Source organism: Sorghum bicolor, chromosome 7 (genome assembly GCF_000003195.3).
Source record: "Sorghum bicolor cultivar BTx623 chromosome 7, Sorghum_bicolor_NCBIv3, whole genome shotgun sequence".
Taxonomy (NCBI): Eukaryota; Viridiplantae; Streptophyta; class Magnoliopsida; order Poales; family Poaceae; genus Sorghum; species Sorghum bicolor.
The window spans coordinates 56560907-56702727 of record NC_012876.2 but is presented as its reverse complement, the minus strand read 5'-3'; the positions used below and the strand labels follow the sequence as shown (position 1 = coordinate 56702727).

The following is a 141821-nucleotide window of genomic DNA, read 5'->3' as shown; positions in this document are numbered from 1 at the left end:
TTACTAATCAACTTGTCTAGTTAAAGTTTGTAGAATTTTTTAAATAGGCTATTCACCCCCCCTCTAGCCATTTGGACCTTACACCAGGCTAGCAAGATCACCCCTCCTGGGTGTACGGGGGCGTTAGAGGTCCATGCTGGCCACCCGCTCTAGCCTAAGGTAGGTTGCTTGCCCATCACAAGTGCCTGTATCATAGAGGGATCAGAGGAAGCTGATGAGAGAGCTATAGTTCATTGACTCCTCGATGGCGCCACCAGACACTACAGTCACTGAGTACATTGACATGTATGGGCACCACCTTTCAGCATAGGCTGTGGAGGCGATCAAGGTAGTGGTGTGTCTAGGAAACAAGAAGCTGGCTAAGGTTCTGGCGGTAGTGGCGGCTGACACGAGTGCCCTAGAGATGGAGGTTCCATGAGGACTGGTAAGAACATGTTGTGCACCAGAGATAGCTATCATGTTTGCTTATGTTAGTTGTGTGCTTGTTAGTGATAGTAGACAACAACCTTAAGCTAGGAGAGTTAGTTTATTTTATTGTTGTGTTGTCTTGGGCTAGATGTTGTGGGGGGCTGAGGATCATTGCTCTGAGGTGGATTAGTAGTTTCAGTTGTTCTCTGATTTCTGTAATGAGGTTGTACTGTTCGAGTTTCAAGTTTGTAGCAACAATGTTTTGGTTGGCTGGCTAGATGGTGTGTATCCTTCCAAGCTCTTCTTCAGCAGCAAGTCTTGGTCTGCCAGGGTGCTTCTTATCCATCAATGAATAACACAGATCTAAAAAATTTCAACTAGAATGTTAGGGGGTTAAATAGTGCAGCACGAAGAGAGACAATTAAACTCAAGATCCAACAGACACGACCTCATATAATCTACCTACAGGAAACAAAACTAAGTCACATTGATGGTCTACTTGTCTCTGAGTTCCTAGGCCATTTAGATTTGGCCATTGACTTCTTGTCGGCTGAGGAGACAAGAGGAGCCATTGCGGTTGCCTAGAACCACAATTTCATATCGGTCACCCAACAAGCTAAAAAGCAATATAGCCTAACAATAAAGATGACCCTCAAGCTAACATTTTTTTTCTGGTTAACAACAGTATATGGCCCATCAGAGAGTAGTGAAAAATAGATTTCCTAGCAGAGCTTATTAGCTACCAACCGACACAACCAACACCATGGCTATGCTTGGGTGACTTCAACTTGATATATGAAGCGAGAGAAAAGAACAATGGGAACATAAACCGGGCACATATGCTAAGGTTTAGGCAAGCTTTAGATACAAGTGATCTGATAGAGCTCAGATTATAGAACTGGAGATACACTTGGAGCAATGGAAGAACAATGCCAACACTTGTACACCTTGATCGTGTATTCTATAATCAAGATTGGTCAACAATGTTCCCATCAAATAGTGCTCCAAGCACTCTCTAGCTCCCTCTCCGACCATTGCCCCCTTTTTCTATGCAGTCAACAGCAAATACCAAGGATGACCTCTTTCAAATTTGAACATTTTTGGGCAATAACTCCTGGATTCATTCAGGTCATTAGTGAAGCATGGGCAAGTCTAGTGCCTGGAAACAACCCATTGATGTAACTGCACAAGAGACTACACCACACTGCAACACAGTTAAAAGCCTGGAGCAAGGCTCTATTCAACAACACCTACCTATAGTTGAACCTGGCAAATGATGTCATCATGCGTTTGGAAATAGCTTAGGAGATGAGAGCATTATCCGAGCTAGAAACAAACCTCCTGAGAGAACTAAAATACCAAGTGCTAGGCTAGGTGACAATAGAAAGATCACATCGTCGCCAGTGCTCGAGACTTATTCAAATAAGGGAAGGGGGTGCATGCACAAGATTCTTCCACCAGCGGGCGAATGGGAGGAGACAAAGAAACCTCATCTCATACTTAAAGACATCCAATGAGTTAATTGTCTGGAACCATGAGGAAAAGGAGGCAATCCTATTTAATTTCTACTTAGACCTCTTGGGCAGCTGAGTTGAATGTGGTAGAACAATGGACTGGAATCAACTACAGCTTAGTACGCTCGCACATGATGACATGGACAGACCATTCTTGAAGTAGGAATTAGAACTTATAGTGAAGTTGCTATTGGCTGAAAAGGCACCGGGGCTGGGTGGATTCACAAGAACGTTCTACAAAAGATGTTGGTAGATTATAAGACGTCCTTCGAGCGATGAACTATTTCTATCATATTCAAGCAGGACCCCTTGAGTTCTTGAATGTTGCCAATATTGTTCTCATTTCCAACATGCAAAGGACTTTCGGCCGGTGAGTTTGGTCCATTCCTTTGCAAAGCTAATAACTAAGACACTTGTCATCCGGTTGTCAAAAAACATGGATAAACTGATCTCGACTTTGCAAAGCACCTTCATCAAAGGTAGATGCATACATGATAACTTCATGTAGGTGAGAAATTTGGCGAGAGCTTATCACCAAACAAAGACAGTGGCTCTGCTCTTCAAGCTTGATACCACCAAAGCTTTTGACATGGTTTCATGGGAATACATATTAGAAATGATGGAGCATCACAGTTTCAGCGTGAAATGGAGAGATTGGATCAGTTTACTATTACACACCTCTCACTCAATGGTACTGCTAAATGAAACATCTGGGAGGAGAATTAACCACACTCGAGGGTTGCGACAAGGGGATCCACTCTCACCATACCTTTTCATCCTCACCATCGATGCCCTACAGAAAGTTCTTGAATTGGCAACACAAGACGAGGTCCCCACGCCCTTGAGAGGGAGATTCGCAAGGATCAGGCTTTCTTTGTATACGGCCGATGTCGTCATTTTCCTAAACCCGGTCTGACAAGAGGTGTCATCCCTCCTCAATATCCTGCCATAGTTTGGACAGGCAACTAGGCTCAGACTAAACTGGACAAAATGCACAGTAGCGCCCATCAGGTGCAGTGGCATTAGTCTAGATTACGCCCTTGAACCTTTTCTCAGGCAACACGTTCATTTCCTAATCATATACTTGGGGCTGCCCCTAACACTTGGGCGTTTAAAGGTGGTGCATCTTCAAGGGATATTGGATGCAACAAGAAAAAGGTTGTCAGGTTGGCAAGGTCGCTTGCTCAATCCATCAGGGCGTAGAGAGCTAGTGTGTTCAGTGCTGAGTGCCATCCCAGTATACATGCTGACTGTTATTAAGCCTCCAAAATAAATGCTCAAAGACCTGGATAAATTAAGAAGTCGTTTCCTATGGGCAGGGGATAGTGAGATCACAGGAGGAAATGCAAGGTGGGCTGGCCTTATATAGCTAGGCCAGTACAGGTAGGGGGGCTTGGTATTCTAGACCTTGATAGATTTAGCAGGGCATTACGACTAAGATGGTTATGGCTAGCTTGGAGTGAGGTCCGAAGACCATGGGATGGTATGAAATTGCCGGTGGATGAGACCGATGTCGCTTTGTTCACGGCAACGACAAGAGTAACCGTTCATAATGGACAAAGAGCGTCTTTTTGGTTATCCAACTGGATTGATGGAAGATCACCTACATCACTCTTCCCATTGCTTTTTCAGCATAGCAGACGAAAGCACCGGTCTGTACATGATGCGCTGGCTGATGGACATTGGATCAATGACCTAGCACATGATCTAAATGTAGAACTTTTAAGAGATCTCTTTAACCTATCGTAGCTCATACACTCGCTACCTTTGGATTTATCCACCAATCTTGAGGACCAAATTGTCTGGATGCTAGAAAGCTCTGAGGCTTACTCAACACAATCAGCATATGAAGCCCACTTTAGTGGTCAGATAACATCAAACTTTCCAACGCTTATATGGAATGCCTAGGTGATGCCGCGCTGTAAGTTATTCATGTGGCTACTGCTACAATATCAAGTATGGACGACAACCAGATTACAGTTGAGAGGCTAGGAAAATAACTATTTTTGTATGCTTTGCGAAAGAAGCCTGGAAACATTGATCCATCTCATCATAGAATATCCTTACTCGAGGAATGTTTGGACCCAAATTGCCGTTTGGAGCAGCCACGTGAACCTATAGCCAATTTGCTGGGAGGCAACATATGCCATGGAAGATTGGTTCCTATTTCTTACGAATGCAGGAAACACCCAGGCCCATTCGATTCCCATCCTAACTATATGGCACCTTTGGAAGAAGAGAAATGACAAAGTCTTCAATGCGAGGAGGAACACAGAGCTGGGAGTGTTGGCAAGTATAAAGGATGAGTTTGCTGACTGGTGTTCAGCTCAGAGGGGAGCTCATAGGCTCCAAGGGGTAGCCACAAATACTATGAGTAATTAGCTTAATGTTATCTTTACCTACCATGGCTGTCTGCCATGAGAGGTAGCGCAGTTCGCACCTGTAATTGTAACTCTCTTCTTACTTATTAATATAATGTCGGGCAACCGGATCTTTAAAAAAAAAGTATTAATCCTTGATGGACCTTATGATCGCGGTAAGTACTCATTATAGAATGTTTTGATCTTTTACTAGATTATTCAGAGCTTTTGCTATGGACGCCTAGATACATAGTAAAAATAATATATCTAAAAAAGCCAAACATGTCCAAGAAATTGAAACTAGAGTTATATTTTTGGAGGATCTAGAGCTGTAACAAATTATCAAACAAACAAGCAAACCTTTATTTGGTAATCTAGTGGTAGTACCCCCTCTGTTTGCCAAACTGTTGGATAGAAGATTTTGAGAGTTTTGGTAAAAAAACAAAAATGCCAAACTTAGGGCTTGTTTGGCATAACTCAACTTCACTAGTGAAGTTTTTTTAGAAAATAGTTTCATGAACAACTTTATAGGTGAAGCTAAGCTATTTTGGAAAAAAAAGTGTTTGGTAAAATAGCTTCACCAACTACTTTATGCATAGATGAAAGAGAGAAATGGGGAGAGAGAGTTGCAATAAGCTACTTTTTTCAGCTTCATCCCAACTCATATCTTTGTGAGAGGAGAAGAAAAACAACTTCACCCATGAAGCTGTTTTAGAAATAAGTGTTTGGTAAAAAAAACAGCTTACAATAGCTTATGAAGCTGTTGTGACCTGTATCAAACATGTCCTTATATTTACAAAACTGTTAGAGTCGCTCTTATTATCTGCATATAGAAGGGCCCGGTTAACTGGCGCCTGGTCAAAATTAAGTACTACAGTATTATTGTTTGCCCAACGTACAACTTTGGATCGAGAGCTTACGCAGCATCACAATTTGATGCTTAAATTTTCCATTTACTCGACCCTGTGCGTACGGATGCAACAATAATGACAATTATTATATGTCAATTAAGAAATAAATATGTATGAGGTGTAAGGTTATTAGTATCATGTTGGGCTGGGGTTTGTGAGGTAGCTAGGTGGAATTGGCTGGACCATCAATTCAGCCAGCCAGCCAGCTGAGACATGCATGAGGTCTTCTCCGATGGATCCTAGCTAGCTCATCCACAGGCATGACTGAAAGGGTCGTGCATGTGAGAGCTTTATGCACCCCAGCATGTCAAACAACCTAAGCCATTGGCGAGGCGTTAGGTGCTTGTGTAGTGTAGGTGGGGGCTATCTGTGTGTGGGCGCGCCATGGCCAAGCTGGCGAGGCTATAAATATCATCTGTGTATCTCTGCACTGTGATCTAGCTAGCAGCTACCTAGGGCAGCTGCCTGCTGTGCCCTCCTCTATCTCTCTCGCCTGTGTACTCGCGTCGAACCACAAGATGCAGAGCTAGCCATTACTCTCTCTCTCTCATATACTATTCAGAGCAAAGCAAAGAGCGAGACGTCGAGGAGAGAAGAAATCAAGAAACAATTAGTTTGTCTTGTCCTAGTAGCTGGCCGGCCTGCACAAGAGGATCGATCGGCCGGATCGGAGCGGAGTGGATCAGATCAGGCGATAGATCGCTGATGAAGAGGATGGTGATCCTGAGGCGGTGCCACCCGCCGCCTCCTCCGGCGGTGCTCTTCGGCGGGTGCTGCCGCAGCGCAGGCGGCGTGCGCTACGGGGAGTGCCGGCGGAACCACGCGGCGAGCATGGGCGGCCACGCCGTGGACGGGTGCCGCGAGTTCTTGGCGGAGGGGGAGGAGGGCACCACCGCCGCGCTCCGCTGCGCGGCGTGCGGGTGCCACCGCAGCTTCCACCGCCGCATGGTGGTGCCGCGCTGCTGCTGCTGCTTCTGCTGCGACGGCGGCGCCGATGATGCCGCCGCCGTAGCCGCAGCCGCCACCGGCCGCCTGTGGGACGACGACTGCTCGCCAGAGTCCTCGGCGTCCAGCACCACGCCCAGCTAGAAGCAAAGAATTTTAATCAGAACGCAGAGCCGGGCAACGAAATCCAGCTCTGCTGCCTTTCCGCAGGTGCCAGGCCATGCACGCAACTCGATCCTTCTCTCAGTAGCATAGGTAGCTAGCTCGATCTTGCATGTCTCTTGCCTATATTATTATTATTAGTATTGCCTCGCTCTTGCTTGCAATATTTGTAACGCACAACCAATTCATCACTCGCTGCCCGTGTCTGTATGCCCCCTTCCTTTTTCTGCATGAGATTATTGAGTTTGTATGGTGTGGATTTACGTGATCTACAGAAAAGTTTTGTCAGGCCACGCTCTAGACGCATCAGTGATGGATCGATTTTCATGCAGTCTTTTAGTATCCTGCATGTCTTTATTAATTAGAGCTAAACGCTATTTGACTGTTAATTTCTCTTATGATATATATTGCTTATATATAATGACATAACCATAATCATATAGGTGTACTTTCAGATACAAGTTCGTCCGTGGATCTGCTGGTTCTTTTTTGTCACTGGTTTATTGAACAACATTTGTTTGAACTAAAATCACATGATGAATGTGTGAAAGGAGTGTAACCCCTACTGCAACTCGGTAAAAACCAAACGGTCAAAAGTTGCTCATTAATAATGATAAAATGCGGACAGTGTCTTGGCAATTAAGCCATTTATATTCTTACGAAATTAAAGCACTACAATAAGAGTAGTCGTAAAAACAAGCTGGTATAAAATCCAGTGTACAAAGCCAATCTCGGTGGTGTAGGTTCCATCTTGCGGATTTCCATATGGGTGCCATGTCTGTGTTACTGTTACATATTTTGACTGATGAATAGATAACCCATCTCAGCATTATATGTTTAGGCTGATGAATGAGGCTTTTGTTTTGGGGGCTTCTCGCCTTTCTCACAAAATGGTTTCGACTTCTCGATAATATTCAACATTTTGTTAATGAGTTGTTTGTCTTTCTCTGCTAGAAATGACCTAGGAGTCAGTGACTCCGGCTCTTTGGAGGAGCTAGCTAGAAGCAGAAGAAGTCTTGTTAGACCAGTCTCAATGGGGGTTTCATTAGAGTTTCATGCACATTAAATATGCTGATGTGGCGCTATATTAATAAAGAGAGAGATGATAAGAGTTTCATGGGAGTAGAGAGAGTTTCATCCCCATAAAACTCCTATGCACTGTTTCCAAAATATTGATGTGTTAGAAACTGTGTCATGAAACTCCCATTGAGGATGGCCTTAAACAGGACTTAATCTAAAGATGTAGCTTGCTTAGGGGTGAAAGAAGGAATAAGAGAGTCAAAGAAGCGGCGGAGAGGGTGGAGATGGCGAGAGACAGCACCAAGGATCGGGGATGCTGCACCAGGGGAGCGGAGAGGTGCGGATTAGCTCTCTCGCACTGCCATCCAGTTTCCTAGACATAGGAAATGGTGTCTTCCCAATTTTATTCCCATAAAATTGAAATCATTTCTCATCATAACCATGTTGCCACATCATTTAAATTACTGGTGTGTCATTTACCTAGCTAATGGGATGAAACTCCACTAGCTAAAACTGACTGGAACGATGAAATGAACGAACAAGTGAATCATTTGATGTCAGATCATGCATGCAATCCATTTACTGGTCACAGATTTGACGCAGCACCATGCATGATCGATGGACAGGCCGGGATGGAGTATCGTCGTAGTACGTACCATATGTTTATGCAGTTGATTGATGCTTATATTTTCTTTTCTTTTTTTTTGAGCGAAATGCAGTTGATACTTATATATGAGCCTTCCTAAATACTAATTTTGTACATTCTAGTATTTATACGTTTCCTTGTACACTGAGTTTCATTGCGACAATATTTTATTACTAACTAATCCATTTGACACGTACACATACAGTACAGTGCAAGGGGAGCTTACTTTTTTTTAGAAACTTTTTTTTTGTGCTCGCTTGTACAGTAAAGTTTTCTATCTGGGCCCAATATATCGGGGCCGGGTTCGATTGAGCAGAGCGCTTATATTCATCATTCATGGTGCGGGCGGGCCTGTGGACACGAAAACTTTTTATTTTGACATTTATGTGGAAGGAAAAGTTAGATGGCGTGTGTGCGTTCTTGCTCGCATTGGGTCTCTATTCATGTATGAGTCAGTCATGGCTCGCGCCGTGCCGTGCCGCCGGTCGACAGCAGCATCAAAGAGCAGCACGACAACAATAATGTGACATTAGATCGCTCGCACGGAATTATGCACGTTATAAATGACGGTGGCCTCGCGCGTGTGTCTGTGTGTGGTGTGTGTGCTTTTTTTTTTTTGCCCATTGTGTTTTGGGTTATTATTCCTCACTGGATCTTTTGATGACGGTGAATGATTGGAAATGATGTGAAACACGAATCGACTATCATACAAAGTTGCATCGCGTGTTTGTGCTTTACCGAAACTGAAGTACACGCTACTACTCCGCTTCCACTTGATGAGACTAGGGATGCCTTCCCTGTTTTGTTGGTACCCAAAACTTGATACTCCTAGCTATGCCATATAATTCATTTAGAGGGAGATGAACTAAGTTAGCTGTGGAAAGGTCTTAAATAGCTAGAGAAGGGGTTCAATAGCCTTTTAAAAAAAATTCTATAAGGCACTAGAGCAAATTGTTAGACGACAATATAGTGATATAAGCTTTTTGCTCTAGCCTACTAAATATACAAGCCACCTACCAATATACTAGTGATTTACAATCTCTATAATAATAGATGGTTGTGTTACTACTCAACCTAACTAGTGAGCAAACTAAAACAAGTAAATCAACTAATTACTTCTATGCTGCATAAGAGAGCTATTGACAAGGTCAAAATACCCCGGGTATCTAAAGGCATGCGCCTTTCTTCTTTTGCTACCCAAAATTGATACTGTGCCACATAATAAATTTAGGGGGGGAGAAACTAATTAAGTTAGGCCCTTGTTTGGATCCAAACCAGCTAAACTTTAGGCAGCTAATTTAACTAGCTAGAAAGTTTAGTTGAGGCTGTTTGGATCTTCTAGCTAAATGGTGCTTATTGATAATATTGCCATTTCTTTCTCACTGCATAGTTCCCACCAGAAAACAAAGTTTTTTCAAGATTCTCCGTCACATCGAATCTTACAGCACATGTATAGAGCACTAAATATAGATGAAAATAAAAACTAATTGCACAGTTTGTTTGTAAATCGTGAGAGAAATCTTTTAAGCCTAATTACTCCGTGATTGGACAATGTTTGTCAAATAAAAACGAAAATGTTACAGTAGCAAAATCCAAAAAAAATTTCGGAACTAAACAAGGCCTTAATATGCCGAGGAGAAAGAGTGTGAGGCTAGCATAGCCCAAGCCCCCGTGCCTACCCCCATCATGAGGCCGCCCCGGTGCCGGACCTTGCCTCATTGCTGGCCGAGGAATCAGCACTGGGAGCCGTTGTGGAAGGAGGCGCCGCTGAGGAGCCGTCATGGGACGAGGCCCCACTACTAGTAGCCATCCTAGGAGGAGGCACCGTCGTTGGAGGCGGCGCGGTGCTTGTGGAGGTGTCGGTGCTCAGGGAAGAAGAAGCTGCCTACAATGGAGGTTGGGAGGCGGTGTCAGACAGTTTGTGACCTGGTAGAAAAGTCTCACACGTGGGAATGGAGACCGAGCGCGTGGATGGGGAAAAAGAGAAGAGTGTAATTTGGTCATTGTCCTCTTTTAGCTAGGTTAGAACAACTAATGAGCTAATGGAGCTCCTATTAGCTAGAAGGCGTTTAACTGGGTTTAGCTATGTATTGTTTGGATCCATCATAGCTAAGTCTTGCTACAGAGCCTTAATTATCTGACTCACAAAACATCATTGGAGATCCACTAGCATACCTTCACTTGAGACCCTAAATTTTAGAACATAGTGTGTACCTTCACTAGCATACCTTTACGTTAATTCTCACAATATTTGACTATAAGATGTAGAATCTAAACATAACTGCCAATAATACCCCCTCCAAAATAATACAAATAATCCATAAATCTACATTTGACTAGTATGTCACTATAAAAGATAATAAAAAGTAACCTCTTTTAATATGCCGGGGGTAAGGGCGTTTGAGGATCTTTTTTTTAAAAAAATATGTGTTTAAATTATTCTTTTTGTAAAAATATTTGTAATAAAAATTGAAAAAAATTTGCTATTATCACACATTGAACTGGCGCGAAGTAAATCCACTGATTAAGCTAGGGGAATTTTGGTTATCACCATTTGAATTGGCGGAAATTCTTTTTTCTGCCAACTCATCATAGATAAAATTATTTCATATATCAACTCTGATGAAGATTAAATTTCTATGATATAGTTTTTGGATTTTCATTTGTGATTGTTTTGATGCTAAAAAGTTGATACAATGTTCATATCTGTATTTATAGATCTGAATATTAGATTGATTATTTGTAGGTATAAATATACCTTTATAAAAAATATTGTAAACTACAAAACTGATCTCTTCCATATCTACAATATTTTGTACATACGAGGTTATTTATATCTACAAAATTGTAGAACTGGAGATTAGTCAAATGTAGATAGTGTGCTCGCAAAAAAAAAAGTAGATAGTGAGGCCTAGGCCAGGCCACGCGACTTCTGCTCAAATCATCCATCCGCTCTGGGCGGTCCTCTAACGGATACTGAGGTACAGCCTCGCGCTTGTAGTTTCTCGTGGGCTGAACGCGCGGATCGTTGGGCCCTGCGCGGTCCAGCTCTGCCCACGACAGCATTAGTAGGAAAGGAAGTGAATGACATTTTGGATGGGGAAAAAGTCAATTAAAACCTTAACTTTGAGTTTCAAAAAAAATCTTAACTTTGAAAAGTCTATTTTTCTTTTATGAACTTCAAAACCAGGAAAAATATCTTCCTTAACTTTTAAAACTATTCGTCCTATCTCCCTGGCTCAGTTAGAAGCGGTTTTGAAAGTGTTTTTGTCTTTTCTTTTTTATTTGCTAAATCTTTGAAAAATCATAGTAAATCACAAAAAAAATTATAAAATCTAATTTTGTTAGTCTCCACATAAGTAGATCTACACAGTAAATATATGATATAATATACTTTAGTACAGTTTTTTTGTTGTAACTTTAGATCTATGCTTTTTTGTAATTAAATAGAATAATTCATAACTACAACTTTTAAGTTTCAATTGTGGTGAAATTTTTATGGTAAATGAATTATTATATGCTTAAACTGTAGTAAAAACTTTCACACTTAGTTATTGATTTTATTTAGGTTTATACTTATTAAATATAAAAATCTATAACTTTGAAACCATACGTTTTATCACTCTAGCCCGATTATAAGCGATACTGAAGGCGGTTTTCTCTCTTTTTTATTTATTTCGACTGAATCTTTGAAAAGAATCTTTGAAAAAACATAGTAACTTATAGAAAAATTATAAAATAAAAATTCATTTTTTTGGACTCCACGTGAGTAGATCTACACAATGAATATATAATACAATATGTTTTAGTACAAACATTTTTCTATAGATTTTTATCTATTTATTTCTGTAATTAATTAGAATAATTATTAACTATATTTTCTATGGTCTAATTATGATGAAATTCTTATGATAGCCTCAGTATATGTTTAAATTATAGTAAAAATTTCATACTGACGAGATCTTGTATAGCTTAGTTATAGATTTATTTGTATTTAACAAGCACAAACCTAAGTAAAAATCTATAACTAAGTAATACATGATCCGATGAGTATGAAATTTTTCTATAGTTTAGGCATACAAAAATTAGGCCACCATAAGAATTTCACCACAATTGGACTATAGAAATTGGAGTTATAAATTATTTTCAGTTAGTTATAGAAAATCTACAGCAAAAACTTTATACTAAAGCATACGATATTATATATTCACTATGTAGATATACTCATGTTGAGTCCAAAAAGTTTGATTTTTTATTTTATGATTTTTTGTGATTTATTATGATTTTTTTAAAGATTCGGTCGAGATAAATAAAAAAGAAAAAACAAAACCACCTTCAAAACCACTTATAACCAAGCCAAGGAGGTAAAACATATGGTTTCAAATGCTGAAAGAGATGATTTGTCCGACTTTCGAGTTTAGAAAGGAAAAAAGACTTTCACAAAAAATTGAGGGAGCAAAAGTGGATTTTTAAGCGCCTCCTACTATGTAACAGCTGGAGCTGTCACGAACGTGTGAGGCGGCATCATCGGAAGGCGCAAGTCAAGTTAGAAGGTGTAGAATCAAATTTATGTTTTCAATTCTATATATGACAATTGGGTCCTAGGACCAGGTGTTGTATCCGACACTTAAGTGTTGAGGCCCATTGGGGAAAACCCATTCAGAAATTGAGAAATTGAGTAAACAGATCGCTACGGTAGAGGGATTCCCCATCCAGAAATTTAGTAAACGGATCGACTCTATACTTCGTTGCGGCTCATGTTGACTATGGCCTTGCCGGTGACTAGGGGTTAGAAGTGGTATCAGAGACGGTGTATCCTAGGCTTCAATTTCACTCTGCTGCGCTCCATTCTCGGTATGTTCCGATCCCTAGCTTTGATATGTGGTGCATAATTCCGGTGGACAGGTCGATCGTTGTGCCCCACCCTTGCGGTGTGGCGATGGGGATCCTGTAGGTCCATCCTTTGGTTGCACTAGATCAGCAATGGATTTGACTATGGCTACTTCTGGACGCACGCTGCTACCTCCACCACCCCAATCCACCTCCACATACTTTGTCCATCACCATTCTTCCCCGATCTACTACTGCTTCGTGTACTGCCAACCGTTCATCACCGATTCCAACCTCTACAACATGGATCTTGACTAGGGACTGCATCGACAACAGCGGGTTTGGCGGCGTGAACCTTTGGTGAGCCTTGATCTATTGCTCACCTACTGATTTCCTGGCACGCACAAATCGGCCGCGAGGGTTGTGGGGCAGTTGTTCTCGTGCGGTTTTTTGGCCGTGTGGTAGCGTGTGGAGGGGAAGTGTCCATCGGCTTGGGTTTCACGAGTTTGTTCCTATCTAAAATCCCTTGGTGCCTCACTTCCAGGAGGCGGTGATCTTTGTTCTGGTGCAGCATGTTGTAGGGGAGGATTGCATCCAAACATGTTGCTTCAACGTCTGCCACAATGGCCCCAGTCAAGCCCTCCAAGGAGACCTAGATTCTGCTTGATAAAATGTCCCAGAGCACGGATGAAGATAAATCGAAGTGGGATGAAGTGATGGATAACTTTTAGTTGCTTTACACATGTCTCAACGATATGGGACTTGCTCAGCAAGAGCTCAAAACTCATATTCAGCTGAACAACGCCAAGGTCGAGCAGTGCTCAAAGGATCAATGAGTCACTGCTCAACAAGTTAAGGCTAGTGGTCAAGTAGTGGCCCAACTCACACTGCGTCAATTCAATGGAGAGGACAGTACTGATGACACTGGTTTAGGTTTTATACTGGAAGGTGAAAATGACCAGGAATTTCACAATGTGTTTGGCAAGAACAAGGATACAATCAAACTGGAACATTCCAGATCTCATAAGCACAAGGTTGACACTTTTATGTAGGATTCAGTTCCTCACCATGCCCTACCAAAAATGTATTTTCGTAAATTTGATGGCAGCCACCCAAAGATTTAGATTGACAATTGTGCAACTTATTTTTCCATCTATTCGGTACCTACCTAAGTGTGCCTATCTTCTGCAACCATGCACCTTGAAGGAAATGCAGCTAAATGGTGGCAAACTTATAAGCAGCAACACATGCATATCACATGGTTATCCTTCTGTTTGGTAGTTGAGCGAGAGTTTGGGAATGATGACTATAGAACATCACTAACTGAGTTGATTGCTCTCAAACAAATAGGTACTATGGAGGACTATACCACCCAATTCCAAGCATTGAAGTTTGACATCACCATGCACAGTTGTCATTATGATGACCAGTTTTTCACATCACACTATATCAGTGGTGAGATAAGAGCAGTTGTGGAGCCTCAAATGCCTACCATAGTCAATAGAGCATCTACCATCACAAAGAATCCAACAACAAATGGTTGATCACAACAAATTGAAGTATTAACGTAAGCATCAGCTCGCTTGGCAAAACAATGCTCCTAGGGTGGACGCCAAACCTAGACAAGCTCTAGGTACCTTGTGGCATGATCGGCAACTACGAGACTATCAGAAGGCTAACAGGCTCTGCTACTCCTGTAGGGAGAAATTTGAGCTTGGACACCATGAGGTCTGCTCCAAAAACGTCAAAACCCGCTCTAGTGGTGAATGACTTAGATCGAGAACTTAGTGATGAGGTGCTGAATCAACTTGCAATTGAAGATGCTTTGCCTGATAAGTTTTGTCAGTTATCTCTGAACACCATTTCAAGTTATGACAATAGAAATTGCATTAACTCAAGACTAAAGTCCAAGATAAGTTGATTATTTATGGTAGATAAGTATCATTTTTATATCAACAAGAGAATGGAAGAAGGGAATTAAATAATCACCAACAATAGAATAAGGTTTTATCTGACAGAATTCCATAGGTTTTGGTGAATGTCTATTTCTATAGGGGTGATCAGGAAATGACCAAAGGAGGCCCACATGTCATGATTACATAGAGAGAAACAAGATGTCTACACCACATACGAAGAAGGATCTAGAAGAGTCGAGAAGGCACCTAGCCAAGGGGGAGCCCACCTGCGATAGGGCTAGGCGCCCACTTCCAGGGCCTAGGGCACCTGCCCCTTCTCTCAGCCAATTAGGGTTGAGGGCATGGATCGTGGACTAAACTGCCTTTGAGGATTGCTAATCTTCATCCAATTAAGTCGATTTCATCTAATGGCTATGAATCATTTCACTGGCCTATGTATGGAGGGGTAGACCCTAGGGTTTGAGATCATTCTCTCATTCAGAGAAGGAGTCATTCCATACAATCGAGCCACCATCTCTCTAGAGCTCCATAGTTTAGAAGCATAGCTACATAGGATAGATCTTGTAGGAGGCAAGCCTTGCTTAGTTTCCAGATCCATCAGAGAGTTACTCGGTAGTTCTTGTAATCTTTCTCCTAATTTATTCTAGTCCATCACTGTATACATTATTTCATCTCATTATGAGTATGACTTTGCTGTATTATACTATATTGGATATGACTATGCTCTATTTGCTTATATTCTTAATTATATTGTTCTTAGTCTATTATGATTATATGCTTAGCATAGCTAGATTATTCATTTATATTCAAATATATGTTTGTATAGCGCTTGCTCATTGATATCCTAGGTGGGTGGTCAAGATTATGTAAGTGTAGTGCCTACATCGTGTTTGCCTATCGTTGCACGCTATATTCCGGGCCGTGTGGTAGATCACGGGTATGACAAACCTGTTGAGTCCTCTATAGTCCACCCTTCGAATATAGTTCTTTCTGTAGACACTGATTACAAGGAGATGATTGTTTTTCTATTGATTTTCCTTAGTAATGTCCTTATGTGTACATATAACCTTGCCTTGCTATGATTGCCAAGTATAATTGCACTAACCATGATATGCTTTGACTTTATAGTTAGAATAACATATGAATTATCCTCATAGATCTTCCTAATCCATGCTAGTGCTATAGACTAGAGTACTCTAGAGATACATTTATTATTCTATGTATGGTTTATCATTATCATTCATTATATATATAAATTGAAATTTACTACCGTCATTACTAAAAATAGAGATAAACCCTAGCCCTAGCAACAACACCAGAAATGCACGGTATATAATTAACTTGTCAAATAGAAACTAACCACTCTAACATTCCTAAGCATAAAGTAGGTGGTCATCCCTAATTATATTGCGAGGAATTTATTATAGATTCACATGTTCTACTATAACTAGACAGAGAATAAAATATATGAATATAATTATAAACTAAATGGGTTCTGCAAGCGGACAGATAATTATACCGTTGTAGCATTTTACTTAGGAAAGTATCCAGGTTGTCGATTTATATTTATACCACTGGGAAGGCTAAGTGTTGAACTCTAATCTATTATATTGATAAGAAACTATATAGAATGAATAAATGATATTACCCAAGTCATATAATCTACTCATAATAGGCAGAGGTCACAAAATAAATATGGATAAATAATAGTGATAGCATAATCATCAAGTATCATAATTAAGGATAATCATCAGAGCATCTACTAGTCATAATCATAGTTAGGCAATGGATAAACTAGGGAGTTGGATCTAAGGTAATTCTATAACTACATCAATGAACAACTCTAATTAGTGCAATTATATCTAGAAATCATCGTTAAGTCAACTCTATATCCTAATTATATGTAAAGAGGCATCAACTAATGAGGAGATTAAGACACAAGGGTCACCTCCTTCGCGACCGCGCCCATGCTAGTCCTACATACGGAGGGTGGACTACAGAGGATCCAACACAGCTGTCACCTACGCGGTCTACCACACATCCGGCATGTTAGGGTGCACTCACGGATAAACAAGATATCTAGACACCACATCTAGATATTGTCTACCATTTACCCAACGATCAATTAGGTAAATGCTATACGAGCAATTACATGAATTCAATAAGATCAAACCAACTATCCTAGACATATAATCAAAGTAGACAATGACTATTGCAATTAAGAACATATGAATCTATTAAGAATAAAGTCTTCCTAATATACAGTTGAATATTATAAAGTAAGAACTAGATCTATTACCGAACTCTTGCGCTCTAGACCAACGCCAGGGGCTCCAGATCCCGATGAAGAACTAGATCTCCTCTACTTCTAATCTAACTAACTGGAATTATGAACTAGAAGGCTCTTGATGAACTTGAAGGTGCTTGATGCTTGATGGTTTGAGGCCTTGATGAATTGGTTGATTGAGGATGTCTCCAGGGGGGTCTACCCCTGTATTTATAGTCCGGTGGGATGCGCATGCGCCGTAGGATTAAACCAACTTAACCAAGGGCCGAGATGCATCAGGTGAGGCGGTGGAGGAAGCTTCTAGAAGAGGAGGGCCAAAACCCTAAGGGGGGCACCGACCGGTGCTATAGTGTGGCAGAACCTCCTAAGTGTTTGGGCCCACCGGCACCTGTCATTGTCCCAAAGACCTCTGACGGTAATGCCGGGGATCCTCCCACTCTAGAAGTCCGATGAGCATCGCTGGACGCTCATTCCACTGCTACCCGGGGCGTATCACACAAGCTCGTCTTGACCACCAGCAATGGTCATTTAACGAAAATGTTTTCTTCTCGCCCTTACAGGATAGCAAGCGGCCACCTTAACACCAGGATCACTCGTTGCGAAGACATTGCAGTATCACAAACGACATAGGACCAAAGTAATATTTCAGAGTAAAACAGCGGAAGCATTACATAACTTAATTTACAAAAGGAGTTCTTCCAAATAGTAGAGTGTTATTACAAGCCTGGTCCAGCGGAGCAACTTAAACTTTAGAACACAGATTACAAATTTACAGACCCCGCCCATGGGTCACGCTCACTCTTCTTCGTCGTCAACCTCGACGACGGTCACACAACAGGGTCCGAAACAAGTCGGCTCCTGAGCTTCACCTGCAACAGGGGGTTGGAAAACCCTGAGTACGGGAGTACTCAATAAGACTTACCCGGTGGAAAAAGAGAAGAAGGTAGGAATGCAGGCTTAGGGTAGACAAGGAGTGGCTGAGCAAGGAGCCAAAGTGTTTTGCTAAAAAGCTTACTAATAGTGCATCCTTACTTTCAAGTTTTACCCGCGAATTCCTCTCCTTAAGAGGTCGAGGAGTTCGAGGACAGTCTATCTAGTTGTCTCCCACAGACAAGTCTGTGAGTTTCTAGTCCTAATATAAAGTATTATTTATCCAACGGCCATAGCTTCATGTCACTCTGAGTCCGGGAATTGGGATCCGAACCTCATGAGACATTTCCCCTTTTTGATTTTATCACTTAGTTGCATATTTAACTACAATGAGGGTCAGTGGATTGAGTCTCCCAATCGGGGAGCAACGACGATTCGAACCACTTAGCAATCCAGCTGGAGTTCCTAACCACCCGACATATGTAGAACCAAATCTTGCATATATGAACCCAAATCGAGCTCTCCCCAAATTTGACCAGGTTCGCGGCACCCGAGAGCACAGTACTCCACCATCCTACAGCCGATCTAGATGTTTTTCCGGTCATCTCAGATCCGTAAGGTGGGTACACACTACTCTCGCCATCTTTCGACTCCCAGTGCGCGAGTAGCTGTTCGCGTCGAGGGATCACAAGACCGGGCTTACCGAGGGCAAGTGGCTAGTACTATAAATTCTCAACCCATCAGGCCACCAACGGACCGGTCCTTAACCGACACAGTTGGAGACACTACTTTAAGACTCCATTCTTAAAGAAAGTCCACCGACCGGTCTCAAATTGAAACATCATTGAGCATAAGTGTATTCCACAACAACCCTTCAAACTTTCTTATTTGAAAGCCTATCTAAGAGCAGGGCTAAGCATCACTACGCGATTTTTAAAATAAAACAGGTGCAGGACAAGATAACAAATATCAAGGTAGTAAATGCAGCAAGTAGGTTAACCCAATTCTCGACTACCTAATGCATCATTTTCAATTCATAAGTGATAAAAGATTTAAAACATTCAAGGAGGGGTTAATGCATCCGGGGCTTGCCTTGGTTGCAGGGCAGAGAGGGACCCTCGGAGACTTCCCAAGTCTCGGATCCTACTTCCTCGAACGGAGCACCGACCTCGGGGTTCGGTTCAACGGTCGCTCCTTCGGTCACGTGCACTATACGCAAAATGATGAATGCTCATGATGTGCGTATGACAAATATATCAGAAGGACCAAATTAAGTATAACTGGCCTCCTCGGTGCAACACAGATTAAGCAATAATTAAAGTTGTTCAACAACTTAGTGTCTTTACCCAAGAGGTTGCATCTGTAAATTAGTACTTTTCTTAATTCATAATTATCTTAAATTAACTAATTATTAATTCTATTTACCTTAATTAATTCTTAATTAATTATTAAAGACAGTAATTAAGTATTAAGGCCAAACAATGATTAAATGCCACAGGTCATTAGGGTTAATGACCTCAGGTCATCACATAATCCCAAAATCAGTCAAATCCTAATTTTGAGCCATTAACTAATTATTACCTAATTATCCTAGAATTATTATTTAATTATTAATTAAGGGTTTAATCATGTTTTATTCAAACATTATCCAAAAGACACCAAATTTTGTGTGGAGCCAGGGAATAATATTCAGAGACTCCCCATAATTTTTGGTGATTTTTGGACATACTAATAAATTATTAAAATTCCTAGAAGTTTTATTTACTAATTAAAAGAGCAAATTTTTACAGACATGCAAACTACCAGAAATAGTACCTAGCATTTTTATTGTGCTCTACCCATATTATGGAAGCTCTACAAAAATTCTCATAATTTTTTGGATCAGCACAAAATTTACTATTCAAATTCAAACATCAAGCATTTTTAAACAAAAAGGAAAAAGAAAAACACACTGGTCACGCGGCCGGCCCGCTTGGCCTCGGCCCAAGCCGGCCCGAGCGCTCGGCCCACGCGGACGCTGCGCGCGCTGCCCCCCTCTCTGCGCGGTCACTGACGAGCGGGTCCCGCTCGTCAGGCTCCGCCTCCTCTCTTCTCTGCGAGACGCTGACAGGATGACCCCACCTGTCAGTTCCGTCTCTACCGCACACGGCGGCTTGGCCACGACTCCGGCCGCCGCTAGCGTGGTTCCCGGCTCGCGCGCGCGTGCGCATCGACTTCGCCTCGCCTTCGCGACCTCGTTGATGCCCTCTACTCACGCTCTACTCTCACCCTTCTACCTCGGTCACGCGAATGGCGGGCGGCCGCCATAGCCGACCATGGACCGGCCATTAAGATCCGGTAGAGTGCAAACAAATGGTGTAGGGAGGTTCAGGGAGTGTTGAGGAGCACGGTGCTCACGTCGCGGGACTCGGGGAGGTAGCCGAGACTAAGGGCGACGAAGACGGTGCCGTCGGGCGGGTGCTCCGGCCCCGGCAAGCTCGTTCCGGCGATCCTGTTCGCGTCCAAGGGGAAGTAGCGAGCGCATGAGCAACTGGAGCACGAAAGGAACCTAAAACGGTTGCTAAAGAGGCGTGATACCGACTGGAACACCGTGGCCATGCGAGGAGCTCCACGGCGGCGGTCCCGGCCGGAGTTGGAGAAGACCGAGGAGCACCGGCGATTGAGTGGGTTAGGGAGTGAGCTCGGGGTTGCGCTGGGTTCGCAAGGAGGTGGCGAATGCTATGGAGTTTTCAATTTGGCTCGGGAGAAATCGGGTGCGGTGAATTAGAGAGAGAGAGCCGGGTCGTCGGTGTCGGGCAGAACAAAGGAGAAGCGAGGCGGCCGTGCAGCGGAGTCAGCAGGGGAAGTGGATGAGCTCGCTGGGGCTCGTCCACATCACGGCGGGCGCGCGCAGCCAAGCAGCTGCGTGGCCAGGCGCGTGGCGGCGCGCGCGAAGGCGGCAGAGCACCCCCCTGCTCAGCACTGTAGCAGTCCCTATCCACTGGAACCTAGTTTTGTGGTTTTGCAAATTTCGTCCAAAATTTGAACTGAACACAAAATTCCACCAAAACAAAAGTTGCTCAGAAATTTATAAGCTACAAAACATGCTTTGGTGACCAGAGCTGATTTTGAGTGTAACAGGGTGAATTTGGCCAAAACAGTTTGCAAATCAAAATTCAATTTGAGAGGATTCAAATTTTTGAATTGGGGCAGATCAGAATTTCCAAAAATTACTTTTGTTTTTCCTAAAAAACTTGAAAAACTCCCAACATGAAAGTTGTTCAACTTTTTGAGCTCTACAACTTTCATGTTGGTCACTTTTCAAAATTCCAAATAGATTTTGAATTGGAGGTTCAAATTGGAAAAGGGGACACTTTCTGGAAATCTGTATTTTCAAAATTACTTTGAATTTTGTATTGAAACTTCAAAAACTCAAAACACCAAAGTTGTACATCTTGACAAGATATACAACTTTGCTTTTGAACTCAATTTCAAATTTTTCTTAGTTTTCAAATTGTGTGAAAGGGGGCAAATCTAGGGTTCACAAATCAGGGTTTCCCCCCCTAAGACTTTCGGAAATCTTTCACCCTAGGGTTTTAGCAACCAACCCAAGCATCGATATACAAGATAATCACACTTTAATTCCCTAAGCACATTCAACCAAACTAAACTCATTTTAAGTTGATGCATCAAGTTGTGCTTAACCACTATGCTGTGCAATGCTGATGATGCCATGATCCGAATTTTAGTAACTGTAACATCGGGGATGTTACATATAGTGGGGCCGACCGGCCCCACCTGGCAGCCGCCAGCCCCCCCGTTGCTTTGGGTGCCTTCTCGATCCTTTCTGAGTCTTCTCGCGATGTTTCCTGTGGCAGATAATTTTCGTGTTTATTTTTCACTAGAGTTCCTCTTTTCAGCTTTCCTAAAATTCACCCTAAAAAATACAGAATATACAAAACTCGTGGAAATTGTCACATAAAACCCTAGACTAGTGTGTTTTCATGTTTTCCTTTAGGTCTAAAGTTATAATAAAAGTTGACGTTATCAACCGTCAACAATATCTTTATTATGTGAGTCACCCCTGCATGAGATAGATAACGACATGGTTTACCTCTTGAGAATACATGCAAGTGATATCTAATTCTTTGGCTATCCTTCTCATGGGTAAAATTATAAATAACGATACCTAGTTTACTCCTGGTGAAATGCTACAATGGTATTACTTCTATGCGTTTGTGGATACCTTATTCTATATTCATTCTAAGATAGCATTGCATATTTCCTACCACCGGTGCATTTCTATTGTCATGCTAGAGATGACAACCTAGCCACTGAGGATTGGATCTCATTCTATTCTTAGTAGTGATGCTAACAAATATCATCAAGCATTTCTGGCCATTGCCGGGGAAGGTTATGGCTATTCAAAAGGATTAGAGACATCACTTGCAAACCACTCTTAATTGAGGGATCATCATTATCTCTACTCATGCAGGCTCACCCTTGTCTTTTGTTTATGGGGCTATTGCGTTCTTACCCTTATTTAGAAGTCTAATTGTAATTTTACCCTCGTTTTTGTCACCGTTGCGATTTTACCCTTGCTTCGTGAAAACGAAGCTTCAGTTTACCCTTACTCCGTGAACAGCGGGGTAAAGGTGTTAAATGGGCTCGGTAAGGACAAGTTTGCTCTTGCGAAAATGCCCCTACTTTTCTGAATACATTGTGATTTTACCCCTACTTTTAACTCTGTTAGTTTTTTTTGCAATAAAATGAATAAAGCTCGCGGTGGTGCTGGCATGGCAAGCTGAGCGACATAGCCGCCACCACACGCAAATGGTGCCCTCGGTCTCAGCTGCTGGCATGGCAAGCTGAGCTCGTGGCCCTTGGCCTGGCAACAGTTAGATCCGCGCGTGAGACGAGCTCACCAACAAGCTCCAGCTCACGGATTGAGCTTTAGGCCTTGTTTAGTTTCTCCAAAAATTAAAAAGTTTTTAAGATTCTTTATCACATCGAATCTTGTAGCACATGCATGAAACATTAAATATAAACAAAAATAAAAACTAATTATACAGTTTGACTGTAAATCACGAGACGAATCTTTTGACCCTAGTTAGTCCATGATTGAATAATATTTACCACAAACAAACGAAAGTGCTACAGTGACCGAAAACTTTTCATTTCGGGAACTAAGCCTTAGTTGCAGTCACACCGACGCTGATGGTGCAGGCGAAGTCTGCTCCGGTTGGGTGTCGCTGTTAGATGTTGCTGGCATCGACATCTAGCGGTTGGGTGACACCGGACATTGTGTCCAGTATCTGGGGTCGATCGACAAGGAGCTGGCTGGCATCTGGCGGCGCGGCCGCGTCCATGCTAATTGTTATACGCCCTCTGTGTTGTTGTTGTGCGGCCATGCTCATGCCATGGATTGTGCTCACGTCTGTTAGCATGTCATCATCCAAGGGGATGACACATTAGGCCCACCTGTAAGTGAGAGAGTGGAGGGGTATTTTGGTCCATATGAAAATACAAAATGGTCCAAACAGCTGCACGTGGGCTCAAAGTTGCCGCAGACGTATATAATGACATAGTTAAGCTTTTGCAAGAATTATAATGGCACTAGCATAGTTTGGCAAATAGTAATGGTGTGCTTTAAAAACAATATAATTATAACGGCATAGATCCATTTAACCCTATTATCTTTTGGTCTTCCTGTGAAGGGTTTTTTTGTTTTTTATTTATTTTATTGCACAAAAACTAACAAAGTTAAAAGTAGGGGTAAAATCACAATATACTCAGAAAAGTAGGGGCATTTTCGCAAGGGCAAACTTGTCCTTACCGAGCCCATTTAACACCGTTACCCCGCTATTCACGGTATAAGGGTAAACTGAAGCTTCGTTTTCACAAAGCAAGGGTAAAATCGCAACGGTGACAAAAACGAGGGTAAAATTACAATTAGACTTCTAAATAAGGGTAAGAACGCAATAGCCCCTTTGTTTATTTATGGATCTTATGCAGGGTGATGTATGAACAAGTTTGACCTTCTAAATAATTTTATTGACCATCCTAAAGCATTAGTTAGAAGAACTAGAGCTAAGCTTAAGATAGATCAATCATCATCTGAGCTCGAAGTCTCAACTGATTTGGAAGATCAATCAAGTGTAATTCAAAGTTTAATGCTAGAGTTTGAAGTGATGGCTAATAAGTCATTCCGTGAGTTCTCTATTCCCACCACTGACAATATCTGTACTAGACCTGTTGTCAACACCTTACACCAACCATTTGAGCCCAAGCTAACACTAATCAACATGGTGCAAGCAAGCCAGTTTTGTGGAAAGACACACGAAGATGCAAGTGCTCATCTTCAGAACTTCCTAGAGATATGCAACACATTTACCATCAAGGGAGTTACGAAAGATACCCTACTACTCCGCCTCTTACCATTTTCACTCTTGGGAAGGGCAAAGTAGTGGTTTTATGCTAATAAAGACAAGAATATTACATGGGCGATCTGTTCCACCAACTTCCTAGCAAAGTTCTTCCTTGTGGCAAGATGAATGCTTTGTGTAGGAAAATTTCAAGTAGCAACAAAATAATGAGTCAGTCCCAGAAGCCTGGGAGCACTTTCAAGATTATATCCTAGAATGTCCTCATCATGGGATGGATAATTGACTGCTTATGCAGACTTTTTATCATGGGCTCACCAATAGCACCCGTGAGACCATGGATGCTGCTGCTGGAGGTGCATTCCTATCACTTACTATTCCTCAAGCCATAGCTCTTGTAGAGAAGATGGCCTCTAATCAAGGTTGGAGTGAAGAACGTATTCAGACCCGCAAGAGAGGTGGAGGTATGCGCCAGCTCAAGGAAGTAGACATACTGAGCGGCAAGATGGACCTGCTAATGAAGAGGCTCGATGAGAGAGCCAATGAGAATAATGAAGTCATGCACATCCATGATTCTTGCATGACTTGTGAAAAATGTGGAGACACTAGCATTCAGGAAACAACTACCCAACAATCCAAGAGGATGTGAGCTATCTCAACAACTACTACTACAAATGTCCACGGCAGAATAAAGGTTGGAATCAATAGACCTAACTACTCAGCTAACTATTTAGGTAACTATCAAGATAATAATTTCAATAATAATTTCAATCAACCAACTTTGAGAGAGTTGGTTATGAATCAAGGAAAATTAATGGATAACTTGTCTAAGAAAATTGCATCTAGTGATAAAATATTAGAAATAATCAATGCTAGGATGGATAATTTTGCAACTGCAATTAAGAATCAATATAGCTTTAATAAAATGATTGAATCACAAATATCTCAATTAATAACTGTTGTTTCTCTTGCTAACCAAGGAAATATTCTGAGGCAACCAGAAGAATTAGAATATGCAAATCTTGTCGATATATAATGCAGAGAGTTACTACGGAGCCGCATCAGCCGGAGGCTGGAAGGACGATTCCTTGTTACAAAAGAAAGGTGATCTAGGGAGACCGGACATCCCCATTTGCATTGGAGGCAACCACTTCTCACAGGCCCTTTATGACTTTGGTGCAAGCATCAACATCATTCCCATGGTACTTTATGAGAAAATCCAAGGAGATCTATTATTGTATACAACCATGTGCTTGCAGCTTGCAGACCAGACACTATGCTATCCCAAAGGCATCGTTGAAGACATCTGCATCCAAGTTGGCAACTCTTATGTCCCTGTAGACTTCGTGGTGATAGAGATAGGTGGAGATGAGAAGGCACCCATCATCTTGGGGCGTCCCTTCCTGAGCACAGCCAAAGCCATCATCTACGCTAACAATGCCAATATATGTTTCAACATCAAAGGAAGAAAGGAGAAGTTCACATTCAAGAACTATATACTCAAATCTTCTGCACATCCTTAGACATTGTACATTCACTAGAACTATGATGCAACCAAGAAGAAGAAGACCAATCAGAGGAACAAGAACGGGCAACCACGGGTAGTGACAGTGAGGATGGTCATTGTAGTTCACAAGGACCTTGATCATCTCCTCAAGTCTCCACACTTGATCAAGAGAGAAGATCTAGGTGCACCAACCATTGAATGCACAATCAATCGAAGCTCCTTCTAGAAGGCGGTTTGCAACACTAGATCAAAAGTCAACATCATGGCTAAGGTAACTTATGAATATTTATATGGAACAATGTCGTTGCAGTCCAGCTATGTGCAGCTACAGATGGTGGACCAGACATACTTATTCCCAAATGGGATTGCTAAGGACATGCCAGTACAAATCGATGACAACTTCATCCCTACTGACTTCCTAGTCTTAGACATTAGAGAAGATGACTTCCCGATTTCAGATCTATGCTAAACTGAACATCCTAGTCTAGTGGGAGACCACATAGATCCTTGAGGAAGACATTAGGAAACTTTCGAACTATAGGAGTATCTGCAATTTCCTTCACTGAGGTGGCACAAATTTGTTCAACTCCCCACCTCGGGGTAGAAAGTTGGATCAAAAGATAAGAGTTACTATCAGGCAATTTCATTTTGATAGTTCTATTTAGGGTATCCATCATAACTCCTCGTTGTGACATCCAATTCATGCCTAATATCACATCGATATCTTGATCCTTAAGAATGATCATATTAGTGGGGAAACTATGCCCACCCAATTCAACGGGCACTTGATAAACCATCTCACTAGTACTCAATCGTCCCCCACGCGACTATATAAAGAAAATTTCCCTTATTTCCCTAATGAGTATTTCATGTTTCAACACGAATGTCCGATTAATAAAGGTATGTGATGCACACAAATCGAAAAGCATGAGAGTAGGGTGACTAGTGACGGAGAACATACCCATCATCACCGGTTTGCCTTCCGGTATTGCCTCCACCTTAGCAACCTTTTTCCCTGTTTTACCCTTTTATGCATTCTGAACATTTTGGGCAGCTCTGACCTTGCTGCTGGTGGCCCATAGGTGGCTTTTGGAAATTTGGGTTATACTTCATAGGATAAGGACACTCCTTGTAAAAGTGTCCCAGCTTGCCACAATTAAAACATGGGTAATTATGGCTCTGAGGAGTACAAGGACAGGGGCATTCTGCTGACATGGTGAAGGAAGAGTAGCGGCAGGCCAGGGTAACCTTGCTACCTAGGTGGTATGGTGAAGGAGAAGAAGGGCCACAGAAAGGTGGGCAAAAAGGAGGGCGGAAGTGGCCTTCGGGATGGTATATGATTCTCTAGCGTTCTTGGCTACTACTAGAAGATCCAAAAGATGTACTCTTCTTCTTTTTAGCTTCCTTATGCTTGCAGTTCTTTTCCTTAGAGGCTGGCAATATTAACCGCCTCGTAATAAGTCACATTGTGGCATGTAGTCATCATTATTTGCAACTTAGTGTTGAGACCTCACATGAAACATGCCTTCTTCTTACGATCAAGTATTCACATGATCTGAGGCATACTAGGATATATGATTAAACTTGCCCACATATTCCATTACCATCATCTTGCCATGTTGCAAGGCGAGGAATTGTTCTAGCTGCATAGTCATTATGCCCTCGGGAATATAGTGGGTGCAGAAGGCTTCCTTAAATTCCGTCTAGGTGACATGGTGCCTGGGTGGCTAGATCACCAGGAAGTTCTCCCACCAAGCCCCTGTGCCCCCCAGAGTTGTTGGGCAGCGAACATGGGTTTCTAGACTTCGGTGCACTTCACTAAGCTAAACTTCTTCTCCATTGTGCAGAGCCAATCGTTGGCCTCCAAGGGCTCGTCTGCCTTAGTGAAAACTAGAGGATGAGTCTCAGTAAAGTCCACATATCTTGTTTCTTCCTCGGGATTGTGGCAAATCTGAGGATTTGGCTGAGGAATCTGACACTGCGCGCTAGCTCACGCAACAAGCGGCAATAGTGGTGTTAACTAAAGCCACAATGGCTTCAGTTAATGTTGCTAGGACTGGTGGGGGATTGGGTATGTCATCCCCACCCTGGGATGTTTGCTCCCCATTTGAACCACGGGTGCGCATCGACATCTGTTACACAAACCATATTTTATTCATAACTAGTTGACAACCAGATATAATACATGAGCATGAACATAGATGTTTCTCAACCGCTAAGCAAACCCAAACTCAAGCAAACTACTCATATAGTTAAGGTCTTACAACCCTAACCATACAAACCTACACACTTATCTACCAAGCATAACACTCCCACGAGGTTTTATTAGATTCATACATAGCCTATGTTACACCACCCACTGCTCCACCACTCTAATCAGTGTTATTGGGGTCATCTCGAGGATCCCATTATCATCATCCCTCAGATCGATCTTCCTTGAGTCTTCTTCTTCCTTGTTGTCCGAGGCTTGGTCTAGCTCGCCCCCATCAGCCAGTTCCCCTCTGAAGTCCACCTCTCCCTCTCCTGGAGGTAGATTCAGCTGAAAATACAAATCAAATGCAATATTGCGGTATTGCACCGTCATATCATTAGCAATGGCCAAGTAGTGTGCCAACTCATAGTTGTCTGCTTAAAGGTGATTCTCCCTCTCTCAAGCAGCATCCCTCTGAGCAGTGACTGTTGCCACCATCTTTTTGTAAATATTCTCATTATACTTGCTTTTTGCTAGCTTGGTTTTTATCTTGCTCAGCTCCTCATCACTTCGCCATGGCTTCCTCCTCTCACCTCACTGCTTCATTGTGTTCTTCTACCATTCGACTCAACATCCCTTCGCAATTCTGGTGGGCTTCCATCTGGTGTGTCAGCATGGTCTGCAATTGACCAATCTGAATCACATTGAGAGCTCTATCTCTAGTAGCTTTAGTTAGTTCCTTAGAAATTTTTTCAATTTCAAGCTAGGGAAATAGAAAAACATCAACAAAGTGTCTTTTAACTCATCCGCAAACAAAAGTAGCTCATTGGAATCTAAAACTTTGAAAGTAAGGATCCACTACTAGTAAGCTTTTATGCAAAAGAAACTTTGAATATTGCTAAGCCTTTCCTTGTACACTCTAAACCTGCATTCCTGAGTTTCTTCTCTTTTCCACTGGGTAAGTCTTATTGATTACCCTAGTACTCAAGGTTCTTTGACCCTTGTTGCAAGTGAGACCCAGGAGCCGATTTGTTTCAGACCCTATTGTATGACCATTATCGAGGTCAACGATGATGAGGAGTAGCTTTGACCCATGGGTTGGGTCTAAGAGTTGATGGTTTTGTATAATATTACTAATGCTACTCCACAACCTATGGTTTGTAATAATAGTCTACTTATGTCTGGTACTTTGGAACTAAGGGTTTGTAAATTAACTTATGTAATTCTTCCGCACTTTTACTCTGAAATGTTACTTTTGTATACTGTCGGTGATACTGCAATGCCTCTGTAATGAATGATCCTAGTGTTAACGTGGCCACCCGCTATCCCTCAAAGGCGAGAAGAAGAAGTTCTTGATGAATTGACCATTACATGTAGTCAGGACGAGCACTACAGACAAGCCAAGGATAGCAGTGGATTGGTTACTGATGAGGACATCCCAACCAAGCATGCTCCCTCTAATTCCATGCCAACCTCTACACCGACTACGCCGGCACCAGCCCAAGCCATTGATGGAGCAATTACACATAGCCGAGCCAAGAAGCTACAACAAGAGGGGAACGCGCTACTTTGTGAGAGTTCTATTAATGTTAATGAGAATATTATACTACCTAAGTGTTCTACTTTGGTTATGCTTAGGTATACACATGAGGAGGGAGGTGACCTGGATCGCAAGGATTGGAACAACACGGTGCAGAACGGACCAGTTGAAAAAAGGGCAGATCGGACCAGTACGGTGCAGAACGGATCAGTTGAAAGAAAAGATCATAACTTTCACTTTCGAGAAGCTATGAAGGCCCATGAGTACTTGTTGGAAATCTCTTCGAGTCTGCTTTCCAATGAATCAAGTGGCGACCAGTTTGGATACTCCATATTGCCTTCAGACCAGAATTAGTACAGACTGCTCAGAAGGTCAACAGTCTGTCGTGACAGAATGTTGGTACAACTTGCCAAGTAAAACTGTACCAATCTACAGCGTTTCGTGGTGCATGGCATACGTTGCTAGAAAGCTCTTGGAGTCTAGTTTCACACCTAAGAAACGGTTCATCATTTGGACTTCCCAATAAAAAGTTATGGTCAGTTTATTGGAAACTGCTCTGGAGGCCAACAGTCACGCGAAGCCACTTCGGGAATCCATTTCGAGGGGACCTTTCACATTGCCTTCCCTCAGAAACTCTATTTCGTTTTCATACCTATCTAGCAGGGCTGTTGCTAGTATAAATACCCCCTAAGACTCATTGTAATCGAAGACTTATGATATTGAGAATACAAACCACTTTGTTCAGCTGTGTGCTAACAAATTCAGAGAGAGATCTCTACCCCTTTGCTCTTGTGTTTTCCTTCGCGGAGATTACAGAAGCGGCCGCGTCATCGGCACCCAATCCGTGCTCCTGATCCTCGAGTTCAGGTTGCGTAGGTTGGTTCTTTGAGAGTGTGGTTGGGCGAATCCTTGGTTCAGGCTGCCGTATAGAGACGGTGGTTGGCTCCTTGTGCGTGTCGTCAGGTTGCACTAGTTATCCTCGCTGCTTGCAGCAAGTTATCGGCTGATCTTCAGCTAGTTATCCTACGTCGTGAAGATCGGGACAACAACCTCATCATCTGGTATCAAAGCTCAAGTTTCCACGGTAGGATTTTTACCCTTAGCTATATATATATATCTTGTTCGTCCTATCCACCAAAAAGCCATAAAAAAAATTGCATTAGCCCTTTGTTTCAATCTGTTTTTCTTATGAGTTTGGTTAAGTTTCAGTCCATTAGAGTTTTGTTTAGTTGCTGATCATCATATCCTTTGTCTGTCCTTTGTGCCTCTTTTATATCTACAAATCCCTAAAGAAAATCTGAAACCGGTATCATCCTTCGCGTAAACTTTGAGCCTATCAAGTTAGAACGCTGACGGTTGTGTCTTGTTTCAAAAAGAAAGTGTGTATAAGTGTTATATCTGCTCTTGTTCTTAGTTATAAAAAAACAAAGTATCAAAAAAAAAGGAAAGTGAAAAAAAGAGAGTTGAGGAAGAAAAGTTGTGAAGAAAGAGTAGAAAATTCACTCTGTTTATGTGCTCAAGTTCTGAATTTTATATCAAGTCACACAATCAGTCATTATCCATCTTTGGTGCAAAATTTTGCTTGGGTTTGATTGCAACACTTGCATCCTAGGCATACTCCTTGTTTGCATCAAATCTGAATTATCTTTGCGCGTGTGTTTGATCTATTTACATCACTCATATCTTGTGGTCAGCACTAGGCATTGAACTTCTAGTTTGGATTGTGGTTTAACTTTACAATATCAAGAATTCAGACTGCATTCCTTGTGAAATATATCCCCACCAAGCTCCACAAATAACCCACCGTCATAGGAAAATACTGATCTTGGATTCTCCCAACCATCATTCTCGGTTACCACCTCGCATTGGCCGTTGTAATCTGCGGGGAACTCACATGAGCTTCGGTTGGTAAGAGAGGTGAGATTGTGAGATTCCACATATAATTCCCTATTCTATATATATTGTTGCTTTGCCTTCACTAATTTTTTACAGCAAGATGGCTGAGCATCCGGAGATTGATGATTGTGTCACCATGGCACAATTCGATGAGATGAAACAAAGCATGGAGACGCTAACAAACAATGTTCAAGCACTCATGAACCGGTTGCAAATTCATCCTCATGATAATGCAAATGGCAGTCACCATGAAGATGAAGATGAAGAAAGCGAAGGAGAAGCTGCTCGTCGTGCAAGGGAACGGCGTAGAGAGCGAGCTGCTGCCAATGCAAGAAGACCTCCTTTTCCACGACGTGATCATGGTGGTAGAGGTGCTGGTCATGGACATGGGAGAGGTATTGGATTGGAAGAAAGTGAAACTCAGGAAGAGGATGAAGAAGAAGAGGATGAACAGCCCCATTATGATGATCGTCGTCACCGAAGAAATCGTAGGCGTAATCAGCACAATGAAGAGAGGTTTGGCAAGTTAAAATTCACCATGCCCCAGTTTGAAGGAGGATCTGATCCTGAAGCATATCTTACATGGGAGTTGAAGGTGGATAAAATTTTTCGTGTGCATAATTATTCTGAGAGAAAGAAGGTTGCCATGGCTGCTCTTGAGTTCGATGGGTATGCTCTAATCTAGTGGGAGCAAATGTTGAATGAAAGAGAAGAAGCTGGTCAAGGTGATGTTCGTTCATGGGCTGAAATGAAGAGAGAACTGAGAGGAAGATTTGTCCCCAAACATTATCGCCGTGATTTATTTGACAAGCTACAGAATCTGAAGCAAAGAAGCCTCAGTGTTGATGAGTATTATAAAGAGATGGAGAAGGCGATGATTAGAGCCAATGTAATTGAAGATGAAGAGCAAACAATTGCAAGATTTATGTCAGGGCTGCATCGGAATATTCAGCGCATTGTTGAATTTCAGCAATATCGTAATCTTGTTGAATTGGTGCATCAAGCTAGCAAAGCTGAGCGGCAATTGCAGCAGGATATGAAGTCCGCTAGAGGAGTATCTTTCAGCACAAAGAGTGCAGCAAGTGGAAGTAAATTTGCATCCAAAGGAAGTGGAAGTAAAGGTACATTTTCCAGCTCAAACGGTGGTGCACGATCTAGCAACCTTGGTTCTTCTAGTAGCAAAGAGTTGGCTGTTCAAAATGAGAAATTCAAATCAGCAAACTCAGTGGGTTCTTCCACCAAGAGTAGTGGAATTCAGTGCTTCAAGTGTGGTGGTCGTGGTCATGTTGCAAGAGAGTGTCCAAACGCTAGAACCATCATTGTGAATGATCAAGGGAAGTATGAATCTGCTAGTGAGGAAGAACAAGAAGATAGTGGAAGTGAGAGTAATCTTGAGAAGGACATCTGTGAATTTGAATCTGGTGCTGCTCTTGTTGTAACTCAGATTTTGAGTGTACAAATGAGCGATCCTAAAAATGGACAGCGGCACAATCTTTTTCAGACTAGAGCTAAAGTGCAAGATAAGGTTGTCAAAGTGATCATTGATGGTGGCAGTTGCCACAATCTTGCAAGCAAAGAAATGGTTGAAAAGCTTGGGTTGAAGCTGCTGAAACATCCCCATCCATATCATGTGCAATGGCTTAATAATTCAGGTTCTATTAAGATTGCACAAAGAGTGAAAGTTCCATTCAAGATTGGTGAATATATTGACACTGTAGAGTGTGATGTGGCGCCTATGACAGTGTGCCACATGCTGTTGGGAAGACCATGGCAATATGATCGATCGTCTCTACATTGTGGTAGAACCAATCAATACACCATCAAGTGGAAGAACAAGGAGTTGATTCTTAAACCCATGACACCGCAGCAAATCCTAGCTGAGCACTTGCAAAAGAGCTCCGAAGTGAGGAATGAGAGTGCAAAAGAAAGAGAGAAAAATAATTTGAGTGCCCTCCACAAATCAGTGAGTGAGAGCCACAAGCCAAACATGAGAGATGACAGAAAAAGAGAGGGAGAGAACTTCGTGATGATAGCCACCAAATCTGAAATGAGAGATGTGAGGAAAAACCCAGATCAAGTACTATTTGTACTTGTGTGCAAGGACACATTGCTTTCAGCTAATGACTTAACATCTGTCCCTAGTGTTGTTGCACATGTTTTGCAGGACTATGACGATGTTTTTCCAAAGAAAACACCTGCTGGACTTTCTCCTTTGCGCGGTATCGAACATCAAATTGATCTCATCCCTGGAGCTGCACTTCCAAACCGTCCGGCGTACCGCACCAATCCGGAAGAAACCAAGGAGATTCAAAGGCAAGTACAAGAACTTTTAGATAAAGGATATGTGTGAGAAAGTTTAAGTCCTTGTGCTGTTCCTGTGATTTTGGTGCCAAAGAAAGATGGTTCTTGGAGGATGTGTGTAGATTGTAGAGCCATAAACAACATCACCGTTCGTTATCGTCATCCTATTCCTAGGCTAGATGATATGCTTGATGAATTAAGTGGTTCTATGATGTTTTCTAAAATTGATTTGAGAAGTGGTTACCATCAAATTAGAATGAAGATTGGAGATGAATGGAAAACTGTTTTTAAAACAAAGTTTGGGCTGTATGAATGGTTAGTTATGCCTTTTGGTTTGACCAATGCCCCTAGTACGTTCATGAGATTGATGAACCATGTCTTGCGAGCATTCATTGGCAAGTTTGTTGTTGTTTACTTTGATGATATTCTAATTTACAGCAAGACATTGGAGGAACATGTTGATCATATTAAGCAAGTTTTGGATGTGCTGAGAAAAGAAAAATTATTTGCTAACCTTGAGAAGTGCACATTTTGTACAGATCTGGTTGTGTTTCTTGGTTTTGTTGTTTCAGGTTCAGGAATTCAGGTTGATGAATCAAAGGTGAAAGCAATCAAGGATTGGCCAACTCCTGAAAATGTGAGTCAGGTGAGAAGTTTTCATGGACTTGCTGGTTTTTACAGGAGATTTGTGAGAGATTTCAGCACCATAGCTGCTCCGTTGAATGAGTTAACAAAGAAAGGTGTTGCCTTCCAATGGGGTGAACCACAAGAGAGAGCAATCCAAGAATTGAAGAAGAACCTGAAGGAGTGGGAAGAGTGCTTGCCACATGTGGAATTCGCTTACAACAGGGCAGTACATTCTACAACTAATATGTGTCCTTTTGAAGTTGTGTATGGATTCAAACCCCTTGCTCCGATCGATTTGTTGCCTCTACCATTGCAGGAAAGGATTAACATGGAAGCATCCAAGCGTGCATCATATGTCAAGAAGATTCATGAGAAGACCAAAGAAGCAATCGAAAGAAGGTCCAAGTACTATGCTGATTGGGCAAACAAGCATCGCAAGAAGGTGATATTTGAGCCCGGAGATTTAGTGTGGGTACATCTTCGCAAAGACCGCTTTCCTGAGAAGTGTAAATCCAAGTTGATGCCACGGGGAGATGGTCCATTCAGAGTGCTGTCCAGGATCAATGATAATGCCTACAAGATTGAGCTTTCTGAAGATTATGGTGTTAGCACAACCTTCAATGTTGCTGACTTGACACCATACTTCGGATTAGAAGAATCAGAGTCGAGGTCGACTCCTTTTCAAGAGGGGGAGGATGATGAGGACATCCCAACCAAGCATGCTCCCTCTAATTCCATGCCAACCTCTACACCGACTACGCCGGCACCAGCCCAAGCCATTGATGGAGCAATTACACGTAGCCGAGCCAAGAAGCTACAACAAGAGGTGAACGCGCTACTTTGTGAGAGTTCTATTAATGTTAATGAGAATATTATACTACCTAAATGTTCTACTTTGGTTATGCTTAGGTATACACATGAGGAGGGAGGTGACCTGGATCGCAAGGATTGGAACAACACGGTGCAGAACGGACCAGTTGAAAGAAGGGCAGATCGGACCAGTACGGTGCAGAACGGACCAGTTGAAAGAAAAGATCATAACTTTCACTTTCGAGAAGCTATGAAGGCCCATGAGTACTTGTTGGAAAGCTCTTCGAGTCTGCTTTCCAATGAATCAAGTGGGGACCAGTTTGGATACTCCATATTGCCTGCAGACCAGAATTAGTACAGACTGCTCAGAAGATCAACAGTCTGTCGTGACAGAATGTTGGTACAACTTGCCAAGTAAAACTGTACCAATCTACAGCGTTTCGTGGTGCATGGCATACGTTGCTAGAAAGCTCTTGGAGTCTAGTTTCACACCCAAGAAACGGTTCATCATTTGGACTTCCCAATAAAAAGTTATGGTCAGTTTATTGGAAACTGCTCTGGAGGCCAACAGTCACGCGAAGCCACTTCGGGAATCCATTTCGAGGGGACCTTTCACATTGCCTTCCCTCAGAAACTCTATTTCGTTTTCATACCTATCTAGCAGAGCTGTTGCTAGTATAAATACCCCCGAAGACTCATTGTAATCGAAGACTTATGATATTGAGAATACAAACCACTTTGTTCAGCTGTGTGCTAACAAATTCAGAGAGAGATCTCTACCCCTTTGCTCTTGTGTTTTCCTTCGCGGAGATTACAGAAGCGGCCGCGTCATCGGCACCCAATCCGTGCTCCTGATCCTCGAGTTCAGGTTGCGTAGGTTGGTTCTTTGAGAGTGTGGTTGGGCGAATCCTTGGTTCAGGCTGCCGTATAGAGACGGTGGTTGGCTCCTTGTGCGTGTCGTCAGGTTGCACTAGTTATCCTCGCTGCTTGCAGCAAGTTATCGGCTGATCTTCAGCTAGTTATCCTACGTCGTGAAGATCGGGACAACAACCTCACCAGTTACCTTGAGGCACCCAACAGGCTTCTAGAGTAGTTGGTTCTCTGGCACCACCGTGAGAGGTATTTGGGACAATGATAGGTGTTGGTGGGCCCAATTACCTAGGAGATTCTACCACAACCAAAAGACTATGTCAACATCCAGCTTAGGGGAGAACATACCCACGTGTATATAGCTAAGTATTTCTTTCACCTTTAATTTGAATTCAAATTTGAGTTTGATTTGCTTAGAATATGAAAACAATTAAAAAGATGAATAACCGCTAAAACTAAAATAAAGATTTTCCTATATATATATATATCTGTGTGATCTTTGAGTTTGATAAATAAACAAAATTGAGAAGAAATAAGGATTGTTTTGCTAAAACCAAACCTTAGACTAGACTAACATGGAAATGATGAATAGTTGCTCTCTACCTAGTTTTCAAACACAAGATAGAGAGTTAATAGTATGAGTTTGCTCAATTGACAAGTTTTCATAACTTTTGACCAAACTAGCATGAGAGCACTTAAGCTTTTCATGCTCTTTGGTCAACTTCTCCAAGCATTTGATCTTTTTGATGAGAAGCTCCTCTTTGGTTTCATTTTGCTCACCAATCTTCTCTATGAATTTGAGCATCATCAACTTGTCTTTCTTGTTGAGACGTGTAAGATGTTGATCGATCTCATCATCATCATCACTTTCATATTCACTCTCACTTTTACTCTCACTCTCACTCTCACTTGCCACATTATTCTCTTTCTTAGCCATGAGACCCACATGAGAAGTGGCATAGAGAGTTGAGCTTCTTGGTGAGGTGGATTCATCATTTGGCCTCCATCGATCACAATCTTCTTCTTCCTTCAAAATGTTAGTCTCACAAGAACAAGAGGAAGTAGAAGTACAATATGTAAAACATTGTTCTCACCAACCATTTAATCACTTTTTGATGAGTCATATGTTGATGAGGAAGAGGATGTGACATGATCACTTTGACCATTTGATAGAATCACTTGAGGCTCGTCACTTGTTGGTGAAGTTGAGCACTCCTCAAGTGGTTCCTCCAATGTGAGATACTTCTCATCATATTTGGACTTGTCATATCTTTCTTAGAGTGTGGTCCAAATAAGATGAGCATCCATAAGTGGTTCACCATCTCCAAATATGATGGTATCAAAAACATCTTCACTCAAAGCACTAAATAAGATATTAGTAGCTAGAGCATTATGTTGTAAGCATTTCACTTCCTCTCTAGATAGATAGTCCAAATCATCACTAGAACGTGAAATGCTCACATCTACAATCCTTGATATGAGGACCCATGGCCCTAAAAACATCAAGCACACTGGCGGACCATGATGCATAATTTCAACCATCTAAAAGTAGAAGTTCTAGAGATACCTCCTCACTTGTCAACATCATCTCTCAAGGTGGTTAAGCCCGAAATTGAGAGCCTAGCTCTGATACTAGTTGTAAGGACCTTGCCTAGAGGGGGTGAATAGGCGTATCTAAAAAATTCTACACAACACAAAGTCACTTGTCAGCAACTGTTAGAAGACAGTTTAGGTCAGAACCTCTGACATCATCAGAAGTTCCAATGCAAACTGTCAGAAGTTCCGATGCCTACAAAAATAAACTACAAGTGCTCAAATAAACTTTGTGAAGCGAATAACTTACAACCCCACTTCCTAGTGGTAAGATGAAGTTATCCAAGTGCTTCCTTAACCTTAGAGAGCCACAATTTATAGATCAAGACCAAACCCTAGAATCACAAATAAACAAGTAGAGAACAACACAAATAGCAAGAACACAAGAGAGAAGGTATTTATCCCATGGTTCAACTCACCACCAAGGCTTGCCTATGTCCACATTGTTGAGGAAGCCACACAGGCTTTTTGGGTCTCTTTTAACCTTATCCTTATTCTAAAGTCAAGAGAGCAATCTCTTGAGATAAGGAGTGATTTCACTAGATTTGAGTGATTACAAACCTCCCAGAGCTACCACACAAGTTGGAAGCTCCATGGGAAATGCCTAGCCAGCTAAGAGCCTTGCTCCAAGAGTAACAAACACAAATCTAACTGGCTTGATGAAGAAATCAAGTGCTCAAGCTTTGATTTGATGTTTCTCTCACCAAGAATCCTTCTCTCACTCAGTTCCTTGCAAGATTTGAAGTTAGGAGCAAAGGGGATAGAAGAGAGGAGCTTTTGGGAGCTAGAGAGGTGCTCGAGGTTTGGTTGAGTGAAATGAGTGAGTAATGATTAGAAGTGAGGAGAGAGCTATTTATAGAAGCTAAAAACTAACTATTTAGATCTACATCGGAAGTTCCAACATAGATCTCGGGACTTCTAACATACACTAAAAACACTATTCACCTTAGTCAGAAGCCTACACAAAACCAATCAACGTCATCAGTTCCAACACACGTCATCACTTCTGACACGTCATTAGTTCTAACGCACGTCATCAGTTCTAACACATGTTATCACTTCTGATGCACGCACGAGCAGAGGTAGCAAGAGGGCTAGGTGTCAGGACTTTTGACAAACATCATCAGTTCTGATATGTCATTAGTTTCGACGCACGTTATCACTTCGGACACATGTCATCAGTTCCAACGCACGTCGGGACTTCTGACACGCCAAGTCTCAAAAACTATTCTACGTTCTCGTGAAGTGCTAGAGTGTCTCTCTTTTGATTTAGTTTTAATACTTGAGCATTCTATCTTTCTCAGACCAACTAAATTTGCATCCCTCTTTATAGTATGACATAACCTAAACTCAAGGTCAAAAGTATATAACCATTTTAACCACTTGAGTCTTCAATGTCTTCATATACCACTTCTCAATATCACTTCATCAGAGATGCAATTAACTCTGTCTCCTCTCTTTGAGTAAATATAGCTTGAGCATGTGACTTGAATCATTTCAACACATGTGAGTTCAATCCATGGCTTCAAGTCATTTTCATTAAAGATTTGATCCTCAACACAATATGACTCCTCATAGCTTAATTAGTACCTCGACTCAATGCAAGTACTCTTTTCTTTACCTTAGCCATGGTACCTCGATCTACAAGCCATTGCTTGACCTTCACCTTCGCTTACTCCCTCAGAGCCCTTTCCTTGCTATCTTCACCCTATCAAGCCATACTCAAGTCACATCATGTTAAGCATCCATTGAAAAACCATTTCTTCAATATTGTGATCCTTGCTTAAATATCTTCTTGATATGAGTGTTGATATCAATCAAGCTTAAGTTTATAACAATACACAATTTTGGTCTTCATTTGAACATTATGTGAAATACCATCAAGTTTGCTTTCTTGTTGAACCTTTGATACACTTAGCAAACTTGTTAGACCTTTAATTGTGTTGTCATTCAATTTACCAAAACCCACTAAAGGGCTAGATGCACTTACAGTTTTACCTTATGCTTATTTTCCCCAAGAGTTTCTTTAGAACAGCTCATCCATAGGAATTTCAAAGTTATTCATATGATTCAATCCTTTGTTCCAAAGACTCTTCCATATGAAAGTTTCCGGTACAAATGCAACACTCTAAATCCATTCCACTTTTCATTCCTCCATTCTAAAGCAGGCCTTAGATGGTGTAGGAAGTATTCAACACTAATTATTTAGGTCAATCATATCATAGACAAGCACAAAACAAATGAGATGAAAAGGGCCTGACTCCATCCATGTAATACAATAATGCATAATATATACCTTGTTGAAAGGTTTTTTGGCTCACTTTGTGGCAAACCGATAAGAGACAGTTTAGGGATGCAACAAGCAAGGACGGAGTCTAGTAGAGACGGAAATTGGGCTCTGCCCTTGCCTCAAAAATAAATTTTCAAAGCACGATAGTTTTTGGCTTGCCTAGGACCCTAGAAGCCAAGCAGCATGTGGCGGAGCAGCAGCCCACTCATGCATACGTGGTCGGTCGCACGGAACGGAGTCATGGAGCCACGGAGCGACCAGATGATAGTCAAGTACTTGCATCTCTACATCACCATATGTGCTCCATCCACTTAGCCAATAGCAAGGGGAAAAAATTGGGTGAGGACCATCTTTACCAGGTGATGCAGATTGTTCGGTTGATATATGGGCCATCGTATTATTTTAATCACACACATGGTAAATCAGATACCCCATGGTCCATATGTTAGCTATACATCTGCACCGTGTTTTGGTGAGGTTCATCCCTATCGAGCTTTTTTTCCTAGCACGGTCGGCACCCTCGGACAGTGGTACTGGAGTCCTCAGCATCATCGAGGCCCGATGATAGCAGTCCTAACCCTTGATAGTTTAATACCTAATCTTGCTCACTATTCTTAAAATCCCCCTGTCGCCTCTAATAATTTGCTTCAACCTCGGCCACTAGCGACAAGTGTGTACCAAACCTAATTAATATAGTAGCATGCCAAATTAATTATTCAACGTAGATTTTCACATGATATAATTTGATGCCAGCATACGAATATTTGTCCTTATATATACACCTATTAAATTGCATGATTAATGGTTCAAAATCAACGCGGATTTTGCACAATGCCCCTGCAGACACCAGGCTTATCCTAGTCAGACGAGGGCCAGCGTCGTGGCGGCCAGGGCGGCGCGTGGAAGCTGGGGCCATCACGGTGACGGTGTAGGCCGGGGTTGATGACTGGGGGCAACGGCGGGAGTGGCAGGGGTTGGTGCGGCAACAGCTGCCGGCGAGTGAGGAGGAGGCGCAGCCGCGCAGCGACACAATTGAGGTGCTGCGTGGTGGGAGAGAAAGCGATTATAAATAAATAAAACGAGTCGGACCCATGTGGAGATCGTCGCCTAGGATAAACCTGGTGGTCACAAGGGCATGTGAGATTGCATTTTTGGTTAAACATAGATCTTCCATACGATTAAACTGATGTGTGATAAGAATAACATATTCTCTTTGATTTAAGCAAACCTACACAATCTAAACTTTGGATTGCATACGCTCTATAGGCATCGCTTAATAAATTTATTTTGCATTGCATGCACTTCATCATGGATCATAATCCATCATCCTCTGTAGGACTGATTACTAAAAAACGAAAAAGGAATAAAATCTAAATGCAAACAAAAAGAAGCAAGGAACTGGATTGAACAGCTAAACCAGATCAACACCAAGCATTGCGTTATGTCGATCTAGATTAGCAGGGATTCGAGTTCCTGGCTTCTTTTTCTTCCAGCCCAGTCACTTTTATCTTGCTTTTCCTTATCCTCCAGTCTAGTCTAAAAGAACTCGCACGGGTCCGCCAGCGGCACGCAGAAGAGGCCCTCGTCACCATGCCCCATGCCGTCGTCGAGCAGCCAGCTCTCCAGCATCGGTAATGACGACGACGGCCCCGGCCCTGCGCCACCCGCGCCATCTACCTTTGTCATCCCGGTGAACCCCTCCAGCGCGCGCGCCGTGCCGCTCTGGCTTCCCGACCCGCCCTCTCCACCACCGGAGACCGCCGAGATGGAGGTCATCGACTGGGCCGACGCCTTCTCGCTGGCGCTGCGTTGCATCCAGAGCTCCAGCACGCGCACAACGTTCTCGATGCTGCAAGCGTACATCGCCGGGCTGAGGGCTGGCGCCGGCAGCTGCGCTAGCGGCAGCGGCTCCGGCTTGATGGCCGCCGGTGGCGGCGGCGCGGTGTCGATGGACAGCGCCTCCTGGAGAGCCTGGCGTGCGGTGTGCATGTCCGTCTGCAGCTGCCGCTCCCACTGCCCCTTGGGCGCGGGCGCGGGCGCGGCTGCCCCATCGCCCTTCGTCTTGGCGGAGCCGCCGGAGGCACCGCTTTCACTGGCGCACGTCTTGGCGAGCTTCTTCCTCAGGTGCGTGTTCCAATAGTTCTTGATGTCATTGTCCGTCCGATCCCGCATGTACGACGCAATCGTGGACCACCTGATGATCGTGCAAAAACACAGTTGGTCGTTAGGGCTCTCTGCTGAGTGCTGAGCAGTCACATATATAGGAGTATGTGCGAAAGAAGGACTCTTTGATCTTGAAGTGGAATGCAGCAGACTTTACTTACTTGTTCCCGAGCAGTGCCTGGAGCTCGATGATGAGCTTCTCCTCCTGGTCGCTGAAGTTGCCGCGCTTGATGCCCGGGCGGAGGTAGTTGGTCCACCGGAGCCGGCAGCTCTTGCTGCAGCGCATCAGACCTAGGGGCGGCGACATGCATGCATCCCAGTGGAAACGAGTCAAGGAATCGCCCGACATAAAACAACAGCCATCTAGTCTATAGAAAGAAACAAATCAAAGACAAACTCGATCTGAGCAGAGGGTTTTTGCGTACCGGTGTTGCTAGGCACGGCGCGCCAGTTCTCAGGACCGTGCTCCTGCACGTAGGAGACGAGCAGGAGGTCCTCCTCCGGCGACCAGGGCCCCTTCTTCACCCCGCTCTTCTCGCAGCACGGCGGCCTCCCCATGTCTTCCCAAACACTCCTGTTCTGGCCGGCCGCTCGATCGGCCTCTACGTGCTCAAATGCTTGTTAGGCTGGTGACTTGCTGGGTTGGGTTGGTGGGTGTTTATATAAGCGCGGAAGTGCCACTGGCCTGGACCCCACGTTTGACCGTGCGTGGCCTGCCAGAAGTGGACGAGAAGAGTGAGGCCTCTATGGTCTGCGCCTCTGCGGCGCGCGCGAGGGCAGCAGGCCTGTCGTCCAGTGTCCACATACACCTGACCCCTCCACTCCAAGGTCCATGACACACCCACCCACACACTCGTCAGCATCCTCACTGCAAGGCCACAACGGAACAATCGATCACTAGGCAAAAGCCAGCGCCGGACTCTGGACCGAGCCGGAGCGGACCGTCCCCGGCCGTAAAGGGCTGCTCGCTCTCGTCATGCGTCGGCGTCTGTTTCCTTGCGTAAAATGTCTAGTTTTGTGCTTGTTTTCCTGTTGAAAAATGATGCACAACAAGGAGTACACTTGCGAGACGTGCTCGTTCGCTTGTCTTATCAACCGTATTTTTTCTACCATCTAATAGTATTTTTCTCTTACAACAAATCAGCAAACAGTACTTTTGCATGACTTTTTTTATAAGTACTCCTTCCTGTAAAACGTGCAAGTATATATTTCAAAATTTAAATTTAGTTACCATTGATCGACAGTTGGCATAATCACATAAAAGTTTATAGTGCAAAAGTGATAACATTAAATTTATTGTTTGGAATATTTTCTAATGTTCAAACTTTTGTTAACTTAATTATAGGCAAAATTTGTTGGCGGACAGTGAAAGCGAGTTTGATTTACCAGCGGACGCTGAAAACAATCGCTGTTGGACAATCTAGCTAGTTTCTGCCAAATTTGCTGTAGGACAATAAATAGACTAAAATATACTATTTCTGGCCTAAGGAGGCGAGAGAACAATTGTGAAATGATGTTTTTGTCCCTGCCTCTTTCTTCTTTCACCCTCCCCTTTTCTTCTTCTGTCTCCTGTGCGTGCTGGTGGTGGCCTCCCGCAGCCTCTTACGTGCTCGCCGGCACCTCCTATGCGTGCTGGTCAGGCGGCCCGCGCCTCTGCCTCTTGCGTGCTCGTTGGTGGTGGCGTGCGATAGCGGTGTGACACCCGCTGCAGAGCCCGCACCCACGGCCGGCAAGCTCACCCACAGTCAGCGGTAGTATGTGAAGTGGGGGTGAATCGGGCAAGGTCCCTGCCTGCTCGCTCGCCCATGACCGACACCTAAACCCGCGTGAGGATGCCGGTGCTGGCCAGTCCTACCCAGGGCAAAAAGAACATTTCACCACTCTTGTCTCACCCCGTGAGCTAGAAATAAATATTTTAATATGTTCAATGTCCTCCAGCAAAATTTGACATAAATTAGAGTATCCAATAGCAAATTGATCTATTTTCAGTATCCGCTGGCAAAGCAACCACTTTTAGTGTCTGGGAGCAAATTTTGCTTAAATTATATGTGATAAAAGAAAATAATGGAAAAGATGTGATCTTGAAGACCACACTAAGTCCAATCATGTCTTCTGTTTTGATATGAAGGGTGTACTCCCTCGGTCTCTAAATAATTGTCACTTTTGATTTCTGTGCCATAAGTTTGACTAAGTTTATAGAAAATACAATTAATATTTGTATCTCTGAATAAATTTATTATAAAAATAGATTCAGTGATCTATGTAATGATATTAATATTGTACTATATATATATAGTCAAAGTTATTTCTCGAGAAGCAAAAAACAATTATTTAGGGATGATGTTAGAGATGTTTAACTTGCATGTCAATATCTGCTATGGTCAACACATCGATTCATTCATGCTGATGTAAGTTTGACTAGAATACAATAAAGTAGCAATGCTTAGAATACATGCATCTAAGTGTTTTTCTTTCTTTCACAGAAATTATAAATGCATCTGTTTTTTTGCATGTTGAAGTAAGTTTGACTGGAATGCAATAATAGAGTATTGAAGTTTAGATTGACCTAAGCAGCTTGAATTTCTTTCTCTTTCCTAGAAATTAAATGTATACGTGTCCGTTTATGCATGCAAACGTAAGTTTGACCAAGGCGCAACGAACTAGTGAAGTTTAGATGTATCTGAGTAGGTTTAGTTTTTGTTTTCCTTCATGGAAGTTAATTTTGTTTGCTATATAGAAAATAAATGTATGCACATCCATTTGAGCAAGCAGGTGTATATTTGACTGGAATGCAATAAATGTAGTATAGCTTAAATGCACCATAGCGGTTTTTTCTTCATGGAAATAAATGTATGTGCATCTATTTGTGTAAGAGATTGACTAGAATGAAGTGAAGTAGTGAAGTTTAGATGCACCTAAGCGGGTTGTGTTGGTCAATGCATCAGTTTCTACATGTGACAGCTAGTTTGTATGGAAAACAATAAAGTAGTGAACTTTAAAGGCACCTAAGCATGTTTTGTTTTTATGTTGAATCGTGAAAATTGGTTGCATAGTCGATTGTATGGACCAAGTGGTGTGAGGTCACTACCTTCAAGACTCTTGTCCTAAAAAACGTGGCATAGACGATATAGTACGCCAGAAGGCACACGGGAGCATGTGGTTGGAATCCAAGTTGTGCAATAGTTTGTAAATGTTTTATATTGGAGATAAACACTAGCTAGGTTTGATAATACTCTGATCCTGCTAAAATTTTTCTCCAATTGATGAGCAATATTGATAGAAAAAAATCGAGTTTGTGTCAAGGTTATCTCCTATAGAACACAAGTCATTGTACTCGCTTTGGACATGGTTGTTTGGGTTTCTGAAGATGATACATCAACCTTGTTTGTAGAATGTTGTGTTAAAACCATGAAGATTAGTCTGCTTTAAGCACAAGTTGCTTCCACTAGGCCACCAAATTTAAGTGCCTAACTCCATTGTAAGTGTTATCTGAGGTAATAATAGGGATTTGCAAACTGATCTCTTGAGAACACAACCAAAATTCACTGGCGGTAAGGTAGTCAACAATATTTCCATACCAAAACCTATTACTATTTTTTATACATCCTAGTCTTTAATTAAATTTAAATATATAGATTCTTCTATATTACATATATATTTTAATTAGAAATACGAGTACATCAATCATGCTTATATATTGACTAGAACCACAAGAGTCATTAGCATTAGATGGTCTAGTTTAATACCTATGAATAATGAAAATTATTATCTTCACCGATCTCTCTAAACATTCCCTAAGACAATACATGTTTAGATACATTGTATATATATTCAATTGTGATTTAGGTTGTTTGTTATTACATCCATATTTGTACTTTTCCTTCCTTGGTATGGCATCTCCGCGTGTCTTGAATATGCATTTAGTTCGCACCTTAGTTTTATTTTGGGGTGGTTTTGGTTGTTGCCTATCTCATAACATCATAAATCTAGATATTTGTATTAGAAAATATTTGTGCACAAGTTTAATTTAAACTCTTATGCTTATTGTACCTTTTATTTAAAACTCTTATTTTGAATGTTCTAACAAATAATGATTTTAGGTCATAACAACAAAAATAGCCATTTGTGATGTTTGATTTATGTCATAGCATCATGTATTTATGTCATAGTTGAATGTCAGTGATAGCCATGTGATAAAAATGTGTACATCACATATCAAGACTCTCTAACCATTGTTTATGACTTTTACATATTTATGTCACAAATCTATGATGTTATCTTATATATGTCACCTAGATTTATGACGTTTCTACGTCACAAATTCATACACCATCCAACATAGGACAAAAACATTATAAATATTGATGTGGCGCTCACATGACAACTCTTGTAAACGTCATAAACTAAAAATTGGCCTACTAAAGCCCATGTAGCAGGCTAGCTAATATTGGCCCAACCATTACTAGGACTAGTTTTTAGCCTAGCCCATTTCAACATGAATGATTTTACAAGCCCAATCTTTTTTGCCCTCTAAAATTTTAAAACTCATCACATGACCAATTTATTTTAGGCCCATCCCACGCCACTTTTCTAAGATCAACCCACTACCAGACTATTAGGAAATGGATAAATCCTAAAAATTCTCATAATAATTATAAACATCTAGCTTTTATTAGGTAGACTCAAATAATCCCTAATACTAGCCATTAGATCTACTGAATTTATTAAAGTTACCTACCTTTGCCATTATAAAAAAATACATAAAGTAACCCCTTAAGTTTGCATCTAAATTACCAATCTCTACCATTACGGAAGATAATTGAAAATAACCCTCTAAATTTATATATAAATTACCCACATCATGAAAGGTAATTCAAAATAATTCCCTAAATTTGCATCTAATTATACACTTTTGTCATTATGAAATATAAATAAAAAATAACCCCATAAACTTGCATCTAATTACTCATTTTTTTCATCATGAAAGATAATTTAAAATAATCATATTTCTTATCTAGATTCCCCACATCTACCATTATAAAAGATAATTTAAAATACCCTTGAATAATTTTATGAATTTCGTATCTTTGTCACTATAAAAGATGATGCAAAGTAACCTTTTGCATTCAACCTACCCACATACTGCCTCTGTTCTTGTTTATCTATCGTTTTGGCCATCTACTAGATAAATGCAAGATTATTTGAATTTTGACATATATGACATCTAGGTACAAAGAAATGCTTTGAATCTAGAGTACTATCTGCGACAGAGGGAGTACGTCATTATGAAAGATAATATAAAATATTAACTTTTATATTTTTATCTACTTCAGCATAAAAGTTAAACCAAACTATATCTCAAATATACATGTAAATAATAACATATGTTATTAGTAAAAGTAAATTAATATTCATAAAATATGATTATATATATATATATATATATATATATCTAAATTATAGACTCCTAACCAATTAGAGGCCCCAATAGAGACATCACGTTAATTCTCACCAGACATGCTAGAAACAACATATAAATCCTAAAAATTCTCACAATAATCAAAAACATCTAGCCTTTAATTAGGCATACTCAAATCATTACCCTAATAATAGTCATTAGATCTATTTTAATATATAAAAAATTACGTACCTTTGCCATTATGAAAATACATAAAGTAACCCACTAATTTTGCATCAAATTTATCCACCTCTACCATTACGCAAGATAATTCAAAATAACCTCCTAAATTTTTATATAAATTACCCACATCTCCAATTATAAAATATGATTCAAATTACCCCATCCACCTAAGAACCTAAGATCAGAGTGTCCGCCATTGGAATGGAGTGTCCATCAATCCTGAGTCTAGACACAAAGTTTCTTTTTGAGCATGCTAGCATGCATGAGCAATATATAAATATACATGTTATGTTTCATTACATAAAAAATGTTTTCTTAAAAACTCATATACTAATGATATTAATAAATTGTTTATAAGCATATTAGCAACTATGACATAATTTATTTAGGTTGTTTATAAAATATATTTATTGACACATCTATATCAATGGTATAGCTGTAACTGCATTCTTGGTAGAAAAATTCAGTCATCTTGAAAAGTGTCGCAGACCATTGGTGACTAGAATTTTCCTTTAAGATTACTTTGGAGAAAAAGGCTTAAGTATTAAAATTTTATTGAGGGTAGCACTGCTATCATGATATGAGATCTCACTTCAAGTTTTATCACTTATGTTAAGTGGCTGGGTGTAGGTTACAAATGATTTCCTATGGTATTGTAGCATTTAATTACATACTCTATGACCTATAATCCTTGTTTTCAAAAGTGCAAAATGAGAGTTAATAAAAGATATAATAAGCACAAGAGTTTTAACTTAATTGAGGATAAAAATGAATATGTTTCACTCAATGAGTAAATTTTAAAAATTAAAATACAAATTCATGGTTCGTAAGGTATATGATACAACAAGAGTCACCATAGCTTATGGTATGGTTTCAAACTAATTGCATGTTTAAACAATAGATAGGTGCCATGCAAATAAAAAATTTGAATATGATGAAAAAATGTATAGGTAAGCCCATGCATAAAAAATATATTAATAAGTTTATGATAACTGGATATATCTTAAGTATCTTCAATGTATATTATATTAAAAAATAAAGATAAAAATATGTAATTTAATATAAGTATTTTTTATTAGTCACATGTATTAAATAGTAACTATAATACTTATATCTCTTAAAATTCTAGTCCATGCGAGAGCCCATGTTGATGGCCTTGTATGCTAAATCATGATCTTATATGATCCAATAGGACTATGTCAAATTTAGTCTTCAAAGTAAGTTACGTGCTATTAACAGTCATTAATGTTCATTTTTATCCATCAACTATTGCTTGATATGACATGATATGAACCACAAAGCATAGTTGTAAGGTTTGAAACTAACGAGTTCCATGAGTTTTGGTGAATCTATGTTTTAGAGGGGTTAAACTGGAAAGGACCAGAATCACCAAATAGAAGTATCTCAAGTGATGAATTGGAGTACACCATTGTGAAGAGCTCGTCAAGACACATGAAATAGAGTTTTGATTCACCTAAATTGGAGTCCACACGACAAAGTTACGCCTTCTGGAAGATTGCAAATAGGCTTCCGAAGCAGTCCGGAGTAAATTGGGCATATCTCCCTCATCCGGACTCCGTTTTCAGTGATCTAGAACTTTTTAGAAAGCTAACAAAAAGATCTATCAGTCCATCAAAACAAAAGTCCACCTAGCATTAAGCAAGGCCAGCCGGCCCCACATGTAAGGCCGACCGGCCTGCCCCAGAGTCTTCTCGCGCCGTGCTTCTTTAGGACTCTTCCAACGCCTCCAAGGATGCATCTCCACCCTATGTTAAGGTGAATATGGGTGCCAAGCAGTTGCTGGAGCATGTTTATGGGGGCCAAGCAGTTGGGCCAATATGGATGGGGTCTAGAGGGTGAATATGGGTGCCTACCCAAATTTTGGGGCTCTAGTAGGGACTCTGCTGGAGCATGTTTTTTGGTCTGAACCCCCATATTTAACTATGGGGGCTCAAGTAGGGGCCTCGCTAGAGTTGCTCTTACAAAATGTAGTACCACATCACCACAAGGATAAATTAAAAGGTCAAGTACCTCAATCCCATCATCTCAAACTTGAGATCTTTTGACTCTCCAAGATTCTTGTAATGACTTATAATTTGGGATGTTGGGAGTATAACTTTACAACTAACTATTTTGTATTTATGACCCAAAAAATCTGCTTTAAGGTTTTAGATTTTGAATTTTTTTTATTTTTTAGCGTACCTCAGATTTAGAATTGTCCAAAACCAAAATTGTGGTACTCGAATGTATATAAAACTTTGGAGTTGAGTACCTTTTCATTTAAAATCATTTAGGACCTAGATTCTATTTTGAGTTTAATAATTTTGATATTTATTTTGTTGAATCTTTCAAATAATCTCGAATGGAGAAATAACCTAAACCAAAGTTGCAGTACTCGAATAGATCTAAAACTTTACTATTCAAATAATCTCTGAATTTATTTAGGGTCTTAAATGCATTAAAATATTCACTAAAATTAATACAAATAAAATGTATAGCCACTTAGTCATAACTCATAATGACTTTGAGGCGCACTGGTGAGGACGTGATGACACACGATGGATGAGGTGAAGAATTTGATCTCCCACGATTATAAGTCACAAGTCAATCTTCTCTCACGGTAGAACACTTCTTTGACTTGATTGCAAGTTTTAAAAAACAATTTACAGAGAGGGTTGACAGATCGATTTCTAGATACGGCTAAATACCTGCCCCTGAAAATCCCTAGTTCTATTCTAGTGAACGTTCATTAGAAACTAATCCAGCGAACGATCCAGACAGCGCCTTCCACTCTGCTGACGTCCCACTGATGTCATCTAAAAAATGCAAATCATTTATTTTAAATTGCTATAACTTCCAAACGGTTTATCCAATTTTTATTCCGTCTGCGCCATTGTATTATTCGCGACGAGACGAACAAAACTAGATCCCACTTATATATATTTCAAAGATTTTTTTCATGTAGAAATTTATATATGTTAAATTATAACATATAACTTTACAACTTATGTACATAAATCGTATTGATTAACTTATATACACAAGTTGCATGGAATAACTTATGCACACAAGTTGGCTTTCATGACTTTTTATGTTTGTAAGTTTTGATATAAGTTATAAGTTAATTCGTTCCTTTGTGTGTTAATAATTTTTGTGTTTGCAAGTTTTGTCATAAGCTATAACTTAGTTCATTCCTTTGTTTTTAATAACTTTTTATAAATAAATTGTGTTTCTGTGGGGGTATAAACCCCTATACCCTTACGGGTAGACTTGGGCCAGGAGGCTTGGCCCATCACGAAGACAGTCCGAGGCTTGATCCAACTGCTCGGAGTTTCGCGCAAGGAAGCAAGACGTGGAGATCGAGCCGGATTCCAGTCGGTTAGAATAGGAATTGATATCGCACTATCTATGGCAATTGTAACAGACTAGGATTAGTTTCCAGATCTGTAATCCTACCCTCTGGACTATATAAGGAGAGGCAAGGGACCCCTCTTAGGCAATGGATCTCAACTCAACACAATCCAATACAATCAGACACAGGACGTAGGTATTACGCCCACACGGCGGCCGAACCTGGATAAAAACCTTGTCTGTGTCTTGCGTCACCATCAAGTTCGTAGCTTGCGCACCGTCTACCGATAAACTACTACCGTGGGTATACCCCAAGGTAGACTGCCGACTAGCTTTCGTCGACAGTGGCGCGCCAGGTAGGGGGTGTGCGTACAGCTCTCCCGACGGACAAGATGGTCATCGTTCCAGCTTCCGCGGCCATGGCTGAAGGCCTCACGTTCACCGTCGGCCAGATCACGTGGACGACTCATGGCGGCGGCCTCACGACCACGATCTCGGAAGAAACCCAGATCCGATCTGGGACAGCAGGGGCGTCGATTCCGATCACGCCGACACCAAGCACCTGACCTCCGCTCCCTCGTTACAGGGGAAAAAAGGTCGACGACTCGGATCTTTTCCGAGCTCTTGACCGTGCCGATCTCAGGCTCCTCGAAGCTTCCAAGCTGGTAGATTGGATCTCGTGCCAATTTGATCAAGCGGCGTCGACAAACTCTTTCGACTCCTGCCGGTCAACTCATGTCATCACACACGAACAGCTGGGGACGTCTCTGACAATAACGTCCACCCCCATAGGATGGTCCGTCAAGCTCAAGACAGCTCAAGACTAGAGTCCTCCTTATGGACTAAACAACTCGGCCGATCACTACTCACGACACACCCAGTCCCTTTTCAACAGGGCGGGCTGGTCGTCGAGACAGAGCAGCCGAGCAGCTCGCCACTACGTCAACATGGTATCAATCCAAATACTACCGAACGACAAGGCTACTAGTACGAACTCCAGCACAGGGTCTGTCCCTACCGAGGTTCTAAACTCCGAGGACAAAGATTACGACCTGGATTTACCACCGTATCCTCCGGGTTTTTCTCGCTTCCCAGTCTTTCCACCTCGGCGAGGAGATATCATCTTCAATGTCAACAACGATGAACCGGTTGTCGACGGAGAAACAGACGAGCAGAAGCAGCTCCGCGAACAGCGCTATGCCGATCGTGCTCGGCGGCGCGCGGATGAGGAACGGCAACTCGCGCCGCATAACCTCAGCGATGCTTTCGACATGGTCGGAGATCAGCCAGTCTACAAGACGCCGAGTGCTAACGTGGTTGTTGCTATGGCAAACCTGGACCGACTCCGTGATACTCCTGAGTGCTAGGGCGTCCGATCCAGTATACGCGCACACCTGATCGCCGCGATGGGACAGACAGCCACCTTACTCAAAAGGGTCCAAGCCGTCTCCTACACAGAGGTCTCTTCTGACCAGACTCATCGCAGCTGGACTTCACCACGACCCAGCGAGCGTCATCATAGCCGCTCTCCCAACAACCGCAGGAAGGACATGGGGCGCGACAACCGTGGTCGGGACACCGGTGGCTACTATGAGCAGAAGCGCGGGCATGGTTAGGAAGTAAACCAGGATAGGGATCTACGATACAACATCCCTCCCAAGGACGCCCGCGACCGCATCAACAGGCACGCTACGGAAAGAGCGGTACACGAAAACTTGCGACGCATTGTGTATGATGCCGAGCACGGCCCTCCCGGCCTAAGACAGTTTTCTTCACACCTTCGCCAAGTCGTATGGCCCCGCAACTTTAAACTCAAGAAGCTTAAAAAATATGACGGCAAGGAAAACCCTGAAAACTTGATCACTCTCTACGAGATTGCAGTTCGGTCAGCAGCAGGAGACGAGCACGTCATGGCAAATTACTTCCCAGTCGTCCTTGACCAGGCCGGACATCAGTGGCTCCTCGGCCTGTCCGAGGACTCTTTTGACTCTTGGGAAGAACTGCGCCAGGCGTTTATTGACAATTTCATAGCTACCTGCGAGCAGCCTGGGAACAAGTACGATCTCGAGAGAATAAGGGATAGGAAGAACGAGCCTTTGCATGATTACATCCGACGGTTCTCGGATATGCGCCTTAAGATTCCAAAAATCTCTCACAACGAGGCCATATCAGCCTTTATCGAAGGGCTACGCTTCCACGAAGCACTAAGGAATAAGCTACTGCACAAAAGGCCGACCACGATGGCCGAGCTCCTCACCACGGTAAAAAACTACGCTGACGCTGCCTCAATGTGGACAGCGCGGACGGTCTGGTCGCTGACCCAAAATTTCCTCTCTGGTCGCACAGGGAAATCTCCTTCAACATGAAGGACCAATGGGCCGCCATCCTAGAGCTAGGACGTTTCTCTCTGATCCTGGATCCTTGCATCAACAGCGTCAGATTCGAGCGCGTGCTCGTTGACGGGGGCAGCTCCATTGACATCATTTTCCGCAACAGCCTGCCTGCTCTCAAGATAACTCTGGCGTAGCTAAAGCCGTATAACGCTCAATTCTGGGGAGTCCTGCCAGGTCAAATTTCACTACCCCTCAGACAGATAATGTTGCCTGTCCAGTTTGGCATCAACTTTGTGGTCGCCGACTTTGACTGCACTTACCACGCAATTCTGGGCCGACCATTGCTGACAAAGTTCATGGCAGTTCCACACTACTCATACCTGGTCCTCAAGATGCCAACAGAGAAGGGCGTCCTAACTGTTAGAGGCAATGTCTACACCGCATACACTTGTGAGGAGGAAAGCTTCAAGATCACTGAGGCAATCGATCTCTCGATCCGCATGGCAGAAATCGTAGCCCAAGCTACGCAGGTTCCACCCAACCAGCTTTGACTACCCGAGCAGGAGACTCTGAGGAAAAATTCAAAGTCCAAAGAGCACAAGGAGGTGTAGCTGGTCGACGGCAGCCCCGAGAAGACGGCTCTCATCGAGGCCAATCTGGACCCTAAATAGGAAGACGCGCTCGTCAGGTTTCTAAGGGACAACGTGAGCGTTTTCGCATCGAAACCCGCAGACATGCCCGGCGTCCCACGAAACCTGATCGAGCACTCCTTAAACGTCTCGAAGACCGCAAGACCTATCAAGCAGAAGCTACGACGGTTCGCTCATGACAAAAAGGAGGCTATTAGGACAGAAATAACGCGACTTCTAGCAGCCGGATTCATTAAAGAAGTGTATCATCCCGATTGGCTCGCCAATCCGGTTCTTGTATGAAAAAAGAACAATGAATGGAGAATGTGCGATGATTACACTGATCTCAATAAACACTGTCCTAAAGATCCTTTTGGTCTCCCTCACATCGACGAGGTGGTCGACTCAACGGCCGGATGCGAACTCCTTTCTTTTCTAGATTGCTACTCTAGTTATCACCAGATCTCACTAAAGGAAGATGACCAAATCAAAACATCTTTTATCACTCCTTTTGGTGCGTATTGCTACACGACCATGTCCTTCGGACTCAAAAACACTGGAGCCACATATCAACGAGCCATTTAGCAATGCCTCCACGACGAGATTCACGACGACCTCGTCGAGGCTTACATGGATGACGTTGTCGTCAAAACAAAAGACGCGAGCACTCTAATCGACAACCTAGACCGAACTTTTAAGGCACTGAATAAATACAAGTGGAAGCTTAACCCCAAAAAGTGTATCTTTGGGGTTCCCTCTGGACTACTACTCGGTAATGTCGTCAGCCGCGACGGCATACGACCAAATCCTTCAAAGGTTAATGCAGTGCTCGATATGCGACCACCCAAGAATGTCAAGGATATTCAAAAGCTCAACGAATGTATGGCTACTCTCAGTTGGTTTATCTCTAGACTGGGAGAAAAGGGCCTCTCCTTCTTCAAACTTCTAAAGGCGTCGGAAAAATTCACCTGGACAGAGAAAGCTAACGCTGCGTTCACCCAGCTCAAGACTTTCCTCACCTCACCACCCGTCCTCACAGCACCTCAACCTAACGAGGACCTACTCCTTTACATAGCAGCAACTGATCGGGTTGTCTCCACGGCAATGGTGGTCGAGCGGGACGAGCCAGGACACGTCTACAAAGTCCAGAGGCCTGTTTACTTCATAAGCGAAGTCTTAAATGAATCCAAGACCAGGTATCCTCAGATACAGAAGTTAATTTATGCCATCCTGATAACCTCAAGGAAGCTAAAGCACTACTTCGATGGCCATCGGGTCTTAATAACCACCAGTTTTCCTCTAGGGGACATTTTGCGCAATAAGGACGCCAACGACAGAATTGTAAAATGGGCAATGGAATTGTGCTCATTCTCCCTGGATTTCCAGAGTCGCACTACCGTCAAATCCCAGGCACTGGTCGATTTCATCGCGGAATGGACGGACCTCAACGAGCCCCCCTCTTCGGATATCTCCGACCACTGGTCAATGTTTTTCGACACGTCCCTAAACATCAATGGCGCCGGCACCGGAATACTCTTCGTATCGCCCAACAAGGACAAACTTCGCTACGTCCTTAGGATCCTCTTTCCGGCATCTAACAACGTCGCCAAGTATGAAGCATGCCTACATGGCATACGACTGGCTGTCGAACTGGGAGTCAAACGCCTTTACGTCCACGGTGACTCTGCCCTGGTCATCAACCAGTTAAACAAGGAATGGGACACAACCCACGAAAAGATGGACCTCTATTGCAAATAAATTTGAAAATGGGAATCCAATTTCTACGGCATAGAATACATCCACATGGTCCGGGATAGGAACCAGGCAGCAGATGCGTTGTCAAAAATAGGGTCATCTCGGGCCTAGATTCCGCAAGGCGTTTTTGTTCAAGACATCCACACGTCAAGTGTCGGTACAGATCTGGTCGACAAGAGACCCAATGAGGCAATGCTCGTCGATGATACTACTCCGACAACAAGCAGCCATGATTGGCGCGCTCCCTTCACCAAGTATATATCGGATGGATCGGGTTTTCAAGATAAAACGGAGAACGAGCGCCTCATCCGGCGGTCTAAGAATTACATACTGGTCGATGGTAAACTTATGGAAAGAATGCAAGCTCAGAAGTGCTGCTAAAATGCATATCCCAAGATGATGGCGTCAAGCTCTTAGATGACATACACGCCGGGTCCTGCGGCAACCACGCTGCTTCTAGAACACTGGTCGGGAAGGCTTTTCGAGCAGGTTTTTACTGGCCAACCGCGGTCGCCGACGCTGAGAAACTGGTCCGACACTGTGAAGGATGCCAGTTCTTTGCCAAGAGGACCCACGTGCCTGCTCACGAGATCCAAACTATTCCATCATCCTGGCCTTTCACCTGTTGGGGCCTTGACATGATCGGGCCATTTAAGCCGGCCCCGGCAACTTCAAGTTCGTCTTCGTGCTAATCGACAAATTCTCAAAGTGGATCGAGTACATGCCACTGGTCAAAGCAACCTCCGAGAAGGTTGTGGAGTTCCTCAATCAAATCATACACAGATTCGGGATCCCCAATAGCATAAACACTGACCTAGGCACTCAGTTCATCGGCACTACATTTTGGGACTTCTGCGATGACAGAGGCGTAGTCATAAAGTACGTGTCGGTAGCTCATCCACGGGCCAACGGTCAAGTAGAGCGAGCGAATAGAATGATTATCGATGCTCTAAAGAAAAGGTTGTACACTGAGAACGACAGAGCGCCAGGACGATGGATGAAAGAGTTACCGACTGTGGTCTGGGGTCTCCGAACACAGGCTAGTCGCAACACGGGTGTATCACCCTACTTCATGGTTTACGGCACCGAAGCAGTGCTTCCGTCCGACGTGACCTTTGGATCTCCAAGAGTCAAAAATTTCGACCAGTCTTCGGCTGACCTCGCCAGAGAGCTCGAAATCAACTGCACAGAAGAAAAGCGCCTAATCTCGTGCCTTCGAACAGCAAAGTATCTCAAAGCCATTAGGCGGTACCATAACAGGAAAGTCAAAGACCGCTCCTTCGTGGTCGGTGATCTAGTACTCAAGTGGAAAACAAGCCAAGAAGGAACGCACAAGTTATCCACACCTTGGGAAGGACCCTTTGTGGTCGTCAAAGTCACACGCCCTACATCTTACAGACTGGCGTACCCAGACGGAACACGTCTGCCTAACTCCTGGCACATAGACAAAGTGCACCGTTTCTATCCATAAGTTCCAGTACATTTTGTTTGTAAATCTCTTATGATCAGTAGTAATAAAATTTTTCTTTCTTGCTATATACTTATTTTATATGCAGAACTTTCGACAAGTGCCACAATCTTCTTTTAGGACAAAGGTCCTTAAGGGTTATTAACCGAACTCAGTGATACATCACTCAGACAACATTGCAGCGCTCAAAACCATGGTTATGATAAATCAACCTTTATTACAAACTTTATATACAAAGTTTACAATAAACACCCCTCTGGGCGGTCCCTAGTCTACTCCAACAGACTACTCTACAGGCCTACTGCTCGGGCTGATCACCCGCTTGGCCCTGTTGCCCAGTCGAAGGGGTCGGGGCCACCGGCGTCTGGCTGGTCGAGACCGCAGGCGTCGACCGCCCATCTCCTGCAATGGACGCCCCCGACAACTCCCTGGCCGACCTATCTGACCCGGGCTGGTCAGGGGGAGTTGCTGTCCCGCAGAGGTTGATGTCACTGATCACTGTCGACGACAGATCGAGCAGACCAACACGAAGGTCGTCTGCCTCCTGCAGACCAACCTCCTTGGGATACTCCCTCTCCAGCCGAGACAAGTCGACCAAGGGGTAGTGGGCGCGCACCATGCTGAGGACGTGTGCACCGGCAAATTCCCCGGCGTCCTTGACAAACTGCTGAAGCCAGCCCCACGCTCGTTGCGCCTTCTCGACCGGGGTCAGCCTCGGTGCGCGGGGCTAGTCTTCAGGGAGCTCGGGGCTGATCAAGTCGAGAACCGGGGCCACTCCTTTCCACATCTTGATGCAGTTGGTCTTCCAGGAGTCCCGGTCCTTGATCAGCTCGTCGAGCTTCTTAGTATTGACTTTAAGCATTATGAACCAAGCAGAAAGTCAGTGTAAATACAAGAAAAGGAATGTTGAGTAATCAAAAAAGAGGGTGACACGGATCTCACCAGACAACTCCCGACTCTTGTTCCTTAGCTCCTCGTCACCTCGGCGCCCGGCCTCCAGCGCGCCGGCACGCTCCTGGTCGAGCCTTTCCTTTTCTTGTCGGAGGCGTGCAACCTCCTCCTCCAAGTCTGCAGGGGTAATTGCTGGTCAACAAAACCGACTACGGGGTTATGTACAACTGCTCGGAATGCATGACTGACCTTTCCTTTCTCGATCCCTGTCGGCTAGTCGCCGATTGAGATCGAGCAGGCGCTCTTTCTGAGCACCCATCTTGGTCATCTTCTCCTCGGCCTCCGACCGAAGACGGTCTACTTCCACGGCCAGGGCCTTATTCTCGGCCACGATCCCTTCTATCTGGTCGAAGCACCTTTTCCGGTACTTCGCCGTTTTCATTGCGCCCTACAGGAATCACACATATTGAAGCAAGCGACATTGCATATACATTTCGAGCAGAACGCAACACCACTTACCTTAACCTCATCAACAAGCCACTTAGCTGCGTGCTCCACCCTCGCGGCCTCCTCCGTCTCCGCGAGTTCTACATGACCAATGAAATGGTCCCCACGTTGGCGCCACACGTAAACGTGCTGGCGACCATCAGGGGGCGACCTTGGATTTCTTCTACTTCGTCGTCGGAGGCCGCCTGGGCCTCCTCGCCCTCTGCGCTACCCCCAGCCGTGGTCACAGGTATCACTGGACCCTTATCCCGGCCAGGGGAGCCCTTTGGCAAAGAGGCTTCTGCTCGGGGTGGAGTTGGGGCCCTCCTTTTTTCGGCAGGCGGGGGAGTCGGGGCTCTGTCTCCCTCCTCCGCGACACTGCTCGAGGGAGGCGTCCTCACAGCCTCATCATCCCTTGCAGGGGTGCTCGCTCCGGTCCTCGCCTAAGCTGGGTCCTCCTCGGCAGTCTCCGCCGCGCTCACTACCGTGGGCTGCCCCTCGGTCTGCTCCTGGGTGGTCTGCAACACGGCATCTTCGACGACAACCGTGGGCTCGTCCGTCTTCTGGCCAGCGACGTTGTCTGGATCAACGTCAGACGCCGCACTAACAAAAATACGACATTTTACCAATGTCAAAAGTCACAGCAACAAGACAAAAAACAAATAGGAGGAAGTGTAAAAGTGAGATTGAGCAACTTACAGATCGGAGCGCCTGTGTGTCACTGTGAAGAACCTTCTCCTGGTCCTACCAGTCGCCGTCGCCGCGCCTGTCTCTCCAAGATGCGTCGGCTCGGCGTGTGGGGCAGGAGGGTCACTGGTCACCCGACCAGTAGCGGTCGGCGTGACGTCTGGACGACTGCGCGGCCTTCGGACCAAAGAGGGTGTAGCCTCCTCCTCCTCGACGTCGTCGTCGGTGATCCTAACGAGCCGACGACGCTTCGGAGCTTGGCTGGTCTCTGCCGGCAGCGCCCCCGTAGGAGATGGATCCACCGCCATTGGCCTTTTCCCAGTCACCCTGTCCTCGGTGGTCGGGGCGGGGCGGGGCGGTTCTGTTCCTCCTCACTGCTGGTGTATTGAGGACACCGAGCAGCATCGCCTTCCGGCGGGTCCATCCCCAGGTGCCAGTGACACGTACACTGCGCACCGGTCAATGTCTCCAATCTGCAATGGAACCAACGACAAATCATCAACTAGGAGGAAACAGTATTCACATGGCAATACTAGTCAATAACAATATTTATTTACCTTAGGAGCTGGCCGTCCCAGTTTGAAGGCGTGCATCCGATCACTGCTTCGAACGAAATTGTCATCCGATAAGTTGAACAGCTCGTTCATCAGCTGCTGGACCTCCGCCTTCTCCAGACCATCAGGGCACATTCTGGTCGGGTCCTGGCTCCTTGCGTACTCGTACGCCGAGTGTACCCTCCTCTGGCAGGGCATCACCTGACGCACAATGAAGTTCCTGACCACTCCTGGCCCGTCTAAGCGGGGCCAGTCGATCAGGCTCATCAGGTCTGCCACCTGCCCAGCTAATTCCGGGCGGTCCGTCCAGCTGACCCTCTTCTCGGGGATGTAGCCCACGTCACAGAACGTGGCGCTGCCCGGCTCTTCCCTGATGTAGAACCACTTCTTGTACCATTCGGTGAGAGAAGTGTTCCATAGGCAGCTGAGGTACTGATTCTTCATCCCATCGCGCAGATTGAGGTATACTCCACCTGCAATCTTGGAGCCTCCAACTGCCCCTTTCTTCCTCAGACAGAAAAGATAACGGAAGAGGTCGAAGTGCGGCTCTATTCCAACATAGGCCTCGCACAAATGAATAAAGGTGGAGATGAGAAGAATGGAGTTCGGGTGCAGGTTGCAGATCCCGATCTCATAGTAAAGAAGAAGGCCCTAGAGGAAAGGATGGACAGGAATCCCAAAGCCCCTCTTGAAGAAATCTTCAAAAACGACAATCTCACCGGCGCGGGGGTCGGGGTAGCTTTCCCCTTCTGGTGCCCTCCAGCCACCGAGCTCTTGGTTATGAAGCAGACCCATTCCGACGAGGTCGTTGAGGGACCTCGTGCTGCACCGAGACTTCTTCCACTCCTTTGCCATCAGCTCGGCCCTTTTCTTCGAGTCTCTCTTCGCCATTGACGCCGTAGAAAAAACTTTGAGTTGGAAGTTAAAGATGGAAGTCGCAGGAGGCAGGAATGGCAAGAGCAGAAGGTTTGTAGGCAAAGGCAGGGTAAAGAATATGGGCGCTGCATTGAGCCTTTTATAACAACAGCTCCACCTCTTCCACTTCCCGCATTCTATGGAAGTCGGCGGGCCCTGCGGCGGATGCGGCGTTTCGGTTTTTAATAATTACTGGCAGTTAATATGGTGGCTTTTCTGTATAATTGGTGGTTTCCTTTTCTTGAACCACGCAAAGAGCGGCTGCACAGTTACCAGGTGCACCTTTTTACGCAACCGTCTGACAATACGCCAGGATGCCTTGTCACATCACGCATTAATGTGGCGAGATGCTTTTTCCAAAAGACAAGTGGATCTGGTGGAGGACTGTGTATGGCATACCTGGGGACTGCACCGACCACCGAACACTATACGCTCGGGGACTGGCCGACCAGCCCGCCCATTTGAGAGTTTGGGGACTGTACCGACCACCGAGCACTATACGCTTGGGGACTGGTCGACCAACCCACCAATTTGAGAGTTCGGGGACTGTACCGACCACCGAGAATTATATGCTCGGGGACTGGTCGACTAGTCTGTTCCATTGCAGACGAGCATGATATGCTCGGGGACTGGTCGATTAGTCTATTCAGTTGCAGACGAGCACGATATGCTCGGGGACTGGTAAATTCAATTTTTAGACCTTGCTACAAGGCTCATACTTCGCCTTCCAGCAAGCTCGGGGACTACATCGGTACGATGCATCTAGCGATGCATCTCAGTTTTGGAATTTCTATGAAGACTTTTTTGACCCTGGCACCACGTGTCTACGTTACCTACTACCAGGCTCGGGGACTAAGTGGGCACACTTCACCTTGCGGTGAACATGCTTGCTTTTTGAAAGTCTGTACTTTTCAGAAAAGTAAAGTGGGCACACTTCACCAGGAAAGAAATCTTTTTTGATTAAGAGCACCATGCATTTTTCGAACAACCTACTTCTTCGATGTCAATGTTGATCAACTGTCTTTTAAGTTGGTTAAAATACCGTTGCAACCGTTTGGGCGATTTTGCTTCTTATTGAAGACGTCAAGCCTCACTAGTCGAAGAAGCTCAAGACGGCGTGTTACATCACAATACATGGTGCTCGGGGACTAGCTGTGGGGGTATAAACCCCTATACCCTTACGGCTAGACTTGGGCCAGGAGGCTTGGCCCATCACGAAGACAGTCCGAGGCTTGATCCAATTGCTCGGAGTTTCGCGCAAGGAAACAAGACGTGGAGATCGAGCCGAATTCCAGTCGGTTAGAATAGGAATTGATATTGCATTATCTATGGGCTATGGCAATTGTAACCGACTAGGATTAGTTTCCAGATCTGTAACCCTGCCCTCTGGACTATATAAGGAGAGGCAAGGGACCCCCCTTAGGCAATGGATCTCAACTCAACACAATCCAATACAATCAGACGCAGGACGTAGGTATTACGTCCACACGGCGGCCGAACCTGGATAAAAACCTTGTCTGTGTCTTGCGTCACCATCAAGTGCGTAGCTTGCGCACCGTCTACCGATAAACTACTACCGTGGGTATACCCCAAGGTAGACTGCCGACTAGCTTTCGTCGACAGTTTCATAACTCTTGCACTTTCAAGGTTTCGTATATAAGTTATAAATTATACATTATAAGTTATGTATTTTAAGTTATATATTCTAAGTTATATCTAATTATTTGGTACACATAAGCGATTATATGTAAATGGTGTGTTCTAAGTTATATGTTCTCAATTATATATCCAAAGTTACTATATATAAGTTATTCGTAGAACAAAATTCTTTGAAACATATCTAAGTGGGGTGTAGTTTTATTCGTTGGTGCAGACGAAATTAAAAATGGACACACTATTTTTAAGTTATAGCATTTTTTTAAAAAAAATTGCTTTTGTGGTTATGTCAGTGCTGACATCATAGCCAGAGAAAAAAAACGAAGCGAGAGAGACAATAGGGATGCACGGGATAAGTATTTCCTAAAAGGAAAAGAGGTGGGATTTTTTTCCTAAAATGGAAAGTTTAGATGGTCGGAAATCGTTCGTTTGATTTAGTTTGAGCGATCGTTCGCCAATTAATGGCGTCGCTGAAAATCTAGAAATAGTTAGTTTCAATAAAAATCTAGAAATTATTGGTTTCTAAAGACAGGCAAGTAGAGGCGGCTGGAGCAGTTGCCATAAAAATAGGGCTTGTTTAGATGAAAAAAGTTTTTGGATTTTAATACTGTAGCATTTTCGTTTTTATTTGACAAACATTGTCTAATTATGGAGTAACTAGGCATAAAAGATTCGTCTCGTGATTTACAGGTAAACTGTGCAATTAGTTATTCTTTTTATCTATATTTACTACTTCATGCATGTGCCGCAAGATTTGATGTGACAGAAAATCTTGTAAAGTTTTGGATTTTTGTGTATATCTAAACAGGGCCATAGTCTATAGCCACTTCTAAAAAGCGTGATGTCAGTATAATATCTTTTTTCTTGTCTCTTCCTTGTCTTTTTTTATTTCATTCGTATAACGTTGGATTGGAAAAGAGATTTATATAAATGCACGCTAGAGGACAGAAAATTTTTTGTTTAGTTCAACAAAAAACCAAAAATTTTTCAAGATTTTCCATCACATCGAATCTTACGGCACATGCTGCATGGAGTATTAATATAGATAAAAACAAAAACTAATTGCACAGTTTGCCTGTAAATTGTGAGATGAATCTTTTAAGTCTAATTACTTCATGATTAGACAATGTTTGTCAAATAAAAACAAAAATACTACCATTTTAAAATCAAAAACTTTTTGGATCTAAACAAGGCCTATATTTTCTTCATTTCCTGAAAATTGCCATGCTCAATACAAATACTTCTTTGCACCCAGCAGCTAACCTGAATTTGATACCACCACCTTATTTATTTCCAGTCCATATGACCCATACCTATCCGTACATATTACATGTTCATGTCATCCTTCAATTTGCCATATTTCAGAATTGCTTTTCATGTGCCTCACTCTTTGGTCGGAGTTTGTCCATCCATGCTTATGCTGATATGCCTTTTTACTACATGTTTCCGCCATACCACCCTTGAATGTTTTTCATGCATCTCTAATTTCTGTTACGATTGGCGACTACTAGCGTACCATGTTTTAATTTCTAAATGTTCTCAAGTTAGCATTAGGGCGCTCCCAACCAAAAAAAAAGATGGTTTCTGTATTCATGAGTTAAGGTGCCTACTAAGCATAATAATAATATGGTATTAAAATTAAAGTAAAGAGAGAAGGAAATGGTTTCTCAAATAAGAAATTATGTCAGGACCAAGATACGAAGAAATGTGGTAGGCAAATGATGAAAAGAGAAGACATCTGATAGGATAAAAAATTATTCTGAATAAATTATATATTTAAAATATAATTTCTATGTATAGTGTATACATGATTTGGCAAGCACTATCACAAATATAGGAAACATTGTTGGTTGGTAAACCAATATCACTACTGGATTTGAAGCCGGCAATGGTCAAGCGGCAGTGACACCCAAAATTTTCCACTGCTGGTCTCCCACCCTACAGCAATACCAGTTAATTTCCAAAAAAAAAAAAACTGCACAGCCACCGTCCTGGCCACGAGCCTGCGAGCCCCATGCATCAGTTGCTGCCACCACGAGCCCCGAACACAGAAAAGGAAGATTCAATGCTTTCTACTTCTCAGATTATTATATTAGTTAGTACTACTCATTTCTATTCAGAGCTTATATTAAACCAATATGACCCTAATAACCCAGCAGACACATAAATTTATGAAATACTTTTTAAAGATCCAATGATGACGGCTTATATTAATAAGAGCAACTTCAGCAAGGGCACCTACATCAGGTCCCTAATTTAGATTTAGGTGCTCACCTCTACAGCAACACCTATATCCAAGCCCCAAAATCATTCTAGTAGACAATGACAAGCGGGACCCTATCATCATTCTCTTCTACCTCTTCCTTTCATCCTTTCTTCATCTACCGTGTGGTGCAGAGCCACACCGGACAAGCTCCCATCAATGGCGGGAGGAGGCCGCCACTGGCTATAGAGCAAGGGCCATGTCAAGAGGAGCGGCCATGGAGGGTGTTGCCGAGAACTAGAGGAAGGGGGTGCGTCGCGAGCTGGAGGAGCCCGCATTGAGAGGGGCCACGCTAGGGAAGAGGTCGCACCGAGCTCACGCCAAAGCAGGGGAAGAGGTTGTTGCGCCTAGAGGGGAGGATCTCGCGCCGGGAAGGGTGGAGATCGTACGGGAGGAGCTCCCGCCGAGGCTAGGGCCACTGCACTGCTCCACACCCACGCGTCATGGCAGAGAATCCGCTAAGGCCTGAGGATGCGACCGCTAGCCATTGGGAGGAACCGCCGCGTCCGATGCATTCCTACACCGCCAAACAATGGGAAGGGGAGAGTAATCGCATCCGTGCGGCCCTGCGCCACCGGCCATTGGGAAGGGGGAGTCATTGTGTTCGTGTCGTTTTCACAAAGGATCTGCATCGTCAGCCGTCGGGCCTATGCACTAGCCGCTGAGTTTAGAGGAGCCGCTCTCGTGTTGCGCTTGCCGGAGGGGAGGCAGGCGGGCAGGCATGGTCGTGGAGGAGAGGGTAGACGGGGCAGCGACAAGCGAGCAGGTCGATGGCTGCACCACGCAAACAGGGAGGCACGGATTGGGGCCGAGGTGTTAGCCCAACCAGAATGGGGTCCGGTGGGGAATTTTGGTGCCCTCAACAAATTTGGGGTCCATAGTAGGGGCCCTAATGGAGTTAGATTTTTTATCTGAACCCTCATATTTAGCTATAGGGGCTCAAGTAGGGGTTCTGCTGGAGTTACTTTAAGTAGGGAGAAAATACATGAGCTAGTGGCGATACAACTAGAAGCCTTGCTCATCAAGGATTAGTGACCAAGGTGTGAAAAGTTAGGGATTACTCACAACTAAAGAGGCAACAAGAAGAAGCAAGAGAAAAAGGAACTACATCTGTATCGCTGCTTTTCTTCTCCATCTTTTGCTCCAGCCAACATAGTTGTTGCATTCTTGGATGAGCCATTTCGCACACTAGCTAAGGCGTCTGCAGTCACACTTGGTGTAGGTGCCCCATTGTACCTTGCCAAGTACAACTTAATAATCTCATCTCTAGTTGGTTCAGTAAGAGCCCCAAGGTCAAGCATTTCTATCTGTCGGGCTATATGGTGTTCCGCCTTTCACGACACTGGCACAACTGAAGGCTTCACTACCAATTGTGTGCTATGTCATTGTGCGGACAGTGTCATCTAATAAGTTCTGGTGCTGATGGTGACACTTGTGTTGCAAGTGGGGCAGCCTCCCACCTATAGACCAGCCTCAAACACCCTCTATAGGAGGGCCCCTAGTATCAGGCCACACAAGGATGGACTTAAGCGAGGGCCAAGGTGAGGGCCAAGGTGAATCTACCATCATCAATGCTAACTTGATGCACCGATAGAGGGGAACTAGTTAGTCGGGGAAGTCACCAGAGACATGTCTGGGGAGGAGTCCCTGTCATAGAGGAGGTAATTGTCATCATCATCATATCGGCACACCAGTGGAGCTTGAATCCCCTACTGAGCTGCCCCCAATTGGAAGGGTTGGACGAGAGGAAGAAGGTCGGCCTCACCTATAGCGCAAGAGGCATAGAGGTAGACTTGGAAGGCGTGGTGGTGTCCATTGGTGAGGTGTTGTAGGGTAGGGGCCGAGAGATCTCTATCCATCCTTCCTAAAAGACCCCTAAGATGATCTTCTCGAAATTTGTTGATCTAGTGCGAAGCCAGTCAGGGTACGCTCCATGTGTCCGATGGGCTATGGATCCATCCATAGATCACCTCTGGCGGCGGACGGGCTAGCTCGACATATGGACGGTCTGGTGACGATGGTTGGGCTACCGCATAACTGGATCTTGATCATACATATGGGGAGGGAGGGAGAAGGAATGGAGACATGTATGGAGGGAGTGAGGGAAGGAGTATGGTACGCACCTGCTGCGATCTTCAGTCTAGTCTCAATAGTGCGGATGGTGGGTGATGTCATAATTGCCAGGGGACGTACACTATTAGAATGTCAAATGCTCAAATCTATAAAATACAAACAGGGCTATGGCGGCAACGAAGAGGACATAATTTAAATGGTGTGGGAAGTATTTATCACCAAATAATTAGGTAAACCATTTCATAGAAAAAGGAGAAAACAATGAGATTAGAAAGGCCTCACCCTGCACAAAACTTTGTGGAAAGGTTATGGATTCAGTTTCCTTCAGACCTATAAGAGTCGCTTTACTGGTGCAACAGGTGTCCCTTAAAACCCATTAATGTAGTAGGATGTTAAATTGTTCAACATAGGTTTTTCATATGATTAAACTGATGAGGCTCTCAGTAGAATTGTCCTTCTACATATACCCCTATTAAATGGCATGTTAGATTGCTTAACATATATATCTTTTATATAATTAAATTGATGTGTGATTCAAAACTAACACATAACCTTTTTATTTAGAAAAACCTAAACAAACTAAACAAAAAGATGCATAAATTCTATAGGGATTGTTATTCTTCAGATGTCCAAATTTTTTTGTGTGCGATGCACATAATCATGGATCATAACTAATCATCTGCTTCAGGACTGGTTTACTACTGCTACTATACTATGAAATCGACATTCAATTCATCCTCCATTCACAACCCATGGATTAGTATATGGACTTATTATTACATAGTTAGCAGGGATTCAATTCATGGCTTCTTTCTTCTACTTCCAGCCTAGTCACTTCTACGTATATTGTTTCTCCTTATTTGGCCCCTCCGATCAGGTCTAAAAGAACTCGCACGGGTCGCCCAACGGCACGCTGACGAGCCCCGTGTCGCCATGCCCCACGCCGTCGTCGAGCAGCCAGCTCTCCAGCATTGAGAACGATGGCCCCGGCCCCGCGGTGCCCGCATCATCCACCGCCTTGCTCGTCCTGGTAGGCCTCTCTGGCATGCGCACTGCTGTGCCGCTGTTGCTCGCCGACGCGCCCTCATCACCGGAGAACGCCGACACGGAGGAGGCCGAGGACCTCGACCCGGACGACACCTTCCCGGCGGCGCCGGAGCCGCCGCCGGGGTGCATCCAGCCCTCCAGCAGGCGCGCGATGTTCTCGGCGCTGGAAGCGTATGTCGCCTGGCCGGCGGCCTGGGTAGCAGCTGGCGCCGGCGGTTGTTGCGGCACTTGCTCCGGCTTGGCGGACGGAGGCACGGGGTCGGGGTCCAGGGACAGTGCCTCCCGGAGTGCTTGGCGCGCGGTGTGGATGTCCGTCTGCAGCCGCCGCTCCCACTGCCCCTTGGGCGCGGCGCATCTGCCGCTCTTCGCCTCGGCGCCACCGCCGCCGCCCGTCTTAGTGAACTTTTTCTTGAGGTGCGTGTTCCAGTAGTTCTTGATGTCGTTGTCTGTCCGCTCCGGCATGTACGACGCGATCGCCGCCCACCTGATCGTGCAAGAACACACAGGCGATCGTTAGGGCCTCCGATCCGCTGAGGAATCACGTAGGGGATAGGACCAGGAGCATGCGCGAACGAAGGGACTAGCTAGTCGATCGATCTTGAAGTGGCCGGAACGGAATTACCTGTTCCCGAGCAGCGCCTGGAGGTGGATGATGAGCTTCTCTTCCTGGTCGCTGAAGTTGCCGCGCTTGATGCCCGGGCGGAGATAGTTGGTCCACCGGAGCCGGCAGCTCTTGCTGCATCGCATCAGCCCTATATATATATCCATGGTCCATGAACAAGAGCGAGCAGCACCCGAAGCGATTCAAGGGAAGACATCGATCGTCTAGTCTAGAAAGAAACAAATAAAGGCAAACTTCGAGCGAGTAGGGTCGTCGTCGTCGTACCGGTGCTGGTGGGCACGGCGCGCCAGTTCCCGGGGCCGTGGTCCTGCACATAGGAGACGAGCACGAGGTCCTCCTCCGGCGTCCATGGCCCCTTCTTCACCCCACCCTTCTCGCAGCACGGTGGCCTCCCCATGCCTTGGTTCCCCGACGCTCCCCTCAGCGTTCTTCTAACCGGCCGGCCTGCGTGCGTGACGCTAACTTGGCCACCCACAAAGGACGAGGAGGACCTTTTTGATCCCTCTGCCTGGATCGTCTTGCTTCTCCCTTCCTCTCACACTTTCCCGGGAGGCCTGGATATTGGTGGTGTTTATATAAGCGCCCCTCATGGCATGGCCTTTGATGTGGCAGTGAGGGGCAACAAGGACCTGTAACTAGGACACACAAGAAATGTAACACTCCAAGTGCAAAATATAACTACCGGGATACGATGGTGCTTAAATATAATTCAATGTCAAGTTCTATGCCCTATCGAGGCCCCTCAGTTGTCGCCATCACGGAGAAAAAAAATTAGGATCACGGAGAAAAAAAATAGGTTATTAAGAGTCCTGTTTGTCATAGCACAGTGATGGAACCGTGGAAGGCATAGTCTCCATTCCCCTACGTGCATACTGATGGATAAGGGCACTCCACGGCACACCATTCTGTTGCCCATTAAACTCCAGTGCCTTTCCGCGCCATGTATTGTCGACCTAGGCACATCTTGCGCCGTCGTTGTGTTGGCAGTCATGCGGAAAATGTGCCATGCTTCTACACTACACCATGCATGTCCATGTGTTTAGATATATGAACTGTTTTTTTTTTTTTTTTGCGTCCAGTCTAGGATATAGGAACTGTTTACTGTATGTATATCCATTTCTACACTACAAGAAACCCGTTCTTCTATGACAATAATCCTCGTAACAGGACAAGTTAGTGTCATATAATGTATTCTAATATGACACACAACGGTTTGTGGCGTCATAAACTCAGGACCGTCAAAACTATATATGGCGATTCATTTTCTTTTGTCACATAAAGGTGTGGGCTTGGAGGATGTGGGAGGGCCTATATGACAAATTGAAGGTGCGGGCACGGTGAATGAGCTCGTATCGTCAAGGAGTTCCAAGAGGTGGAGCAGGACTTGATGGGTGGCGGCGCAACCTAGAAAGAGTAAGAAGAGGAAGACACTATAGATGGACCTACACACAAACCTATTTAATTTTATGAAACTTTGGTCACCTCTCTTTATTAATATTAAATTCATATTAATATATTTGCTAATTTTAAAGCGTATTTAATATTTATAAAACTCTCATAAAATCCTATTAAAATTGACCTATATATGAGCCTACTTCCAGGGACCTCAAATATAAGTATACTTTGAAGTTTTAAATCCTAATAACATGATCTTCAACGTCTCATCGAGCTATCGATATTTTTAGAGTTATATTATTTCAAATAAAAATGTATAATCAGACGTTATAAAAGTGTACATATTCCGATAAATCTGTTAACATCATTTTTTTTGTATTGGTACGGTGATTGAAATTTTTAAAAATGGAATTAGGATAAACCTATATGGATATGGATATTGTGATAGGAGTACCTAGCTAGCCGGAGCAGCATTGAAGGTGGTACGGTGGCGACCCTGCCGGACAAGGTTCGCTAGCAGTTGAAGTGGAAGACCGATCATGCCGCTGTACTCTTGTAGAGTCCACCAGAGTAGTCCAGTCTGAACTGTCACGATTTATGGTGCCCGCCGCATTGAGATTTGAGAGGACGGTTTAACAGTCGCTCACGTTTAAAAGTTCTACTGTATATATATTATAAAACTGATAAATAAAGTGATAATGCATCGATCTCTCACGTTTGCGTGCGGCGATCGAGCGCGCCGGCGACGAGGTTCCTTCCCGTTGCGCCGCCGCGCGACGGGCCTTGTCTGGTCGAGCTGCTGCCGCTCGCGATTGATTAGGCATTGTTTAGTTCGTAAAACTCGCGATTGATTTGTCCGGTAAGGCATTGTTTAGTTCGTAAAAAATTTCAAGATTTTTGATCACATTGAATCTTGAGTCATACGTATATAGATGAAAATAAAAATTAATTATATAGTTTATCTGTAATTTGCTAGACGAATCTTTTAAGTCTAGTTAGTGTATGATTAGACAATAATTACCAAATACTCCCTCCATCCCAAATTGTAAGTCATTCCAAGAATCTTGGAGAGTCAAAACATTTTCACGTTTGACCAAAATTATAAAGAAAAATACTAAGATTTGTAACGTAAAGTGAGTATATTATGAAAATATAATTAAGAAAGAATCTAATGATACTTAGTTAGTACCATAATAATTATTATTTTATAATATAAATTTGGTCAAACTTAGAAAAGTTTGACTCTCCAAGATTCTTGGAATGACTTACAATTTGGGATGGTGGGAGTACAATCGAAAGTATTACGGTAACCAAAATCCAAAAATTTTGCCAAGCCTAACTGGCACGCTGCGTTGCCACGTGCGCAGCAATGGATTTTGTGTGTCTGGCAAGCCGTGGAGTCGTCGGCACGTGTCACGATGGCAGCACGCTCTGCAATCAAATATTATAGACTCTGCTCGAAGATGAAATAAGACAAGGGCCTTGTTTAGTTCCGAAAAGATTTTGGATTTCGATACTATAGCACTTTCGTTTGTTTATGACAAATATTATTCAATTATGGACTAACTAGGATCAAAAGATTCGTCTCGCGATTTCCAGTTAAACTGTGTAATTAGTTTTTGCTTTCGTCTATATTTAATGCTTCATGCATGTACTACAAGATTCGATGTGACGGAGAATCTTGAAAACTTTTTGTTTTTTGGGATGAACTAAACAAGGCCAAGGTCAGGAGCTGGAGACTGAGTAGTAGAGGATGGCTCTCTAGCTGCAGGCTGAGCGGGCCCAGTAGAAGGCCCAGGCGTTACACAGTTTCTACAAGGTCTTGGCCAGCATATGGGTTTCTCTTTGTCACCTAGGTTGTTCGCTTCACATCTGCCTCTGCTTCTGATTTTTCACACTACTCCAGAGCCGTTTTAGAGAAGCCATACTTTGTAGCTTCACCAAAACGGATCCGGTTCCGGTTTCTCTGTTATTTTACTTAAAAACAGTTTCTCTAGATAAACGTTTGGTAGAGAGGAGCTAGAGCCAAAGCCGCAGAGAAGCCCCGTCAAATAGGCCCGTAATATCTTTTTTGTGCAGCCTTAATCGATGGGTTCCAATAATCCAGCTCATGGACCTACAGGTGATCAAGGTTTACCTTCACCACAGTCTCAGTGGCCAGCTCGGGAATGATAGTTATTCCTACATTTATATTTGTATTTTTTTCTCACTTGGTGACGGACCTGTGATAAGTTTGTAAAGCACTTTGTGGATTTTTGTAACTATGATAGAGTTGTGAATTTGTTTCGATGTACTTGACAACTTATTGTTATATATATGATTGTTATATATATGATATATATTATGATGGATGTGATATCTGTGATCGATGTGACAAATATGTGATGAATGTGATATATATATGTGATATTATCTGTTTGTCAAGGTGAAATGTAAAAAAATAAACAAAAAAACAATTTTGGGTCACTTTACCGAGTGTTGCACTCAACAAAGAAGTCATTTGCCGAGTGCAATGGGCATAGCATTTGGCAAAGATGGAAAACTGAGGTCCCAGATCTCAGTTTCCTAGCTTTGTCGAGTGCTAGGGACTGGAGCACTCGGCAACGATATTTTTTAAAAAAATAGCTTTGCCAAGTGCTGTGGTCGGGGCACTTGACAAAGAGTACAACTAAAAAATAAATCTTTGTCGAGTGTCTTATCAGTAGATACTCGGCAAAGGATTTTCTAAAACAATATAAAAAATTTTTGCCGAGTGCTATGTCAGTGGACACTCGACAAAAGATTTTTTTTAAATAAATTATAAAAACTCTTTGCCGAGTGTCTGGTCATATGCCACTCGGCAAAGCACCAGGTAACAGCCGAGAAGATCTAGGTTGTGTTTTTTTTCTAAGTGTTGGGGTGGCACTTGGCGAAAGATTTGCCGATCAATTTTTTTCAAATATTCTTTATCGAGCGCAGCACTCGGCTTTTGTCAAATGCCTTAGGCAACTCGGTAAAGAACCTGAGTCCAGCAGTGACACCGTCCATACGCAACATAACCATGCGCCGCGCGATCGGCGCCGCTGCCATTGTCGATCAGAGGACGCCGTCCGGCCGCGCGCATTCGATCGGACAGCTCACGAGGACATCACTCATATATAGTACAATTGTACACTGGAGTTTGCTACGGTACACAACAACAAACACGTGATATCGTGGAAGGTACAGGCCAGTATCAATCGCTACTAAAGCACTATGCCGTACAGTATCGACATAAAGAGGGAACAGTGCAAATGGGTCGAACAAAGACTGTACGGACGATTCGGTGCACAAATCCAAGTCTAGCTATCACTATAAGTCCAGTACAGCGTTTTATGGAGTGGAATTCTGGACTATGACATGTTTCTTCAATTCCTCAAATGCTTTTCAGGCAGTTTCAGTTGCCGCTAGGATTAGTAGGTCAACTTATGCGACCTGTGCAGTTAAACTTTCAAATCTCTGAAAATTAGGTGGAAGTACTTTTATTGTGCGCTGCTAGGGTGCAGGCAAGATATTTCCACATTATTTACAAAAACTATCAATAAATATTTCTTTTTGATTATTACTAAATTGTAACAAACATTATTGGATTAGGATGACATATGTAGAACTGACAAAGTGAGATATAAAATTGGAAACCGCTGGACAAGTGCATTTGTTTTTCTCTGGTAATAAGGGTTTTCCTATTGTCTTTGTATAGATTTTTGTATTTAGAATCGGTATAATGATTCCTCATTGACCCCCCGCCCCCCCCCCCCCCCAAAGATAAATTTATTTACAAATTTCTATTTGGTTTAATGTGGATGTTTTCGTAAATCTAGCTGCAAATTAACTCCAGAAGTCAAAAGTACAATCGAAGTATTGACTTTTAATGCTAGTTCATTACTTAGCGTGCACCGAAATATAATGAGTTCTATAAGTTTAACAAAGAATTTGTAGATAAGAATATTAACCTCTACCACATCAAAAGTGTAAAATATATTAAAAAAAATCTTAAAGGGATGTAATTGTTCTCATCGTATATAAACTTGGTCGAACTTATTTAGGCCTTGTTTAGTTGCTAAAAATTTTTGGAAAGTGTTACTGTAGCATTTTCGTTTGTATTTGACAAATATTGTCCAATCATGGAGTAACTAGACTCATAAGATTCATCTCTCAAATTACAGGTAAACTGTGCAATTAGTTTTTATTTTTGTTTATATTTAATGCTCCATGCATGCGCTGTAAGATTTGATGTGACGGTGAATCTTGAAATTTTTTGGCACTTTTTGGGAACTAAACAAGGCCTTAGTTTAGGACAAACTTAAATTTCTTATGTTTTAGGACAGTTGTGTTAATAGTTTTTTCTGGTATATACAAGCATCTTCAAACAAGTTGGTTAACTCACCCACTCAAATAGTGGGAGCGACAAGTGCCGTGATAGCTAATGGTTTGGAGAGTAGAAAATGGACAAGGACACCTAAGTATGGGCTTAGTGTAGGTCCATAGCTGGCCCATCAAAATAAATGTCGAGAGTATTATAAACTTTACTCATTATTATCATGCACTTTTATTTTCCATTTTTATTAGTGGGGGCATTCTTATTAAATTTTGACACAACTCATGGTTGTTTTTCTTAGGCCAGTCTCAGTGGGGGTTTCATCAGGATGTCATGCACATTTATTAGAGCGCCATGTCAGCAAAACTGCACTTTTTGCATGAAACGAAGAGGAGAGAGAAGGAAAACTCCGTTGTTTCCCATGCGGTGAAACAGGATGAAATCCCCACTAAGGACTAAATCGTTTCATCATCTTGCATGTGATCCAATCATTTTGCAGTAATTAAATGCTTTGCCCAGCTTAGGAAACATCAAGGTGAAACTCATGCATTGTGGAGGTTGTTTTATTGTTCGTTTCATTGATGCTCTGTCAACAGATTTGTTTTGTAAACGGTGCATTGAAACGGGCCATTGAGACCGGCCTTAGTTCTACAATTTGGTTAAACTATACAAGATGGATTAATGATCCTTGATATGCAGACCCATAATTTTTTTTTTGATTAGTTAATTAACCATACACTCTCCATTTTTAATAAATGTGTTTAGGCATGTTTACATTCAACCATGTTTTCTTCTTAAAATGGCTACTTTACATACGGAAGTGTCAAGTTTTGTCGCATGAGAATGACATTTTAGTGAACATTGCACATTCAGGATCCAGCTGACTCGCACTTTTATAACTCTCGCTCCGCGACAAATGGTTAACTAGAAAGATTAGAGAAAGGAGAAATCTAACAATGGTTGAAAACTAGAAAGAAAATAATGCCATTTTGACTAAAGAGGACCTTATCAAAAGAAAATTGGAGGGCCATCCCACAAGCTATTTTTGTGGCCAAGATGAAACTACATCCCATCTCTGTTCTTGTGTCATATCGCCAAGGATGTTTAATCAGTTGTGGCGTATATAGTCTTGGAGTCATCGGTAGACCTTGTCATCACCTTAATCAAGTAGGGAATTGGATAAATTAAAGGAATGGTTCCCACAGCCAAACATGGTTCATGTGTTTGGGTGGCTGCAATCTGTTAGGCAATTTGGAAAACAAGAAACAAGACTTGTTTCGAAAGCAAAGTGATGAAACATCCGTCTGAAAATAGAATAGTATGTTATGCTTGTGCAATTATGCACTATTGGACAGGTTTGTATCTAGAAAACGTGCGCAAGATGATGATCGAAGGCATGGACATGATGTTGGGAATTACTACAAAGCTATTGTAAGATGCACAATGGAAGATAGGATCAATCTTAGTCACTAACTATAAATCGAAGTCGCCTTAATGTGACTCTCAGTTTGTGCAATCTATCTGTAATAGGGTAGCCGGTATGGCGGTCTCCGATGTTTAGGCCCCATTTGACAAGGCTTCTCCACCGGCTTCAGAAGCTGTTTGGAGTTGTTTTGTGCCAAACAAGGTAAACACAAACGGCTTCATCCAAAAAGCCCCTTAAATCGTGTTTCGTGGTGGGATGGAGCCAAATATAGTGGCTTCATCTCATCCTACATGATGTTCTATGAGAGCATATTTTAAAAAAACTCTATATATATGGAGTTGTTTTGCTAAACAATTTATCAAAACGGCTCTAACTCCACCGATGGAGCTGTTCATATTGTTGAAGTTCCAAAAAACGACTTTACTATTGAAGTGAAACCGTGCCAAAAAAAAATAACCTTAATTAGACACATTGGATGATAAGGCGAGCCATCTCCTTTTGGTGAAGATTTCTGTTACCTTTAGCTACATCTTGTATCTTTCTTTTGACCTCAGGTCTAAAACAATCATCATCTTTATTTCCATTTGCTTGAACGAAAATGGAGTTGGTCTCATATGAAGAACCTAGACAGGCAGTGACGATGGTTCCATTTGCTAGAACGAGAATACGGATTGGTTTTATTTTTCATCAAGGCGGAGATAATGTTGCTGTCATAAAATAATTTTCTTTGATTTCTTCTTTGTTTAGATCACTCTTTTTCGTTCTTGGTGATAGAAAGAAGAAAAAGGAAGACAAAAAAAAACCGCGACATCTCGCGGCGTGGGGAGGTGGAGGTGGAGGTTGCGCACTCGCGTTCCAACTAACCCCACGCCGCGCGGCTTCCTGCCTGCAGCCTGCAGCTCTTGGTGCCTGGGCTCAACAGAGGTCGACAGGGACGTACGGGTACGGCTATGTAGGTACCCCATCGGCATCGTCAAAACGGCGTCGTCATCTCGTCAATGAGCCGCGCAGACACGGGCAGCCATGAATTCTCTCTCTCGCGCGCGCGCGCGCCATGGCGTCAATGCTTGACGTGCGGCCGGCCGGCAAACGGTCATATATATATATATATATATATATATATATATATATATAAAAGTGCTATTCTACACTCTAGGTGTAGAATACTATTATACACCAAAGTGTTATACTAAACAAAATTCAGTATTGTTCAGTACCCGTGTTTCTGTATTATTCAGTATTTCGCGGTCCTGGGTGTACGACTGTATGATACTGAACGTTGTTCAGTATTGCTCAGCATTTTTTCTGCTCAAATTTGACTTGCGGCCTAGGGGGTAGAATAGCGCTACCGATATATATATATATATATATATATATATAATATACGTACGTGCTGCTAATCAAATCAAGCAGCAGCAGGGTCCAACATAACAACAGGAATGTATTAGGCGTACACTCCTTTTCGCACAATCAACGTCTTGTTTAGTTCACCCTAAAAACCAAAAAGTTTTCAAGATTCTCCGTCACATCGAATCTTATGACACATGCATGAAACATTAAATATAGACAAAAACAAAAACTAATTACACAGTTTATCTGTAAATCACAAGACGAATCTTTTGATTCTAGTTAGTCCATGATTGAATAATATTTGTCACAAACAAACGAAAGTGCTACAGTACCGAAAACTTTTCACTTTTCTAAACTAAACAAGACCCAAGTGCTTGTCCACCACGGTCCAGCAGCATGCACGGATCATCATACCCGTATATATATCGCCCATCTCGTCGTAGGGTAGCGGCATTGAATATGGCATGGACGACGGGCATACACACTGCAGCTGTGGCCTGTGCGCCTGCGCATTCGCAAACCGGCTGGTGCCTCTTCCCCTCTCACGCGGTCATGTGTTCTCGATCGGCAGAGTCGGCACGGGCGCCGCGCGTGCCGGCCGGCGTGCGCGTGCGCATGCGCTAGCTAGCTAGGCGGCTCCCATCAGGGGTTATTGCGGCGGGCGGCTTGGCGACCTAGCTTGGTGTGGGAATGAGACTGGTGACTGATCGACCGTACCCGCGCCGCCGCCGCCGATCCACGCGGACCGGCGCACGACGACCATGGTCATGGTCATGGTCACCGTCGTGGGCGCCGCGAGCAGCTGCGGCAAGCAGGCCAGTCGTCGCGAGCGGGACTGCGGGCAGTGGCAGGAGCTGTAACCGTCTCGATCTTCAACTGCGGAGAATTTGGTGCGCCGGCGCCGGAAGCGAAAGCAATGTACTCCTAGAACACGACGGGGCTGATCACTAGCCGCACGTACGGGTGTTTGAGTTTGACTCCGTTAATTGTCCCTCTTTGCCATCTCTGCGGAACAACACAAACGTGTAGTACCAAGACTAGATGACAGCAACTCAGTTTGGCGGTGAACCAAAAGACTAGATGACAGCAACTTCACCCGATATATAAACTAAGGCCGTGTTTAGTTTCGAAACTTTTTTGGTTTTGAAAACTGTAGTATTTTTCCTTTTATTTAATAATTATTGTTCAGTTAAAGACTAACTAGATTTAATAGATTCATATCGCAATTTACAGGTAAACTATACAATTAGTTTTTATTTTTATCTACATTTAGTACTTCATGCATGTGCCGCAAGATTTAATGTGATGAATAATCTTGAAATGTTTTTGTTTTTTTTGTGTGAACTAAACAAGGCCTAAAAAAGCAAAACCACCACATGTCGCAGGCGCTAGCCGTATCTGTTGGTATATATTGTCATGTCCACGAAATAGAACAGCGGAAAGCCGGAACAAATATTTTAGAAAAGGAAATATATTAATATCCTAGTCTTTACATCGACTAATATATAGCCGAAGCCTGAACAAACATGGAACATATCAAGCCTTGTTAGTTTCTAGTCCAACTAGTGGTTTGTCATTTATTCATTAACATAAAAATAACATTTATTCTCATGATTGTGTATAAAAATATGCAAGCTTTTAGTGACCGTGTATGAAAAAATATGTAAGTTTTTTTTAAAATTACAACATTTCTGAGAGCTCTAAGGAAACTCCCTAATCTGTTTTTGACAAAAAAAAAAGGGAAAATATAGCCGCCCACCACTTTCATATATGAACTTTCTAAATTTGACTTGGCAAATCTCCATATTAACTCAAAGATATGCGCACATGATCTGCGTCCTGCGCTTGATATTCATTCAAAATGATAACTTATTATCATTGCGAGTTATAATAATACAATCATAAATATGTATTTACTACCAGAAACTAGTACAAATAATAATAATTGCAGAAAAGATAAAAAGAAAACACGAATGGTTTGGTACTATAATCTGCACACCCTATCTGCACGGCGCACATCCCACCCACCTACCTCCCCGCACACCTATCTCTCGCTCTCTCTCTCTCTCTCTCTCTCTCTCTGGCGAGCACCTCCCTGCCCTCGCAACCCACCACCTCCCCGCGCACGACCATGGCGGATGCGGCAGCAGCGACGGTGGTGGATCCGATGGCGGCGACGATAGATTTATGCCAGTTAGGCCTCCTACTCTCTCCCCTCTCCTCCTCCTGGATCTATTTTCTAGGGTTTCAGTGAGCTCTCCTCTTATTTTTTTCCAACTTAGGTGGGTATAAAAGGGGTCAGCTAGTGGAGGAAGGCCAACCAGGTAGTGGAGATAGCCGACGAACGATTTAGAGGAGTTGGCTACGGGGAGGGGGAGAGGGGAAGAAGGTGGTGCCACAAGAGATGTAGGGTTTCGCCATAGCTCCTTGGTTGTGGCCGTGGCCGTGGCCGTGGAGCTTCAATGAAACCCTAACTTGTCACGGTGGGGCGATGACGGCGGGTGTGGTAAGGGCGCCAGTTAGGGAAAAAGAGTTCTTATGTATTTTTTGGCCACTAACAACTGCTGCGCGAGGTGTGCGTGCTGAACTTCCAAATTCGCACACTCTAGCAACACCCTATTAATTATCCTATAAGCTATTGGTCGACCATAGATTGGCTGGCCTTACCCACTTACCCTATATACAGTATGGGCTGTGAAGCCTGTTATAACAACTCAAAAGCCTTTTTTTTAAAAAAACTAACTAAAAGCCTTTTTTTTTTTGGCGAGTAGGCCTAGCAGAGCAGCATAACGTAGTAGTGCTGCCCAAGTGGACAATTGTCTGGATGACTAAAACTCAGCCCATTTCCCATCTTAAACACAAGACGACGGTCCACGAAGCCCAACAAAGCTGTCGCGACGAGTCGACCGGACGAAAGCCCAATCCGGGCAGCCGCCGCCCGCCAGACCAATCCAATCAATCCCAGCCGTCCGCTCCCCGTCGCCTCCCGGGCCAACCATTTATACCCCTATCGCCCTCCCTTCCTTCCCCAACCCACGCACGCAGCCTCACTAGGGTTTTATCGGCGGCGGCGGCGAGATGGTGCAGCGCCTCACCTACCGGAAGCGTCACAGCTACGCGACCAAGTCCAACCAGACCCGGGTCGTCAAGACCCCTGGTTCGCCCTCTATCTGTTCATTCCTGCTCGATCTGGGAGGAGTCCGTGGTTTCTTGATCTGTGTTGTGTTCTTGGTTGTATTGATTTGATGGGTTTGCTGGATTCTTGCAGGTGGGAAGCTTGTGTACCAGTACACGAAGAAGAGGGCGAGCGGGCCCAAGTGCCCCGTCACCGGGAAGAAGATCCAGGGGGTGAGTGATTCATTGTTACCCACCTCTACTCTGCTCGGTGTGATGCATTGGTCTTTGGTACTACGGTGGGGAACTGGTAGCTATGTTTGTACTGTATCAATATTGAAGTAATTGTGGTGAATTTGTAGATTTTAATTGGTTGCTTGCGTGGTTTACAATTTTGTCCTGCGATGGTATATGAATTTCTGTGGCACGGGCAATTTGCTGCCACTTTGACCTTGTATAGGTCTATTGGGCGATGTCTGTAGTTAAATGGGGTTGTTTGGTTGGCCTGCAGGGCAACCTTGCCTGGTAGGAGCTGCAACCCCAGGTGTCGATTTCGACTGTCTGGGGTCAGGATCCCTGCCTGGGCAGCTGGTTTCCTGGGAGGTTCCCAAGCAAATATCTAGCTCTAGTCTAAACCTTTTCCTTTGTAAATGGCAGTGTGTTATGGAATTAAAGTACCTGGCAAAATAGTTACAACCTATTCCTTACATTTGGGGAAAACATGCTACTTGTTAATTGTTACTGGCATGTTATTTCAACTAGTGTTCTTGCTCATACTTGATTCAGAGTGACAGATTATAGATCTGTCGAGTAATCTTTTCTGCTGCTTGCTTCAGATTCATCATTTTGTGTATATGTTAATTCTTAGGTGAGACTCTGCGTTAAAATGGTATAAGTTAGGAGAATGTGCATGTTATTTTTTAAACCCTGCTGAGATATGACTTGAATTGTGAGGAACATAAATCACCTTCCCAAGTTGGCTGACCCTAGTCAAACTTTCTTGGAGCAAATTGCTGTGTTCATACTATCATACGTTGTATTTGTTTATTTAGATATGATCTTGTGTGTTCATACTATCATGTGTTGTATCTGATGAAATGGTGTGGTTGTATCAACATTTTGCCAAACAAACATTTATGTTCAGATGTTAGCACTGAAGCCAAATAAGCTAAGTTGATTTCCCCAGTTTTCCCTGTTGATTGAATGCACTATTGTCATGTTAGTTTCATCAAATCACTTCATAGGCCTTCTTCTTCTTTTTTTGAGATTGAAGTTTCAATTGGTGGGTTCTATCACCCTATGTTTTAATTTGTTTAATATATGCTTGCACTATTTATTTGGTTGTTTCCATGGCATAATATTTCTCCATAATTCATCATTTACTTCATGATCTGCTAATTTCCCTATGGGAACAGGTCCTAAGAGTCACCGGAACTATGTATTCATGTGCTATTCAATGTGAATTTTCCACCTAATATCTAATGGTATTATTCCTATATCTCCAGATCCCCCACTTAAGGCCTGCTGAGTACAAAAGGTCCAGGTTGTCTAGGAACCGCAGGACTGTGAACCGTCCATATGGTGGAGTACTCTCTGGAATTGCTGTTAGGGAGAGGTGGGTAAATAAAGGTGGATATATTTTGAAATGGAAGCCCCAGGATCTGTCATCTTGTAGTCTTATAAGTTACAACTACTCTCTCTATGCAGAATCATCCGTGCTTTCTTGGTTGAGGAACAGAAGATTGTCAAGAAGGTCCTGAAAATACAGAAAACCAAGGACAAGACAGCTGCAAAATAGAGCTCCAGGAATGGAAGCCTAGCACTGTTTTGTACACTGCGAAAAGTATTTTTGGTGGATGGAAAATCTAGTTGCCTTGTGTTGAGCATTTAGCATGTGAGACATACCTGTTGAAGTGTTGAGTTTAGAGAGTCTGGACACTGGAATATCCCTTTCACCTTTGAATTGTTGGAATATTGGGACATCTGTTCCCCAAGTTGCTTTGTTATGAATTCAGACCATATCTGGGTAAGATCAGCTTGTCGAATACCTTGTGGCTTGTAGCAACTTTTTCGTCCATGTTGCTTCTTGTTGCTCTTCATTTCCATTCTATTTCTTGCACAACCATTGACCCTTGTTGTATTGCTGGTATAAACAAAATTCTTAATCACCATTTGATTGTTTGATCAATTATGCACTGTCCAAACCATTTTCTTTCCTTCCTGGTGTTTATACACGATGGAATATCTATGCAAAGATTCACTAAGGCATAACGGAGGTGTGTATATTTAGCAGTGTGGCGCTGTATATCTATGCAAAGATTCACTATAAGGCATCACGTTAATATGTCATAATCATAAGTCATAAATACTCAAACAGGCCTACAATTTTCACATTGAAAGTGCAATATTATTCAGGCTGTGTACATCACCCCTAGCCAAAACTGAATATAACTGAGGTAGTTCACCCCGAAATCCAAAAAGTTTTTAAGATTCCCTGTCACATCGAATCTTGCGGCACATGCATGAAACATTAAATATAGACAAAAACTAATCACACAGTTTAACTGGAAATCACGAGATGAATCTTTTGAGCCTAGTTAGTCCATGATTGGATAATATTTGTCAAATAAAAACGAAAATATAATACCGAAATCCGAAATTTTTTCGGAACTAAACGAGGCCTGAATAAAATTGTCTCTGCGGCTATCAGAAATGCTAACGGAGTGTGTATTTGCTTCATTGGTTGAAGTTTAATGGGAGATGCCAGTCCAGCGAAGTATCTCTCCCTCTCTGTGTACTGTAGTTTAATGCAAACTGCCCCAGTGTGGCAGCTCAGCCTGGACGAACTCACATTTTCATAGGGTACGTAGCGTAAGACCACCGTAGACGATGATAGGTATTGGTATGTTGATGTAATGAAGTATTCAAACTTGCAGCATTTTCGCACTGAAAGTGCAATATTTATCTTATGATATGACACTGAAGAACTCAATAGTGTATGTACAACACAAGATTTCCTTCTCTCTGTTAGCTTTGCTGTTAACAATGCTATAGCTCGTAGTATATACATGGCACTTCCTAACCAAAACTGAACAAAAATATATGTCTCTGCGGCTAACAGAAATGCTAACAGATGAAGGAAACTCACACACTCACAGCAGCTGTAGTCTGTACATGTAACCTATGAGATAGTACCTCACACTCCCCGTAGTGCAAATGTGCAATGCAATTGCTAACTGCGGCTGCCCTAGTGTGGCAGCTCAGTCTGGAGAGCAGCTGGGCTAGTCAGGAAGGACTCCCAGGGTATGTTGCATCTCCACTCCTCTGAAGAATCTGCACCCAGATCAAAAGGGAAGTTGATTCTCCCTGCAGTTTCCCCCCAGTCACTGCTGTTAGTGCTGAAGCCATTGCTAGGCTTCCTGGTGGACGAGGAGTCCTGACTCCTGCCACCGATGCCGCCGCCATTGACATCGGCAGAAGAATCGACCACGAATCCACTGAGGTGATGAGCAGGATGCGCGCCGAAGAAGATTGGCGCCGCCGCAGCTGCAGCCTTCTGCGGTGCCTCTTGCACTTCGAAAGGGAAGGTGATTGGGAAGTTATGGTGTTCCTCGGATGGGCTGCTGTTGTTGAAGTTGATGAGCTTGCATGAGGAGCCGTCCAGAGATGGGTTGTTGTTACCCTTCTGCTGGTGGTGGTGCTGACCATGCCTGCTGGTGAACTGGCCTGCAGGTGCAAGCGGTGCAACTTGCAGTGAGCTCTCAAGAGCAAATTCTGAAGCTTGCACTGACTGCAACGCGGTGAACATGTCTGCCTCTGTTGCCCCAGGCAGTGGAGGCCCCCAGGTATGGGACAGCGCTCGTTGCGCCATGGAACTGGTTTTCTTGAAGATCCTACAGATAGTCCAGGAGTCCTGTTGTTTGTGGCGCAGAAAAGGACTTCATTCAGAACTTGCCAAAATAACATTTGAATTTAGCTCTTGAACTGTGCAATATGGATTGCCAATACTTACATTGAGTGGAATGGTCTTGTCGATCGGGCGCTTGGGGAGCGAGGGATCGGTGAGCGAAGGGAGCCTAAACTCATGCATCATCCAGTCAGTTTTCATCCCTCTTGCAGCTCTCCCTTTGTAGAACACAAGGGACTTCTTCAGGCCTATGCACTTGGTGCCCTCAGATGAGTAGATTGGCCTGTCTGTCCCTGTGGCCTTCCAGAAACCGGCTGCCGTGACTCTGTTCGGCCTTACACTGTTGCGGTATTTCCGATCCCTTGGGCAGTAGAAGTACCACTCCTTCTCACCGGTGCTCGCAAGCTCTGTAGATGAACAAGAACAATGAAAATGTTTAGATTTCATAGAACTCCAAGACATTCATCCACAGAAAGGTCTAAGTAGTAGAAGTTCTGAAGAAGGAGGTGTCTTCTTACTTGGGAGATCCCATGGGTCAAACTTGTAGATGTCCAGCTGCCTGATAAGCTCAATGGAGATAGGCTTTTGCTGGATCTTCCTCTTGAGGTAGAAACTAACCAGCTCTTCGTCGGTGGGATGGAACCGGAAACCCGGCATGAGTATCTCATCTGACTTCTCCATGTTGATGTCATTCCTCTCCTCCATATCTTACAAACTACTAAAGCGATGAAGCTTGAAGCCTTGCTTGCTGCTGGTTACAAACTTACAAAGTCTGCTGTGTATTACTTATATGTGTAGTAGTATCTTGTGAATGGCTTTCAGGGATGAAGCTGCTGAGGTGAAGACAAGAGCCAAGAGAGCTGTATACTATTGCACTTGCAAATCTATTACACACCATGTGTATATATACCAAGGCCAGAGCTGCTTGGAATGACTAGATGAGGACCACCACTCTGAAGATTAAATAATTGTATCTACTTCCTTCTCTATTTGAAGCTGTCATGGTATATTTATTTAATGGCGGATTAGTGACTCAATAAAGACAATCTAGCAGAAATAAGACTGCCTCCGTCCCTTTCGGTTCACACATTAGAATACCCAAGTACGGCAGTCAAAACAATCCTTAAACTAAGCAACAGTGCTTCATCTACCAGTTTGAGCCTCCCCAGGTAAACAAAAACAACTGAAACTACACCGTAGTTTTTTTGTTGGCATTCAAATTTTCGACGGGGCCAGGCAGGAGTATGAAACTCTTCTCAAGTACTAGTGCTTTTATCTGCATGAACTTCAAGATTTATTCCTCCAGTATCTGGATCCAAAAATCCCTTCCCATACAGCTCTATATATGCATCACTTTTGTCAGTTTGTGCTTTGGGATTCTAAAATAATTTGTGCCCACTGAATGCATTTTGAATTGGATTTGACATAATCCTAATACACACACACACACACACACACACACACACACACAGAGAGAGAGAGAGAGAGAGAGTTTCATAGAATCATACTACTTGTTGTTTCTCTTCAGAAATTGTTTTCTGTTACCTACAGACAGTGACGGCCTGACCTGTGTAACTTTCTCCATATGTTTATTGACTAGCTAGCGTGTGTGCCACGTACTGCGAAGTGTTGGAAGGGAGAACCTTCTTATTCTAAGCACAGATTGTTACACTAAATTTTATTGAAGGTGAGTTGCCACGGTGGAAATCTGGTCCAATTTGCTTCAACAGTCAGCTTGCTTAACCGCATGCTGGATTGCTGGTCCTCCTTCCAATGGCTGCTCATTCCATAGTCCATAAGGTTCCGTTTTTTAAAATACTGCAGGTACAGGACTTTCATGTTGAACTGGATAGCTATGCTGAATAGGTGAGCCAATCCTGATCATGTAGTTCACACAATGTAAACACCCAATGTCTTTCAAATTTTATCCCGTGCGTAGTTTGCTTCTAAAAATTGTAGAAAAAGTACAGAAACCCTTGCAATTTAACATTTAGGCTAGGCCTTGTTTGGATGTAATTAGATTCACATCAATCTGCATATGTTGAGTGGATTAGAGTACACTTTAGCTAAGTTTCACACTAACCCATATGAATTGAGATATAAATCCGACAACATTCAAACAAGGTTTTAGACTGCCATCTCGCCTGTTTAAATGGTTGTCTTGCTTGAATAATATAATAGCTAAATAGTAGGCGGATGTCTATTTAACATTTACCGTCTAGGAAACAACTGAAAACAGAATGTGTAAACTCATTCAAAAACTGAAAGCGAAAAGTTTAGTATAACCTGCACGATTTATCTTTGTGTTAGCTAGCAAAACCGCACAAACAAGAGCGTCCAAGATCGATCAAACGCTTTTAAATCACAATAGGCAATGACGCGAAAATTCTGCACGCGGTGAGAGTTCTTGCCGCCTCCAATCGCTGAAGGACAAGGTTTCGCCCGTGCGCGCGGGCGAGTCAAAATACCCGCCAAAAGTTTTGTTCCATTCCGGTGTCCCCACAATTCCCGGCAACACCATTAATCCCCTTGCTTTGGGAGGGCAAACTCCATCTCGATTTGGAGCGCGTGATGTCTCCCTCCATGTCATCGGATTGCAGATTCGGGTCAACGTCAAACCCTTCAAACTCAAGCGAGCTTCCAAATCCTGTCCTGGGGTTGCTGCTTCTTGCATTGGCCATTGGAACATATGTCCATGCATGTTGCCCGTGTTGACAAATGACAAGAGCAGATACGTGTTTGTTTCCATGCTGAAGGTCTATGGCAACAGAGAGTGAGCTTAAAGGACGGAGATGGCCCTTATGGATACCCGTAGTTCTTCTCTAGTGTAACTAAATGAACTAAATGAATTGTTTATTTAGTTTATTTAGTTACACTAGAGAAAAACCATAGGTATTCATTTGGAGCACCGTCTCCATCCTTAAGTGAGCTATGTATGAACTGTTTCCAAGATTCGATTGGGTTTTGTTTAAAGCCGCACTGCCTTTTTTGAAATCATTTTTGTTTCACCGCTTTTGGAATATATCTTTAGGAAGGGAAATTCCTAAGGTAATTTGGGGAGGTAAGTAGTGTTCAATTTTTTTCCCTCCAAGACCAACTCCAAGAACTATTTATATCATTTTGAACGACAGGAATACAGATTTTGGTAAAAAAAATCATTCAATATTTTTTCAGTTAGATCTTCAAATATTGGTTTTTCTTTTTCGAGTTTCTCGCTAGCTAGAAATAGAGAACAAACTAAGCATAATTCAGTTAGTTCGGTTTCTTGGGTGGAACTTGCTCACCCTTGTTCAAGTCTTCGACTTGTGATTGTGACACAAGTGTTCGTAACAGTGCTATTCTTTTAGTGATATGTCCGTCAGCTAGAGGCGCATATGGTGACTTCGCAATCTCTAATTTTGTAGGTCTAGGGCATGTTTGGTTATAAGCCACAACATGCTAGCTACAATTGATGACTGACCATGGAAATTGAAGGTGAGCGTATGCAACTCATTTTCCTCCAAACCTTATGCACAGGATTTCTCCGCCACAAACTTCGGCGGCGCCACCGCCTGTCATGGCTAGGAACCAAATAGGTTCTTAGTCCTTAAGAGTTGCTTATAGAAGTAAAGTATACGTGTTTGAGTTCGTAGGGATATGTATGTACTCGTGTATATAATATTTGTTGTACTGAATCTCGTTAAAAAAAGATTCTCTAGAGTACGTACGAGATATAGAAAAGCTATTAAAGAGTGACGAAAATATAGAAAATGATTTTTATTCAAATAGAGAGTAAGTTCAAGATTGATCGACTCTTGGAGGTGCTAAGGAGACTGATTTTCATCTTAGGACCTTCAGGACACAACTGAGAGGCCCGGGACAGCATGTTGGGTATAATTGAAAAACACTTTTAAAGATATAATTTACTTCGGAACTTCACTCTAATTAACTTTCTGCAGCATAGACCAGCACATCATAGTAATGTCAACCTAATATCCACCATGAGTCTCTTTTAATATATTTTTAGTTCACATACCACCTATCGGTATATATATTATTTTAACATAAATCAAGCAGAAGAGCTACAATGATTATATTAAAAACAAGAAATACAGTGGAATACAACAAAATCAGATACCCAGGAAATATGAGCTTGTAGCATCCCAGTCGGTGTTCCGTACTATAAACAGAATTTCATTAACCTCATTTCTTTCTCACAAAGCAAGAATCGTACTACAAATAGCATTTCGTTAACCTCATTTCTTTCTTACAAAGCAAGAGTCGGCACGAGAAACAATTCATAGTGCTTTACATTTTGAGTCAATCGAGCTACATCAAGAAACAAGAATGAATGTATATAGGAACATTGCACCAAAGCATTGCTTTAGAATGATTCATTAAGTGTATTCAAATTTTTAATATAGAAATTCTTTCTAGTTTTTCACAAAATGCATCTTTTAACGCAATGGAAGGACCTCTGCCTTTCAATTAAGAGATAAACAAATACAAAATACTTATAATTACCTATTATGTCCATATAAGTGGGCTCCACTTACTGAACTTGATAATTTGCAAAATCTAAATTGCAAACTTTAGGAAATTAATCCAATTTTAATTTACCTTGGTCATTTGCGAGGAATGACGGTATATACATAGGAATCTTTTAAATTTCTACGTTTCCTGTTAAAATTGTCTTACTCACAATTAATATAAGAGAAGTGATCGATATATTATAGCAAAGAGCGGGTTGATAGATGCTCTAGACAATAAAAAAGTCATGTCAAATTACAAGTAATTCTACACCATTCCAGCCATTTTCATCCCAGTAACCTACGTAAAATCATGAATAATACAAAAAAAAATATTGGAACTTTGGAAGGGATTGGAGCAAGGGATCACCCCCTCAAATCATGTGGGGACGGGATCACCTGAAGAATCTCCAGCGCAGATAAGTAGTCGCTGTCATACACTGAACATTGTTTACCCTTTCCATCTTTATCCATGCACACGATGACACAAAGGGCAGGATTTTCCGTCCCAATTCTTCCAAAGCCACGACCATGGCACCACTAATTGTTACAGCGATGGATAACAAATTGCTGAAAAGGTAACATATAACATTCGATTCCTAATTTTCTTTCAAAAAAAATCCCAATCCTAGTGTGTAATGTGTTCTCAGGAAAAGGAACCATCCAAAAGATAGCACCATAATCAATTTTTTACCATTCCAATAACGTTACCAGGTAAGACACCGCTACGGTTGCAATCTTGATGTCACTATCATTCACAGTTCTCTGCAATCCTACACAAACGCCGAAGTGAAAAGAAACACCATCATTAAGATTTGGAAGATTGAGAGTCTGGTATACATAACTTTTTTTTTAGACGATGGAAATAATATCCCAGCCTCATGAGATGCTTTTGGCCAGTCTGATATACATGAATGACCGCTGGGAAAAGGGAAATGGATCGAACTAACCTAGAAAAGACAAAGGAGAATATGGATCTTCTACATGTAGGTGAGAACTATTGTTCTAACCCCAAGGTAGTTTCTACAACTTCGCAGCCATAATTCAGCTTAAAATAGTCACTTTGTTAAAATATCCCTATGAAGCAGAGCACAAATAGTTTAACTTGCAAGACCCTCCTGCATATCAAATCCATTATTAAATGCAAGTTTACATTCACATACGAACATATTAACCAGACAGGTAAAAGCCTAGGTCACTATCAGAATCACTACTTATCAATCTACTGCAATATCCTAGGGCACACATTGGTACTAAATTAATTTTCCCTATGATTCTGATCAGGATCCATCAAGTATTATCTTTTTCATCTTAAAAGCCATCAAGCATGTCTTACTATCTGTGGCTGCATGACGAAGTGTTTGAGACCCTAAAGCATACAGTATAAAGTTCCCACTGTTTGGATACATGAAAATAGAACCATCTTTTATCTTGAGTCAGTAAGCAAGATAACATGATCAGTATTCTCCCCTAAACCATCCGGCAGCTTCCAATAGGAGAAGCAGGGGCCACGTCACTCCAAATTCTCTCGTCCGTTGGATCTTCCATGCTGTGGTCTAGAAAGCTTGGAGTGGCTTTTGCTAGAAGCAGCTCCCCCTGTTACTTCTTGTCTTCTACTGGCTTCCTCTCTGCTTCTCTCGCTGCTATCCGGCTTCTCTTTGGAGCCGGCCCAGCAAATATATACGTGAGCTTCTGATTCTCCATACCGATCCTTCCACCGAAAAAAACGTAGTGCCTCCGCCTCGTCTCCTCCTCGGACCTCTCCCGCTCCGCACGCAGGACACCGGTGCCGCCGCCGCCGCTCGCGCCCCGCCTGTGTCCGTGCCTCCCCTTTCTCTCCCTCCCTCCTCTCTTACCGACGCACCGGCTTGGCCCGAACGCGGCCGCCTCCATGCCCCTTGTGCGGCTAGCCCCTAGGTCCATGTGCTCAAGGAAACCCTAGGTACGGGAGCTCAAGGGCTCGGCTGTGCGTGGCATCTTCCTCTCCGGTGGCGCGACAGCACGAGAATGCACCGGCGCCGTGGCCTGGGTGCCCCCTTCCCCCGGCGTGCCCCCGACACGGCATTGCAGGGCGAGCGAAGCCGTGCAGCTTCTCAGATGGCTCCACAAGGTGTGCGTGATGGGATGCTCCTGCGTCGGCGCACCTCCCCGTCTTCTCACGCCGGCAGTGTGGTGCGGCATCGCCTCCTCCTCTCCTCCCCTTGCATTCCCCCATTCTCCAGTTCCATTCAATTCAATATTTCTCCATCTTGTTTTCATAACTACATCTTTCTTATTTTGGCATACTGATTTGCTCATGCTGCAGTGATGTGGGCTAGCTCTCCCCAGTGATTTGTTGGGGGATCGTAGTTAATTAGTTCATGTATTGAAAAGATTGTACTAAATCGTGAGCTTGTTAGGTGTTTTATGTTATTGTTCCAGCTGCTAATGTACTACTTTCAGTAAGTAGACACAAAATTACGGCAAATAAAGTATATAATATATGACAATAAGAGCGTTGGTGCTCTTGTTACGTGGATTACAATCAGATTGAATTTGTTTCCTATATAGAGTGCTACCATGGCAGCTTGCATTCCTGGACTACAGTTTTATTTTCAGTGCTCGCTATTTCCAAAATTGCTTTGCTTGTTTACCAATGTAGGTTCTTTGTATTTGAAATAAATATTTGTACATGTGGATGGCGAGCAACACAACAAAAAAGGCGATGAGGATTAAAACCAGCTTGAATTAAGATTTACTCTTCCTTTCATTTTGGAGAGATTAGGTAACTGCTAATGTTACCTGTTTGCTTTTATTTGGGTTTTATGAGCTAGGAGCTAAAACAAAGAATTTTCTGCCAAAGGTGATTCCTCTGAATTTGAAATATCAGGTGATTAGTATGTCATCTTGAGCATGGCATAGGATTGGTAAATTTTTATAAGCAATGGTCCAGTGGTCTAACTTAAATTTATCTAACAGAGGATATTTTCTCTTTTATTTGTCCATGTCTGATACTTCATCTGTAATACTCATGACGATGGGCTAACTCTAGATTTGTACTCAGTTGATAGGTTTCTTGATGAACATTTATTAATCATGCCACTTTGTTTCATGCTTCTATTGAAAAATAAAATAAAATGGTTCATGTTCTTATTCATGTAACTGTTGCTAAACCCAGTGACTATGATGTATAAATATAGCATCAGTTTCATTGATTTGCACACAGTAAACATACCTCCTGCCACAGCTATTTTTTATGTTGTCCTTGCCTCCTCCTACCTTCCTATTTTAAAAATCTCAGATTTATTTTCTTAGTTCCTAAACTGACACTCCAGTTTGTGTGCACATTTTCTACAGGTTCACTATGCCACGAGGGTTTTAACTCAGCTTCGTAACATTGAAATGATTTCATGTATATTACGACTGTCAGGTTTTAAGTAGTGTTGAATTTTCAACACCTAATCACCAGTGTTAGTTTACAGTGCTTTGTGTGGCCTTGCGTTGTAAATTTGATGCTTAGGTTACCTTAACTGTACCTATGTGAAGACAACCTCGCAACCTAATTCATCATTGTAGAAAACAACGTACCCTCTACTGTCATGTGAGGTGGGTCTGCTCGCCTATCACTCTTCATTCTATGCTACGTGGCTGAGTTCCCATAAATGAGTGTTGGTATTTGTTGCCTATTCAGTCACATACTATGTGGCTGGAACTGCCTCTTACTAATGAAATTCGAGCTCCTGATATCATTTGCCTGTGAACTGTGATGATTTCCTACTTTGTCTAATCTGAGCTATGCCTTTCGTATTCGATCTCATACTTGCTTATGATTGTTGCCTGTGATATCGATAAACACGTAGTTTTGCAGTCTGAGGTTGCTTTTAATGTATAATTGGGTTCAGGTAACTACGACATTATTGCTTACTGAGGACCTTGTTGACAACATCATAAGACCAGACTCAGTGGATATCCATGTGAGTATAGACATCAATTTCTATATGTTGTTTGTCCATAGAAATATGTTATTTCGGTGCGTTGCATGCCTCTTACTTAGCTTTTTTTAACCAGTGTTCCCATATGATAGTCATTGCATAAATAAGATTGTCCATTCGCACTTTAAAATACAAAGTAGCTGAAGGGTATAGTCGATAATGTTTTGTGAGCGTTGGTTACTCCCATTTATGGATTAAGAAGTTTTTCTTTTGCTGCTGATTTCTCTTTTTTATGTTGCTTCATAAGCAGTGATGCTTCCCTGTTTTACATCAATAGATTATATTTTCCTGCACCTTATCTTTGTCCTAATTAGGGGTAGTCATGTGTATAGGTTATTCACAATGTTTTTTTGGTATTTTTTCCTCTCTTTGCTTCCATGTTCTAGGGGAATTGCCTATCTGTCCACAACGACAATGATAATGATAGAAAATTAAATATTTAATATTTCTTTCTTTGATTATTTTATGCAAGAATAGATTTATTTATTGTTGCCACTATATTCTTGTTAATACCATTGACTAATGCCTGCCTGGTTACCTATTCCTGTATGCCAATTACCAATGCAAATTATTGCTCTGTAGATTTTCAAGATGTCACTTCATTTCCTTCCAATTCTACATTACCAAGCAAAGCAAGCTCCAGTTTGTCTTCATGTCTTGATAACATGGGATATGGGAATACCACCCACTTGATGATACTATGATAGTCGAGAGCACATATACATCTTGCTTTGGCCGATGCAAAGGTACATGTCAATTTTCTTGTGTACTTTCCTTTTGTCGATATATATAGACTATCACTGTATTCTTCTTATATATGTATATAGTAGTAAGCCATGTGTGCCAAAATTCTACGGGTCATCACATAAGGCAAGATGCTGCATTTGTCAGATATAGGACAATACCATGTCTGCTGCAGTTTTGGATTGCTACTGTCCAGCTTCGGATTGGAATTAAGTATGTGACTTCACAATACGATTTGACAAACACACTTTAATTTGTCTTCTCTGCGTTCAGTTCCAACTCATCTTGTGGTTTTTACTAATTTAGACAAAAGGAAAAAAATGTTCTTCAACCAATACAAATGAATGGAGTAGGTTGTTTCTAGGAGCACTAATTATTTATGGCAGCTTTGTGAGTAAAATGAAAATCCTTTGTTCTTCGTGATGCTTTGTTCTTTAAATTTCAGAGAAACACATCAACTGAATTTAGAATTAAGGGCTATATCTGATTGCTCCCTGTTTTAGTCATCTTTTGGTGGATATATGTTCACCGCATTGAACTGAGATTGTTTTCTTCCATTATGATATTTGATTTCCATCTACAGATAATTTGTGTTTATGCAGATAATTTTAGTAGTAGATCATTTTGTACATGGGTTCCAACAGGCTTAAGTAGGTTCTGAGAAAGATTATTGAAAAGATTGTACTAAATCGTGAGCTTGTTAGGTGTTTTATGTTATTGTTCCAGCTGCTAATGTACTACTTTCAGTAAGTAGACACAAAATTACGGCAAATAAAGTATATAATATATGACAATAAGAGCGTTGGTGCTCTTGTTACGTGGATTACAATCAGATTGAATTTGTTTCCTATATAGAGTGCTACCATGGCAGCTTGCATTCCTGGACTACAGTTTTATTTTCAGTGCTCGCTATTTCCAAAATTGCTTTGCTTGTTTACCAATGTAGGTTCTTTGTATTTGAAATAAATATTTGTACATGTGGATGGCGAGCAACACAACAAAAAAGGCGATGAGGATTAAAACCAGCTTGAATTAAGATTTACTCTTCCTTTCATTTTGGAGAGATTAGGTAACTGCTAATGTTACCTGTTTGCTTTTATTTGGGTTTTATGAGCTAGGAGCTAAAACAAAGAATTTTCTGCCAAAGGTGATTCCTCTGAATTTGAAATATCAGGTGATTAGTATGTCATCTTGAGCATGGCATAGGATTGGTAAATTTTTATAAGCAATGGTCCAGTGGTCTAACTTAAATTTATCTAACAGAGGATATTTTCTCTTTTATTTGTCCATGTCTGATACTTCATCTGTAATACTCATGACGATGGGCTAACTCTAGATTTGTACTCAGTTGATAGGTTTCTTGATGAACATTTATTAATCATGCCACTTTGTTTCATGCTTCTATTGAAAAATAAAATAAAATGGTTCATGTTCTTATTCATGTAACTGTTGCTAAACCCAGTGACTATGATGTATAAATATAGCATCAGTTTCATTGATTTGCACACAGTAAACATACCTCCTGCCACAGCTATTTTTTATGTTGTCCTTGCCTCCTCCTACCTTCCTATTTTAAAAATCTCAGATTTATTTTCTTAGTTCCTAAACTGACACTCCAGTTTGTGTGCACATTTTCTACAGGTTCACTATGCCACGAGGGTTTTAACTCAGCTTCGTAACATTGAAATGATTTCATGTATATTACGACTGTCAGGTTTTAAGTAGTGTTGAATTTTCAACACCTAATCACCAGTGTTAGTTTACAGTGCTTTGTGTGGCCTTGCGTTGTAAATTTGATGCTTAGGTTACCTTAACTGTACCTATGTGAAGACAACCTCGCAACCTAATTCATCATTGTAGAAAACAACGTACCCTCTACTGTCATGTGAGGTGGGTCTGCTCGCCTATCACTCTTCATTCTATGCTACGTGGCTGAGTTCCCATAAATGAGTGTTGGTATTTGTTGCCTATTCAGTCACATACTATGTGGCTGGAACTGCCTCTTACTAATGAAATTCGAGCTCCTGATATCATTTGCCTGTGAACTGTGATGATTTCCTACTTTGTCTAATCTGAGCTATGCCTTTCGTATTCGATCTCATACTTGCTTATGATTGTTGCCTGTGATATCGATAAACACGTAGTTTTGCAGTCTGAGGTTGCTTTTAATGTATAATTGGGTTCAGGTAACTACGACATTATTGCTTACTGAGGACCTTGTTGACAACATCATAAGACCAGACTCAGTGGATATCCATGTGAGTATAGACATCAATTTCTATATGTTGTTTGTCCATAGAAATATGTTATTTCGGTGCGTTGCATGCCTCTTACTTAGCTTTTTTTAACCAGTGTTCCCATATGATAGTCATTGCATAAATAAGATTGTCCATTCGCACTTTAAAATACAAAGTAGCTGAAGGGTATAGTCGATAATGTTTTGTGAGCGTTGGTTACTCCCATTTATGGATTAAGAAGTTTTTCTTTTGCTGCTGATTTCTCTTTTTTATGTTGCTTCATAAGCAGTGATGCTTCCCTGTTTTACATCAATAGATTATATTTTCCTGCACCTTATCTTTGTCCTAATTAGGGGTAGTCATGTGTATAGGTTATTCACAATGTTTTTTTGGTATTTTTTCCTCTCTTTGCTTCCATGTTCTAGGGGAATTGCCTATCTGTCCACAACGACAATGATAATGATAGAAAATTAAATATTTAATATTTCTTTCTTTGATTATTTTATGCAAGAATAGATTTATTTATTGTTGCCACTATATTCTTGTTAATACCATTGACTAATGCCTGCCTGGTTACCTATTCCTGTATGCCAATTACCAATGCAAATTATTGCTCTGTAGATTTTCAAGATGTCACTTCATTTCCTTCCAATTCTACATTACCAAGCAAAGCAAGCTCCAGTTTGTCTTCATGTCTTGATAACATGGGATATGGGAATACCACCCACTTGATGATACTATGATAGTCGAGAGCACATATACATCTTGCTTTGGCCGATGCAAAGGTACATGTCAATTTTCTTGTGTACTTTCCTTTTGTCGATATATATAGACTATCACTGTATTCTTCTTATATATGTATATAGTAGTAAGCCATGTGTGCCAAAATTCTACGGGTCATCACATAAGGCAAGATGCTGCATTTGTCAGATATAGGACAATACCATGTCTGCTGCAGTTTTGGATTGCTACTGTCCAGCTTCGGATTGGAATTAAGTATGTGACTTCACAATACGATTTGACAAACACACTTTAATTTGTCTTCTCTGCGTTCAGTTCCAACTCATCTTGTGGTTTTTACTAATTTAGACAAAAGGAAAAAAATGTTCTTCAACCAATACAAATGAATGGAGTAGGTTGTTTCTAGGAGCACTAATTATTTATGGCAGCTTTGTGAGTAAAATGAAAATCCTTTGTTCTTCGTGATGCTTTGTTCTTTAAATTTCAGAGAAACACATCAACTGAATTTAGAATTAAGGGCTATATCTGATTGCTCCCTGTTTTAGTCATCTTTTGGTGGATATATGTTCACCGCATTGAACTGAGATTGTTTTCTTCCATTATGATATTTGATTTCCATCTACAGATAATTTGTGTTTATGCAGATAATTTTAGTAGTAGATCATTTTGTACATGGGTTCCAACAGGCTTAAGTAGGTTCTGAGAAAGATAATTTGGCAGGACAGAGGATGTGATCCATGTTCATACTTCCCGAAAGGAGTCCATCGAAGCATCGGATCATATGATTCATTGTTTCCCAACTAATACAAGGAGGATAAAATGAAAGTGGATATTAATCAATGTTTTTTCTCCATGTCAAATACTTGCATGTTAGCATCAGGGCTTGGGTCGCAAAATCAGTGTGGTTCAGAAAATTGGTTGTGTATCTCTAATTTCCTTACATTGAGTTCTATCAGGTGTTAAAATTTGTGTTTGGCTCACAAACAACACCACCTTTAAACAATCATATTATGTAAAATCAGGATCTTGCTGTATGAACCCCATCTGGGTAATGCTTCAACCAGCTGTGTAATGTTAGAACCATACTCTATCATGCTAAGAATCTGTCCAGATTATAGTGCTTCATTTACTTTCAGTGCATACCCGACTCTATAATTGCTTTATACTATATTTCATCCCAATATCTGTATGTGCGCGCGATGGCGCGCGCTCTTCACTAGTTTTCCTTGATTGATGGCAAGAATCAAAGGTGACTCCTACAATTATATAAAGCTATAGGTGACAACTGATACTGGATGAGAAAACTTTGAATGAAATGAAATGGTAATTTTTTACAGAACATTTCCCAATAGACAGACTATTTAGTGCTCCTGGCTAGTGGCTACTGTGCAACAGAATTCATAAATAATAAAATCTTGTAACAAGAAAAGTGTATCTCAGAACAGGAAAAAAAAATCTTGTAACAAGAGAATGCCAGAATGGTGTATCTTTAAGTATGTATAGCTAATATATCATCTAATCCGTGGAGTGTGGAAAGCAGTTACGAGAACATTTTATTGATATGTTTATTTGGCAAAGAGTATGTGTTAACAACACAGCTCCCAATAAAAATATAAAAAATAGTACAGTGTATCAACTCATGGAGTTAATAAGGGTAATCGAAATAGTAGGTTAGCAACAAAGTGAATAGGGAAAACTTATTGGAATAGGAAAGGCACAAGAATCGAGGATCGTGTACATGATTGTTTAGGAATCCGAGAACAAGGGAATTCCTTAATAAAGTTGTTTGGATGCTTCACAAGAGAGAAGCACGCAGCACAGGCAAGAGATAGACTCAAAGGAAAATTTCTTGAGATTGAACGTCAAGCTAAACTTCCACCGAACATATTATGTTGTATAGCAGCTCCATCCAAATCCTAGGAGTCACATAAGATTTCTGTTTTCCCATAGGATTCTGTTCCTGTGAAATTCCTATATTCCATCCAAACCTAAAGTTTAAGGTTTCATGTACTAGAACTAGAATTATATGCCTGTCATAAAGTATAAACAATTATCACAGAACTGGCTTCTGTTATTTAATTGCCTTAAACAAATGATTATACATAGCATGATTTCTTCTAGAGCTCTAAATTTCGACTTCATAACACAGTAAAATATTAACACACTTTAAGAAAAAAAAAGTTTTTAATTAGATGCTATGCATCAAATCTAAATACACCCAGTTAAGCAAAGGGTTATCTATCATTGTGTATTTGATAATGACATACTCTGATACAAGAAAGCACAGGACGAAATCAATCTAACCAAGTTAAATCTTCAAGATGCCTGCAAAATCTCCCTGATATCATACCCTTGCATCTGGAGCACAATAAGCACATTCATTAGTCTGATTGACTTCAAATAACCACATTTTAACCAGTCTGTTTAAGATTAGCTTAAACATATAACTTAAAAGTTAGATGTGTTGCCCCTACTCTGACCTGTACTCCAATGCTAACTGAAATCTACCTTACAAGAAAAATAAGGGACTAGAACAGAATAGCCAGAAAGATAAGATCTACCTGAAGAAAGGTTAGCAACAATATTACTCCAGAGTTCCAGACAGCATGTATGGCAATAGGAGTTAGAAGATTGCGGGTTTGAGCATATGAAAATCCTAAGACAACACCTGTGCACATAAAATGGATGGAGGAAATATAGTCAGCAATAAATGTCAAATCATGCTAACGCAATAGTTCTAAATATTATATGTGACTTTGAGATCATTTCAGTGCGTTTGGTCTAGCTATGTTAAGATACAAAGATTTAGATATTGTACATTCTTTTCTGGTTTTATGACTATTATAGATGTAACAATTACCAAGCACAAAAAGCTGTGGGAATTCTCCTGGTGTAAGATGAGCAAAGGCAAACATTGCAGCAGTGATAAGCACAGCATATGGAGTAGAGAACCTGCATCAGAACAGTTTATTCACAGCTTAACAATAAAAGTTAGATCCAGCCATTTAAAGCATCCTACTTATGAAGATGATTTTTTTTTTTTGAAAGGAGAACAAGACATGCATATTTACCACATAGTCAGGGATACCATAAGAAATCCTCGAAACACAGTTTCCTCCAGAATGGGTGCCAAAATCCCAGTGATGCCCAGCAAACAGGCAGTGCTGCAATAAAGGAAAAGATGTTAAACAATCAAGTAGTTTATCTTGCCTGACCTATATACAGACATGCGATAACTTGTAATGGCTTAAGATAAAAGAGAAAACAAGTAAATCATATGTCCACACCTAACGTTTGATGAGCCAATCAGCGGCAACAAAAGGACCAGCGAGTCCGTCTGAAAGACAAGGTACAAGAACTGGATCACTATAGGTAATATTTAGCTAGTACACATTTTCACATTTATGTGATACTATTGTGTATGCAAGAACTACACTATGGAATTAATATCTACATGTGTGTGTGTGTGTGTTTGGGCCTTTGTGGGGAGAGGGGGGGGGGGGCTTCTTCCCAGATCTGTTAACTTGCAATATTCATATTTCCTTTTTTTCTGTCAAAATAACAACGATGTATGACATTTAACACATTTGAAGACCTTTAAAAAGGAAAGGGCAACTGAAGACTTGTTCTGATAGCATAAAAAGGCTGTACCTCTCTCTGTGGTGTTTCACCGTTCACAAATGTCATTGCAGCACCTGCTAAAGCAATAGCCACTACTGCAACAAATAGGCCGATTCCAGACCACAGAAGCCAACCGTTTTGCAGCTTAAATGGTTCCTTGAATTCTGAAAGTTTAAGGATACGAACATCACTAGACAGTTGTCTACAGCTTAAGAACAACCTGAATTAGCACAACACAGCCATAGTACAAACAGAAAGAGTTACTATTGAACACAGATATCCATATTAGATATTAAGTAATTTCATTGCACTTAAACATCTTGTACAGTTCTCTTATTAAGTTAGGTAATCTTTGGAAAGGAACTAATATGTGACTAATGAATAGGAAAGAACATGAAAATGAACATAAACGTAGCAAGATCAAACTCTTACCATAGCGAAATATATCATCTGAGAATGGTCGAAATGTACCGGTGATGCCAAATATAACTCCAAGTACAACTACTGTCGTGCTACTGCACTTGCAGAAATAGAAAATGGCAAGTAATGTCACTCTGACACAAGATATTCAGAGCATGCAGCATATTCACAAATCGAATTGAAAACTCTGGTACAAATAAAGTTTTTACATAGAGATAGGAACTTAGATCTGTACAGTTGTCCCAAGAAGAGAATTTCTGCCTTCTCATCTAGAGTTGTCCCCCCAGCTTGAAAACCTAGTTGCTCCAAAATAAATTGCTCAACCATCCCTGTCAAAAGAAAGCTGTCTAAAGAACATTCAGCAACATTTTCAAGGAGGCATTTGCAACAATTCAATATGCTCTAGTTATTTTGGATTGCGATCACGCTAGAATATTGCTTCGCTGTTGAGAATAGAACACCACAAATTAGTCCCCGCATTACATATTTGCACAAATGGCGTTTCTTTTTATTTCCTTTTTTAGGAATGGAAAATGGATTTCTTCTTACACAACGTCATAATAATTGGAGGTGCCAATCCATTGTACCAATCAGCAAAGGTGTAGTATTACTATTACCTTACTGCACATGCCACCATGGTGAGGGAAATCGTTGGCCACTCCCACGGAACATCCCACCTGCGAAGGACTGGCCACTCATCCGAGCTTTTTCCCTACCAAAATAACATCATGGCAAGGCAACGCAATTGTTCACGACTGACAACTGAAAACTCTGAACTGTGCCCACAACAGCATTTTCATAGCTCACGCACCTTATCCGGTGGAGGCGTGGGCAGTCCGTTCTTGGTGTCGTAGGAACAGTGACAGGCGAAGCCCGTCGCCCCCGTCCGCCGGCCGGTACCTGGCGGCCGCGGCACGAGCTGCTTTGCCACTGCCGCCACCACTGGACGGCGGCATGTTCTTGGTGAGGGAAGTCGGTGAAGGCTTTGCTTGGAAAGGAGGTAGGGGGAGGGGGGCCTACTGCGGCGGCGCCGGCTGCACAGCGGCGGGCTGGGGCGGAAGAGGAGACACGGCGGGGAAGCCATTGAAAACCGTGGGGACTTTTTTGCGGATACGCCCACGCGGGATAAGGAATCACGGATTCACAGAGCAGGCCAGTTTGGCAGCCGCTCCTCGGACCTGGGCCTTTTTACTTCCATCCAAAATCCAAAAATTTTTCAAGATTCTTCGTCACATCGAATTTTTATACGCATGCATGGTATATTAAATATAAATATAAATAAAAGCTAATTGCACAGTTTGGTCGAAATTTACGAGACGAATCTTTTAAGCCTAGTTAGTTCATAATTGGACAATAATTATCAAAAAAAAAAGTGCTACAGTATTCCGAAAACATTTCGAGAAGGAACTAAACAAGGCGCTGAAGTCATTGGGAAAAAATAGCAAAAATATGGATCAGCTCTTTTAAAAACGTTTGTAAAAATTGGTTCAAGTGACAATTTATGTTTCCATGGCTCTAGCTTTTTATTTCTTTTAAAAAAACGGTTCTGACTTTTTCTTGACTTTTCATTAGAGCTATTTTTTTAGAAAAATGGTTCTGACTTTTCCTGACTTTTAACTTTTACTTGACTTTTTACTAGAGCTATTTCTTAGGCCTTGTTTAGATGCACCAAAAAACCCAAAACTTTATAAGATTCCTCATCACATCAAATCTTGCGGTACATGCATGAAATATTAAATATAGATAAAAAATATAACTAATTGCACAGTTTACCTATAAATCACGAGACGAATCTTTTAAGCCTAGTTACTCTATAATCCTACTACTAAAAAGCCTCCAAATAAATCGTCCACCCGGCCAATTCGCTCGCCTGCACCATGCGTCACTCGCCCGGTAAAATTTTCCACAAGCTCTCGGGTCGTATTTCCCATGGCTCTCACTCCAAACTCCAAAGCTGCCTGCCTGCGACCACCTAGAAGAGAGAGAAGGAGAGCAGTCAAATATGCCCCACGCCAAAGAGAGAGAAAGAGCAGTCAAGCATGGATGTGTTTTTTTTTTTTGCCCTTAAGGACACTCCCAATAGTTTCTATACCTATTAACTTTTATAGACACTATATATATAAACTATGGTCCCAATGGATAGTTTCTATAGAATATTTTTTTATCCAATCACATTCATTCTCTCTCCATTCTTAGCCAATCATATTACTTCATGTCTTGGATTTTGTGTAGACATGGTTTCTAACTAAGACCCAGTTTCTATGATTTTTGCTCTCTCTCTTCAATAACTCTCTTGCCACATCAGCAAAATGCTTAGGTGGCACTGCAATTAATATCTATAGAAACCACGATGGTTTGTGCATTGGGAGTGCTCTAAGGGCATATGCCCTCACTCTCCCACCCATTGGATTCGCATTGAGAAGTGTACAAACACACATCTCAAAGCAGTTTTGCATTGAGATGTGTGTTTACACACTTCTCAAAGCGAATCCAATGGGTAGGAGAGTGAGAGCATATGCCCTTAAGGGCAAAATTAACTTTACCAGTCCGCTGGAGTTCGTGCTCCACACACAGCCTGCAATACTTTGAGAGAGCAGCCTAAGCATCGAGAAATGTATTTAAGAAATATTGTTCAATCATGAATTAAGTATGTTAAAAAAATTTGTCTCATAAATTACAAGTAAAATCTATATTTTATGTTTTATATATGTACCACTGAAAATTTTTGTAAATTTTATTTGAACTAAGGCCTCGTTCACGAAAATTTTTGGTTTTTGCTACTGTATCACTTTCATTTGTATACGACAAATATTATCCAATTACAGAGTAACTAGGTCCAAAAGATTCATCTCGTAAATTATAAACAAACTGTGTAATTAATTTTTATTTTCGTCTATATTTAATACTTCATGTATGTATACAAAGATTCAATGTGATAGAGAATCTTAATAATTTTTGGAAACTAAGGGCACTCACAATGCAGACTCTATTATAGAGTCTAAAGTTATTTATTACCTCAAATAATGTGGACTTAGAGTCTAAATAAGACTTAAGACACTCACAATGCAAGACTCTATCACAGAGTCCAAGACAATTAATTACATATTATTTATGGTATTTTGCTGATGTGACAGCATATTTATTGAAGAAAGATTTAGAAAAAATAAGACTCCAAGTCTTATTTAGACTCTAAGTCCACATCGTTCGAGGTAATAAATAACTTTAGACTTTATGATAGAGTCTGCATTGTGAGTGCCCTTAGAATCTTATTTTTTCTACCTCTTTTTTCAATAAATATGTTGCCACATCAGCAAAATACCATAAATAATATGTAATTAATTATCTTAGACTCTATAATAGAGTCTTGCATTGTAAGTGACCTAAACAAGGTCTAAAACCCTAGAGAAATGTGAGATAGCGCATGCCGGCCATGGAGTGGACAGCGGCAAATCATGCAGGCTATGCATGCCTCAGCATGTGCCTAGGCTAGACCTAGGGACTAGGGAGTGGAGTGGATACTGCATGTAGGGAGTGCAATGAAAATATGATTAGAATACAGAAGCGTGCAATTTGTCCTTGTTAAGTTCTGATTTTTTTTTGTTTTTGTTACTTTAACATTTTCATTTTTATTTGAAAATATTATCTAATTATAGACTAACTGCGCTCAAAAGATTTATCTTGTCATTTACAGATAAACTGTACAATTAGTTTTAGTTTTATCTATATTTAATGCTCGATGTATGTAATGTTAGATTTGATGTGACAGACAATCTTAAAAAAAATTTGGTTTTTAGGGTGAACTAACTTGTTTAGATCCAAAAAGGTTTTGGATTTCGATATTGTAGCACTTTTATTTTTATTTGACAAATATTTTCCAATCATAAAATAACTAGGCTTAAAGATTCGTCTCACGATTTACAGGTAAACTAAGCAATTAGTTTTTATTTTTATCTATATTTAGTGCTCTATATATGTGCTATAACATTTAATATGATAGAAAATTTTAAAAAGTTTTTGGTTTTAGAGGTAAACTAAACAAGGCCTAAGGCCTTGTCTCTCATGGATGACATCGCTGAAAGAGGACGAGGAGCACAACGCGGAGCAGGGAAGGAAGCGTGTCACTGGGGAAGTGAAGGGAGCGGCAAGCCCAATGCCGCACAGCTGGGACCTGGGAGAGCACTCGAGTAGATGAGAGATTTTGATGAGATTTGGGCCGTGTTTAATTGGTGGAGAAAAAGATTCGTTTGTTTGTGGTAATTATTATCCAACTATAGACTAACTAGGTTCAAAAGATTCATCTCGTAAATTTCGACCAAATTGTACAATTAGTTTTTATTTTTGTCTATATTTAATATTTTATGCATGCGTTTAAAGATTTGATGCGATAGAGAATCTTAAAAAAATTTAGGTTTTAAAGTGGAAGCAAACAAGGCTCTGGAGAGAGGCAGGATTGGTGGAATTTTTTACTTCGACCATGGCCGTCTCATCAGTCACCTCAGAATTAATGCGGTTCTAATTCTTTTCGTTATCTCTATCTGTTAGGCCAAATAAACTCACTCCATTATAAAAAATAATATACAATAATAATCAAAGCAAAAATTCCTGCCAGCTTTAAATTGATTATTCAATTTGAGGCCTTGTTTAGTTTGCGGAAAATTTTGACTTTGGCTACTGTAGTATTTTCGTTTGTATTTAATAATTAATATTTAATCATAGACTAACTAGATTAATAGGTAAATTATACAGTTAGTTTTTATTTTTTATTTTTATTTAATGTTCATGTATGGTCTAAAAAATTTAATATGATGTAATAGGCCTGAATTTGCTCCTGCACATATCTATGCACGATTGATGACTGGTCACTTGCACGCCTGGCGCTCCGTCTGCTGTCACTTTTCTGCGCACTGGTATGCACACCGCCCTTGACTGGTCACTTCCCGCTGCAGATCTTGCTTTCTACTGCAAATGATGTCTTCCTGAGCAACACCTGCTGCCAAATTTTCTTCTTCACGGATTCTCTCTTTTAATTCAAGCGCCAATTTTTTTCTCATGTTCGCGCCTTCAGAACGTGTCCATTTGTCATCGGTCCTCCCCTATATATACGTGTGGGTATCGTCGTTGACAAGAGCCTCAAGCCTGGTGCCACCGTCGTCGCCAGCCTCAGCATCTACCACTTCATAGATATTCGGAAGTTGCTAGAATCAATGAACAAGGACATCAAGGACTACCCACTTCCTGAAGAGGCAAGGTGTTGAGGCGCTAGACTACAGCCTCCGTGATATCATGGACCGTCGTGACGGGAAGACTATTGTATTTGGTGGAGATTTTAGGCAGGTTCCCCCAGTCGTACGGAAAGGGTCAAGGCCTCAAATAGTTAGTGCCTCGCTGCGGATGTCATACCTTTGGAATTCCATGCGACATCTAAAACTGGTGCGCAATATGAGGGCAAAGAATGATCCATGGTATGCAAAATACTTGCTACACATTGGGGGAGGCTCTGAGGAAGCTAATAGTGATGGTGAAATTCGACTTCCTCATGATATATGCATACCTTGTCATGAAGGAGGTTCACACTTCATGACAAGGTATTTGTCTTCTGTTTTGCAGAGTTGTTATATTCTTATATTTATGTCCTTAGGTACTGACGTATTTTATACATCTGAATTTCAGGTAATAATAGAGAAAGTCAGAAAGAAATGAGAGACAAGTAGCTATGACTTACTTACTGATGTGTTATTGTTGTTTCAGTTTCGCAATCAAATTTAGAGTTATATTTTAGTTATTTATCTTTCTTGAAGATTTATGTAATATGGTTGGTATCAACATTGTAAAACACTCTCATATATGTTACTATGGTATTTAGTATTCCCGTTGCAACGTACGAGCACTTAACTAGTTAGATAATATTTGTCAAATAAAAACGAAAATACTACAGTGCCAAAATCTAAAAAAATTTTGGATCTAAATAAGGCCTTAGTTGATTGTTTGGTAGGACTTACTTGGAGCCAGAGACTCAAGAAGTCCTACCAAACTTATCTATAAGAAAATCGCTTCAGATCTCTATATTCTCTACAAAGAGTTGTTTTTAAGCACCATTTGGTATGGCTAAGGGCTTCCCCAACGCTCTATGTTGGCGTGCTGCCCCGCCTCCAACTGTGTATCAAGGTTCCATGTCACACAGTATGGTAGTTTCAAAAGTGGTCTTGGTATCCTATAGAGGAACTATTAGCTTGAACTGACAAAAGGCAGAAACTGCTATCCAAAAGTGCACTAGAATAAAAAAGTAGTAGGCTCAGAGAGAGAGAGTAGAAAAGCTGAAAAGCAACCGTCTAGTCTGTGATATGAGCGTCCTTTCTTACTGCAAGATAGCAATAAAGAGAAGAACAAGCATAGATAGATGATGGTCTTGATTTTTTTTCTTAGTACACGTGGAGCTTACTTTAGTTTGAAGCTAACACAAATGTATGTCTCCGTTGCGCGTGTCCTAAGAGGAACAAGATACCAAAACCAAAGCTATGCCAAAAGGCCTTTTACTTTTCAAACTTAAAAGACACCCATCGAAGCCTAGTCTACTTTAATTTTATTCTAACATCTAAGTAAAACTTCTCTAACTTTTATCACTTTTCTTTTAAAACATATATATTAACATCTGAAATAATTCTTCATGGAACGCCATTTGAAACTCCAATGCCACCAAATACATGATGATCGCCTAACAAAAAAATTACGCACAAAAGGCGATGGACTTAATCGCTACCACTAGAGAGGGAGCCTTGCACGCTCTTGCTTCATGGTTGCTGTGCATCAGATCTTGTTGATCTTGGCGGCCACGACGAGCGGGTTGTTCTTGGCGATCTTCTCCCGGCCCGCCGCCTTGAAGTCGAAGCCGCAGGCGTGCTTCTCCGCGTACCGGTGCAGCGCGCAGAACGTGCCGCCACAGCGGCAGGGAAACCCCAGCAGCCCCACCTTCTTGCGGCACGACGCGCACCTGCTCGACGCCGCCGCCGCCGCCGCCTCCACCGCCCGTGTAGCACTAGAAGTTGCAGCAGAGATCTGGGCCGCCGCCGGCTGCTCGGCAGCGAGGACGACGACCTTGTCCGCCGCGGCAGGGGAGGAGTGAACGCTTTCGAGGAAGTCCCTGTAGCAGAGGGTGCACAGGTTGTTGGTCGCTGGGTACCCGAAGTAACCGCACGCGTTGGCGCACTCGATGAGGCCGCGGCGGCCGGACGCTTCCAGCTGCAGCATCAGCGTCTCCAAGGGGCCACCGTTCGCGTTCTCCTTCCCCGTCGGCGCTCGAGCAACCGGCGTCGACATGGCCACCGCAGCGGCAGGATCTTGACCACCACCACCAGCCAGCTGCTCGGGCATCACGAGACCAGCAGCCTTATCTGCGACCTCGATCTTCTTCTTCTCATCGACGGGAGCGGCGCCGGCGCCGGCGGTCTTGGTGATCATCAGGTGATCCTGCTTGTAGCACGTTGAGCAGAAGTTGTTGGTCGCCGCGCTCCCGAAGAACCCGCAGCCGTTGGCGCACATCGGTGCCGCTGCCGCACCGACGCCGGAGATGACCTCCTGCCTCTCCGCCATCGATCGATCTTCTTGCTTTGCTCGGTCGCCGCTTGAGCACGCAGACGCACGTGAAAGCTAGATCGCTTCGTGCGCGACTTGCCAAGCGCGAACCGTGTTCCGTTCCGATTCGTGTTCTTGGCCGGGGTCGTCGGAACTCGGAAATCGGGTCCGTCTCTGGCAAGGGTAGGACTGTAGGAGGATGGACTTGCAGTTCCGTTTCCGACTTCCGGCTTGTCATGGATTCTGGAAACGACTTCAGCACGATTTGATTGAAGAACTGAATTCAAATGTTAAGATGATCATGCAAGTACATTGAGGAAGGAATATATAGGCATGGATTGCAGGAAATTACGCTCTGGGGACTCTAGGCGGTGATCCAAACTACTGGTACAACACTAGGATTATTGAACTTGCATGGTGCGGCTTCTGTTCAGGTTCCGTGTCTTGCATCACCCTATTATGGAATCAATCCTCCTTCAGTAAAACTTGCTGGGTTCTTACTGTTTTGCTTTTTCTTTTATCAAACAGGTGACACTTGTTACCGGTGAACCTGTGCCTCTGGAGTTCTCTAATGTGCTTTAAGTTTAGTGATGTCTAATATAGCCAGCCACAGCATTTTGCATCTTGGTTTGGTGAGTTGTGCGCGTAAAATATTAGTTGTCCGCAAACTATAGTTCGGCAGTAGCACTACATAGCACTAGCACTACACGGCATGGCACTATTAGGCACGGCACTATAGGGCACGGTGGCCCTGCCGTGCCGTGTAGTGCCACCGTGTCAAGACTCTGACCCAGGGACTACACTAAAGCCCTCAGATAGTGTCGTGTCGTGCTACAAGGCACGCCAGCCCAGCGGGTTAGTGCCGTGTCTTGGCACTAAAATCACATCACCACTTCAAAAGATCAGAATAAAAAGAACGAATGAGGAGAGAGAGAGGGTGAAGATGAGAATGAGCTAGGGTTCCAGGTCTAAGGGGAGTGGCAAGCGACGGCCGGCTTATATAGCCCTCCCTCCATTGCGTAGAACCAACGATTGGAAGCAGGAGGAAACCGATCCAACGGCTATAATCGTGCCGCCCCCGTGCTGGCTGCTGAAGCCGACCGTGCCGTCCCATCGTGCTGGCATCGTGGTCCAGGCACGGGCACGGGGCCGTGCCTGGCACTGGCACTAGACAGGTTGGGCCGGGTCGTTTTCATACCGAGCCAAATCATCTCGTGCCCGTGTTAGCCCAACAGGCTTGGCCCATTTGGAAAACTATACCGCAAACACCTATTCATTGGTCTAAAAAGCCAAAGCTGAAATTATTGTTGACTGACTATTGTAAGAGAAAAACACTGCTGAAAAGGTACTAGAAAAAGAGAACTAGGAAAAAGTACAGCTGAAAAGAAAAGAAAACTGGCTGAAAAAGTACTATGAAAAAATATGGCTGAAAAGACAAGAGAACTGACTGAAAAATATACCGCTGAAAAAGTACTAAAAAAAGTACGGCTGAAAAGAAAAAAGAACTTGCTGAAAAGTACATTCTCTTGATTAAATTGTCTCTCACAATTAAAGTATGTTGCTGCACTTGCATCTTAGCCATGGTCCACTTATGTTAACTACTCTTTTGCTATTACTTTATATGCTGGCTGCAATCAATCTGTTTGTTTGAGTTTATCAGCCGAATCAATCGATCATTCATTTATCGGCCGTGTTTTTTTTCTCATAATAAATTAACCAACAGCCATTGCTTATCAGCCAAATAAATTAGTGTTTTTGAATCATCCCATCGATCCTAAATCACCATGGCACCGATAAGGTAATTAGTCATCGATAAGCTTGATTAATCGAGGCTAGTCAACCATAATCGTCCATATAGTAGTTCTCTATCTCTATGTACCCAGACCAATATACTGTATACTTCCTCCGTAAAGAAAAGAACGCAACTATATGTTGTGTGCCGCCAAAAGAAATTCACGTTTAACAAAATTTTTAATGAATACTATTGACATTTACGGCTTCAAAGTAATTTATTATGAAAATACATTTCATTATTAGTTTAATAGTATTTATTTGACATCGAAAATATTGATATTTTTATCTATAATTAATCGACTAAAACATGATACTATGCTAGAATTGCATTCTTTTCTAGAGGAAGAGAGTAGTACGAGGCCTCAATAGAGACACCACATTAATTCTCACCAGAAGCTATAGAAAAAGAGATAAATTCTAAAATTCTCACAATGATTAGAAACATTTGGCCTTTGATTTGGTAGAGTATAATCATCACCATCACCGATAGTCATAGTTCCGCTAGGCGGCGACTAGGTGCGATTAATCGCTAGGCGAGGCTCGTCACCTCAACTAGGGGAATAGGCGGAGGCCTAGGCGGGCGCCGCGCCCCCGGTCACAGACGTCGGTCCCGCTCATCCTTCTCCACCTGCGACGACGCGCCGGGGGCACTTCACCCGCCGGCCTAGCTCCTCTGCCTCCTCCCCACCTGGTCCGATGAGGTCACGCTGCTCGTCCCCGTCGGTCGCTCTGCTCCCCGCCTGGAGGCTCATCCCGGCCGGCCGCACTTCTCGCCGCCTGGAACTCCTTCCCGTCGGCCGTCGGTCACCTCTTTCCCCGCCTAGAAGCTGCTCGCTTGCATCCCGCCTGGAAGGTCTTCACTGCCGGCCGACGGCCACAACCCTAGGCGGCAGCACCAGGGTGAGTCCCCTCCCCTGCTCATTGCTCCCTGCTCGTTGCTCTCCTCCCCTGCTGCTCTCTGTTCTGATTCCTTTGTTACTCTGAATGCCTACCCTGCTCTTTTACAAGACCTAAAATACAAGACTCATTTACCATTTATGTTTCACTAAAGGTAAAGGTTTCAATAACTATTCGACATATCATCTCCAACAACATGACCCAATCCAAAAGAGAGAATGCTCATATTTAAGTTGTGTCACTCAAACAACCTAAAATAGATCTTTCTTATAGGTACTCTATTGAAAACTAATTTTGAATCTCCTGCAACCCATTTTGGTTGAAGACAGTCTAAGGCCTTGTTTAGTTCACTCCAAAAACCAAAAGGTTTTCAAGATTCTCCGTCACATCGAATCTTACGGCACATGCATGAAGCATTAAATATAGACGAAAACAAAAACTAATTACATAGTTTGCCTGTAAAATTGCGAGACGAATCTTTTGACCCTAGTTAATTTATGATTAGACAATATTTGTCACAAACAAACTCAAGTGAATTCAAAAAATTTTCGCATCTAAACAAGGCCTAACTTCTGCACTGTCGGTAGGCTTTCCGAAGGCACTGGGTTTGAGGAAGGGACAAAACCAAAACATGGGCTATTGATGAGGATCGAAAAAGTGAACATGTTGGTCACCGAGTTTCCACTAACGCATCGAGCAAGGAAACAAACATTCAATGATTTTTTTTTGAGAATATACACTGCAATTTCATAGTGCATTAACAATTTAACATTGACAACATATAAGTATCAAAGAATGTTATAACAAGAATAAATAATGTTATTACAATACAATTCTCCGATATACATACATGGTGGTATGGTTGCTAATGGGAACAGTCAAATTGCCTGACACAGGAATACTTCTGTCTTCGTGTATGGCATGCAGACAAACTATATATGATCATGAGTGTTGTTAACTATGATCACGAGAGCCAGCCTTCATGCATTCTAGCCTGCATCAGATCTTGTTGATCTTGGCTGCCACGACGAGCGGGTTGTTCTTGGCGATCTTCTCCCGGCCCGCCGCCTTGAAGTCGAAGTCGCAGGCGTGCTTCTCCGCGTACCGGTGCAGCGCGCAGAACGTGCCGCCGCAGCGGCAGGGGAACCCCAGCAGCCCCACCTTCTTGCGGCACGACGCGCACCTGTTGGGCGCCGCCGCCGCCTTCACCGCCGCCGGTGCAGTACTGGACGTTGCAGCAGAGATCTGGGCCGCCGCCGGCTGCTTCTCGGCAGCGAGTACGACGACCTTGTCCGCCACAGCAGGGGAGGCGTGAGCGTCTTTGAGGAAGTCCATGTAGCAGCCGGAGCACATGTTGTTGGTCGCCGAGGATCCGAAGAAACCGCACCCGTCGGCCGCGCACTTGACGATGGCGCCGCCGACGACGACGGCGGCGGATGCTTCCTGCTTCTGCGTCTCCACGAGGCCGCAGCCGCAGCCGCCGTTGTCCTTCTCTGTTGTCGACGTCGTCGGCGCTTGAGCAACCGGCGTGGCCGTGGCCATCACGTGAGCAGCAGCAGGAGGAGCCTTGGCGACGACCTCAATCTTCTTCTCGTCGACGACGGGAGCTGCGGCGACAGCGGCGGTCTTGATCAGGTGCTCCTTGTAGCACTTGGAGCAGAGGTTCTTGGTCGCCGCACTCCCGAAGAACCCGCAGGCGTTGGCGCACATCGGCGCCGCCATGCCGCCAGAGACCTCCTGCCTCTCCGCCATCGATCTCGATGGACCAAGCAACCGATCGGTCCGCCGCTGCTAGAGGATCGGACACGTACAAACGAGCTAGTTCACTTGCTAGGTGAAGACGACGAACTTGTTTGGTGGATCAGTGAAACCGGGGGAACGGATGGCGGCCCTCGCGTCGCGTCGCGTCGCGTCCCTATTTATCGAGAGGGCGCTGAACCGACTTCCGGTGTGGGTCGGTGTGCATGCCGTGTTTGAACAAAAAAAAAGGTCGCGTCGGATCCACGGCACGGATGCCCTAGCTGAACTAGAAGGTGCCAGTTGTGTCCTGAACATCAGGACGTACACGCGTACTACGAACCAGAAGAAGCCCCGTGTGACGCAACGCAAGTCGATCGGACTCTACCCTGCCACGGACGGACCACGAATCGGAATCGGAACTCGGTTGGCGCTTCGCCTCGATCCGGTTCCCGTGTTATAAAGAGAGGAAAACACCTCCCACGCTCCGCACTCACGAACTCTCCGCTCGTTCATGGAACAAGTCGCCCTCGCGCACGAAGCGATCTAGACTAGGTCTCCGGCGAGCAAGAAGATCGATGGCGGAGAGGCAGCAGGAGGTCTCCGGCGGCGGTGCAGCGGCGCCGTTGTGCGCCAACGGATGCGGGTTCTTCGGGAGCGCGGCGACCAAGAACCTCTGCTCCAAGTGCTACAAGGAGCACCTGATGATCAAGACCGCCGACGACGCTGCTGCTGCTCCCGTCGTCGACGAGAAGAAGATCGAGGTCGTCGCCAAGGCTCCTCCTGCTGCTGCTCACGTGATGCCCGAGCAGCTGCTTGGTCATCAAGATCCTGATGACGCCACCGCTGCCGTTGCAGTGGCCACGGCCACGCCGGTTATTGCTCAAGCGCCGACGTCGGCGACAGAGAAGGAGAACGGCGATCCCGTCGAGACAGAGAACCATGAAGCATCCGGCGGCGGCGGCGGCGGCGGCAGCATCAAGTGCGCGGCGAACGGGTGCGGTTTCTTCGGATCCACGGCGACCAAGAACATGTGCTCCGGCTGCTACAGGGACTTCCTCAAAGACGCTCACGCCTCCCCTGCTGTGGCGGACAAGGTCGTCCTCGCGGCCGAGCAGCTGGCGGCGGTCCAGATCTCTGCTGCAACCTCCAGTGCTGCACCAGCGGTGGAGGCGGCGCCGGCGGCGGCGCCCACCAACAGGTGCGCGTCGTGCCGAAAGAAGGTGGGGCTGCTGGGGTTCCCCTGCCGCTGCGGCGGCACGTTCTGCTCCCTGCACCGGTACGCGGAGAAGCACGCCTGCGACTTCGACTTCAAGGCGGCGGGCCGGGAGAAGATCGCCAAGAACAACCCGCTCGTCGTGGCAGCCAAGATCAACAAGATCTGACGATGCAGACGACGAAACCTTGCCTGTCTCCCTTTGATCCCTTCCATGCACTTCAGATCCATTCCCGTCACGCGAAGTTTTTGCACAATACTTTTTTTTTCCGTCCATTAGATCCATGTAACACTCGCTGTGCAATCATATTGACGAATTTAGAAATTGCAATGCATACTTGTTCGATGAATGAGTCGCGCTCGTGCACATCGTCCCTGTGAATTACTGTGATCATGAAATACTACCAGTTGTTGGATGCGATCCCTTATTGTCTACTATAGGTGTTTTCTACTATAAGCTAGTGTTCATTAGATGTCATAAATTCTAACACCACTAAGATTGTTTATGTGGATTTCTGCATTTCTCGGTGTGCAATCGGACGCATCAGCCCATCATCGGACGCAATCGGAATAGTTCTATGTACTTCTCCACGATCAAGTTTTTTTTTTAAAAAAAAAAACAAAATATACTATCAATATTTACTACAAGTTCATTCAGATGGTCAGCTTCATAGTTTACTCATGCCAGGAACATGAGTGCAACGATATCACATGTGCCTATGTGATAGCATCAGAGGTGTTTAAGGCAAGATAATATACGCGACCATTAGACTTAGGATTACATAACATCAGTGGTTTGACAGGAAACAAAGATACAGCTGCTCTGCCATCCATGATCCATGGCAGAGAACTTCTATTGATCATTAGACACAAAACTGTAATTACATCAACATTACATACAGCATTGAACATGCACAAATGCCACCGCAACCCACATCCTTCTATCATATACAGGGGTTGCTGCTCAAACTCAGCAAGTTAATTCCGCAAGGCAACATGCTGGAGTGTGGCTGCTGGCCACTGAGTAAGAAATCAATTTAGGAAAATCTACATACATGGTCAATAGTGCTCCGCTGCAGGAAGTCCACCCACTCCCAACGCTGATGTGTGCGACTCATCGGCTGACCCTTGTTATGATGTACCTGCCTTTCTCCATGTCGTAGATCGTCCTCAGCCGAGGCCTTCTCCACCTTAGGATGGAGAATGCTGTAAATACAACCACAGTAATGAACAGAAGCGGAACCAAGCCAGAAGAGTGGTTGTTTAGATATGAAACTGATGAATCTGAGTACTCTGTTCGGTTCATCGTCGTCTGCACAATGAAAGCACCCAATGCCCAGTCAACAGGCACGCCATGGATTTGATTTACAACATCAATCCTGAAACAAAACTCATGTAAATATCCAGGTTTTCAAACAAAGAATAGAACTGTAGAAAAGGGTTCACCTCTTATGATCCAGTGGCATTTTAAGTGTATCATGTAGCAGAGCAATAATATATGCTGAGGAAAAGCAAAAAAGAAGCAGCTGTCCGTCATCAAAAGAGCTGTACTTCTTCTTAATCTTTGACCAGTCCCCATGGCAAAATTTCTCTCCAGCCGCCATCAGATCAGAAAGGAAGGACTTTGAGTGCAGACCAAAGAACTGTTAAGCGATAAAATATAAAAATGAATATTGTACTAAAGATGGAAGAATACTGAACATAAAATAAAATGGAAAATCTTAACCCAAAGAGAAGACTCATGTCATAATGCATGCACTATGTCCAAATTTAACTTTTTGAGCCCCCAACCATAGAGAAAGAATTATATAGACCTTTGAAGTATGGTAAAAATTTTCTGTCGCTAAAAATTTCCCTTCCAACTCAGGTACAAATGCTGCTCCAAGGCGACATTCATGATATGTACATCCCTCTGCAAAAAGAACACACTCACCTCAATTATGCCATGAAATAAACAGAGAATGAGAAACTGCACCAAAAACTGTAGTCATTCAACTGTTTAATATATTAACAAAAGCTGCAGTCATTCAACAGATTAAAATAAACATGGAATTTCTCAAACTATTTTATCAAAGTTAGCAAATGAATTAATTACTCATCAAGCATGCTTTCAGTGAAAGATATCAATAATTTGATTTTGATTGACGAGCCTAAAAAACATGTTACTAGATGTAGGTCATCAGAGGCACCTTCACTTCATTTCATACAACAATATGCTAAAGCATGGAAAAAAAACTCTTCTTATTTTAGATAGATGATATAGAAGTGTATATCTTACTCCTTGTCTCAGCACATAAGGGAAGTACTAGGGATTCAGGCTTAGTTTACCAAATGGCTTGCAGGTTGGGGGAGTTGAGCTAACCTGGATAAATATTTGTAACCTCTTTAAGATAACCTGATCAGGAGGTGGAATAGCCTAATGAACCAGAATTTTGTATAACAAAGGCCTATGCAAATTACTCCCTCTCCCTCCATTCCAAATTGAAGCCGTTCTGGCTTTTTTAGATATACATACTCACATAGACTTACTATGTATCTAGACATAATATATATCTTGGTGCATAGCAAAAGCTATGTATCTAGATAAGCCAGGACCCAACTTACAATTTGGAATTGAGGGATTAGCTCTTAGTGGACCTAGTCCCATACTTTCCCCCAGCATTCGGCAAACAGATATGACTATCGAAGAAAAGGAAGCATTTCTGAAGAAAAATAAACATAATGATAAGACACTGAGGTATAAGTGCAGTTGGCTACCCTTTCCTTTTTGCAGTAGTGTTAACGCTGCAGATCTACACTCAGAAAAGTTCCCCACAGCATGAGCAAACGGTCTGTACTCAACCTTCGGCTCAAGAACACTAACAGGAAGTTTAACTGATCCTGCTATGTGTGTAAATCCCCTTGGAGTGCAAGGATCTTTGTACTTAGCTTGAGAAATCAAATGTGTGGCCACTGCATAAGCATAGTCAGATCAGACAGACTCATGAAATATGCTGGAGTTATGTTAGCTTTAGGCCTAATATATATAGTATCAAAAAGAACATAACATATCCACAGAAGTTGAATACAAGAAAAAAGAATTGGCACAACTGTACTAAAATTGTCCCCCCAGTGTAATCAATTTTAAGTCATAGATGTGTTCTTGTGATATCTGATTATCTTACTTTAGAAACTAGAAATGCAATGAACCAATTGACTTACTTAAGCTAAGGCCAGGTGAGCTGAGCAAGTCATGGAATGATTCATATGCTACATTCTGCGCACAAAATGAGACAGAACAGTCAGCACATACAGAATAATAGCAACGATCACTTAATTAGCCATAAAGTGGATCATTGCTAAGGTGCAGGTGTGGCAACATACTTTCTTGTGAGAGGCAATTTATTAGAACGTTGACAATGGAAATGTCTGTGTTGAGTGTACAACTAATATTTACGAATACAACTCACCAGACCAAGCTGCAAAAAGCTGTGGCTGTACAGGTTATATGAGACATCACCAAACTTGAGCACATGAGAGAACTCCGGAGGCACAGGTTCACTGGTAACAAGTGTCACCTGTTTGATAAAAAAAAAGCAAAATAGTAAGTACCCAACAAGTTTTGCTGAAGGAGGATTGATTCCTTAGTGTGATGCAAGACACAGAACCTGAACAGAAGCCCCACCAAGTTCAATAATCCCAGTGGTGTCTTTTGGATCACTGCCAAGAGTCCCCAAAGCATAATTTGCTGCAACCCATGCGTATATCCCTTCCTCAGCCCCTACACAGTATTTCAATATACTTGCATGATCATCTTAACGAAGACATTGAATTCAGTTCAATCAAGCATGCTAAGATACACCCCAAAAAAAAAAAACTGCCAAAATTCAACAGAACTCCATCCAGTTGTACTGAAGTGTAAGCTCCCAATTTCAAAATATGTACTTCCAGCTTCACATCAAATGCAAGAGCTCCAGATCCACACATTTCCAGAACAAGTCATCAAAATGAGAAAGAAGTCGCACAGTTTTACTATGTTACATGCCTGAGATCACGGTGGCCCATTCGTCCTGAAATTGGAAGCCCGAGCCCCGAAGCACTTCCCTGCAAGACTGAAGGACGGACTCGGCCACTGCGGAATCAAGCAGACGCAGCCCGGCAGTGGCCATGAGCCGCACCTCGGTTTGCCCCCAGCTCTCCCGCGGCACACGTCGCCGGGCAAACTCTACTAGCGGCGCCAGAGACAGCCCCGCGCCGCGTGGGTCCGCCGCGAAGGACGATAGCCCCGGGGTCGCCTTCATCGAGGCCGTGCGTGCCCAGTCCAGCTGCGGGAGCCCCGCCGTGGCGCGGTAGGCGATGACGTGGACGCGGCTCCCCGTGCTGCCGGCGTCGATGATGACGCCGTAGGTCGGGGGCACCGGGCGGGATGCTAGGAGGAGAAGGGCCAGCGCGGACGCGGCGAGGAGTGAGAGGGCGCCGACAAGGCGGCGGCGGGAGCTGGGTTGTCGCCGATGGGCGCCCATCTTGGCGGGGGCGGCTGGGGAGGGAGGAGCGAGAGCTAGGGTTTGTACCTTGGGCTCGCCGCGGGCGTTAGGGCGGCTCATCAGAGGGCAGGGAGATCGGCCCCGGCGGCTCGTTCTGGGGCGCTGGGGCGCGGCGCGTCGGCGGCGAGATGGGTGCCGGGCCGGCGCGCCGCTGTGGAGATGGTGACGGGATCCGGTGCGGAGGGTGAGCGTGGGGGGCAGGGTGTGGTGGGTAGTGGAGGGATAATTGACCGTTCGAGATGTTACAGCGGACACGTGGCAGCACGGGAGAGGTTGTCGCGGGCGTCGGCTTCTCCGGTTGGAGCGCCCGGGGAGAGTTCTGCCGTTTCAGAATCTCACGTTTCGATAAGTCAAAAACAATATTAAATTTAACTAGATTTATAAATATTTATATCTTATAATAAGAGTACTATAAAAATATATAATATATTTAATCTAGAGAATTATTGGATATATAAATATCCATATTTTTTTCAAATAGATTTAGTCAAACACACTCCGTCTGTTCCAATTTAACTATTCCTTTGTCCCAGATTAAGGCCTTATTTACTTCACCCAAAAACCAAAATTTTTTCAAGATTCTCCATCACATCAAATCTTGCGGCACATGCATGAAGCACTAAATACAGATGAATAAAAACTAATTACACAGTTTATCTGTAAATCACGAGATAAATCTTTTAAGCCTAGTTATTCTATGATTGGATAATATTTATCAAATAAAAACGAAAATGCTACAGTTCCGAAAACCAAAAAAATTTCGAAACTAAACAAGGCCTAACAGATATTGTAGAAATTCTCACGTAAACCGATGTCAAGCAAGAAGACCCTAAGAACTATTTATTATTAATATATAACATATTTATTTTTCTTAGTTCATGTACTTAAGCTCGCTCTCACAGTCTGCTTCTCCTCTCTCTCCCCTCCTTTCTATTCTTCACCTCAACATTTAGCCGGCTTAGGGCACTTCCAGTGCTAGAAAATATACGTAGTTTTTATACTTATTAATTTTTATAGACACTTTATATAAAAACTATGATCCCAATAGATAGTTTCTATAGAATATTTTTTTTATCCAATCACATTCATTCTCTCTTCATTCTTAGCCAATCATATCACTTCATGTCTTGGATTTTGCGTAGATATGGTTTCTAACTTAGACCCAGTTTATATGATTTTTGCTCTCTCTCTTCAATAACTCTCTTGCCACATCAGAAAAATACTTAGGTGACACTACAATTAATATATATAGAAACCACGATAGTTTCTACATTGGGAGTACTCTTACAGCCTACTATAATATAATAATTACTCTAACACCTCTATACGGCAATCTGGTAGGTGACGTTGATGTGCTAATAAAGCTCGAGAGCAACATTCCGGCTAAGGGACTGCTTAGGGGACGTTTGGTTGCTAGCCATAATCTACCACAACTAACTTTAGGCAAGTGTGGCTAGTAAATTGGTTGCCACACTTTGCCATGTCTAAAGGAATCTTGCCACACTTTTTAACTCTATGACATGTGGAGCCCAAAAAAATCATGTCTAAACTTAGTTGTCAACCAAACACTTGCCAACTTAGTCAAACTTGTCTAAGGTAAAGTGTGGCAAACTGTGGCAAACTGTGGCTAGCAACCAAACAGCTCCTAGATCCCTTCAAAATTTCAAAAGTTTACAATCAAATCTTAGGGCACATGGAGCATTAAATATAGATTAAAATAACTAATTATATATTTTATCTGTAAATCACAAGATGAATTTTGAGCTTACCAAGTACAAATGCTGTGCTACAATATTAAAATCTAAAAAAAATAAATCTAAACACGCCTGAAATATTTTTTTTTAGTCCATTCTTCACACTATAGACGCCATTAGCCCATTAGTACAACGCCTTTTTGCTTTTTAATCTGTCTTCAAGCGAATGGACGACAGGGTAAGATGGGTAGGATTAGACCTATAAGGCTATAACGTTCAGTCTTGTGAGACAATTTTTAAATCCCACAACGACTTATATTAGAAAAAGTCTATATAACCTTCCAAACTATTTAGAATGAACTATTTCACTCCCCAAACTACAAAACCAGATTTTTCTACTCTTTTAATTTTCAAAACCGGTCAAATAACCCCTGGGGTGGTTTTGGACGGTGGTTTTGCTTTTTTTATTTATTTTTGCTGACTCTTTGAAAAATTATACTAAATCACAGAAAAATCATAAAATGAAATTTTTAATTTTATTGGACTCCAGATGAGTACATCTACACAGTTGATATGCAAAATGATATACTTTAGTACAAATTTTTTTTTGTAGCTTTAAATTTATGTTTTTCTATAATTAATTCAAATAATTCATATATGCAGTTCCTATAGTCCAATTATGGTAAAATTTTTATGATGGGCTCATTATTGTATGCTTGAACTATGTTAAAAATTTCATACTCATTGGATCATATATAACTTAGTTTTAGATAATAAATCTATGCTTTATCTATTCTTGTTATCGATTTAACAAGTCTGTCTCTATTCACAGACAGAAGTATGTCTCTATTCTTGTTAAATCGACAATCCACAAACATAAGTCTATCTCTAAACGCCTCGAATCTAGCATATAGACAGGTATAAAGACGGGTCATACGATCCATAGTTGAGGGTTTTTCTGTAACTTGTTTAATGCTTTGGATGTAGTTAGGATCAACTATAAATTAATTTTTGTATATCATTGTGTGACTATTTGATAGAAAATATATCAATGAAAGCAACATGATTACAATAAAAACGAGCACACTCATTCACGAGAAAATAAAAACGGCCAGTGGAACTGAAACTGCAGAGAAACTGCAGTCTCACATGTTCACATGCATTCAGGCAGTGGAACTGAAACTGAATATTACAGAAATTTGAACTGAAATGAGCACTGAGCTAGTGCTTCAGTTCACATTCACATGTATTCAGTTCACATTCACACACACTAGCAAGTGCTGCAGTTTACACTCACTAATGTTGATGCAGAAGGGGAGACATGTAGTTTTCATAATACAAAAATGGCATGACTAGTATTCAGATAACTCTCACAAGCATTCAGATAACTAGTAGCATAAGTAACTAAGAAAAAAATCCTGAACAGCATTCTGAGAAAAAAATCACAAGAAAGCTATTATTCAGTTAGAGGTTATCATAGCTTTCTAAAAAATAAGCTAGTTCAGCCATAGCAAACTCATGCTATTTTCAGAATAGAATGTATTTTTCAGAACTGAAAGTAATTGATAGCATGCAATTTTCAGAAAGGCAGATACGCATACAGGTACTATCTCTACATTAATCCTTAGTTACCTCCTTCAAGAACTATTCTTGTGAACAATATCTCACTGTCACTTTTCTGAGTAGACAGCAAGTAAAAAGCTGCACATGAAACATTCAAGAATGAGCCAGCAGTATTCAGATTTCTAAAAAAAGGTCTGATCATGATTCTTCAGAACTAACATTAAAAATGAATTAATAGCAACGGTTACAAAGGAAATTCTATCATCAAGAACTGAGTTCCTGCTTTCGCCCAAGCCAGCTGAAGCTACACTGAACACAGCACACCCTATTTTGCTAGAAAGCAAGTGATTTACTCTACAAGTGAACTCATGCAAATCTCTGGACACCACACGTGCTCCATCCACCGAGCACCTTATCTGTGAAATTACTGGTAGCAAGCTACCTACGAACAGGTTCACCGCGGTCAGAGCGGAGCTTGCCGGTGCGCAGCCCGCAGTGTGACGGAGCTGGCCCGTGCGTCTCATGGTGGCACGGCGGAGGTCGTCGCGCGCAACCTGTAGCGCGGCTCACGGCGGATGTTGCCGCGCGCAGCCCACGCCGCGGTGGGGCTCGACCCCGCTGGTTGCGGCAGCCCATTCTCCAACGTGCGCATATACTAGATTCCGCGTGCGCCCGTGCCGGATCCACATCCGTCGTCGACTCGACAAGACGACTCCTACAACGCTGCTTCAGCCGGTGATTCAACCTCGGAGCACGGGCCCTTGCCGTCGCCTCGCGAGGCGACGGGACGACCATCTCCAAGCCAACTGAGGGCTCAGAGACGATCGAAGGGACGTTGTTGTACATGCCCTTACAACATACTCTCTCTATCTCGTAATAAAAGTTATTATAAGATACATATTTGTCAAACTCTTTTAATTTTAATAAATTTATAAAAAATATGTGCAATATTTATATTTTAAATAAATTTCTTATAAAAATAAATAATATATCTAACAATACTTATTATATATTATAAATATTAATATTATATATATATAATTGGTCAAAGTTAAAAGAATTTGATGTTTGTCAGTCGTTGTTTGATTGGCGTAGCCGTGCCGCGTATGTTACCGGATGGTTAACACTCGAATTTCAAAGCCGAATGGCATAGGGCATATCCTGCCTCGCGCCCGTCCCGCGGGCCATGGCATCGTCATCTCCTCTCGCCCGTGCTCACAGCCCCTCCACCTCCACCTCTTCCGTCACCGCCGCCCTCCTCGCCTCCGCCTCGCCCATCCCCCCGCGTCGCTTCCTCCAGCTCCACGCGCACCTCCTCCGCACGGGCCTCCTAGCCCTCTCCCCCGTCACAACCACCGCCGCCTTCCTCTCCCTCGCGGCCGCCTCCCTCCCGTCCCACCGCGCGCTCGCGGTCCTCGACCACCACCTCACCGCCGCGTCCTCCCTCCCCTCCACCTTCCAGTGCAACTCCATCCTCCGCGTCCTCTCCGACCCTTCCGACGCGCTCCGCTTCCTCCGCCGCATGCGCGCGCTCGGCCGCCGCGGGAACGCCTTCACCCTCGCCATCCTCCTCAAGCCCCGCTGCGCGCTCGCGCACGCGCGCCAGCTCCACGCCAACGTCGTGGCGGAGGGTCACCTCCGCGACGCCCTCCTCGCCACCTCGCTGATGGCGTGCTACGCGAACCGCGGCGATGGGGACGGCGCGCGCAAGCTGTTTGGCGAAATGCCCGCGAGGGACGCGGTCGCATGGAACGTTCTGATCAGCTGTTGCGCGAGGAACCGGCGGACAAAGGACGCTCTGAAGCTTTTCGAGGAGATGAGAGGCAGGGACAGCGGGGCGGAGCCAGATGACGTCACCTGCATTCTGCTCCTCCAGGCATGCACGAGCCTGGGCGCGCTTGATTTCGGGGAGCAGGTGTGGGCGTATGCGGAGGAGCATGGTTATGGGGCCAAGCTGAAGGTGCGCAATTCGTTGATTGCGATGTACTCGAGGTGCGGGTGTGTGGATAAGGCATACAGGGTGTTCTGTGGGACTCCTCAGAAGAGTGTGGTCACATGGAGCGCAATGATCTCAGGATTGGCAGCTAATGGTTTTGGGGATGATGCTATCTCAGCATTCGAGGAGATGATTAGATCAGATGTTGCTCCTGATGAACAGACTTTTACTGGTGTTCTTTCTGCATGTAGTCATAGTGGGCTGGTTGACGAGGGTTTTAGGTTTTTTGATATGATGCGATGTGAGTATGGGTTGAAGCCAAACGTTCGCCACTATGGATGCATTGTTGACCTAATGGGACGTGCTGGCTTGCTTGATGAGGCTTATGAGCTTGTGACAAATGAGATGAAGGTTGCACCAGATGCGACAATTTGGCGAACTCTTCTTGGTGCTTGCCGAATCCATGGTCATGTTGATCTTGGGGAGCGTGTAATCAGTAATCTAATTGAACTGAAGGCGCAGCAAGCTGGTGACTATGTTCTATTGCTGAACACTTATGCAGCAGTTGGGGAATGGAGCAAGGTATCTGAAGTCAGGAAGTTGATGCAGGAAAAAGGAATACAGACTACTCCTGGCTGCACGACTGTGGAGCATAATGGTGAGGTTTATGAGTTCATTGCAGATGATGATGCACATCCAAGGAAGGTGGAGATTTATGAAAAGCTCAATGAGATAAATAAGCAGTTGAGGATTGCTGGTTATGTTCCAAATGTGTCATCAGAGTTGCATGATTTGGATTCAGAAGGGAAGGAAAGTGCCCTCACCTATCACAGTGAAAAGCTGGCAATTGCTTTTGCTTTGCTTGTGACACCTCAGAACAGGCCAATAAGGCTTGCAAAGAATCTTCGTGTTTGTGTTGACTGCCACAATTTCACAAAGGTGTTTTCTGGTATTTACAACCGACTAGTTATTGTCAGGGACAGAACACGGTTCCATCATTTTCAGGGAGGAAAATGTTCATGTAATGATTATTGGTAGTCCACCCTTGCTTGTTTGTTGCATTTGCAGTGCACCACAAGGAATTGCAGTTACCACACATACTTTAGATACCAGAGCAACACTGAATGCTGGCTGGAACTAGCACCCGATCATAAGCACTATATGAGCTTTAATGTGATGACAAGAAGGTTTCATACAATTGGTTTCTGGCTTGTCTGCTGTCATGAACAAGGCCCTTTTTCGCCAAGTACAACTATCAGCACTTAAGAACAAGGTCCGACGTATGAGGTCTTTACACTGGGACCACAGTCTCAGCAATTAGTATTCAGGATTGCCTACAACAGCAATATCGAATACTCAGACATTGGCTAATTAAGAGGATCATTTATACTGGTAATTGAAGTACAAACTCATCTTAAAACATGATATGTGTCCTTCCATTAAAACAACATGATATCTTGTCATGCCTTGGGACATTCTTTTATAAAATAGAAAAAAGGAAGTCATGACAAATCATTGTGACTTTCTTCTTAGTCTGCCAAGTTTGCTTCATCAGGCTTCACTGACAAGCTCAACGACATTGTGCTTAAACCTAGGAAATTCGTTTGGTGGATACTTTGAATGTGTGATTGCTTAACATTTTGTAGACATGCAATGGTTAATCAAATGTACAGGTTGAGAAAGCTGATGAACATGGTTGCATCAATTTTTTAGCATAGATTATGCATAGAATAGGAGGAGATTCCCATGTCCAACTGTAACTGTTAAAAGGACCACTGAAATCATATGCATCAGGAATAAACAATGGTGTAATGCGAAATGCACATTTACACGGCAACTTGACAAGTTGAAACACACATTTTATTCAGCAGAGCTGAAACCTGAGTATTTTGTTTTGATTGATCATATAATCCATTTTGCATTAATACGTCCTTTGATTATATGGAAAATTTGTGGTTTGGACATATATAAACCTGTCTGCATTTGATCTAATACAAGTAGAGTTGGCATCCCTGAAGTCTGAACTGTCATGAACTTTGCTCTTTATGCTTGTTTGAAATTTTGAATGCCTGGTTACTTTCATAAGTTCTATCAACACCACGCTAAGTATTCATTCTCCACTGCATTTGGCATGTAGAGACTTGTCAAAATGAATATATACTTGTGCAAAGAAATCATCACCTGGATATTTTGCTTCTTGGGTAACTGAACACATTTTGGCGCATAGATTGATTCTGTTTGCACTTAATTCTGTTGTTCTGTTGCCTTCTTTTTCCATCACAGCAGCATGTTGTAAATATTGGACTACTGGTATTGCAACTACTGGGGAACTTTGATGTCTTTACACAGAAAATGTTCTTGCACAGAATGGGATTATGGACCTGGTTTTCTCCATCAACAGATCCTGTAGACAATGGGATTTGCTGCTTACAAGGAATGACCACAAGGAGCACGGACGGTACATGCATGTCCTGAATTATTCTTGTATTATTTTTTCTGGGACTGAGTCTGATTGGCCTAGCATAGCAGTGTTCCTCATGATCAGACCTTTGCTCCTCTTTCTATCTATCATGAGTGTGATGCCATTTACTACCTCTGTCTGTTTTTTTTTGTGTCATTCTACCAATCAAACCATAGTAAGTTTGAACAAATTTGTAAAAAGATGTATATTATGATACCAAATTAGTACCATTGAGTTAGCCATGAAATCTATTTTCATAGTATACCTTTTTTATGCCATAAATGTAGAAGCTTTTCTTTATAGACTTAGTGAAATTACTCCCTCCGACTCAAAAAGATTGATATTTTTGACTTTGAAACATCATGTTTGACCGCTTGTCTTATTCAAAATTATTTTTGTGCACATTATAAAATAAACAAATCATTATTAAAGTATCTCTAATGATCAAATAAGTCATATCAAAATGGACAATATTTATACAAAAAGTTTTAATAAGACGGATGGTTAGAGAAGATGTCTAAAAGTCAACAACAACAGTCTTTTTGAGACGGAGTATTTAGGATAGTGGAACTTGTGACAAAATTTAGAAGGATGTTCTTTTTGGTAGGTACAGAAGAGTGCCTACTTAAATTACTAACGATGGATCCTTCTCTGGACAGCAGCTGACCCCCAGCTCTCGCTCTACATTTTCGCTAAGGTCTTAGTTTAGTTCCCTGGGTGAAAAGTTTTTAAGTTACTGTAGCACTTTTGTTTATATTTGATAATTATTGTCGAACGATGGACTAACTAGGCTCAAAAGATTCGTCTCGTAAATTACAGACAAATTGTATAATTAATTATTTTTTTTATCTATATTTAATAAAAAAATTTAGATTTCGGGTGTAACTAAATAAGGCCTAAGTTGATGATTGTTGATGTGAAAGGAATCAAACTGTAGGAGGCCAATTAGCTTAGCAATATCTTATAACTCATACTCCCTCCGTCTCAAAAAAAAACTATTGTTGTTATTGTTGACTTTCAAATATCTTATTTGACCATCCATCTTATTAAAAAAAATTATATAAATATGGTCTATTTTGATATGACTTATTTGATCATGAGAGATACATTATAATGATTTGTTTATTTTATGATTTGCATAAAATTTTGAATAAGACGAATAGCCATGTCTCAAAATAAAAAACATCAGTCTTTTTGAGATGGATGGAGTATCTTTCATACTATGACTGATGGGACACGTCCAGACTCCAGTTATCCCAGCGGATCGGCAAAGCTGATGGTTGTTCAGTTCTCGGACGTCTGAACACCATTGCCTCAAAGGTCTGAACAGGAATGCGTACACACACACACCCACAAAAAAAAATCAGTGTGTGTTTAATAATTAGAAGTCTGCTTAGTTTACTCGCGTTGATGTGACCTTGTGATACGACTCTCATATTTTTTGTTGCATGTTCTATCTGGTAGGCATATCCAGAACGCGGTGGAATATCCCTATGAAGAAGGTTCCTGTTTGATGTTTCCCGAATCAGTTGCAATTAATGATTGATCCTCAATTCAAACATCGATCAGTGTTTGATGTCTCCCGATTCAGTTGCAATCAATTTAAACATCGATCAGGATTTGATGTTCCATTGCACTTCTATCATTGATGACGCTGATTGAGCCTGGGCATCTGATTAAACTCTGTCAAAGCCTTGAACTAAGGTTGTCAGGGAGATGCTTCCGTAGCCAAACAGGAGTAATCGCGTGCACCTGCATGTAATCAGCATCGCATCTCCAGTGTATATCATCTAGTTTTTTTTTCTAGTGCGTGTCGTTTACCTTGTGAGGAAGACTTTAAGCAGGGATGATAAGAAGACGAATGGCAGAAGCAACAGGGTCACGTCGTGTCCAACGCTGAACGTTTCTTCAATCACCCTTTGAAAAAAAAAATGTGTCAAGCATCGACAGACTTGGCGTCTCAGATGAGAGATGAGCTAGACGAAGCAACAGCTTTTCTGTTGGATCACTAGTAGTGTACTAGTGTTACGTTGGACCTAATCCTGACTTGCTTGCTGCGGCTTAATCCTTGTTGCATCACGGACGGCAGCCGACCACGTTCATCACCGGGAGACGTGTTAGATCTCCGGCGAAACCCAGTCACCTCAATTCGCGCGCTAATGTAACTTTGCTGTCGTGGCAGAAAGTACTGTTGGCTGATTTATTGTGAGAAAAAAATACCTTCTAGATAGCTAGTAAATTCGGCTGATAAGCTCAAACAAACAGGCTAGTTGTCATTTGCTAATCTTAGGTCACAGAGTCAAAATCCAACTAGTAGCGTTCCACAAAACAAAACAAAACAAAACAAAAATTCAACTAGTAGCAAGCTAAAATAGCATGGCCACACAATCAAAATCAATCCAACCGTCAAGCAAAGGTGCACTTTCTCACTCTCTCCGTAGTATGTGGTAGTAGTAGAAAATTGCTGCAAAAGCATCCACCAGCGGAATAACAGGAACACGATATGGTAGCATTATTATTCCTGCGAAATGCTCGCGTAACTAATGCCTGCCTTGCCTTCCATGCATGGCGTGTGGTGCCTTCTCTCTCAGGCCCAGACTTGCTGGCATGACTGCCTGGCACGTCTCATATATTAGCTGCCATTCAACTGAGACGTCCGTGCTCCGCCCGCCACGTACACGTCGATGATGATTGATGAAGCTGCCGCTTTGGCCCGTCCCTGTTTCCCACCGTGACAAGGAAGAGGCTCACCGGCGACAGGACACGACGTACGCCGCTGCCGGCAATATACGAGGTATGAACGCAAAACTGCCGCAGGGCATGCATTATGATGGGTCAGCTGGGAAACGTGCCAACTGCCAAGCGCAGGTACGTACTACTACTGCTGCCGAACCATGGTCCATGCATGGGGCGTGGTATCAGTCACGCTCACAAGGCGGAGCTAAACTAGGAGACGACGTGCCAATGCAAGTTTTTCTCCTCCTCGTCCTGCTTATTTTTGGGTGGAAAAAAAAAAGAATGTGCGAGGAACCTCGAATATACGCTTCACCCCACTGACCAACCAACCAAACAAACGCTAGCTTTTGACTCCCTGCACTCCGAGCATGAGTTTTGGCCTCATGATATAAAAAGCTAAGGCCCTATTTCGATCCTTGTACATAATAGTTATCTGCTAATGATTATTTCTTTTAAATCCAAACACATATAGATAATAGACTAACTAATTGTTAGCTAGACGTTTAGATAACAACTATCCCACTAATTAAATCAAATCAGCTAGCTAAATAATGAATCCAAACAGAGGCTAAATAAATGTTGGCAACAGCATTGTACTGCATTTTTTTTCCCCATCCGTTCATCAACTTCAATTCAATGATACGTGGAAAATGCATTCCAAATACTCACCAAAGCCGACCGGGAACGCTGCAGGCCGGATTATTCAGACCAGGCCAGTCGTCATCCCGTGCCGACCACAAGTCCGCCACAAAACCCATGGCCATGCATGCATGTCGAGCTCGCTCCTCCCTCCTCCGACCTGCTGTCACTCTCCAACTCGACGACCCTACTTGCCTTCCACACCTATCTATCACATCATCCCCCAGCCGGCCGCGCCTTCCATGTCTATCTAACATTGCAGGCTGCAGCAAGCAAGCAATCATTTCTCGCTTCTTGAATTGCACGATTAGGTTTCCATTTACTTCGCTACTACTGCCATTGTTGCCATACACACACATACATGCGTGCGCGCCAACCGGCCGGCCGTCGCCGTGGATCCACACCTCCCGATCCCACCCAAACCTTCCCTATAAATTCCCACCCCCAGGGCCTCGCAACCTTCATCTTCCATCTCGATCCCTAGCTGCTTCTCTCCATCTCCAACTCTCCAAGAACTAGTAATCCGTACCGTATCAGCGCAGCGCAGAGCCCATGGCGGCGCGCCTCTCCCTGCTGCTGGCCGTCCTGGCCGTGGCCGCCGGGCGCGCGGCGGCGCAGGACTACGACTTCTTCTACCTGGTGCTGCAGTGGCCGGGGAGCTACTGCGACACCAAGCAGAGCTGCTGCTACCCCAAGTCCGGCAAGCCGGCGGCCGACTTCGGGATCCACGGCCTCTGGCCCAACCGCGACGACGGCACCTACCCGCAGAACTGCAGCCCCGACAACGCCTTCAACCCATCAAAGGTGCGATTCTTCCCCTTCTTCTTCTTCTTCTCTTTTCTCGCCCCGCATGTGTTTGATGCCGCGGCCGGCATGGCATGCATGTTCTTGGGTTTCGCGTGCCAACAAGGGCCAAGAGACAACTTTTGTTTGGCCTCACGTTATGGTTTATGTTGTTGGCGCTTTTGCTGTTTGTTTGACGAGGTCTTTCGTCCGTCCTGCGCTATTGGCAAATCTCTGAGGCATCCTTGTTTAAGCTTTTGTTGTTTCAACGTCTCCGGTGTCGACGATGATCCTACACCTCAAAAATCATCTTTTTCTTTTTTTGGTTCGGTTTGGATTGGAACACAAACCACACATTAGAGGTGATGTGAGATGAAGGACAGGTATCGTTCTTTGTTGGCTTCACTCCAAACCACCCATTGGATTGTTGCCGTCTCCATAAGCCACACTTGTGGCCTAAACATTCTTTCTTCCTCATAACTACTGTCGCCATGTTCTGCTGTGTTCTGTCAAGGCGTAATTCGGAGAATTGATATGGGTGGAATTTAATTTACTATCATCTCGCAGTAGTAAAAACTTTCTTTGCAAAGCTGCATTGCCCATTCTTGGAACATTCGTTGCCAGACAAAGATTTTGCCACGCTGACATGTCACGTCAGGCTTTGTTTAGTTCCGAAATTTTTTATTTTGAGGTATTATAACACTTTTGTTTTTATTTAGTAATTATTGTCCAGAATAATTAACATTAAAAGATTCATCTCGTGATTTATAAGTAAATTATACAATTAGTTTTAATTTTTATCTATATTTAATATTTTATACATGTGTCGTAAGATTCGATGTGACGGAGAATCTTAAAAAGTTTTTGTTTTTTTATAAACTAAACAAGGCCTCATAACAACCCGTTGCAGGTGAGCGACCTGCTGAGCAGCCTCCGCGCCAAGTGGCCGACGCTGGCGTGCCCCTCAAACGACGGGCTCAGATTCTGGGGCCACGAGTGGGAGAAGCACGGCACCTGCGCCGCCAACGTCTTCGACGAGCACGGCTACTTCCAGGCGGCGATGCGGCTCCGGGACCAGCTCGGCGTGCTCGCCGCGCTGTCCTCCGCCGGCGTCAACCCGGACGGCGGCTACTACTCGCTGAGCCAGATCAAGGGCGCCATCAGCCAGGGCACCGGGTTCGAGCCCTACGTGGAGTGCAACCGCGACGAGGCCGGCAACAGCCAGCTCTACCAGCTCTACTTCTGCGTCGACGCCGCCGGCGACAGCTTCGTCGAGTGCCCCGTCCTCCCCAGAGGCAGGCCCTGCGGCAACAGGATCGAGTTCCCGGCGTTCTAGGCTATGTTCTTGCAATTCTCTGCAAGAGGATAACGGAATGTTCATTCCCCATTCTTCAAAGTTTTTATTATTATTCCCTTTTGCAAATAAAAGGAACCGATCGATGTACTATATATATTTCTGCTGAAGAAATGGTGCAGTCGGTATTATTATTATTATTATTATTTGTCATGACATTCAGAGAACAATTCATTGTCATGACATTCATTCAGGGAACATTGCATAAGTTCAGACCTAGTAGTGTTCTCTTTTTTGTTTTTAGAATTACATATTTACATGGTACAATGTAGATGCCCACGATAGACATGCATCTCACCCTCTATAAACACACGTACACAAACCTTACTCGTATAAGCACCTCCGAAAAACTTAACCGACACATCTAGATTCACGAAGTCACCCGCATCCTGCTGTCAATTGACGTTGTTTATCACTGAAAGTATATTTCCAAATCCTACCATTAATTCAGAAAATATATGAGTACCCATATCGGGGACACCAGCAGTGTTTTCTTGTTGCACACACGCCACATACAGACATACTTGCTTTCAGCAACTGCAAACAGCAATCTCTAATGCAGTCTCTATCTGACGTTGCGTCTTACTAAACGCACACGCGACACGCTTTGCAAATTGCAATTGAGACTGCGAATACAAAACCAAGCCTATCACGGGCAGGGCATATTCCATTTTCAGGTTTGCCGTCCAAGACGATATACTGAAGCGTAACAAACGAAAACGCGTTGATCGACTTCCAAGCAGCAAACATAGCAAAAACCAGACAGACTCCCAATCAGAGAACAAGACAGCACAGCCAAAATTTTATATTGTACTGTACTATATTTCCTTTTCTGGTGTTTGGTTGTAAACTCCGAATCCACCGAAACATATGCTACCTTCCAGCCATCCCTGTCCCTGATCGTCGGGATCAAGGTCTAACACAACAAATTCGACTAGGATTTGTCAACCAATGAGACCATTACACATGAATACAAAAAGATAATAACTTTAGTAGCCAATGAAGCCAGGGCTTTTCTGTTGAACAGTAGCAAATACGACAATACAAACATGGCACAGATCACTTTCAACAAAAGTGTTTTATTAGCTTCTTTGTAGTTTGTAAACTCCAACAAGCTACAAACAGAACCACAATACAGACGGAGCAAAATTTATGTGTGGTGTTAAACAAGGCCTGGTTTAGATACCGGTGATAACTTGGGGGATGTCCAGTCGAGCCCCCATGTAGTAATTAGAAACTAACAACAGCAACCATCTGGAGCATCTTCCTACACTCCGGCACGGCACCAAAAAAATTCTAGGCTGCAAAACTTAAAAGCCATTCAAGATCATCGTTCCTTTATTCCCTTGTGGACTGCATTCCATTTCACTTGCTTCGCTTCAGACAGATGCAGCAGCTTCCTGCTGTTTGTTCGCAAAGGCGATACCCTTCTCAATGCTTCCCTTCAACTCGGCCTTCAGCGCCTCGAGTGCCTTGGCCTCATACTCAGTCACTCCCTCGAGGTCGGCGGAAACCACGGATTCAACACCGTTCTTGCCGAGCTTGACTCTTGATGCGAAGAATGGCAGATCAGTTTTCTCAGACTGGATAAATGTGCACTCATAGACATCGGGATCGCCAGCCAGCGCGCGGAGAGACGACTCAACAAATCTGGCAGCAGCATAGGCCATGGACAGGGTAGCAGACCCAGCACCAGCCTTGGCCTCCACCACCTCTGTCCCAGCATTCTGTATCCTCTTTGTCAGCTCCTCGGTTTCCTCTTCTGTGAAGGTGACAGACGGCCTGGTCTTCGATAACAGAGGCAGGATTGTGATACCAGCATGCCCACCAACAACTGGGACATCAACATCAATGAGCTTAAGGTTCTTCTTCTCCGCCACAAATGTGTTAGCCCTGACAACATCCAGGGTGGTAACCCCGAAAAGCTTCTTGGGGTTGTAGACACCCTTCTGCTTCAGAACCTCAGCTGCAATTGGCACCGTGGAATTCACCGGGTTGCTGATGATATGGATGAACGCCTCTGGGCAATTGTCCGCGACAGCCTCAACCAGTGACTTGACAATGCTCGCGTTGATGTTAAAAAGGTCATCACGAGTCATGCCCGGCTTCCTTGGGACCCCAGCAGGGATGACAACAACATCCACACCCTTCAAGCAGTTGGCTAGCTCTGAGGGCCCAGTGAAGTCAAGAACCTGGGCAGGCGTGTTGCAGTGGCTGAGATCCGCAGCAACTCCCTTGACATTAGCAATATCATACAGATGCAGCTCGGACACCAGAGGAGACATCTTAATCAACAGGCCCAAGGGTTGACCGATGCCACCGGCAGCACCCAGCACCGCCACCTTGTAGGATGCCTGCGGAGATATCTGAGATCCAGACTTCGCCTTGGGCACAATCCTTGGTGTAACAGCTGCTCGTAGGGACGCATTCCTGCCCAGGAATGACGACTCTGAGCGAAAGCTCGGCACCTTTAATCCGGCGTAGCTTGTGGCTCCAAGGTTCCTTGGCTTTTGGATCAGCCCAGCTTGGGCGCTAACTGAGCTGAAGGCAACGGTTGGCGCCATGTCTGACAGCAGCAACAAAGTTCCGTCAGGTACGTATGCAGGTGAGGTAGAAGATAATGCAAGAAACAGCGATAACTTGAAGAATCGGATTTAGAAGCAGTAATAACCAAGAACGAGACATGTATCAATCAGGTGATGTATAGAACAGTAGTTAACAAAAAGGCTTTATTCCAAGCATCAAGAGTTTAACCAAGAACATGCTCCAATACTGGGAGTCAGAATATCAGATCCATCATGACCTTGAGTAACAGTACATTAATACATCAACATATATGGAAAATGTTGGTGAGTTGGTCTGGCTCGCAGTAATAACGCGAATCACTCAACAGAATTGTAATCATACGACTGAGTTCCCTAATGGGGTATCGTATCTATGGACAGAACTCAGAGCAAAGGTAATCCTACGCCTGACTTGCGCACTCCCTTGGTTTGAAACCGACGCTAGCATTCGTAATTGCTAGTATCACTACCAAATCGAGCTATATACCCTGCTAGATCAAATCTGCCTTCCAAAGCAGAATCCGATAGCCGGACGACAAGGTAAAGGTATCGAATGTACATATACTAGTATCAATTGGGAATTCAAACGGAAAGGAAAGAAAGCCGAGCAGAAGGCGGAAACGTGCAGATCTACACGCGCGCCCCTGGGGAAGGAGCAAGAGACGGAGCAGATCCCACCCTGCAGCGACGGCGGCCGGGATCCAATCTAATCGAAGCAGGAGAAGGGCGAAAGGAGAGGTGGGGGCTTCGTCGGTGGCCTTACCCTTGCGTGCTCCCCCTTCTGGCTCGGGCTTTTGACGCCTCCTTTTTCCTGGCTCCCCTGGCTCTCGTTGGGGCAGTCAGAAGGCAGCGCAGGGCAGCGCGGGGGGCGGGAGGCTCGTGAGCAGCGGCAACGGCCAGCAGGCAGGCACGAAAAGGCGCCTCCTCGCGCTCGCCCTCGGTGGTAAGAAAAGTGGGGGGCAGTGCAGGTGCAGGTGCAGGTGCCGGGCAAGAGCGGCGGCGCGTGCCGTGGTTTTTTCTATTGGCGGCCCGACGAACGGACGGAGACGGAGGCGGCGAGGGCGACGTGCGGCCTAGGAAACAACGGAGGGGGTTCTCAACCCCCCGTGCGCGCGTGGACCCGGCCTACGGGCGCGAGCACCAGGATTTTTTTTGGAGGTGCGGCTGCGCGAGTGGTGGCGCTGGTGCGCCGGGTATTCGGAGGCGGCCGAGCCTTGAGGTGTAGGGGTAGGGTAGGTGGTGGTGGGGGCGCGCCCGCGGCCAGCGCCGACGGGATTCGGGAATATCCCGCGACGTGGAAAGATGGAATGGAGGCGCCGTGCACGCTGCTGGAGAACAACGCACGCCGTTGCTTTTGGACACGTTTTTTTTTTTCTGGCAGCGAGGTCTTGTTTAGTTTTTTGTAAATTTTATAAATTGTCACATCAAATCTTTCAGCATATATATATATATATGAAGCGCTAAAGATAAATTTAAAAATAATATGCATAGTATACTTGTAATTTATAATACAATTTTTCTAAATTTAACTAATTTATAATTAAATAATATATATGAGCTCGAGCTGGTCGGGGTTGGCGCAGCGAGAGGGACGGCTCTCGTGTGTGCGACTGCGTGCGGCCAGGAAAGGAGAAGGGGAAGGCTGTGGGCCTCGGGCTTCATTTCGTCGTCCGACGAAGCAACATGGCTGAGTCGTCAGTATGGGCCTGGCCCAGGTTTAATCTAGTTGCATGTGGACTGGATACTAGATACTTCCTCTCTATCCGAAATTCTTAATGTTTAGAATATGATTGTGGTAACAAAAAAAAGTGATTAATTAGAGGATAATTTTTCTTCTTTGCTCTTATTAAATAGGTATGTGGGTGCATCTGTTTCAAGAAAGCTTTGTAGTTCAAATGGCTAGTGTGTGGGGTATGAGCCTGTGGTCTCCAGTTCGAAGCCTCACGGGCACCCTGTCTGCTGCAGGAGGGATAACCACGTCCAAATTATTTTCTTTTCTGCTACAGTAAAACGTTAGGCTTTGTAATGTGAAAATGGAGTGGGAGTCCAGAACTTTTTTTAGTATAGAGGGAGTATGTTGTAAAAATAGAGTGAAAGTTCAGAACGTTTGTTTTTTTTATGAAAGGGAGTATGTATCTTTCTCGAATTATTTGGGCGGCAGTTTCGCGCATGTTTCGAATCTGGTCAAGCGGGAACGGTGCACGTGTTTTTCCGACCTCTGGTTAGCGTTGTCTCGGTGTGGACGGAAATTTTACCTATCGCTAAAAGCACAATATCGTTAATTTTTTTTAAAAAATCTCTTAGGAGTCGAAATCAGTCTAAGGGAAGATTGTTCGGCATGTCCTATTCTTGTAGCGACAGACTATCCATAGTATGGTCGTGTTCACTTTCTCACCTATTTTGCAAAATAGACAACATTTTCTGTTACATTTGAAAATCTTACGACACAAATATAAATAAAAAAATAACTAATTACACAATTTCCCTGTAATTTGCGAGACAAATCTTTTGAGCCTAGTTAGTCTATGATTCGACAATATCTGTCAAATACAAATGAAAGTGCTACAATGCCGATTTCCTAAAAAAAATTGAAAGTAAACAAGGTCTATGTTGATCCGGACTAACCGATCCTCATTTATTTTTGCCAATAGTACGTTGATCTATGATCCACACGGTCTAACGCTTACCTCATATTTTTTTGAAGGATAGCCCATGTATAAAGCCGGTGTATAACCAAACATCTACGACATTCCATTGTACTCTCTCCATCCAAAAGGGAATGCAATTCTCATTTCTTAGAGAAAAACAATTTTATCTTTGACAACCTCTAAAAAAAGTATTGACATTTTTTTATATCAAATATGTACCTATTAGATTGGTTATGAAATAAATATTGACGTTTTTTTCCTATAAAATAGGTTAATTTGAAAAGGTTTGACTAGCGTATGCCTTTTTATTATTACAGTGAGGCGAAGGATTTATATAAAATACTGGGAATTCTAAATGAATAATGGAAGGCTTATGAACAAGGATTGGAAAGCGTCATGACATAATAAGATTGTGCGGCAAGATCAGAATCAGAAGAGAGAAAAGGATCAAGTCGTGGGCCTTGGGCCAACTTCGTAGTAACAGTTTGTAGTGGGCTGGATTGTAGCGTAGTGGTCGTACTTAGCTCGCTGGTCTTGTAAGAAGGGGGTCATAGGCCATTGCAGAACAATTCTGAAACCCAAACATGTCTTTAGTTCCGATTGTTAAAAGGGTGATATATCCAACTCCTCATTCTTAGCTCGTTCGGTTGTGTAGGATATGTCCATGTACATTTTCTGTTTCTTTCTTGTGTTGTAGTCCACGGCTACATGTTGGCATGCCGGTTAGTTAGGGGCTACGGCTCATTACTTGTAACACAATTAGGTTGTACCCTACCAGTATATAACATGTACCTTAGTACCTATGAGAGGTATCTCGTTCCATCTACTTTCACCTGGTAATCAGAGCCTTTCTCCACACGGAATTCCACAATGGCGTTTACTTCTTCCTCCTCCGGTGCTCCTGCTGTTCCCTCCTTCGCCGGGTTCATTCCAGTGAGCGAGAAGCTGACGCGCACCAACTTCGCATCCTGGAAGGCGCAGGTGGTGTCTGCCCTGAAAGGTGCCCAGCTCTTCAAGTACGTCAATCCGGCGGTGAAACCGCCGCCCGAGTTCGTTGTCAAGAAGGAGGACGACAAGGAGCAGTCTGTGACCAACCCTGACCACGACCAGTGGGTCGCCAAGGACCAGATGGTCCTGAATTTTATTCTCTCTAATCTGTCGAAAGAGATTTTGGCTCAGGTTAATGACGAGGTCACCGCTGCTGGGGCTTGGACGGTGATCCAGGGCCTCTTCGCCGCGTAGTCCCGCGCGCGCATCATCGCCACCAGGATGGCCCTGGCCACTAACTCCAAGGGGTCATCCACTGTGGCCGACTACCATGTCAAGATGAAGGGGCTCGCAGATGACATGGCATCTGCTGGGCGTCGGCTCGAAGATGATGAGCTGATCTCCTACATTCTCACCGTGCTAGATAGCGACTTCAATCCGGTGGTGACTGCGGTGTCAAACCGCGTTGAGCCCATCTCCGTGACCGAGTTGTACACGCAGCTGGTCAGTCACGAGCAGCGTTTGGAGATGCAATCTGGCGGCGGACAACAGTCCTCCGTGAACCATGCCGCCAAAGGGAACCGCGGCGGCAACACCAACAACTTCAACAACTTTTCGCGCAGAAAAGGAGGCCGCGGTGGGTTGAAAGGTCCAAATGGCTAGGGGGGGTGAATAGCCTATTTAAAAATTCTACAAACTTCAACTAGACAAGTTGATTAGTAAAACAAAAGGCGAAGCTATTCTAGCACTAGCACAACTAAGCTATGCAAGCCACCTACACAAGTCTAGCAAGAAAGCTAAACACTAGTTACAACAAGAAATCACAACTAGAAGCTTGCTACACTCCTAAACAAGATAGCTAAGCTAAACAAGCTACACAACTAGCAAGGTATGCTCAAAGGTGAAGGAGAGGGGAGTGATTGTTATACCAACTTTGTAGAGTAGAAATATATCCAAACAATCACGTGCACAATCACAAGAGAGACCTCGGCAAGAGATGACACAAGATTTTTTACCGAGGTTCACTTGCTTCCCGGCAAGCTACTCCTCGTTGTGGCGATACACCCACTTGATGGATCACGAGCTAATTGGCAATCCAAAGCCAAACCCTCAGCGGGTGCCGCACATCCACTCACAAGATGGGGATCCTCCAAGCCACGAGCAATCCACTAGAGTAGCCAATTGCGATCTCCCGCGGGGAAGGCTCAAGAACCCCTCACAAATCACTTGATGAGGCTCGAAACAATATCCAATCACAAGCTCAACACCACCGCTGCTCCAAGCCGTCTAGGGCGTCGGGAAACACCCAAGAGTAACAAGAAATCCGCAGCAAACTCAAGAATCAAGTGCCACTAAATGCAACTCTCAAAGTAATGCACTTGAATCTCACTCAATCTCACTAGGATTGGCAATCAAGCAAGGAGATGAGTGGAGGGAGTGTTCTCTAGCTCAATGTATGCCTCAAGTATTCAAATGTGCAAGAGAGAACCTCCCAAGGCCGGCCACCTCCTATTTATAAGCCCCCTCAAAGAAACTAGCCGTTGGCTGTTTTCACTGGGCTAAAAACAGGGGCACCGGACGCTACTAAGTGGTCACCGGACGCTCGACCTCCAGCCTCCGGTGCTCAGGGGAAGGCCACGTGTCCTTCTTGAATCCCGCGTGTCAGATTCTAACGGTCACCTGCGCACCACCGGACGCTCTGTAGGTTTACACCGGACGCGTCCGGTGCACACCGGACTCATGCGCAGAGAGTTCCGCAAACCGCAGGGTCATCGGACGCTAAGCACCGGTAGCGTCCGGTGCTCACCGGACCCATACGCAGAGAGGGTCGCAAAACGCCCGTTCACCAGACGCTAACCACCGGACTCTCTCCGGTGCGTCCGGTGCACTCTGCTACACCCGACAGCACAACGGACGCTAAAGGCCAGCGTCGGGTGCCTCCGCGCTGAGCGTCCGGTGAGTGTTTCCAACTAAGAAACACTCCCGCAACTTCTCTAAATTTCCCACCGGCGTAATAGAAAAATATACACTTATTTCCCACACCCCTCTCAACCCTAGGAAAACCACCTCCTTTGCAAATGTGCTAACACCAACAAGTGTCCACCACCAAAGTGCATGTGTGTTAGCTTTTCACAAACATTTTCACCAAAGTAGTTAGGTTAGCACTTTACTAGATCCTAATGCATATGCTCAAGATGTAGACCTAGTAGCACTTGATTTGAGAGATGACCGTGATTTCCTCTCTTGATAGTCGGCTATCTATCCTAAACCCGGTCAATCACTTCTCTACTCATCTTAGACCGACAAAAGTAAAATCCTATGTTTATACCTTTGCCTTGATAACTTTGCTCCTCGTCTATCACCATGATCTTCACTTCATGTTTCATCCCTTTGTGATCATGTGGCCACCTTTCCATGTCACCATGCATCTTCATCATATGTGTTGCTATGCCTGGCTTAAATCACTTAAACACACGGCATTAGCAACTTGGTGTCATTAATTACCAAAACCAAACTTGGGCTTTCACGGGTTCGTTCGCGGTGGCAAGAGCGGCCGTGGTGGCAGTCGCCCTCCCGCCGCACCGTTCCAGGCTAGGGTCTTCTGCCAGCTGTGCAAGAAGGACGAATGTGGCTTCAAGGTTCAGCTTCAGACTCCCTTTTCCATGGAAATAATCATCTTAATGTGCTGGACTATATGGAAGGCCAGAAACGACATGATCTTTAGACAAATTGGGCCTAGTCTGAATGCTTCGAAGCGTTTCTTCAAAGAGGAGCTGCATTTCTTATCACTTAGACTGAAGAGCAGACATCTTCCTTTATTTAACCTATGGATTGCAAGTCTGCCTTAGCTCTTTTTAGCTCAGTTCTGAGCTTTATTTTCTTTGTTTCTTTCTTTGTTTCTTAACTAGCTCTTTTGTACACTCATGTACTTTTAGTTTTTTCAAGTCAATAATTGTGCTGTAGGGACGTGAGTCCCTCCAGTTTTCTTCAAAAAAAACCATAACGAAGAGAGCCTGTCATTTGCCAGAGACGGTGGCATTGGAGATCTTTACTAGGGATGGATGATATATGTTCAAATAGGTATAGTGTATGACACTGAGTTTGAGTTCTCTCTCTGAACTTAAAGTACGTGATTTTTGTACTCCCTTCATATTTGTAAGGAAAGTCGTTTTAGAAAAAGATTGAGTCAAACATTGAAAATATAATTCATAGATAATTTTTAAGTTGTTGAGTTTGAAAATATAAAAACCATTTTTAATTTTTTTATAAAAATAAGGAGTGAAAGTTAAATTTTGTAGATCGTATTGTTATTTTAAACGAGTGTGGAGGGAGTAAGTCTTTAATCAACTGAAGGGCATGGATGGTTGGGGACAAAACTCTTTTGCAAGGATCAAAATAAAATTTTATTGTATTTAAGGAATACCGTATGCGGCTTGACATTATTGCTGCTCATCGCGTGCATGCGCCATTTGTGCCGGTCAAGTGGCCATCGGCATCAGGAAACAGTGCCGTGATCGACAGTGCAGACACGTGTCCATGCATGCAGGGATTATCATGAAGATTGGGGACCTAAACCTTCATGCATCATCCTTTCAGGTAGGGTGCTGTGCTGGGCCTTGACAAAATGCCGTGCCATAGAGAAAAGAGCATGATAAACATCTCTGACCGGAGGACAAGATATGCCTTCTCGATCTATCGCTTCAACTTTTCAATAGGGATTTTTAGTGTGTGTGGGGTGTACGCCCTTTTTTATATTTTAATCTTTTTTAATAAATATTTCAATATTAATCATCTAAAAAATATATTACATCATATATCCCCTTTGATCGCACCAAGCCCGATGACGCAACTAAATACCGTAGTCGCGTCATATGCGTTGGCGTGGTAAGATACGACATATTCAACGGCTTTTCTGATGTGGAAAACCTTGTCGCGTCACATGCGTTGGCGTGACAGCGTTGTTTTATCGCCCTACCGGGAATGGCGACGTGACAAGACGAAACATTCAAAAAATCATAACTCTTCGATACGATGTAGGATGAAGATAATCTTTATATGAAAATTGTAGATCCCGATAAGATCTACAACTTTTTAGTTTTGAGTTTTTTTATTTGACAACGTTAAGGTACTCAAAAAAATTATATAAAATTTTAACAATATAATAATCACGTACTTTCGCTTGTGGCATTAGAAAATTAATATTTTTTATATGTTGACAAATGAAGACATACTTTATACTAAAATTGTAGCCCTCAAACATATCTACATGTTTGTAGTTTTGAGTTTTTACATTTATAAAGTTGTTTTTCAAAAAAATACATAAAGTTTTAGGAACTTAACGTATGTGGCGCGACTATGGTATTTGGTCTTGTCATCGAGCTTGGCGCGATCAAAAGGCTATGCGATGTAATATATTTTCTGAGAAGATTAATATTAAAATATTTATTAAAAATGATTAAAGTATAAAAATGACCTGTGGTGTATATATAATTCGTGATAGACTTTTCTGGTTGGAGCACAAGCAGATAAGTCTTCTCGATCGATCGCTTCGACTTTTCA

General features: G+C 43.1%; 14 protein-coding genes across 29 annotated transcripts; 6 read left to right on the top strand and 8 right to left on the bottom strand.

Moving 5' to 3' along the window:
• Window positions 5561-6568, top strand: LOC8077832 (mini zinc finger protein 4). The gene has a single exon (XM_021465509.1). The coding sequence runs from the start codon at window positions 5899-5901 to the stop codon at window positions 6280-6282; it is 384 nt and encodes a 127-aa protein (XP_021321184.1). The 5' UTR covers window positions 5561-5898; the 3' UTR covers window positions 6283-6568.
• LOC8077831 (myb-related protein 306) lies at window positions 41164-42629 on the bottom strand. The gene is made up of 3 exons (XM_002444359.2): window positions 42445-42629; window positions 42181-42310; window positions 41164-42050 (listed from the first exon to the last, which is right to left on the bottom strand). The coding sequence occupies exons 1-3, from the start codon at window positions 42575-42577 to the stop codon at window positions 41393-41395; spliced, it is 921 nt and encodes a 306-aa protein (XP_002444404.1). The 5' UTR covers window positions 42578-42629; the 3' UTR covers window positions 41164-41392.
• Window positions 67442-69033, bottom strand: LOC8075673 (myb-related protein 306). Its single transcript, XM_002444358.2, has 3 exons — window positions 68655-69033; window positions 68391-68520; window positions 67442-68252 (listed from the first exon to the last, which is right to left on the bottom strand). Exons 1-3 carry the CDS (start codon window positions 68785-68787, stop codon window positions 67601-67603), a joined length of 915 nt encoding a protein of 304 aa, XP_002444403.1. The 5' UTR covers window positions 68788-69033; the 3' UTR covers window positions 67442-67600.
• LOC8077830 (60S ribosomal protein L34) lies at window positions 79888-82130 on the top strand. The gene is made up of 4 exons (XM_002445507.2): window positions 79888-80054; window positions 80166-80245; window positions 81517-81626; window positions 81719-82130. Exons 1-4 carry the CDS (start codon window positions 79976-79978, stop codon window positions 81807-81809), a joined length of 360 nt encoding a protein of 119 aa, XP_002445552.1. The 5' UTR covers window positions 79888-79975; the 3' UTR covers window positions 81810-82130.
• On the bottom strand, window positions 83207-84623 carry LOC8077829 (protein FEZ). The gene is made up of 3 exons (XM_002444357.2): window positions 84437-84623; window positions 84024-84325; window positions 83207-83924 (listed from the first exon to the last, which is right to left on the bottom strand). Exons 1-3 carry the CDS (start codon window positions 84621-84623, stop codon window positions 83259-83261), a joined length of 1155 nt encoding a protein of 384 aa, XP_002444402.1. The 3' UTR covers window positions 83207-83258.
• Window positions 90128-93747, top strand: LOC110437181. Its single transcript, XM_021465524.1, has 3 exons — window positions 90128-90598; window positions 92308-92379; window positions 92980-93747. Exons 1-3 carry the CDS (start codon window positions 90434-90436, stop codon window positions 93088-93090), a joined length of 348 nt encoding a protein of 115 aa, XP_021321199.1. The 5' UTR covers window positions 90128-90433; the 3' UTR covers window positions 93091-93747.
• LOC8077828 lies at window positions 98128-101304 on the bottom strand. 9 transcript variants are annotated; one of them, XM_021464440.1, is made up of 11 exons: window positions 101181-101296; window positions 100972-101102; window positions 100778-100872; window positions 100396-100503; window positions 100173-100255; window positions 99771-99904; window positions 99407-99456; window positions 99191-99283; window positions 98980-99071; window positions 98681-98787; window positions 98128-98477 (listed from the first exon to the last, which is right to left on the bottom strand). In XM_021464440.1, exons 1-11 carry the CDS (start codon window positions 101242-101244, stop codon window positions 98436-98438), a joined length of 999 nt encoding a protein of 332 aa, XP_021320115.1. In that variant the 5' UTR covers window positions 101245-101296; the 3' UTR covers window positions 98128-98435. The 9 variants fall into 9 exon arrangements, with proteins under 9 accessions (XP_021320115.1, XP_021320114.1, XP_021320118.1 ...); XM_021464439.1 differs by having other exon boundaries at window positions 100972-101304; XM_021464443.1 differs by lacking the exon at window positions 101181-101296 and having other exon boundaries at window positions 100396-100507; window positions 100972-100998.
• On the bottom strand, window positions 106798-108111 carry LOC8077827 (zinc finger A20 and AN1 domain-containing stress-associated protein 9). The gene has a single exon (XM_002444355.2). It carries the CDS (start codon window positions 107745-107747, stop codon window positions 106965-106967), a length of 783 nt encoding a protein of 260 aa, XP_002444400.1. The 5' UTR covers window positions 107748-108111; the 3' UTR covers window positions 106798-106964.
• On the bottom strand, window positions 111203-112308 carry LOC8075672 (zinc finger A20 and AN1 domain-containing stress-associated protein 9). Its single transcript, XM_002444354.2, has one exon. It carries the CDS (start codon window positions 112170-112172, stop codon window positions 111420-111422), a length of 753 nt encoding a protein of 250 aa, XP_002444399.1. The 5' UTR covers window positions 112173-112308; the 3' UTR covers window positions 111203-111419.
• On the top strand, window positions 112440-113794 carry LOC8077826 (zinc finger A20 and AN1 domain-containing stress-associated protein 7). The gene has a single exon (XM_002445506.2). It carries the CDS (start codon window positions 112736-112738, stop codon window positions 113540-113542), a length of 807 nt encoding a protein of 268 aa, XP_002445551.1. The 5' UTR covers window positions 112440-112735; the 3' UTR covers window positions 113543-113794.
• Window positions 114130-118101, bottom strand: LOC8075671 (probable apyrase 6). 3 transcript variants are annotated; one of them, XM_021464793.1, is made up of 9 exons: window positions 117398-118099; window positions 117021-117133; window positions 116823-116930; window positions 116575-116629; window positions 116137-116325; window positions 115188-115285; window positions 114820-115016; window positions 114666-114752; window positions 114130-114579 (listed from the first exon to the last, which is right to left on the bottom strand). In XM_021464793.1, exons 1-9 carry the CDS (start codon window positions 117954-117956, stop codon window positions 114411-114413), a joined length of 1575 nt encoding a protein of 524 aa, XP_021320468.1. In that variant the 5' UTR covers window positions 117957-118099; the 3' UTR covers window positions 114130-114410. The 3 variants fall into 3 exon arrangements, with proteins under 3 accessions (XP_021320468.1, XP_002444398.1, XP_021320467.1); XM_002444353.2 differs by having other exon boundaries at window positions 116131-116325; window positions 117398-118098; XM_021464792.1 differs by having other exon boundaries at window positions 114130-114752; window positions 116131-116325; window positions 117398-118101.
• LOC8075670 (pentatricopeptide repeat-containing protein At3g47530) lies at window positions 122305-127493 on the top strand. 5 transcript variants are annotated; one of them, XM_021464791.1, is made up of 3 exons: window positions 122305-124481; window positions 125456-125547; window positions 127015-127493. In XM_021464791.1, exon 1 carries the CDS (start codon window positions 122340-122342, stop codon window positions 124125-124127), a length of 1788 nt encoding a protein of 595 aa, XP_021320466.1. In that variant the 5' UTR covers window positions 122305-122339; the 3' UTR covers window positions 124128-124481; window positions 125456-125547; window positions 127015-127493. The 5 variants fall into 5 exon arrangements, with proteins under 5 accessions (XP_021320466.1, XP_021320464.1, XP_021320465.1 ...); XM_021464789.1 differs by having other exon boundaries at window positions 125376-125547; XM_021464790.1 differs by having other exon boundaries at window positions 125373-125547.
• On the top strand, window positions 129203-131270 carry LOC8077825 (ribonuclease 1). Its single transcript, XM_002445504.2, has 2 exons — window positions 129203-129729; window positions 130619-131270. The coding sequence occupies exons 1-2, from the start codon at window positions 129478-129480 to the stop codon at window positions 131042-131044; spliced, it is 678 nt and encodes a 225-aa protein (XP_002445549.1). The 5' UTR covers window positions 129203-129477; the 3' UTR covers window positions 131045-131270.
• LOC110436944 (malate dehydrogenase, chloroplastic) lies at window positions 132034-134813 on the bottom strand. Of its 2 annotated transcripts, none has more exons than XM_021464735.1 (2): window positions 134390-134813; window positions 132034-133628 (listed from the first exon to the last, which is right to left on the bottom strand). In XM_021464735.1, the coding sequence occupies exon 2, from the start codon at window positions 133624-133626 to the stop codon at window positions 132442-132444; it is 1185 nt and encodes a 394-aa protein (XP_021320410.1). In that variant the 5' UTR covers window positions 133627-133628; window positions 134390-134813; the 3' UTR covers window positions 132034-132441. The 2 variants fall into 2 exon arrangements, with proteins under 2 accessions (XP_021320410.1, XP_021320411.1); XM_021464736.1 differs by having other exon boundaries at window positions 134305-134680.

Excerpts from the sequence above, each read along its gene's own strand:
- LOC8077832 (XM_021465509.1), top strand. The coding sequence starts at position 5,899 with ATGAAGAGGATGGTGATCCTGAGGCGGTGCCACCCGCCGCCTCCTCCG.
- LOC8077831 (XM_002444359.2), bottom strand. The coding sequence starts at position 42,577 with ATGGGGAGGCCGCCGTGCTGCGAGAAGAGCGGGGTGAAGAAGGGGCCC. Across the intron at positions 42,311-42,444 it reads CGCCGTGCCTAGCAACACCG|GTCTGATGCGCTGCAGCAAG; the intron begins GTACGCAAAAAC and ends CGCCGCCCCTAG. Across the intron at positions 42,051-42,180 it reads CAGGCACTGCTCGGGAACAA|GTGGTCCACGATTGCGTCGT; the intron begins GTAAGTAAAGTC and ends CACGATCATCAG.
- LOC8075673 (XM_002444358.2), bottom strand. The coding sequence starts at position 68,787 with ATGGGGAGGCCACCGTGCTGCGAGAAGGGTGGGGTGAAGAAGGGGCCA. Across the intron at positions 68,521-68,654 it reads CGCCGTGCCCACCAGCACCG|GGCTGATGCGATGCAGCAAG; the intron begins GTACGACGACGA and ends ATATATATATAG. Across the intron at positions 68,253-68,390 it reads CAGGCGCTGCTCGGGAACAG|GTGGGCGGCGATCGCGTCGT; the intron begins GTAATTCCGTTC and ends TTGCACGATCAG.
- LOC8077830 (XM_002445507.2), top strand. The coding sequence starts at position 79,976 with ATGGTGCAGCGCCTCACCTACCGGAAGCGTCACAGCTACGCGACCAAG. Across the intron at positions 80,055-80,165 it reads CCGGGTCGTCAAGACCCCTG|GTGGGAAGCTTGTGTACCAG; the intron begins GTTCGCCCTCTA and ends GGATTCTTGCAG. Across the intron at positions 81,627-81,718 it reads GGAATTGCTGTTAGGGAGAG|AATCATCCGTGCTTTCTTGG; the intron begins GTGGGTAAATAA and ends CTCTCTATGCAG.
- LOC8077829 (XM_002444357.2), bottom strand. The coding sequence starts at position 84,623 with ATGGAGGAGAGGAATGACATCAACATGGAGAAGTCAGATGAGATACTC. Across the intron at positions 84,326-84,436 it reads TGACCCATGGGATCTCCCAA|AGCTTGCGAGCACCGGTGAG; the intron begins GTAAGAAGACAC and ends GTTCATCTACAG. Across the intron at positions 83,925-84,023 it reads ACAAGACCATTCCACTCAAT|GACTCCTGGACTATCTGTAG; the intron begins GTAAGTATTGGC and ends CACAAACAACAG.
- LOC110437181 (XM_021465524.1), top strand. The coding sequence starts at position 90,434 with ATGCACCGGCGCCGTGGCCTGGGTGCCCCCTTCCCCCGGCGTGCCCCC. Across the intron at positions 90,599-92,307 it reads CTTCTCACGCCGGCAGTGTG|GTAACTACGACATTATTGCT; the intron begins GTGCGGCATCGC and ends AATTGGGTTCAG. Across the intron at positions 92,380-92,979 it reads CAGACTCAGTGGATATCCAT|ATTTTCAAGATGTCACTTCA; the intron begins GTGAGTATAGAC and ends ATTGCTCTGTAG.
- LOC8077828 (XM_021464439.1), bottom strand. The coding sequence starts at position 101,244 with ATGGCTTCCCCGCCGTGTCTCCTCTTCCGCCCCAGCCCGCCGCTGTGC. Across the intron at positions 100,256-100,395 it reads ATTCTCTTCTTGGGACAACT|TAGCACGACAGTAGTTGTAC; the intron begins GTACAGATCTAA and ends CTGCAAGTGCAG. Across the intron at positions 99,457-99,770 it reads GTGAAACACCACAGAGAGAG|ACGGACTCGCTGGTCCTTTT; the intron begins GTACAGCCTTTT and ends CTTGTCTTTCAG.
- LOC8077827 (XM_002444355.2), bottom strand. The coding sequence starts at position 107,747 with ATGGCGGAGAGGCAGGAGGTCATCTCCGGCGTCGGTGCGGCAGCGGCA.
- LOC8075672 (XM_002444354.2), bottom strand. The coding sequence starts at position 112,172 with ATGGCGGAGAGGCAGGAGGTCTCTGGCGGCATGGCGGCGCCGATGTGC.
- LOC8077826 (XM_002445506.2), top strand. The coding sequence starts at position 112,736 with ATGGCGGAGAGGCAGCAGGAGGTCTCCGGCGGCGGTGCAGCGGCGCCG.
- LOC8075671 (XM_021464792.1), bottom strand. The coding sequence starts at position 117,956 with ATGAGCCGCCCTAACGCCCGCGGCGAGCCCAAGGTACAAACCCTAGCT. Across the intron at positions 117,134-117,397 it reads ATGGGCCACCGTGATCTCAG|GGGCTGAGGAAGGGATATAC; the intron begins GCATGTAACATA and ends AATACTGTGTAG. Across the intron at positions 116,326-116,574 it reads CTCACCTGGCCTTAGCTTAA|TGGCCACACATTTGATTTCT; the intron begins GTAAGTCAATTG and ends ATGCTTATGCAG.
- LOC8075670 (XM_021464791.1), top strand. The coding sequence starts at position 122,340 with ATGGCATCGTCATCTCCTCTCGCCCGTGCTCACAGCCCCTCCACCTCC.
- LOC8077825 (XM_002445504.2), top strand. The coding sequence starts at position 129,478 with ATGGCGGCGCGCCTCTCCCTGCTGCTGGCCGTCCTGGCCGTGGCCGCC. Across the intron at positions 129,730-130,618 it reads ACGCCTTCAACCCATCAAAG|GTGAGCGACCTGCTGAGCAG; the intron begins GTGCGATTCTTC and ends AACCCGTTGCAG.
- LOC110436944 (XM_021464735.1), bottom strand. The coding sequence starts at position 133,626 with ATGGCGCCAACCGTTGCCTTCAGCTCAGTTAGCGCCCAAGCTGGGCTG.